At 48.5% G+C, this 121,896-nt stretch overlaps 3 protein-coding genes across 7 annotated transcripts; 1 reads left to right on the forward strand and 2 right to left on the reverse strand.

Moving 5' to 3' along the window:
- Positions 1 to 13,006: 13,006 nt before the first annotated feature.
- ABHD6 (abhydrolase domain containing 6, acylglycerol lipase) lies at positions 13,007 to 28,160 on the reverse strand. Of its 3 annotated transcripts, none has more exons than XM_071439693.1 (10): positions 28,028 to 28,160; positions 24,589 to 24,658; positions 22,781 to 22,928; positions 19,323 to 19,479; positions 18,797 to 18,910; positions 18,439 to 18,571; positions 17,049 to 17,206; positions 16,203 to 16,257; positions 15,662 to 15,762; positions 13,007 to 14,827 (listed from the first exon to the last, which is right to left on the reverse strand). In XM_071439693.1, exons 3-10 carry the CDS (start codon positions 22,897 to 22,899, stop codon positions 14,651 to 14,653), a joined length of 1,014 nt encoding a protein of 337 aa, XP_071295794.1. In that variant the 5' UTR covers positions 22,900 to 22,928; positions 24,589 to 24,658; positions 28,028 to 28,160; the 3' UTR covers positions 13,007 to 14,650. The 3 variants fall into 3 exon arrangements, with proteins under 3 accessions (XP_071295794.1, XP_071295795.1, XP_071295796.1); XM_071439694.1 differs by lacking the exon at positions 28,028 to 28,160 and adding an exon at positions 24,787 to 25,006; XM_071439695.1 differs by lacking the exons at positions 24,589 to 24,658; positions 28,028 to 28,160 and adding an exon at positions 23,903 to 24,004.
- Positions 28,161 to 34,939: 6,779 nt separating this feature from the next.
- DNASE1L3 (deoxyribonuclease 1L3) lies at positions 34,940 to 40,400 on the forward strand. The gene is made up of 8 exons (XM_071439218.1): positions 34,940 to 35,129; positions 36,603 to 36,691; positions 37,326 to 37,418; positions 37,680 to 37,792; positions 38,309 to 38,421; positions 38,740 to 38,897; positions 39,729 to 39,825; positions 40,052 to 40,400. The coding sequence occupies exons 1-8, from the start codon at positions 34,992 to 34,994 to the stop codon at positions 40,178 to 40,180; spliced, it is 930 nt and encodes a 309-aa protein (XP_071295319.1). The 5' UTR covers positions 34,940 to 34,991; the 3' UTR covers positions 40,181 to 40,400.
- Positions 40,401 to 48,947: 8,547 nt separating this feature from the next.
- On the reverse strand, positions 48,948 to 119,995 carry FLNB (filamin B). 3 transcript variants are annotated; one of them, XM_071439696.1, is made up of 46 exons: positions 119,628 to 119,991; positions 96,093 to 96,341; positions 94,982 to 95,079; positions 93,963 to 94,110; positions 90,724 to 90,842; positions 89,915 to 89,992; positions 88,973 to 89,135; positions 87,511 to 87,708; positions 85,685 to 85,822; positions 84,430 to 84,556; positions 83,752 to 83,888; positions 83,183 to 83,376; positions 82,750 to 82,863; positions 82,107 to 82,250; positions 81,647 to 81,770; positions 81,236 to 81,396; positions 80,616 to 80,706; positions 80,209 to 80,378; positions 78,043 to 78,160; positions 77,103 to 77,365; positions 75,911 to 76,508; positions 75,515 to 75,688; positions 74,973 to 75,135; positions 74,430 to 74,590; positions 73,580 to 73,747; positions 71,966 to 72,089; positions 71,550 to 71,706; positions 69,777 to 69,966; positions 67,708 to 67,955; positions 65,903 to 65,977; positions 65,089 to 65,191; positions 64,063 to 64,203; positions 62,439 to 62,567; positions 61,786 to 61,959; positions 61,474 to 61,632; positions 60,894 to 61,097; positions 60,175 to 60,327; positions 59,739 to 59,861; positions 58,911 to 59,177; positions 58,539 to 58,676; positions 58,333 to 58,448; positions 56,389 to 56,521; positions 55,196 to 55,372; positions 52,612 to 52,830; positions 51,456 to 51,659; positions 48,948 to 50,747 (listed from the first exon to the last, which is right to left on the reverse strand). In XM_071439696.1, the coding sequence occupies exons 1-46, from the start codon at positions 119,974 to 119,976 to the stop codon at positions 50,560 to 50,562; spliced, it is 7,869 nt and encodes a 2,622-aa protein (XP_071295797.1). In that variant the 5' UTR covers positions 119,977 to 119,991; the 3' UTR covers positions 48,948 to 50,559. The 3 variants fall into 3 exon arrangements, with proteins under 3 accessions (XP_071295797.1, XP_071295800.1, XP_071295799.1); XM_071439699.1 differs by lacking the exon at positions 52,612 to 52,830 and having other exon boundaries at positions 119,628 to 119,995; XM_071439698.1 differs by lacking the exon at positions 65,903 to 65,977 and having other exon boundaries at positions 119,628 to 119,994.
- Positions 119,996 to 121,896: the final 1,901 nt, after the last annotated feature.

Genomic DNA, 121,896 nt, shown 5'->3' on the forward strand with positions numbered 1-121,896 from the left:
CAGGAAAAATCCCAGCAATACTCCCCCCCTCCACAGCCATCTGATGCTGGAACCAGCCAGTGGCTTCTCACAGGAACTCACCTGCTCCAGAGTCCTCTGTCCTGGGCAGCCAGGTAGGGCTGAGTCACTTATTTTTGGAAAATGTTGCAAACTTACCTGAATGGGAAGGGATTGCTAAATTACTCTGGCTCCCTCCTTCCCCCTGCCCCTCTTCTGTGTATCAGGGCTGGCACCCCTCAACTCCCTGCTCCTGTTAGCAATTAACTGTACTTAGTGGAAGGTCATTCCTCAGTCCGATTTCTCAAAGAAATGCCCTTGGGAAAAATGCCAATGTGTTGTATTACTAACAATGACATCAGCCTATATTCACCCCAGAGGACTAGGCTGGCTGACACAGGCATGGACAGCCACAAGAGCAGTGGGTGTAATTCAGCCTTGAAAAATGTCTGTCTGTGATGAGACTGGCGAGGGGCACTGCTGCAGCTTGGGGGGGTGTCTGCACAGCTCTCCTGGAGCCCTCTGCTTCAGGACTGTGCCAAAGAGAAAGTGAGAAACTGCCTTGGTTTTACTCTCCTTGCATTAAACAAACTGGTTATTTTAAGAAGCTGGCATGGCCAGATGTACATGTGATTTTTTTGCAGTACTGACCTGTGCCAGCTGTCCCCAGAGCCATCCAGCTCTGTCATTAGCAGAGGTGCAGATCAGAGTTCTGGGTAGCTCTGTTTGCTTTGGGTATTGTACCTGCTCCTGTACACCTCGACATCTGCTCCTGCAGCTCCAGCTGGACACTTACCAGGATGCAGCTCAACCAGCTACCCCTGAGGTTCTGACGTCCCTGGTACCACATTCCCCCTTGCTCCAGTTTCAGATAATTTCAGACTATACTGGCTAAACATATAAACAAACAATTAATTCCTTTCTGAGAGGTGGGACATTCCCCACTCTGCAGAAAACAAGTGAGGATGTGAAGCCAAATCTTGCCAACATAAAGAATCCTGAGCAAGTAAGGTCTGACTGACAGGTTCTGACTGGCAAGGCAGCACATTTCTGCTGTAAACACAGGGCTGAAGTTCACCCCTTCCCAAGACATGTCCTCTGTAGCTCAAAACCCTTTCACCAGATGGACCCCTGTCCCTGCACAGCCAAGGCTCAGCTCCAGCATTTACTCAGAAACAGCAATTTCTAGCGCTTGATGACATGGAGCTTCCGTGGTCCTTGGTGCTGGTACCCTGGTGTCCCACCATACAAAGTTACTTTGTCCTGCTGACCATGGTGTTATTCAGCGCTGACCCCAGAGGAAAAATTTCAGTGGCTTTTGACCACAGGAAAACTGCAATGGGGCTGGAGCTGAGCAAGATCGAGCCCTGTACGTAATGGAGCACATCCCAGCAGCCACACAGAAGCAGCCCCAGAAAACCTGCTGGCTGGTTCCCCATCAGCAGGCTCGATTGGGTTCCATCCTCTCCAGCACACTGCAGGGGCTTCTGTCCGTGTTTGGCAGCACTGGGGATTCCCTCAGCTCCTGGTAGAGTTGACGCTGGGGGCATTTCCCAGGTGCCCCCGGAGCATATAGAAACCTGCCAGAACAGGTTTGCAGCCCGGGACAGCCCGTGCTGTTCCCGCAGCCGGTGCGGATGTGGCAGCTCCTCCCCGCTGCCCAAACACATCCCCGCCTTCCTTAGAGCGGCTGCTTTTCCTACCCGGCTCCCTGCGGTCACACCTCCGTGGGCGGCTGCCAGGGCACGGTGACACCCGGAGGCCTTGCAGTAGCCTGGTGGTGACGCTCAGCATCATCGGAGGTGGCACTTTGTGCCAGCTGAGCTGGCAGCACGGGGAGCTGGAGCTGTGCCTGCTGAGAGCCACGCAGCGGCATTGCCCCGCTCAGGCTTCCCTGCCCGCCCGGGCACACCCGGGCCTGCGGCACGAACACAGCTGAGGGGATGTCCTACACCTGGAGCCCTTCCCACAGCGTGTCTGCTGCCAGGCCAGGGGCAAAACCACCCCACATCCTTCTGCAGCCTTGGCAAGGGGGTCCCCAGGGTGTGCTGACCCCAGGTTATGCTACCGAGGGTGGTGACACGTTACCACTGCCAACATCCATGCTGGGGACAGCAGCCATTTAGGCTATCACGAGATTGTTGGGAGCTGACACTTCTCTTCCTGCAGCTCTGGCCACACACATCAGTTTTGGGGGGTCTGTGTGGCCCTACATGGCCCATCGGGGTCCCAGCCCTCAGTCTGGAGCACAGTGGACAGACACACAGACATGTAACCCCCCTGCACAGCACACAGGCAGATCCCTCCCTGAGAGCACCCCAGCCCTGCCCACCCAGCATGCAGGTTGGACCTGGCTGCTGGCACAGGGCTCAGCACAGAGTGAATTATTACACAATGTTGGAGCCCAGTGGGTTTCCTCCCTCCTGCTGCCCTGGATTTCACCCCTCCCTCCCTCCCAGGCCTGCCCCAGCTCCTCCAGCTCCAGCTCCCTGGCGTCCCTGGCTCTATTTTAGTGCACGAGACCAGTTGTTTCCCTGTCAGACGTTCATGTTTTTATTTAACTCCCTTTCAGCTTCCCAAATTAGCACGGACAGGCTCCTGCACTGTTTGCCTTGGAAGAAGATGCGTTGCCACAAATTATTTCTGATTCAAGTAAACAAAACCTCTTCTCTCTTTTTTTAACCCCCGTCCTCTTTGATGTTGGTGGTTAATTTCAGTGCTCAGAGAGAAGCACAAGGGCACTGGCCCGGGCCCAGCATGAGGCACTGGGCACACCGTGGGCTCCCTGCCCTGCCACTTCTGCAAAGCCAGCAAAGACCCAGCCCTTCTGCAAAGGGCTGCTTGTGACCCTGGGCCCCAAAACAGCCCCAAGCTGTAGTACCACTCCAACAGCAGCCCCTACACCTCTGGTTTCCAAACCTACTGGCCAGTGGCACAGCCCCTGGTGCAGTACCAGCCTGCTCTGTCCCTCCAGCACTGCTGCTGCACGTGCCTGCTGGTGCCAGGACAAGGACCAGGCTCCCCACTGGCACACTGCAGATCACTGCATCATGTCCCTCACCCATGCCACACCACAGGCACAATCTGGAGCTGCTGGGGAGAGACACAGGTGGGCAGACATGTGGCTGCCACTGCCATCAGGCATCACACAGGAGGGCAAGAGGAAACCACACCTTGGAGCTGGTATAAAATGTACCAGCTTGACATTCCTGCCTGGTGACGTGTATGAGGACAGATGGCCATGCTGTGAGGGGACAGCACCCATTCCCAGCAGGTACAAACAGTTGCAAAATAAGGGATTTGTTCCAGTTTGGCTGTTCCAATTGGCTAAGCCAAGAGACTAACCAGTATAACAATTTCTTCCTAACCTGGAGGGAGCAGCACAGGTTCCTATTCCAAATGCCCAGTTCATTTCTCACCCTCTTCACTGACCCACCCTACCATGTTCCCCTCAGTTTATTTTGCTGCCTCCATCCCACAATCCTCTGCATTTGCAGCTGGGAGAGCACACAACTCCCTGGGGGTGGGGAAGACTGGCACAGGGGAGCAGCAAATTCTGGGGTGAAAGTATTAAATTGTAGGGTGCTGGGAGCCCACCCTTGGTGCCCGTGGAGCACTGCAGGGGCTGCAGCAGGCCCTGCATGGCACAGCATGGCACAGCACATCAGTGTGGGTGAGACCATGGGCAGGAGGAGGCCGGGTAGGACCCACACAGCAACCCCACCAAGCCAGGCCCTGCAGCTGTAACGGGGCCAGAGGATTTTTGGGTAACATGCTGGGCAGGTCCCATGTCAGAGAGAGTGCAGGGGGTAGTGTTTATCCAGCTATTTCTGGGACCTGTTTTGCAATGGGACAGAGCCTCTGCACCCATTGGCATGCAGCTACCTTGGGGCACAGCCCTTCTGAGCATGGCCAGCATGGGGGGGCCAGAGCAGCAGCCTGGTGCAGAGACCCCCTCCCCTTGAGTGGGGTCAGCCCTGACAGGGGACAGTGCCCCCTCTGTGCTCCACACCCTGCAACCCACCCCGACACATGCATGGCTATTTATAGCTGGGGCTGGTGTTGATTTGGATCAAGTGGAAGATAACAGGGTTATTTTTAGGTTTATCTCTCAGCTTGTGAAGGGAAATAGGCTTTGCTGGCTCAGACAGGCGCTACCCAGCCTGTCGAGGCACAGTCAGGTTCTGGGACAAGTGACCCCAATGCTGGGGGTGGAGAAGGGACACACTCCAGGCACAATGAGGGCACAGAGGATGCAGTAGAGGAGGCCTTGGTGCACTGGTCTCCACCAAGCCACCCTGCCTGCCACCTTCATCCAGGAGCAACAGCACAGGGACCCCACAGCTCCAGAATCTCAGGTCTCAAAAAAACCAGAGCCCACCATGTCTGTGTCCCTCAAGCCCCTCCATTCCTCCTGCCAGGGTGGGCAGGTGCCCAAGGGGATCCTGTCCCTCCCAGCATGGCCATCCCCTCACTGGGACAGGATGCTGGCCCTGCACATACTTCTGGGAAGGCAGTTCCAAACCAAGAGCTCCAGCTTGGCAACATCTAACTGCCAAAACAGTTCCTTTAATTACAGAGTCCTGACACCAGGCTGAGAGGCATCTAAAAATATCAAAAAATACTAACTCACCCTGTAAGGCAGCATTTAGCAGAGAGAGCCACCAGAAAAAAACAAAGCAACAGCAAGGGAGGCTTTTCCATTGGGAAAGCTCATGGAGCCACCATGTTCTCCTCTAAAATGCTCCAGTGAAACCACAGCTTTGGAGGGGGGGCAGACAGCTCCTCTATGGCTGCATATTCCCCTTGCTTCAGCTCCCTGTGTGACCCCTGGGGGCACAGGGTTCCAGCAGGACAGGGTCTGGGAGAAGTGAGAGGATGCCACAGGTCAGACCAGACTCATCCCACAGGGTGCCAGTGCCTGTAATGCCATAATATCTTATATTTGCTTTTAGATTTTATATTTCCTTTCTGATTATGCAGAGGTGATGATGTGACTGGGTTTGGCCACATTAAAATGATTTCAACAACTGCCTCAGGCAGTGACCTGTCTCATACACTACCAGCCCTGCAGCTGAGATGGGGAAAAGCAATGGGCAGCTGCAAATAAAGTTTCAAAAAAGGCAATTTCTGGGCCATTGTAACACCACATGGTACCAGCCAGCCCAGCCTGTAGCAACAGGATTGCTTTGCAAGTGCTTGGAGAGGTTTAATGGTCAGAATTTGGTCATGCTGAAGGCACACTGGCAGGGCTGCAGGGGGATGGGTATCTGGTACCAGGTCTTGGGTGTTGCCAGCTCTGGCATGCAACCTGGAATTACTTTGGGGCAGATTTCTGAAGGACATGGTGATCATTACAGATGGGAGGTGGTGCAGAGCTTGGAAATGGGGAACCAGCTCCTACTGGTGACAAAGCTGGAAGAATCACTCCAGCTGCAGAAATGGTCCCAGGAGTCTGATCCCCACCCCCAAAGAATAAATCTTACACAAACTGCTTCCGATTTCTCCAAAAGAACTCTGAGAACCTCACTGCTGCTGGTATCTGGGAGGGAAACAGGGAGGCCCCGCTCTCACCACCCACCAACCTTTGTCCCTCCACAAAGGGAAGGGGACAGGACACCAGCTGTCCTCAGCTCAGGGAGAGGTGTGTGTGTGGTGGGACCAAGTTTTGACCACAAACAGGCTGCAGAGGAACACCAGTGTCACTTCCCATCCCTGCAGCCTGGGACTCAAGGGCTTATCCCAGGAGAGAGCCTGGTTGTGGTTCAGCTTTTGATTTATGGCAGCTCTTATCAAGAAAGCTTGCTGTGCTCTTTATGATGGGGAAGACCCAGATAGGACTGTACAAAGGTTTCTGCCACTCTTTTAGTCTGTCCCAGCACCACCCTTGAGAGGCTGGCACTTCCCAGGGCTACTCTCACAAAAACCTAAGGGTTTGTGCTCTCCAGAGCAGGGTGATGTTCCCATCCCAGGAGCTGCCTGGGGCCACTGCAGTGTTTGCTCCCTTTCCTGGGGATCCTTCAGTTTCTTGAAGCAACATGAATAACTCCAGCTGAACCCACTGGCACAGTCAATAACCTTCCTGGCTCTAGGGGCCACTCAGCACCCCAGTGCTGACACACAGAGTTTTAAATACATGGTCTCGCCTGTGCAGCCCTGAGCAGGCAGGAGGGTGGTGCCTGGGCACACTGCCCTTGGTGGCCTTTTGTACACCAGCCTCCCTCGGTCATCAGGCCAAGATATCAGGCTCCCTGCTTGCCTGCCTGGCACAGGATTGCACCAGGAGATCTGGAGCTGACCCTGAGCTGACCGCTGGCAGGCACCTCGCTCCCTCAATTAAAGGCAAACCCAGAGAGAGCAGTGTCCCAGGCTGGGGTGAAGTCAAGTGACAAGTGTTTGGTTTGTGGCATGCCCAGTGCACGAGGGCACAGTCACCTGGCTCCTGGGGACCCTAGGGATGACCTAAATAACAGCCTGAAAAAGCTTTTTGCAGGCAGCTGCTCACTGCCTCACCTGATCCACCACTCCCAACCCAGCCACGGGCACCTCCCAGCAGCTGCCTTGCATGGTGGGAAGGGCTGGAGGCAGTGAGAGAGGAGCACTCCTTCCCCATGGCACCCACCAAGAGCAGGAGGCCCAGGAGAGCGCCTGCCCCCTCTCACAGCCCCTCAGTGCCAGGCACACACAGGTCACTGTCTGTAGCTGGTGATGCCACCAGCTCTTGGTGCCCAGCACATGGAGATGGGGGGAGGGTTGCCCTATACCTCACTGGTGACAGAGCACCCCAGCCCAGGGATGGCACATGTGCCAATGGCACCACGAGCATGTGGGCTTCATCCCTCAAGGGCCAGGATTGCAGGCTCCTGCCAGCACTAGCAGCCTCTCCAGGGGTTGTTTTCCCAAATGCCACCCATGCCCTGGTGCCCTCTGAACCATGGACAGCATGTCAGCCACACATCTCTTGCTCTGGCCCCTGGGTTTTGCAACTTTTCCCTGCTTTCCCCCCACACATCACAAACAGCTTCACCTGGGAGCTCGATGGCCACACCCTACATCCCTGTGCCTGCTCTGGGAACCACAAGCAGAAACACAGTGAAATCAGGGGTACACACAGAGAAAATGTCTGAAATCCAGTAAATATGGGTCTTGCTAGAAAGATGCTGGTTAGAGCACTGTGCTGTGCCTTACTCCTGTCCCCAGCTTCACCCCAGGACCAGCAAGGAGATGACCAAACTGGAAGTGGGGAGTAGGGAAGTGGCATTTGGCAGGTTTCAGAGCAGAGTGGAGCTCACATCTCAGTCCTGTCTGGCCGGGAGCCTGAAGCCACACAGGCAGGGCTCACGTGGGGCTCTATACAAAAGGGGTGAGATCAGCTGTCCCTTGCCTGCAGCACAAGCTCTGGAGCAGGGGTGTTGGTACCCAAAGCCCCTGTGTATGTAGGGGATGGAAGCAGTGGGCTCATACCCTGGGCTGAACTATTACATAAGAGCAGAAACACATGTGGGCTGCCAGGCAAAACTGTAAATGATGCTTCTGCCAGAATCCCAGCTCCAGAGGCAGTGGGACTGGGGAGTCATGCTCAGGGGAAGCCAAGGCTGGGCAGGTGAGGGCAGCTGGGGCGGGCACAGAGAGCTCCTGGAGCAGGACACAGCACTTCAGGGCAGGCTAGGCAAGGTGCATGCCCCCTCTCAGCCTGTACTATTTAAATTCCTTGTTTGTGAAAGCAAGACCCAAAACAAGCAAATAAATATTAACTGAAAAAACAAAAGCCCTGACAAATCTCCCAAAAATTCTCTACGTGGGCTGTGCAGCAGTTGCACAACAGGAAGGAGCTGTTGATCCCATTTCTGTGTGCTGGCGCCGCTCTGGCCTCCACCCAGAGCTGCCTGCTCGGGTCCAAACACAGCTAAAGCAAAGTCAGGCACTGCAGAGAACACTGCCAGGGAACCTGGGCACAGGTGTGTCCCCACTAACTGAATTCACACTGTAGCTCTTCAGCACTGCAGGGAAAATTGCAGGAGCCCTCTGACCACAGTTCTCTGGTCACTCAGATAGGAATTGCTGGCAGGGGAGTGGATTCTGAACAGAGGTGCAGGGAGGAGAGGAGAATGCTGCAGGGACACTCCCAAGCCATTTGGGATGGGGGACCTGACATAATTTCTCCAGGACAAAGGGAGTAGATACATCACCCTCACCTCCTCCAGCCCCCCTGGAATGGGATGCATGAACTGACACTACTCCCAGCAGTGGTGGCCTGGCCCAGCACCACCTAATTTTCTTCTTTCACATCCCTCACATCAGCCCCCTCTGAGACAGGACCCAAAACCAACATTTGTGAGCTGGTGACAGCACCCCCAGGAGGGGTTTGCTTGCAGGCCATATTGAGGCTCTTGCAAAACAGGTTAATTATTTAACTCCTTGCAGGGGTGACTTGCCCTTAAACTCCAAAGTCTGGTCCTCTTATGGAAGGAGAGAATTTGGCCCCAAGAGCACCCTGTTCCAAGCATGAGACAGGAATGCTGGGCTGTGCCCTTGGACGGGTAGCACACGGCTGGGGGACACACACAGGACCCAGCTCCTACCGAGAGAGACCAGACCCTGCCCGGACATCAGCCCCAAGGCACGGGCTGGCCCGCGCCTGGGTGCAGCTTGGAGCAGGGGTGCAGCATTTCGGCTCTCCCTGCTCCCCTCGGAGCGCTGCAGCCGCTCCCCGTGCTGGTCCCTTGCTGCCACCTGGTGCCACCTCGCCACAGCTGCCGGGGAGCCGGGATGGTGAAATTTGGGATGCCACGAGCGTCGAGGATGGGAACCCTCTGGGCACAAAAGCACCTGTGAGGTCCCCGTTCTCAACAGCCATGGCCCCGAGCAGCCCCATGTCCTCCAGCCTTCACCTGGCTCTGCAAACAAGCCAACGACCTCTCCTGCCTACAGGGTCTCCAAATATTTCCCAACCTCATGGACAACACCAAGGGTTATTTACGCTAAGGCAAATATGTGCAGGCATTGGATGTGGTGCCCGTGGCATCCCCGAACGGCTCGGGAACGGAAGCACAGAGCACCCAGAAACGCTCAGGGTGGTCAATAAGAATTAGTCCTGTTACTCCAAATCAATTTTCTTTTGCAATAGGACAACAGGTCCCGGAAGCAGAGAGAGCAGCAAGGACTGGATTTCTTTAGTACTGGTTCTGGTTTTTTTTTTAGTTCTGGTTTTTGCTCAGCAAGACTCTGTCATTCCCACTGGGAAAATAAAGAAGCTCAAGATTAACTCAACGTGCAAGATGGCTGCAAAACATGCAGCAAAATTCTTCTCATTAGTTACCCGTGGCTCCCTTGGAAAAGGGAGGAGACAGTGGGAGATTCTCCACAGCTCCATCAGTGGCGCAGCTGAGACTGCCCCAAGGGGATGTACTGGAGGGCTGTGGTAGAATACTGATGACCTTGGCAAATAGACAAAAAAAAAAAAGGGCTGGGCAAAGGAGGATATAGTTTTGGAAAGACTTACACAGTATTCTGCTTCCAGGTATGAATTACCCGTGTGCAAAAGCAGGCTGGGGATCAAGGCTGCACAAAAGGGTGACTCATAGGCTGAGCCACCTCATTTGGGGTGGTGGAGGGGTTGTTATTGTTACTATTTATTTATTTTAAACGAAACTGACTGGGATGTTTGCCCTTGAAACACTGTCGCAAGATACCCTTTGTTTGCAGGCAGCGAAGTGTAAGCCCAGATCTTGTGCCCAGCCTGCATTACCCCTCCAGGTACAGCAGCAGCTGGCAAAGCCTGCAGGATTTTATTCCGGACACAGGAGATCCGTGAACATCAAAGAGGGAGCTGCAGGGAGCTGTGAACACTCTGCCAGCATCCAATGGGAACAGGAGAAGTAATAAGCCTAAATTTCAACACAGTTTCAGGATATTCATAAGGATGCCCCCTGAACCCATCAGCTCCTGGGGAACTGTGGTGGAGTGTCCAAAAGCAGTGGGGACCTTCAGGGCTCATGCAGGAGATGATCTGGGGATGGCCTGGACAGTCTTGTGAAGATTTCTCCCAGCTCTACATTACTGCTGTCCCATGCAATGGCTTTGCATGGGCTGCTCCTTCAGTGCACAGACACTGACCTGGCCCTCAGGCTCTCCTGGGCATTCCCAGTGCTTGGTGGCAAAGACAGAGGCCATGGCAGACCCAAGTGAAGCCTCCTCTGCTTGTCCTGTGCCTGTCCCCCGAGAGGACTTTGCATTGTCCACCCAGGAGTGCAGGTCACCTGAACAGAGTGAGCCAGAGCCCGGGCCAGGGAACGCTCTGCAAACCCCGGGGAAGCAAAATCCCAGCGCAGTTACCAGAAACTGCCCGCTCACCCCGTGCTGCCTTCCCGGAACACAACCAACCAACCAAACAAAATCACTGGAGCAGCACAGCCAGCTGGGTGGGGCTCTGCTCTCCAGAGGTTTCTGGGAAAGAGTGGGGTTCCCAGAGGGTGAGATGGCTCTGGCTGCTGTGTGCCAGGGGCTCCAGAGTCAGAGTGGGGTTCCCAGAGGGTGAGATGGCTCTGGCTGCTGTGTGACAGGGGCTCCAGAGTCAGAGTGGGGTTCCCATAGGGTGAGATGGCTCTGGCTGCTGTGTGCCTGACTCTGGAGCCCCTGTCGCCTCGTCAGAGCACCCTGCTCACGGCTATTTGCTCCCACCACCTCTGTCCCTCCACACCTGGGCGCTCAGCAGCAGAACAGCTCACTCAGAGGCAGTATTGGGGTTTTTTCGAGCCAGCCCTGTTGTGTTTGGGAACGTCTTTCCAGGATATAGTGAAACAGCCTCAGCAAGACTCATATCAACCTAGGAGCCTGTTTTTGTATGAAAGGAAGGTTTGCTCTCCATGTCTGGAGCTGCAGAGGCTGCAGCCAGGCAGCGCTGTCGGGCAGGCAATGGCACGGACAAGTCACCGACTGCCAGCGGCTCAGCGAGTGCTCAATGAACAATCCCAAACCGCCCCCAAGAGGCTCCTGCTCGGAAAACGGCCTCCCAGAAGGAAAAACAACCAAACCCGAACCCCCTGCCAGATCCTGTATTTTTTTTTTCTTGTATTGGGCGCAAGTCTCAGCTGGAGGGTCCTGGCAGGGGACCCTCGACATGTCACAAGGCAGCCACCGGCGGCACAGGGAACAGGTGCCCCTGCCACCACAGGGACAGGGGTTTGCAGTGCCCCCTGTACAGTGGGAGAGGGGAGCCGTGCTCCAGGGCACTCTTGTCCAGGCCTCCATGGGAAAAATAGTGTGTCTAAGAGGACTGTGACACACATTGGGTCAGGGGAAGGTTCAGCTGAATGGGTAACACCCACAACAGCAGCCAAGCCATAGTGCCAGACCCCCTGAGCATCACTCTGCCCTTCAGAGGGTGCTCTGTGCAGAATGTGCTGGTGAAACCCTCCCACAAGGCAGAAAATGTTGATTAATCTCCTTTACTTGGGAAAAAAAGAGAAGAAAGATGCTTTTCCACTGCAGACAAGCGTCTGTCTGCAGCTATGCGGAACAGGACCCAGCCCAGGGTTCCCTGAAGGTCCATGTTTCAAGGCCATCACGTTTTCCCTTTCCCTTGGGCACACACCAAGTACCCAGGTACGTGGCTACCACCAGCTCTGTCCCTCCTGCTCCCAGTGACACTCCAAGAGCAGGTACCACAGACTTAGATGCTCAGCTTGCTCAGGGGCAGTATCAGATTTATTCAAGCCAGCCCTGTTGTGTTTTGGAGCCTCTTTTCAGAATACAGTGCAAGAGCCTTATCAAGACCCACAACAACCAAGGGCCTACTCCTCAGTCAGCTTTTGTGTGAACCTCCATAAGCCTCATGACCCAGCACAGCCCAGGGCAGACCCAGTTCAGCCACATGGCTCCAAGGAAAGCAATCCTCATCCATGGGGCAGCACACCAAAAGGACACCTCCCCCCTCCTGCCACACCAGGATGCTCAGGCCATGTGCAGGTTCCCAGTACCTGAGCTTGCCACAACCGGGATCAGTAGTTTCCTTATGGTCCCATCAGTTCTGCCCTCAAGACACAAAATCCCAGCAGGAGCTGCCCAAGCCTCTGCCCCTTCCCAGCCCAGAGCCACCCCTGTACCTGATGGTGACGAGGGCTCCCTGAGAGCTCAGTGCCAGGGGGACAGCAGCCAGAATCAGGGGAGTGAGCCCTGTTTGGTGTGGGGCTTTTCTGGCTCCCAGCAGGAAATGAGGGTTGATGGACCAGCAGCCAGGTGTGTTTGCAGGTGCAGGCAGTTTGCATCCCTGCCTCTCCAGTGGGCTCAGCTGCTGTAGGGCCAGTCTGGGCCCCCTCCAATATACACCTGAGGGTTTTCATTGCTGAACTACTGCAAAACATGATGCAGATGCCCTGAACCACCCCATCCTCAGCCCCTACCTGTGGAGGAGAAGCCCCCTCCCACCTCTGTGCTGTGATCATTAATGGGGTCACCTTGATGCATGCATCACTGCAGCACTGGAGCAGTGGCAGGGCACAGCCAGGAAGATGCTCCTCAGACCTCCCTGCAGCTCCTCTGGCAAACAATGCAGCTGCTGAGCCTCAAGGGCCTCCTGGGGAAAGGAGAAATGCAAATACTTTTGCCTGCAAATTGATGTAATGCTATTCCTAGCACAGTGTATGAGTTCAGTAAGACTTGCAATAATAGATGAAATTGGTATTTAACATGCTTGCAAGGGTTTTAAGAGGAATCTTGGTGCTTAAAACACAAGTCCCTTGCCCCTTGAGGTTTTATTTTCTTCTTGAGTGTTTGGTGCCACCTTCTCCTAATAATATGAAATAAGGAAAATGTGTGTTGTCATTGAAGAAATGAGACTTGAGCCTTCTGTGTCTTCAACATCTCTCTTTCCATGACAAAATATTCCTTGAGCCAAAACCTGCATCTCCCAGAAATGTGGCAGGAAAGAAGCAGCAGAGCAAGATCCCTCTGTTATCCCACACCACAGCCACCTTCTTCAAAGGAAAAAAGTAGTCATTGCACCATGGACTCCTTAAATCACTAGATTTTAATAGCCATATAAATCCTTTGCATACAGCAATCTGTGGCATGAGAAACCATATAGATACTGAACAAGTTTTTCTGGCTTTTACCACATAAAACTAGCAGCAATTTTGTTCTTTAAATCAACTCCTGTAGTAGAAACAATACCGAGCAATTAACAGCAAATTTCTATTTTTTCTAAAAGAACAACGTTTCTTCTCTTAAAAAGAGCCAAGAAGCTGACAGGGAGTTTCAGATGTATGTACAGATCCGGGTACCTCAGGAAGCTGTCAGTGGGGGGGACACTACCAGCACCCCCTGTCACCCCCTGAGGAGGGCTGGGGGTGACTGAGGGGTGACAGCCACCTGCTGCTCTGCCTTTGAGGGCCCCACACACTGCCTTGCCCTCCAGCACCCCCTGGTCCTGCCTGGGACCTGGAGCAGAGCTCTGTCCCTGGGACAGGCAGTGAGGGGCCACGCCTGGAGAGGTGCAGGATCCATCCCTGAACATCACCTTGCAGCCTGTAAAGTGCAGCTTGCCTGTATTGCCTGTTCCTACCCATAGCTTCACTTGGTCAGGAGTTGTGCTCATGGAGAGGGTGCAGAAGTACATTGTACCTTTCCCCACCACGGCCCAGCACCTCGTGGGCGAGCTGACCCCTCCTCACCATTCCCTGTGCTGGGCACACACAGCCCCCTCCCACCCCTCAGCCTGTTCCAGTGGCATTGGCTTTTGCAGAATTCACAGAATTCATTAAGAAAATCGTTATTTACATCCAGGTGTTCAGCAGCACGATGTGATAGAGGAGCTGAGACAAGAGCTCACCCTGGGTGGCTGAATCCCACCCTGGCCATGGGTTTATTGCTGACTTGGGCTCAGGGCTGCTCACCCTGGGCAGCTCCCACTGCCCCAGCCCCACAGCAGTGCCAAAGCTGCTGCCTGCACCCCGTGGTCACTGGCTGTGTTCACCCTCAGGTAGAACCAGCCCTGGGCAAGGTGAGCTGTGCACAGACACCACGCCCTGGGCAACGTTAAGGCATTACAAATACACAGGAGCTATTCAGAGATTTAGAAAAACCCACTCAGAGTGTAAACATTTTTGCACATACAGTCATTGGACTTCCACACATGAAGTTTTCTGTTGTTGTCTGGATAAATCATGAGATCAGGAGCTACACAAAGAGCACTCAAGCAGACGCCTGGAGCACTTGGGGGTTCTCTTACAGCACAGCAGCATGCAACACGATGGACTCTAAGTAGTAAAAATATTAAGTCTCAGTCTCAGTCCAGGATTCCAGATATCTTCCTACATTTCATATATAGTTTAGGTAAATGTCATGAACAACTACGTGCTGGTAACGCAGGTAAGATGGGTGGCTGTGTGATGAGCACTGGGTGATTTCAGCTCATTTCTACCTTACCTCTAAGTAGAAAAGGGAGATACTCTGCTTCTGTTCCTGCATCTATGGAGGTTGCTCAATGACCCCAGGTTGCTGTGCCAGTGGTGCTATAAGTTTGGGTATCAGTGATTCTGCCTTCCTCAGGGACTTTGGCACATGGACCCCAATTCGTACAAGATCCCTGAGAACGTATCAAAGCTGCAGTACTTTACAAGTTAACCTGGCATGGGCACGTGGCTCCCTGCCATGCTCATGCCTGCTTCTTGTTGTTGTCTATGCTGTGCAGCAGTGCCAGGAACTCCAGGATGAGGTTGGCTGTCTTGCGGGGCCGCTCCACCACCACCGAGTGGCCGCAGTTCTCCAGGATGTACACGTGGCAGTCTGGGATAGCGCCTGCCAAAACACTGGCACCAGAAACATCCAGGACCTGCATGGCAGGGGAAAAAGCAGCCAGTGCCACAGTCAGAGAGGGGGTTTGCTGCACGCTGCAGAAACCCTGCTGGGGTCCAGCCGAGATCACAGAATCACAGAATGATGAGGTTGGAAGAGACCTCTAAGATCATCGAGTCCAACCTATGCCCTAACACCTCAAATGGACTATAGCACCAAGTGCCATGTCCAGTCTTTTTTTAAACACATCCAGAGATGGTGATTCTACCTGCTCCAGATATGGAGCAGGGATGCACAGTCTGTGTGATGCCAGTGCCCTGCCTGGGTACAGGGCAGGGAGGCTGCAAGTGCCAGCATGCAGCAGGCAACTCTCTTGTATGCTTTTCAGCTGCTGTCTCAGTGCAAAGGTATCACTGCAAGCAAACACTTGCATCTCTGCATTTATAGAGCCCTCTGCATGCCTGCAGCCTGCTTCCTCCCACATCTTCCCTCCCACTCCTGCCTCTGAAACAAACCCTAAGATTTTGCCTCAAAGCCTGCCCACAAACAGCACATCTCTTCCCAGTTGCCAGGACAACTCTCTTCACTGACACTTTATTCTTCTTCCCAGCCCTTGCCTGCTTCAGTGCTGGCACCTACCCCCCACCTGCCCCCCTGGCACTGCCCTCTCCTCCCTCTGGAAAGCTGGCTGTCAGCTTTCTGCCCATCACCCTGCTGAGCCTCTGTGTCTAAACCCACTGGGGACTGACACATGTGCCAGCTCCCCGCAGAGCAGTGCACAGCTCAGCAGCACAGCCCCCACTGTGCCCCACGGGTGGGCACAGGCAGAGATGGAGACAGGTCTGTGGGGGATGTGCAGGGTGCTGCCTACCTGGTCCTGCTTTCCCCAGATGACCTGTGTCGGTGCTTTGATCTTGCTCATGTTCTCATGGAGAGAGTGCCTGGACTTTTCATCCACGATCTCTAAAAACACTAGTGGGGCAAGAGGAGAGTCAGTCCTACAGGGAGATGTTTGGCCTTCCTGTCTCAAAGGGGGCCAAGTGGTCCTGCTAGTATGCCCTCACTGGGAAACCCATGCAGAGATGATGGGCTGTCCTTTCCCCACCACCAAGCCCAGCTGCAGAGGGGCCCTGAGCCAAAACATCTCCTCACAGGTACTTGTTGTACAGATGGAAGGGCAAGGGTGAAGCAACAGCCCCGTCACCAGTGGGGGTGGCAGTGCATTGCTACCAGTGACCGAGGTGTGTCCCCAAATCTGTTAATGACATTGCCCCTCCCACCCTCAGCAGGACAGCACGGGGATGCTGGGGCCCACCCGTGTACTGGGGACCTGGGGGCTGGGAGCAGCTGGCCCCCAGGCCCTGGGGATCCTGCTGGAAAGCCCAGTGAGGAGGCTGCCACCGTGCACTTACGTTTCCGGTAAAATTCATTGTGTGGGATGCGAACGTCAACAAGGCCCTGGAGGATCTGCAGGGAGACAGAGGAGAGCTGCTGGAGGGGACCAGCCCTGCACAGGGCTGAGCATGCCCAAGGGCACTCAAGAGTCTCCCCAGCAGGTCTGGCCCCTGCATGAGCTTCTTCCTAAGCATGTGGGGTGTTGAAACCACGCTTAAGCAACATATATTTCAGCAATGAGCAATATTGTCTTTTATGATGCAGACCCAATTTCTGCCCCTGGCCAGCAGCCACCTCAACCATGACTGCACTTTTCTTCCTTCTTGCACTCTTTTGACAAAAACATAAAAGGTCTTGGCACTACCTTACATTTTTTTTTCTTACTCTCCAATCTACTCACTCCAGACTTCCTAAGGAAAACTAGTATAATAGCCAGCCCCTCACCAAGTTCCTCTCGCTTGACAATGACGCAATTAACATTCCCATTACTTTTACTTAAAAAGCAGTGAACAATCTCCCTCCACATCAGACAACAGCTGCCTTAGTTATTTAATGCTTCCTGCCAGCCATATTTACTAAAAAACCCTTCTACATCCCAGCCTGCTGCCAAAAACTTCACAAGAGGAGGAATTCCAGCAGGGACTGCCAGAGGGAGCTTGGAAAAGAGGGTTTGAAGTGAAAGTGCTGGAAAAATGCAGGGAGTGGGGCTGGGTGTGTCTCACCTGGGTGATGGCAGGGTGGCAGCTCTAGCTCTACTCCCAGCACTGCCTCAGGTGCCCCATGTAGGCTCAGGGAGCAGCAAACCTTCTCACCACCTCCAGGCTCCCCTTTCCCAGCCTCCACAAGCAGGGTCAGCTCCTCACCTGCTGTGGCACCTTGAAGCGAACGTAGGAGCAAAGCTTCAGCATGTCTGCCATCTCCTCAGGGGTGGAGGGGATTAAAGGGATCCTGTCAATGCGCTTGGACTCCTGCAGCTCCCGCAGCTGCTTAATGAACTTGCTGTCAGTGGTACTTGGCAGGCCTGGGTGAAATGAGAAGGGGTGAAATCCAGATGAGATCCCCCCCCCAAACAGCCCAAACAAAAAAACATCCTTGTGCTGACTCCCTCATCCCTGCCTCTGGCTTCATGCCTACTCACTCTTTGAAAAAAATTTATAAACAGAAGGGGAGAAAACACCTCCCCTGTACATACAGCCACTTCAGTATGCACCCAGAGGTACCCAGCCTCCCTCCTGCTCCAGGGCTTGGCACCCCCACAGGCTGGCACGGCACGAGGTGTAGACATGCATGACTACTCCAGCAAAGCTATAGTGCTTATTTTTATGTGCTCATCACATGCAAACACTAGTGCCCAGGCTGCCACTGCACAGGGCTGGACAGAAAATTTCAGCACCCCCATCTGCATGCACCACTGAAGAAAAATTCCCCAGCAATTTAATCCTAAACCTTTCTGCAGCCCCCACACAGAGGTTTCACATCCAGAAACAGCCAGAGAGGCAGTCAACACTTCTCCCAGAGGGGAGTGGGAACCCAACGCCCCCAGAGCCTGGTAGCTAGGTAACATTTGCTTTGTTTCATTCCTTAGTGCTTATTTGGAAGCTGCTTTCCTTGTGTGGGAGGGGAGAGGAGCTGCTATGACAACTGGGATGCAGCAAAGCCTCCCTGGCAGAGAAGCTCTCTGCCTGCTATGCCTCCTGCAGCATATCATGCCCAGGCTTCCCTGAGCCCCCTGTCCAGGGGATGCTGGGGAAGGAGGGGATAGAGGGGACACCCTGTGCTGACCTGTGCCCAGCCCTCAGGTGCTCTTCCCACTGCAGGCACCCAAAGGTGGGAGGTCAGAGCTCTCCAGCTCCCAAAGCCCCAGGCCTTCAGCACACTAGGGCTTTCAGGAGGCCAGAACGGGGAGGCCATTCCTGCTGCAGTCTTGAATCCTGCTCCTGAAGGCTGCAGACATGCCATGTAAAATGCCTGCCATCCCCAAGGGAAAAGGCATTTTTCTCCAGAGCAGAACTTGTCCCATTTGCCCTAGTCCTGACCAAAGCACAGTGGGGCAAACACCAAACCCCTGGAGAAGAGTAGTCAGCACAAAGCTGTGATTTTCTCTTGTTCCTTGCCAGAGATTTCCAGAGTGTAAATACAAATTATTTCTAAATGCTTTGCACTACACATCTATGCTGCATCCAGCACTGCCCTGAGCTTCTGCACTGGCTGCTGCTTGCCCTCTCTCTGTCTCCCCTCCCCTGCCTTGCCCACCTGCAGGACAGATGAGGGTCAGGCTGCAAATATCTTCTGGGTACTGAGCAGCATAGACACCAGCAACATTTCCCCCCATGGAAGTGCCAACCAGATGAAAGGGCTTTCTGTTCAGCTTGATGCACTCCACGAACTGGCAGGGAGCAGAAGGAGCATTGTTAGGAGAGAGGAAACGACAGCATGGGGTCAGGTCATTAGAGAAAGTCTACTCTAAAGCTTGAGGCTGGCTCTGGCTGCCTGGGAAGGGAGAGAGTGAGGCCACACAAGGCAGACTCAGGGGCCTTAGCATCCCTCATGTCCCCACGTCCCTCACGTCCCCACGTCTCTCTGCAGAAGTGATGGGATGCTGGAGCTTTACCTGGTGTATTCTCTTAGCTTGCCCACTAATGGAGTAATCATCCAAGTCCGAGCGCGTTGTGCCCTCGTGCCCAGGCATGTCCACACATACCAAGTGCAGGTTCTTTGGCAGGAACTGAAGAAACAAACCAGGGGTGGTTACAGTGCAGGGGAACTGCTGCAAAGCCCAGGGATGGCAAATGGGGAGCCCAGGTGGGAGCGGGGGGGGTCCACTCTCCCCATGACAGCCCTGGTTGCTCATGCACCAGGATAAGTCAGCTTGTGTAAGGATGACATGATGAGAGACCATGGCCAAGACTTGCTTCCCATGGAGGCAGCAGGTGTGTACTGCTCTTCCCCTGCAGCCCTGCATGTTATAGGGTGAAGGGAGGCAGCAAGCAATGGGCATGGAGCTAAGCAGCATGTTCCTAGCATGTTACAGCAGTCACCCCATCCCATGCATGCAATCACTGGGCCCCCCACACTGCCCCCAAGCCCAGGACCATCAATTCTCAGTAAGGAGCAACATGATAGAAACAGAATCCCACCTTGACTATGGAGAGCCACATGTCTTTGTGAGCAGAGAAGCCATGTAACATCAGGATGGATGGCCGGTACCCAGGCCTTCCTCTATAGGAATAACAGAACTGATAATCATCGTAGGTGGCATATCTGACCTGCATGCCCAGGGCTCGGCGCCAGTACCTGCAAACAAGGGCAAAACACCAGTGAGGAAGACAAGACCAGGGCCCAGCCATGATAGAAGGAAGGTGACAAGTCTGAAGGTAGCCACAGATCTGTTGGCTTTTTAAGGCCAGTTAGGTTGGGCTCTCAATGGTGCCATAATGGGACTACTGGGATTCACCCTGTGCCTCTGGTCCCTGGACAGATGCATTAATCCCACCAGTCCCAGGTGTAGTACTGGTTGCTGGCTGCACTGCAGATGGTTTGTGGAGACACTCTGTCTGTTAAGAACTTTAAAAAAATACCTTAAATAACTCATTTAGCAATGGAAATAGGCAAAAATAACAATGGTAAAAGAGAAAATGCCCAAAGGCTGGTATGAGGACAGAGACTCGAGAGAGAGGGGCAGCACAGGTGGCAAGGCAGTGTACAGGATGGGCAGGCCAAGGGAGACAGCTCTCCCAGGTGAGAATAAGGTGGATCTGTCACAGGGTTATGTGGACACAGTCCTGCATCAATGGGAGTACATCACCCCACAGACGAGCACATCAGTTCCCAGCCAAAACAACCATGTCACCCTGGAGCACCACAGAAACCCAATTCCCATGGACCAGCTAGACAGCCTTTGCAAATGTATTTATACACACACAAAGGACTGGAGTGGACCATCCTTACACTGGGTTTAGCACCCCAGAAGATAGCAGGCTAACCCCAAGGCTGTTCCTCTAAAAGCAGAGGCAGACAGTCCTGCCAGCACACGCTTGCAGCCTGCTCAGAGGATGCAGCAGAACTGCTGGCCAAAGGACCTGGGCAGAGATTATCAGTGACACTTGGGACACATGATGTGTACGTGCAGCCCACGGCAGGGAACGGGGCCCCTTTGTCTGCCTTCCCCCTGTGCTCAGATACAACCCTTGCCAGGACAACTGCTGGGCTACTCCTGGTGGCCAAGACACTGGCAAGTACTTTTACATGCTGTATCAGAGTTTATTTAAGGCACAAGAGCAAGGTCACCAACGCTTCTGGACTGTCCTACCTCTCTGCCCACTCAAAGCTTATGCATAGTGAAATCCTCTTTTAGCATAATCCCTTTTTCGAGGGAGTTAGTGGGACTTAAGCAGCATCTCAGCTCTGTGCTGGTCCTACAAGGAGAGGTGAATTTCTCCCTAATAAGTGTCTTAAGAGTCCTTGCCTCAAAGGCACTGGTGTGAACTACCAATGGGCAAGATGATAACATTTTTAGCAACTGATCCTAATGGATCAATTCAGCAGAAGGCAAAATAATCTGTGCAAAGCTGAACTGATCCCTCACAAGGTGTTAACTCACTTAGTGGCAGCAGCTAAACTGATTAACCCCTGTGGCAGCAGAGGCAGAGCGGTTCCAGGGCTGGGGTCAGCGGGGCAGCCCTGGATATCCTGCCTGGCAGGAAGGCGCATTAGCAGCAGGGAAAGCACTGAGGCTGTGGGTGAGGGGGGCCCAGAGTGACCCCTGACTGTGCCAGCTGAGGACACAGACTGGCAGTGAGGAGAAGGAGGGGGCAGGGAATTAGGGAGAAGCTTCCCCCGGCACCTCCCAGGAACAGCGCTGCAAAGCTGGAGCTGCATGGGGCTGGAAGGGGAGGGCAGCATGGTGTGCTTCCTGCACCTCTCCTGCCTCTGCTGATGGGGAAACACTGTAATTTCACCCTCCAAAAAACTCCAACTTGGAAAGAAGCCAATAGAAAAGGAAGAGTAAGGGCAGACCCACGCTTCTCATCCACTGTCCCTAACAAAAGAGGTGTCCATGACACACAGTGCATTGCAATTACTCCTGCAAGAATCCATACTGCCAGAAATGCTGGAAGAGAGATGGGAGGACCACACCCTTCAAAAGAAGACCTTTCTGACCCCTGCTCACATGCTTCCTCCCTCAGCCAAACACAGACCAACCTGCCCACAGTGCATTTTCACTCAGCTCCTTATCTGCAGCCCGAAAAGAATAAAGGCAGCAGGGCATTCTCTACCTTCCACCCAGCCTGGCTCCTCCAAGCTCCTGGCACAGACCCTGCACCTCCTTTGCCTGTCCTGCCACCCTGCCTGTGGCTGCTGAAGGCTTCACCCTGACCACACTCACCCTGCAGTGCTTTCCAGGGATCCTCCTCAGAACCTCAGCCCATCAGGGTCTTCCCTGGCTTCCACCAGCTGCTCACATATCCAAAGGAATAAACCACTTTGCCTGCCAAGCCCAGTACCACCCAGACACCCATGGGGCAGCAGAAGGCTGTGACACTGCCTGCTCTCCTTTGCAGGGTGGTGATCCCATCACTGGGGCTTTCATCCCGTGCTCCCTCCTCTCTCAGATGCTGTAATAAAAGGTTCCTAATTAAAGTGCCTTTAGAAACAGGCTTCATCCCATTGCTGCACCTGGGTGCTGGGATGGACAAACAGCTTCCTCTCACGGGAGGTCACTTGGATTTGGAAACATCCTTGAGCTGCACTGTAGGAGCCACCATCTACCAGCAGCATGTGAGGGCAGCCTGACACCCTCCCTGCTCTGCCTGTGCTGTCTGCTGCTGCTGCCTGCTCCATGCTGGGGGATGAGACTCTGCCCTGACTTCTGAAGAGGGTTACTCCAGATTTTCCTTGCATCAAACCCAGAGAGGAAAGCTGCCAGTGGGCTTATCTCTGATTTCCAGGGACAAAGGAGGACTGGAGGATTAAGTGCTTGCCTCCTGGTAACAGAAAGGACAAGATTCAAGGGGATAAGGAAAAGCATCCCTCCATCTTCTCTGATGCTCCATTCCAGAAGAGAAAGAGAGGAAGAGAAAAGCCTCATCCATAAGTACTAATGAGGGACAAGTCCCTGCCTGTGAGCAGGCTGTCAGCTGGGATGGAGCATGTGAGCCCAGGGACACCCACAGCACAGCCACATTGATGGGGTGGGAGGGAGGTCACCAGACTCTACAGCTGCCAGGCTGGTGGAGATGCTGCAACAGCAGTGCTCTTCCCAGTCTCAGTCCTGTCCTTGGGGAAAGCAACCCAAAGAGGTTTGGAGAGATTTTGCAAGCTGGCACTGCAGTGGCAGCCTGGCCAGCTGCCCCTTGGCACAGCCAAACCCCTGGGACAGACACAGGCCTGACAGACACAGGCCTCCACAGCAAAAATGCAATAGGAAAATGCCATTTTCTTCTCCCAGACTTGTTTAAAGCTGCACACAGCTGGCATGGCCCTGGAGGAGCTCAGGAACACCCAGCCCTGTGCACACCACCCTGAGCCACGTGTGGGGGCCCTGCTGGGTCCGGGTTCCCCCCAGCACACCGAGAGCAGGGGCTCACACACTCACCAGTAGTAGATGCGGATCAGTGCCGAGGGCCAGAGGAGGAATGAGGCCACGAAGGCCAGGATGGGGATAGCCAGGGTGCCACCAGCGATGACAAACATGTTCAGCATATCCAGGTCCATGCTGCTCTTCACTACTCAGCCTCACCTGCCTGCATTTAGGGAAAGTTCTGAGGTTAACCACCAGAAATTATGACAAATAATTGCTAAATGAGAACTCTGCTGCCAGATGAGGAGGAAAGCAGATCTGCAAGAGGCAGATATCCTTCAGGAGCACAGCAGCGTCTCCTTCAGTTTTAAAACCCACCTATTTCTTCTGGCTCCTTAATGGATTTAATCACTGCAATGTTATCCTCTCAGGAGAGCACATCTCAAACAGGCAATGAGCCTCCTACCAGGCATGGAACATGTCTGGGGTGACAGGGCACAGCGTGGCCCTTGGGACACTTTGCAGACACAGCAAGCACAGCCCCCAGGGGTGCAGGCAGCCTTTCCCCCCACCATGGGTGCAGGCAGGGCCAGCTTCAGGCAGGCTCCACGCTTCTTTCTGAAGGCAGGCACCCAGCTTTGTCTCCCCTCTCTCCTCCTGCCTGATCCCAAATCCCCAGCACACAACCACTGACCTAGAACTGATGGGTTGAGCCCAGCTCTCATTACAGCTCTGCACAGGCACCAACTAATCAAGGCAGCAGAGCCTATTAATGGGCTCGGGAACAGAAGGAAACAACTTGGCAGGGCACTCTTTAGTGTCCAGCCCTTATCAGAAACAAATTTATCCCCACCTCCACATCCTCACCTCTGCCCCACATTTTGCACTTCCTGTGGATAACAGGTCCCCGTCCCTGCTCCCCATCATCCTCCAGACAAGTCTCAGGGACAGCAGGTGGAGGACACTCGGAGCAAGGGCAAGCTCTTGCACAATGTCATGTTTGTCCCTGAACTCTCCCTACCACAGGCAGCTGGGATATATTTTTCTCCTTAAGAGATTAAACGCTGCCACACACACATCTCCTCTAATTCCCCCTGCTAACCAACTCACGGCTCCCCCTTTGCTCAGCACTACACTTTTGTCCCACATTTGTAAAACGAAACATCCTCAATGCCTGCTCTCCCATCAGCCACTCACCCCCCATCACCACCTCCACATTTCTCCGTGTCAGGATAGTCAGATTCTTTCCAGCTTCCTGCAAGACTCCCGGTATGTGATGCCATGGAACAGACACACAATCGCCACAGTCACAGCGTCCCGCCCCCAGACACCGTCACACGGGATCACACTGGACCCCACGGTACACAAAACCCAGAGAAACGGTGTCCAGAACCTCTGAAACATCAGCCAGATTTGCCCTCTTACCCCTGGGAAAATAGAAAAATAACTGAAGTTCGAGGAATGCTGTAAATATTTCTACCAGGCACCTCCTTAACAAAGCTAAACCTCATTTCTGTCTTCAAGCCGCAACAACACGTCGTTATTCGTTTAATCAACACTTTGTAGAAAGATCCTTGCCCTCAGCGTGGCTTGTTCATAGATAAACATTTTATTATGCAACCGATAAACCTTATCCATGCGAGCAGGGCTGCGAGGGAGCCCACCCCAGAGCACTCGCTGCCTTTTGCTATGTTACGAAAACAGGGCAGAAATTAAGCAGGGAAATCGCCATTGTTGCCCTTGGTGACCCGTAACGAGAGAAGGCTGCAGGAAGCAGAAAGCGCGGGATGGTGGAAGCCCCTGTGATCACCACCTCCGCCTCCATCTCCACACCGCCTTTAGAAAGCTAAACGAGGAGAGAGCCTTTAAAAAGCCCGGCTTACCTTGCAGAGATCCCCTCCTCGTCTCGGCACAAGCCCGGCTCGCGGTGGGCAGCGGCAGTGTCTGCAAACGCTGTCAGGAGAGGAAAAGAACAAGGTCAAAATCGCAGCTCTGCTTTCACTCCTCCCTTGAGGCTCCGCGGCCCGGTGAGTTCGGGGTGTTTAAGCCACCAACTTCCTTTCAAGACGTCTCATATTCACCTTCTGACCAACCTCTCCCCTGTTTATGTAAATACGGTCCTTTGTACAATACAGCCCGCTGGGTGCACTTGTTCCAAGCAGGAGCAGAGCGCGAGCTGCCATCGGGAGGGAGCGGGAGCGCGGCGGGCAGAGCCGGGCCCAGCGCCCCGGGCAGGCCTGCGCGCACCCAGCGCCGCGGGCTCATGCTCGCCCTTCAGGTGATTACTGCTATTAGAACAAAGCCAGCTAAGCTCCTGCTCATCCCCTTCCTCTTTGTCTTAGAGGTGCTTTTCCAAGCGCTCCCCGTGCCCCTCCCCTGTGTGAGACGGGCTGGAGCGGAGTGCAGCCGCCGGAAACTACCGGGGAGGCAGCAAAACGCTGGCCTGAACTCGCTGGCAGATTTTGGCTGTGAAATTCACGGGGGACGATCAACAGGTGCACCGGAGCCACGTGGCATCAGTTCTGGGGGCTGCTTCAAGCCAGAAAATCCCGGGGAGGTCCCCCTGCCACGGCCGCAGGTCCGGGGGCAGTCGGGGCTGCTGTCCCCATCGGGCCGGAGCGTTTCGGCAGGGCCATGGCAGCCGCCCCTCCCCGGCTGAGCCCGGTGCCCAGTGCCGGCCCTGCACACCCGGCGAGCCCCGCTCGGGCCCCGCTGGCCGCGGGTGCCTGGGGGAGCAGGAGCGCGGGCAGCCCCATGGCGCTTCCGAACCTCCTCCTGCCTGGGCAGGGCATCGTCACTGATTTCCGTGGCTGACTCGATGGAGGAGAGTGTCAGCAGGCTCAGCTGTGCAGTCAGGGGCAGCCACCATCACCACAGTCCCCAGCACCCTCTGCCCAATAAAGCCACCCCTGCACCCGTCAGTGCTGCAGGGACACTGGCTCACCGGCTCTGGGAGCACCCACGGTGACAATGCCTTGCCGTTCCAGGAATGATAACCCTCCCTGCTGCACTGAGACCAGCCACCATCACCCCAGGCCCCAGCACAGTCCTTTGCTACCAGCTAGAGGGTAGTTTTTTAAGCTGCTGCGGGTTTAAAAATAAAACAAGCCCTCTGGTAACAGCCATAAGTCTTCATACCACAGCTCATCCATCATTCTGAGGTGCCCTGTGACCAAGAGTCACAGCAAGTGGCCCCAAGTCGTGCTACTGCTTCTCACAAGGATCTCCTCACACTTCATAAATTAACTTGGAAACATCAATTAAGCAACTCTGATAAATGATGTGTGATCAGGCAGTGATAACGCCGAGCACACTGAACACATGGCAGGGCATGGGATGCCAAACCAGGAGCAGCTCCCATACTGGCAACAAGCACTACCCACCACAGCCTCCATCCCACCTGGGAGGATCCCCAGAACAAGGCACCCCAGGTAATGGGATGGTCCCAGGACAGATGATAAGAGGACACTCCACATCTCCATTTGTTTGCTACTTCCTCCCCTGTGTCAGATTCAAACAAGGATCTCAACACCTGCAAAGAGAGGGGCCAACAGGTGGAAGGGGTTTGTTGGTCACTACAGAGGACCACATGTTGAAGACACTCCCAAAGCCATGGGACAAAGGTATTTTTCCTCTTTCAAGCTCAGTGTGTCACTCCGGGGAGGCTGGGCAAGACCCAAGAATGCAGCTCAGGTGTATCCTTAATTTTTTTCTGAGTCCCACAAGAGAGGAAGCAGCAGCACAAAACCCACCCCAAAGGCAGAAGGCCCTTGGGTTGGAAGAGGAAACTGGCAGCTGATGCGCTGGGCAGCCCTGAGAAAGGCCAGGCAGGGATTTCACAAACAAGAATCACGTGCATGCCATCACTGCCAACATTCAGACACAAAGGCTGTCTTGGGCTGGGCTCATCGGGACTGGGCTGCACGACTGCTGCTGCACCCAGGGTTTTGCTCAGCCCTCCTGCACCCAGCACAGTCCATGCCTCACTGAATCACTGAATGCTAAGCAGCACAAAAACATTTGTTTTGGGTTTGGTTTTTCTTTTTTTTAAGATCTGAAAAGGAAAAAGCATCAACAAATTTAAAGATTCCACTGCAGAAACAGGGGTCTTTGAGGGACCTTGATGACTGAGGTAGGCCCCCTAGAAGCCCTGACTCACACCACTAACCATGTAAAAAGAAAAACCCAAAACATACAAGTGAACCCTTTCCCTTAGAAACCCCCTCACCCTTGCATCATCTGCAGCCAGAAAAATAATATTGACCATAAACGATGACATAACAACTGTTATGATTCCCCAGTGGTGTAGTTTGCTATGGGATCCTTTAGGTGCTAATCACAGAGAAGTTGTAATTTAATATCTATTAATATTTGAAAGATCTCTGTCTATCAGCCAGCTCTCAATCTTAATCTGGCATCTGGTGAGCTGGGAGTGGGAAATGTGCCCTTTCACCTTCATTTATTTATAGATGGCAGCAATGCAATCATTATTTCTGCAGCAGTGTTTCACAAAACCTACATCTCTGATCCATTTGTATCTGTGCAACGCGGCTCCAAGAGGAGCCAGAGAGTCTGGGCTGGTCCCTGACCCTGCTGCTGTACCCCGGGCTGGCAATATGCAGGGACAAGCTATCAGCACCGCTGCCAGCCAGCCTGGGCACAAGGTGGATGCAAAGCATGACCCAAGCAGGCTGTGCTGCCAGTCAGCTGCTGCTTTAGAGATTCATAACGTGCCCATCCTCCTTCCGGAGCCCGTCGCCATCCTCCTCCTGCCGCGCACGCACGCAGCAGAGCATGCACGGCACATCGCATGTCACGGGTGCCCTCGGACTCTGCCGGCTCCTGGGGAGGGGGTAGCAAAGAGTTGGGCAAGGATGAGGTAGGGGTATCCAGGGGCCACATCCTGGCCCCTCTTCTCAGCACACAGCCCTCCCCGGCCCCCCCTCAAAGCATCCTCCTCCGGCAAAATGACAGCATCCTCCGAGCGGCAGCAGCTGGGACCATGGAGTCCTTTAGAGTCATAAAGCGGTTTGCTTTGGAAGGGACCGTAAAGATCATCTTGTTCCAACCCCCTCGCCACCAAACGATTAATTGTTGGAGGAGGGGGAAGGAAATTAAAGGCAAATTAATTAAATATTTGAATATATATTTTAATGTTTTTTCTTGGATTTCCTCTTTGCTCGCGATCTTCTGCCCACCCCCAGCGATACCACAGCTGGGACTGGGGACGCCCGGACGCCGGAACGGCCCCCGCTCCTCTCACTTCCCCCCGGTCCTGTCAGTGCCCCCGTCAGCCCCGCATGCCGCCCCCCCGCCTCTCACCGTGCCGAGCCGAGCCGAGCCGTGCCTGGCCGCAATGGCAGCGCCGGGCGGAACGCGGCGCCTCCCCCGCGCCGGTGCGGCTCCGCGGGGCGCTCCGGGAGGCGGGGATGCGGCTCCGCGGGGCGGGATGGCACCGGGGGAAGGCGGGACACAGCTGGGGTGAAAGGGGGTGACACAGGGGCCAAAGCGGGGTTACAGCGCCGGGGAGGGCGGGCTGTGATAGGGCTGGTTTGTCCATGACAAAGGAGACAAGGGGGGGACAAGGACTGCAAGATGGCTACAGCGGGGATGGAGAGGGACGTCAGTGCCAGGGGGGATGCAGTGAAGCTGCAAAAGGAACGCAAGGGAGAAGTAATGGGGATTGCGACATGGGTGGAAAGGGGGATGCAATGGGGGATTCGGGGGAGCTGTGATGGGAATTCAGTGGCGTTAAAGCAGGGCGTGCAGCTGGGCTGCAGCGGAAGGGCGAGCGGTATATAGGGTGTAACACGGATACCGGGGGGACAACGTGGGGGTACCAGAGGGCACACAGAGTGGCAGTGTGATGTGGCTTGATGGGGGTGTAAGGGAGGGGTGCAGGTGGGCTGCAGGGGGTGGGCAGTTACACCAGGGGTAGGGAAGGTGATTCACCCGCCGAGGCAGCGAGCAGTCACTCGTTAGGATCGTTAGGATCGCAAACAGCCTCACCACGGGAGGTGTAAAAGGGGGGGCCTAGCAAGGGACACACAGCAGGGAGCCAAGAAGGATGCAATGAGGCTACAGAACTCTTCCAATGGGGTTGCCATGGGGATGCAACAGGGATAGAAAAGGGAATGTGACAGGCAGCAACAGGGTCACAACAAGGAGATACAAGGGTGGAAACAACAGGGGGTTTGCAACAGGGGTGTCAAGGGGACGGCAATACAATTGCCACAGAATTACAAAGGAGGAGAGTGCAGTGCCACACCCCACAGAGAAACCTCACAGCCCCCTTGCATGAGGCCTGGGAGCAAGCTTGGGGTGGGGGACAGCTGCTCCCAAGTCTGGGGGAGGGCTCTGGTCAGGGATGTTCCCATGGGAAGGACACAAAGGTTGAAATCAGAGCATTCCACTTATAAAAATCCTATTTCAGGTGTTAAAGTCTGTCAAGTTACAAATCTTTTACCTTCCCAGCTGATGGCACTGCTATCAGGAGCTGCATTTCAACTTGCATTTTAAAATCTGCTCCGATTTTTCCTAAAACTGCCAATTGAATCCTTTTGCTATAAGCAAATTTACTTTCATTCCCCCTGGGCCACATATCAGGCTGGTGGGTACCTTTAAATTATGCCAAAAAGTTATGAGAAAACTTAATTAAATTGGAAATGAGATCAGCTCCTGAGTAAATGCAAACTGGGTCAAATCCTCACCCCACCTGTGCTCTGATAAAGGATGTTCCTTTGGCCTGGCAGGCTGGGGAGGGTGAGATAATTGGTGTAAAGGGCTCTCCAGGTCAGAGTTTACTACAACAACCATAAGCTTTTGATAACACGAACTCTTAGAAGAGATTTATAACCAAAAATCAAGGGGTTTAGGTGGCCTGGTGAAGTTGAGGCTCAGCTGTTTTGGATTTTCTTTCTCAGTCAAGCAGGGCTAAACAAAGCTGAGTTTCCGCTAAGGTGACCTAGGTGGACACGAGAGGTGTTTCACAAGCCTTCAAGCCCTGTTTGCACTCAGAGCTGTTTGTTCAGCTCTCTCATGCACGGCCGGGACACCTGCAGGGCAGTGCTGACTCAGAGCCATGGATTACCCACCCGGTGGTTGCTCCTGCTGGGAATGCCCCTGGATGCAGTCACAGCAAATGATGGTGCTTAAAATAGAGAGGCTGAAGCAGAGACCTGTGGTGGTTTTGTGTCGAAACACGCACGAGCTGAGCAGGAACCCAGTCCTGCAGGCTCAGTGTGCAGCCACAGGGAAGAGTCACTGAGAGTCTCCTGTGGTGGTGATGGGCTCCCCTGACCCAGCCACTGCCAGGAGTGAGCCACAGCTTCAGCAGGTGACAGCCCTGCTGGGGGAGGCAGTTTGCAGTGCCCTGGTCCCCTGTACAGGCAGGGGCTGAGGCTGCTCCCCTGTCCCAGCACAGCAGAGCAGACCTTGGGCACTCGAGATGGCACAGGGGGGGCAATGGGGAGAGAGCAGGGCACAGCTGGGCTCCCTGTGCCCACAGAGAGCAGATGAGCCTCTGGCTGCAGAGGAAACCCCAGCAGTTCCGTGGGCACCTCCTCAGGACCCTGCAAGGCCATGATTGGGATGGCTGCAATGTGGCAAGCCCAAATTAAAAGCCAGTGCCTGCACTGACCTGCCCCGTGAGTTTTGTTTCTTTTCTCAGCCCACAGACAGCTCATCTCACAGCTGTGGCAGCTGGCAAGGACTGAGTCACCTCTTGGTCACCCTCTGAGGCTGCTGGCATTTTGGAGCCCAGTGCCAGCTATTATTTTGAAGCCCTTAGCTGAAAATTACTCATTCCCAATGCAGTGTCAGGAGCTGGGCTTCCCACCAGCACAGGAGCACAGCTTTGATCCTGTGAGCAGGACAGACAATGACCACAGTGAGGACTTATGATCCATTGATGACTTATGAGAAACAAAATGTATCTAAAACAGAGCAACCACATGATAAAAACCATTAAAAATAATCGGAAATAGCTGCTGCACAACCCCAGAAACCAGGACAGGAACCTTTTATGTAAATAGTCTTGTTTTCCATAGGAAGGTGGAAGCTGTGGCTGGATTCAGTCCAGGATGGCTGTGGAGAACTCAGACCTCTTCCTCACCAATCAGAGAAGCAGCACTGCTCCACTAGGTGAAAGGTTTCCATGTTATTTTCCACTGCTGGGTGAGGAATCCCCAGGGCACGTGGTGAGGCGGTTTGCAATCACAACAAGTGGCTGCACGCTGCCTTGGTGGCCTGAATCATCCTCCCAGGGTGACGCGTCCCCTCTATTGCCACTGGCACGGTCCATGAGCAATGCCCAGGGCACTGTGGGCATGGGAGAGGGCAGGTGGGTGCCCCAGAGCCCACCATGGGAGCTGCTCTTGAGGAAGGCCTTGCCATGCCCTGAGCAGTGCCACTTTAATAACACAGAGCTACAGAAATTCATCCCCCAGGACAGGGATAAGATCTCAGCTCACCTCAGTGCAAACAGCAGCTCTGGGTGGGCACAGTGGTAAAAACTCCTCCATGCACACCTTGAGCAGCTCTGGGTGAGCACAGGGGTAAAAACTCCTCCATGCAACACCTGGAGCAGCCACCCTGCCACTCTTCAGGGCCTTCATTGCACAACCTGGGACAAACACAGCAACAATGTTCCTGCTGGTTAAAACATTATAAAGCAAGACCTGCTTGCCTAATAACAGCTTTAAAAAATGCTTTATTAACTCTACTCAAAGTTAATGCATGCATTATGTGCATTTTAATTACATCTTTAACTGCTAACAATATGGGTGTACTTATTAGCACAAAACCTTATTTGGTGGCTGCAATATCTTTATAGAGGATTAACTTCAAAGCCTCATCTTGTCATGCATGAAAGCCTGTATTTCAGATTACCTCCTGCTCTCTTACAGCTCAGCAAAGCAGCCTCCTTCAAGAAACTGGAAACATCATGAGGCATTTTGCCTTGGACTGCCTTGTAGTGGGCAGGCTGTCATGCTTCAAACCACTAACTGAACAATACTGACATATTAAGTTGAAAAAGAAAACCCTATCAGAGTCCTGGACCAGCAAAGGAATTGTGCCTTGACAGTAATTAATTAAGTAGAACACTTACCTTCCAGAATTATAAATAAAAATTGAGTACCAAAGATTTGATTCAAAACATTCCACATATCTTGCACACCAAATACTTTTACCCTGCATTGCACTGAAATTGCCTGAGGGTCACAGCAGGACAATATTGCCATTGTATTGGCACTGAAAGCACTTCCCAAATGCCCATATATGGCCTGCAGCACAGCTATGGACTTTAGCAATCCAAAATGGCTCAAGTGCTTTGCTACTTATTAACCTGAAAGTCCAGGAGACTGTGATAAAACACTCTGCCTGATGTTTGTGATGAGGTCACCAAGAGCCCAAAGGCCATTGTGTTTGCCCACTTTTATGGTGATGGCATCTTCAGGGCTGGCCCTTCCTGGACCTCCCCCTGTCAGAGCAGATGTTGTCAGAGCAGCAATTTGTGTAAAAATTGTAAAAATTAAGAAACATGCAACACTTTAAAGCCTGCTACATGGAAGGGGAGGCCCCTTGTCCAGAAAGCAGAGCTGTGGTGGCTCCTGGGGAGCAGCAGCCTGGGGGTGTTGGTCCCCTCACGCCCAACAGCCTCTGCCCATGCTGGCCCTGTTTTCTGGAGCCAATCTCCTCTTTGGGGAACAGGCTAATGGGGGGTGTCAGATGGGGCAGCAGGGACACCCAGCAGGCTGGGGCTAAGGCAGACCTGGCCACTCTTTGCACCCTTGGTTGAAAGGGCACAGCAGCACCGGTGTGCCCAGCAGTGCCCAGCCCTGAGCAGCACTCAGACACCACACCTTTCCTACAGAGAAATGAAGCTTCAGCCAAGCCCCAGCACCCCATGGGTGCTCCCCCTCATGGAGCACCCCGTGAGTCACTGCTGCCCTCCCAGCCCAGAGCAGGCTTCCTCTGCAGAGCAGAAGGGGATGTGGGCTGGCCCTGCTGTGTCTCCCTCCAGCCCTCCCAGGGAGACACAGGAAACCTCAGAGATCCTCTCAGTCCATCTCTGCCAACAAAAACAACTCTGTATGTTCCCTAGAGGCAGCCAAAAGGAAGCAGCTGTGCCTGAAGGGAGAGGAGGAACTCCCTCATGGCTGCAGGACTCTCACACCCCCCTGTCCTGTGGGGACCCTAAGCAAGCACGTGATACAGGGACACTTCTCACCCCATCCACCCCACAGCACCTTCTGGGCACTGGGAAGAAGATGAAGGGGCTGAGCTGCTGCTCCAGGGGGGTGACACATCAGCCACAGTCCCCATGAGCCCAGGACAGGCTCCACCAAAGGGCCCTGGCAGCTCCTCCTCACTGCCCAGAGCTCCTGCCCAAACTGGCTCCTGCCTTGCCCTCAGCCTCCTGAGCTCCTCCAGCCCCCTGGGATCAGGGAGAGCCTGAGGAGGGGCTTTATTGGTGAATGTTCCACAGGTGCTGCTCATCTGGAGAGGGTCCCTCACCTGCCATCATTCCAAGTGGGGACAGGAAGCCCAGACTGTGCTGATTTCACCAGCAGCTCCTTGTGCAAGGGCAGGGCAGCCCTGAACTGTCAGTGTTCATGCACCCACATCAAGCATGTTTTATGATCTGATAAGGCTGATCAGAAGGTGCAGTAAACAGGGAGTAAAGTGCTGCAGAAAGGAACATGAGCTCCCTGTGTCACCCCCCACAGGTGACTGGCTGCTGTTTGTCCTCCTGATAATGCCTAGGGTGGAGGAGAGAGGTGACTGATATGCCAGGAGCCCTGAAGATAAACACAGCACTGACAGCCATGGTTCAGGGTCAAAGCCTTCATGGGCACCACAAAAACCACTTGCTCTTTGATGCCAGGGTAGCCAAAACAAGCGTGATGTGGGGAGAGCTCTGGGTTTGGATGACTCTGACCCTGAGGCTGCAGCTGCTGTCGCAAGCGCTTGGCTCAGGCTCAGCTTTCAGCAAGGTTAAGCTGGAGATTTACACCCCTCCAAGGCTGCCACTTTCCCTCCCCTCTCTCTTAATTAGTTTCTTCCAGAACCTGTCCTGCCTGGGGACAGCTCATTGGAGACCCAGAGCAGAGGAAGCACCACCTAATCCCTGTTATTTTGGAGGAAGGCCTGCCCACTCCCCAGGTTACTGCAGTGGTGTGCTGTAGTAATGTGGTGACACTTCCCTTGCTGGCAGCCAGTGCTCCAAATTCCAGTAATGCCAAAAGGGATTGGTGGTGCCTATTCCAACACCTGCAGCACATTCCCTGGAGAACTGGCCTCCCCAGCAAGCCTGGATCCCACTGCTTCCAGCTGTGCCCTGTCCTTGGGAGCCCTTCCACGTGCTGTGCTTTGTGCTGCCTGCACCTCAGCCCGTTCAGCTGGTTCAGCCATGTCCTGGTGCCTCTGGATCTAGAGCTGCTTGGGCAGGCTGGTTGTTCCTAGAGAAAGGAAGGAGGATATGAAAGCACCCTGTAAGCACAGGGAGAAAAATTCAAGACACTTAAAGATGTCATTTAGCTTGAACTCTTGTTACATCTCCTGTCTTTAGAACTTGATTGAAGACCAACAAATGTGTCTCTGGCTGAGGGCTGGCACGTAGTGGAGGATTAAGAGGGGTGGGGGGTGATTTCCCTGCAAAAGCCACCTCAGGGGACCAGGCCATCCCACCTGCAGCATCCTCACTCAGGTGTTGTTTTAGCCAAACTCCTGTGTCCCCTTCCACCACACAGCACATGCACAAACCAAGGCTCCTGTGCTGGGACACTTGGCCAGCAGTTTGAGGAGCATCATGTATCTTACCATGGCTGCCTGGCAGTCCCTTCCAATGGGCTTCTGGTGCCCTCCAGAAATCCCAGTCTTCTCCTCTGCTGCTTGCCAGACCCTTCCACCATCCACCCCATCCATCTCCTGGTCTTCATTGCTGGCCTGGAGTGGCCCAGGGAGCCTGGTCCCAGTCATGGCCAGCATCCCACAGCTGGTGTCTCCCTGTGGGAGGGACAGTGGCTTCTGCTGGAGCTGTTGCTCTGCCAGGATTCAGAGGCTGGCTCAGAAGAGCCCGTTTTCCCCTCAGGGAGAACTTCAAAGTCTCCCAAGTCTGCTTTGTGGTGGGAGATGGAAGTGAGGGCAAGGAGGAAATGGTGATTCCTGTTCCTGACTGACACAGCTGGCTGCTGGGTTTGACCCCAGCCAGCCACAAGGGACAGATGCATGAACACTCACACGTTCATAGGCACGCTCGCAGCAGCTCACTTTGCCCAGGTCCATGAAGATGCTGCTCTTCTTCTTACTTTCACTCTTCCATTTCAACCCATCTCTGAGCCTAAAAATCTGCTCCTTCAATGTGATGTCTTTTGGAGAAACTAAAATAGCCAAACCTGAAGTCATCGATGCTGTGGTAAAGGTAGGTTTGTTTGCCTGGATGAGACAGACACTGAGCTTTCTAGTGTTTCTAGCTTCTCTTAGATGCACAATCTTGCACTTTGCTTGTCTTTCACAGTTAATTATCAAGCAAAAAAAAGGAGCTAATTATTTAAAGAATATCGTATTCTTAAAGTAAAAATCAGCTGAACAGAATGTATGTTGTTGAACAGAATGTATGTTGTTATTTTAGCCTTCATGGGAATATAACAGAAAAAATATTTGCTGTTTCCTTTGGAAATTCAGTTACAAAAGGAGGAAAACCTCAATGCACAGTAAAAATAATTTTCACTTTAAATCCATAAAGCTTTGTTTTGTGATACATTATTTACCTTCTTTATGTGCTAATTATTCTCAAATAGTCTTGTTCAATTAAACCTATTCTCAGGACAGCAAATAGTATCTGTCAAATTAGAGTATGGTAGAAATTTGAAAAACTAATTTCTGTAAGCAAACCCTCACCACCAGGCTGCCTCTGCAAAAGCTGAAGATAACCCTGGTTTTAAAAAGAGCCACCGTTAAGACTTGTGGCTTTGCAAATGCCCTCCAAGATGCCACAGTGAGGGAGGACGAGGGGCTTGGCATTAGTGAGGGGCTGTGTGTGCAGAATGGCACCAAGGAGGAATGGCACCACATTGCTGGGTTGTATTCCTTTCATTGCAAACTGGCAGAGAAGAGTGGTTTGCTTGGCTTTGCATTCCCAGACTGTTCTTCTGTGTTCTCATCACTGTGGGCAATATATACTAAATATATATTTATATATATAAATATATATACTGAATTTTGGGGTCACTTAGATAGCTGTGGGTAAGTTTTAGGGGCCAAAGAGGAGCTTTTTTTTTTCTGAGAAAAATTCCCCACAAGGTCTGAAGTACAATGAGACCGGGGGCAGAGGGAAGCCCTGAGAATGTTGGGCTCTGGGTGAGCTGGACTTTCCCACGGGGGATCCCAACAGCAGCTGTGGGAGCTGAGCCTTCAGTGCAGCCCCCTGGTGTTGGGACCCCGTTTCAGAGCGGGTGTTCCTTTGGCTCCAGGGGCTGTTCAGAGGAATCTGCAGCAGCCTGAGACAGGTGCATGCTCACCATGGGGAAGGAGAGGGGCGGCAGAGGCAGCACCCCAGCCCTGGCACTGATGCTGGAATCAGGCTCAGGGAGTGGCTTTTGCTGCCCCTTCCCCTCCACACTTCCCCTTCAGGGTCAGGTGCCGAAGTTTTCCACTAAATCCGAAACTCTTGTGCTGCCGGGTTCCTTCTCCCTGTTCCTGCTGGCTCTGCAGCAGCTCTGAAAGCAGAAAAGCTCCGTTCCAGCCCTGCTCCCCTCCCACCACCCCAGGCTGCACGGCACTTCTTTCTCAAAGGACTTCCCCCATGGAACCACTGTAACCACTTCTTCCCTACCCTTCCTAATCCTCCAAAACCAGGCGTGTGCAAACTTCCTCCTGCTCCTTCCCCCTGCAGATCGTGTCCCGCTGTGACATCATGCTGCTGATGGAAATAAAGGACAGCAAGAACCGTGTTTGTCCCCTCCTGGTGGAGAAGCTCACCAGGTAGGGTGGCCATGGGCAAATGGACAAATGTTGGGAAAGCTGCTTGGCAAGAGCCTGTGCTCTGCTCGGTGCCCCTTGCTGGGGCAAAATCTGAGGATGTGGGCTCTGTCCCAGTGTCAAGGAGAAACCAGACTCTGGCAGTCTCGCTGAGGGACAGGAGCAAAGGCAGGTCCAGACCACTGTAGAACATGTTTTTAAATCAGTATAACCAAGTTAAATTCAATTCGCTACAGAGAAGCTCCCAAAGGAGAAAGAAAAGGAAGGGAAATGCCCGCACCGGGCTGGCATCAGGCTGCAGCAGGACAGCCACCTTCCTGCAGGACTCGGAACTGCTTCCGATTAGGGATTGCTTGCCTGGACAATCCAGACATCCAGAGGCAATAGCAGCGTTCAGCTGGATGGACGTGTTCGCCAGCTGAAGGAGAGACAGAGGCTGCAATGAGCAGGGAGAGGGTGCAGTGAAGAGCAAGTGACAGAGCAGGGGTCCAGTTGCTGGGAAGGGTTCACTGTCTGTACCCCCCTGCCTCTGAGGTCAGGCAGGCAGTGCCCAAACCCCGGGGCAGAGGCAAAATTATTTCACTCTCAGCCCCTTGTAAGTGCAGAAATAAACTCAGGAACATCCCTTTCCCTCCAGTCAGCTGAAGGGGCCGAAGGAGGAGTACAGATGTGTGGCCAGTGAGAGGCTGGGAAGGAGCAGCTACAAGGAGCAGTATGCCTTCATCTACAGGTGGGTGAGCCCCCTCTGCCGACAAGCCAGCCCCTGGAGATGGGCTGGACACGGTGGTGGCTTTGCTGTGAGGGAGCCAGAGAGGTGCAGGCTGTGCAGGTGGGCTGGGCTGTGCTGGATGTGGGCATCACCTCAGCACGGACACCTGTGTGTCTGTATCCACCCCAGACCATGGCCTGGGTCCAGGTCAGAGCACGGAGTCAGTGTTGGACACATCTCAGTGAGCCACGGGTGTGACATCCCCTGTTCATTCTGCTGCAGGCAAGACCAGGTATCAGTGAGACAAACCTACCAGTACCCTGACACCCAGCCTGGGGATGAGGATGTCTTCTCCAGGGAGCCCTTCATCATCTGGTGGCAGTCTCCCAAAACTGGTGAGGTGTTCCAGAAAGAAGTCACTGTTCCACTGTGAGCCAGCGCAGCAGCCCTGGCTGGACCACGCCAGAGGCTCCAGAGCTGCATCCAGACCCCACTCTGCTTTTCCTTCCAAGAGCAGCATTTTCCCTTCAGGGCTGCTGCCTCTGGGAAATGCCCCAGCCCTGCACAAGCCCTGCTGGGAAAGCCTCTGCTGCTGCCATGGTGGATGCATTCCCTGCTGCTGGCACAGCCTGGGAGCAGTTCCTGTGTGTGTGCTGGGTCAGGATTTCCTGGCACTGGCACAGCTCCTCAGGCCCAGCTGAGTGCCTGGAGGGGGTCACTGTGCAGCCACAGAGATCACCCCGGCCTACAGTCAGAAAGGGCAGTAAACAAGGAGTTTCTCCCTCAGAAAAATCAAGAAACAAGCAGTTTCTCCCTCAGAAAAATCCCCTTGCTGACAAGCCAGTCTCTGTTTCTTTGTGACTCATTCTCTAACCATTACATTTTTCTTCTTCCTCTGCCTTGTTTTGAAGCTGTCAGTGAGTTTGCCATTATCCCTCTGCACACCACACCAGACACAGCAGTGAGGGAGATTGATGAGCTCTATGATGTGTATTTAGATGTCAAACAGCGCTGGAAGACCGAGGTTGGTTGCCACATCTGTGTCACTAATTGGGCTTTGCTACTGAGTCACTGGCCACGTTATTCACTATGCAGAGCTGAAAACCTCAAACCCATTGACAATGCACCCCAGGTTTTAAATATCTCTTTGGTGTATTTTCATTGAGCTCTCCACATTTTATACAATAAACTTGATCATCTAATAAAACTATTATCAGCATGCCCTGATGTGCCCAGCAGAAAGGAGAAACCCCACTGCATCCATGGATCATAAAAATCCTCATTGGTCTTCTTTTGAAAAGCAGTCCTCATGATTACATTTGGAAACCCTCCTGCCTTCCAGAACTTCATCTTCATGGGGGACTTCAATGCTGGGTGCAGCTATGTTCCCCAAAAGCAGTGGAAGAACATCCGTCTGAGGACCTACTCTGAGTTCCTGTGGCTGATTGGTGACAAAAATGACACAACCGTGAGGAACAGCACCAGATGCCCATATGACAGGTAAAGGGCTCACTGCCAAACCACCCACTGGCTACAAGTCTCTGAGAGAAAAATTGTATCAAGAGGTGTCAGTGACCAACTGAGGAAACAAATGTTCATGAGGCCGTCAGAGATAAAGCAGTGTCCAGGGGAAATGTGATCCAAATGCTTCGTCAGGAGCACAAAGCCCTGTGCAGACCAGACTGGGCAGGATTTACACAGAACCAGCCCCTGCTGTGGCTCAGGGGGGGACAGAAGCAGCACTTCTCATCTGCAGGGAGCCCTGCAGACCCCTGGCAGGAGGTGCTGCTGCCTTCTCCATGCCAGCTTTGCACCATGGCCTTTGCTCCTGTGTTTGTAATTTGGATTGACAAATGCACCACAAGGTTCTGCTTGGGCAGGGGACACCTCACCTTGCCCTGGACATGTGGCAGTCCTGCTGCCACTGCAGTTCCCTCAGCAGGGAAAAGAACACATCTGCTATTAGAGCCCAGAGCCCTCTTGAAGGATGAGTTTCTGGTCTGAGCAGGCCTTCACTGATACCTCAGTTGTTGTCCTGTGATTTTTGTATCCAAAGCAGGGCTTTGAAATTTGCAGCATGGTTGGGTGGGTGTAGGCAGAAGTCATTTAATGCTGGCTTCCAAGGGCAGTGCACACCAAGATATTTAAGTGCCTCACTGCCAGGGGGACACCCACAGGAGCTGCCATCTCTGGGTGGGCAGTCCATGGGCAAGGACAAATCACACATGGCTGTGACTTCATCAGAGCCACCTCCCTGGCCACCAGCTCAGTGCAGCGTGGCTGCCACGGGTCAGGCACCCCATCACATCACCCCTCCCTTGTCCCTTGCAGGATTGTGGTCAGTGGACAGAAGCTCATCCAGGCTGTGGTGCCACACTCTGCCAACATCTTTGATTTCCAGGAGGAGTTTCAGATGACTGAGGAGCAGGTAGGCATAGCACAGCCCCTGCAGGAGCAGGGGAGGGCTAACACAGGAGCACAGAGCCAGCAGTGCCCAGGCAGTGCTGAGCACAGACCTGGCTGTGAAACCAGGGCACTGTGACCATCCCTCCCAACTGGTGCAATGCCCATGGTGCCACCTCCCCACAGCCAAGCACTGCACATCCAGCCAGGGCTGGCACAGAGATCCAACCCCCTGTGCTGTTGTCTTGCAGGCACTGGGAGTGAGTGACCATTTCCCAGTAGAATTTGAGTTAAAGGCAAAAGGAGGCTTCCTCAACTGGCTGAGATCCAAGTTTTCAAGGAAGAGGAGACCAAAGAAGAGCCGCTCATCGAGATCATGAGCGTGCTGAGTCCTCCTACCTGCATAGAGATACACAGATACCAACAGATCTTGCAGAAGTCTGTATAGAAATGCTCACAGCAAGTGCAATATTTAGCAGGTAAAAAACCCCAAATATTTTGTAAAAGTTCAAATATTTTGAGTGTGATGGCAAATTAGCCTTCATGCTGTTTTTTCTTCATTGTATATAGAAATAAATCAGCTAGGAGCAGCACACTGTACTTACTGTACTGGTCACAAATGTAAGGAGCTACTGCAGGGCTAAAACATTTCTATGTGCTCCACCTGCCACACCTGAAGGGCAGGGAGCTCCACATGTTCCCATGGGCTCTGGAGCTCTGCCATTCCTCAGCAGGGGCAGAGGGATTTAAAAGGACCTTTTTGCATCATGTGTGTGTGTGCTTCTGTGTGTGTGTTTATGCTTCAGAGCTGCAGCCAGTGGACATGAGGTTGTACCTGGTGGTTTGCAATGTAGAATATTGCTGAATTTAGAGTATTTCTCAATGAGGGGTTTAAATTGGTCACAGCATCCAGGGATTTGGGTAAGACAGAAGGGACAGAGGGACAGGCAGTGAGAGCCCCTTTTCTGCACTGCCCCAAGCTCAGGGCAGCAGGAAGCTGATGGTTCTCACCCCTGGCCACCTGCAGGGCAGGTGAGATGCCCCAGGGATCCCAGGTGACACTGCTGCCAACAGTGTCATAAAATTCACATCAAAATCGGATTTCAGCATCCTGACATGTAAGTGAACTGCATCCCCCCCTCAAAAAAAAAAATCTCCATGGCAGCCCAAAGTCCTCTGATGAACCAGACTTCAATGATGATTATTTAATGTAATGGTGCAGCAATCTGTGTTCCTAGCTCAGCCCACAGGCAGTATTTAGTGCAAACCAAACCCTGTCACACAGATGGCATCTGGGGAGTGGGAATAATCCAACTGTTAGTAGAGACAAATATTCATTTCCCTTCATCAATGCACCCCAGGTCGCCTGCTGAAGGGGCAGGGGGGGCAGGTGAATGAGAGGCTTTGTGGGGAGGAAAACAGTTTAGCCTTTGTGAAACCTACTGTTCAGGGAGAAGAATTTGAGGAAAGAATCTAAATTAAGAGAAAATTATCTCAGGAGATTGTGTGCAAAGCAGACGACAAATCCTCCAACTTTTAGTAGCAATTAAACTTGAAATGATACAGCATTTCATATGCTCCCTCACTTACACTGCATTCAACACAAAGGAAAAAGCCTGATTTAGGACAAATATTTACATTGGGATTTTTATAGAGATGTCACTGTCTGGCTGACATCAGTGATCGTTCATGTGAAGGCTGAAATGAGTCAGAGTCTCTGGCCTCACATCTTGCTTCTATGTAAGCACTTTCTATCTCCTGGCTTTCAGAAAGTAGTGCACAGAGAAAGAAATCACCCTCCAGAACAGCAATAATGGACACATTCAGTCATGAAAAATACATAATTACAACTAAGTTTTACAGGAAATATTTGCCCTTACTTGCAATTTTTGGTATCGCCCTTTATCCAGCACTTGAGGATAAGAGATGTGGCCAGAGAGAGCCTGGGGAGTGAAGGCAGTGGCTGCTGGTCCAGGGCAGTGTGCTGGGTGTGATGGGATAAAGGGAATTTTCTTCACTATAGTTGCATGGAGCTGTGTCTTGGGTTTGTGCTGAAAACTGTGTTGATAACACAAAGATGGTTTTGTTGCTGCTGTGCAGCACTTGCACAGAGCCAAGGCATTTTCTGTCTCACCCCAGCAGCAACTGGGCTGGGGATGCACAAGAAATTGGGAGGAGATGCAGCCACAGCAGCTCTGACTCAGGGGATACCCCACACCAAATGGAGTCCTGCTCAGCACTCAAACCTTGGGGGAGAAGAAAGGTTCATCTTGCAGAGATGCTGAAGTTCTGACCAACAGAGAGACATCCTAATGCATAAATGCTCCACCATGAAGAGCTGGGACAGTTTTGTGGGATTCACAGCAGAGAGCATCTGCACTCACACTGTACATTTGATAGAGGCTGGGAGGTGTCCCAAGCTCCCACTGTCAGCACAGTCTGTCTCTCTAGATATTCATTAGACAATATTATAATTACATCCTAAAATATTTAACAGTTCATGTTGTCTCTAGATTTCCCCTGCTGGGGATCATTACCCAGCTGTCCCAACTGCAAAGGGGTTTTAAGTTGTTCCAGCCTGCAGGAGCCTCAATATATTCTGCAGCCAGAACAAAGTTTCTCTTTTTGATGAATAAGGCTTCTTGAGCTTTATTTATGATCAAACAGAAGTTTTTCACTGGGAATCCAAAATTCCTGGAGAGACTTTGTCTCATGCAAGCCAGACCTCAGATCGCGGCTGGGAGAGAAACAAAGAGGCTCTTCAGAAGTGGAAAAGTGTTTCCTCCCCAGCAGCCCTGTTCACAGAGAGCACAGAGCAGAGGGGGCTCAGCTGAACTAAAAGGGCTAAAACCTCCAATCCCTCAGGCTGGGGTCCTTGGGAAGCCCTTCTCCAATGCATGGTACTGGAGGCATCCCCACTTCCCACGGACCCAAGGTCTCCACTGCCCTGCAGAGACCCCTCCCCAGCCTACAGAAGGTGTCTCTGCTCCTCACCCCACAGAAACCCACATGATGAGGGAGGTTTTTACTGCCCTGGGTGTGTAAGCCTCTTGGCAGGGAAACCCCCAGGAGCCCACAGCAGCAGCCCAAAGCAGGAGTGCCTCTTCTCTACAGCCTCAATCATCTCTGCTGGACAGGTCTGTCCATCTGCACCTTCACCTGAAGAGGGCTCCTGTCCTCCTCCTGCCTTGGCACTGCTCCCCACAGCCCTGACACTCTCTGACTGCCCACAGGTGAGACCCTTTGGCCCAGAGCAAGGCTCTGCCTAGCTCCTTTTGCTTCTTCGGAGCTACTGGCAGCAATGAGGACACAGGAGAGCTGGTACAGAGCCCCACAGAGACCCACCTGGCCTCTTCTTTCAGGGTCTGTACCCAATATCCCATCTAAACTTCTCCTGGTGCATCCTGAGGCTGTTTCCTCATCCATCCCCCAGCTGGATACACTTTCCTGTCAGGTGTTGTAGAGCGATAAGGTCCCTCCTGAGCCTCCTTTTCTCTAGGCTAAACAACCCCACCTGCCCCAGCTACTCCTCATAAAACTTGTGCCCCAGACCAGATGTACACATGTACAGATGTTTGGCCATACAGATGTGCAACAAACAACTGAGCTGCAGCCCCCAGAAGGGCTGTGTTGTGCTGGTGGCACTGACAGCAAAATCAAAGGCAGGAAAATCACAGAGCCTCCCAGTGTGATGGCAGCAGCTGGTCCCAGCTCTGCTGTTCCAGGCTCCCTCAGCCTCTGCAGGGATTGTGAGGAGCACTCGTGCCCCAGCCTGGAGCTGGCCACTCCCTGACCAAGCATTTGCCATGGAACAGGAGCACGAGTGGAGCAGGGGCTTCCTGGGGCTCGAGTGCTGATGTGGCTCTCTGGGGGAGCTTCTCTCAGCCCCCTGCAGCCCAGGGCTCCGTGCTCCTGCCAGGGCCTTTCTCTGCCAAGCAAGCCGGGGAGATGGGGACAAGGAGGTGAGGGCAGCACTCACCTCTCTCCTGCCTCTAATCAAAGAAAAAGTTTCAAAAACCACTTTCCCCCCTCCACCTATGGATGGTTGAAAGCCCCTGCAAGCTGCCCCAGCTCAGTGCCCAGAGTGCCCGGTTCCCGTCCCGCAGGGCCCCGCCCGGCCGGCGGAGCCGGGCACACGCGGCTCCAGCGGGGCCCCCTCTGCTGGCATCGCTGCACGGCCCAGCCCGCCCGGGATTCCCGGAATTCACACCCAGACCCGCAGCACGGCCAGCAAACCCAGCCGCGGCAAGGAGAGGGAATTTCACCTCCCCATGGATCTGCATCACCCCGTGTTCTGCACCCAGACGTCTCCATTCACTGCGGACAGCCCGGCGCTGAGCCCAAGGAGCCCCTGGGCTCATCGTGTTTCTACAGGAATTTTGCTTTAAAAAGGGAGCACTTTGCTGGCTTGAGGTCTGGTTATTCATTGCTCACAGTTATTTAACCAGGAGAGATGCTGTGATGAGCCTCACGAGGTGGCAGCAGCTCCCAGGACCAGGCCACATCTACCCCGGGCCCCTTGGTGTCCCTGCCACGCCTGCACCAGGAGCACAAGGACAGCTGGCTTGGGCCACAGTGACCACAGCCCATCCTGCCTGTCCAACCCCTTGGGATGTGACTGTGCTTCTGCTCTCTGGTGGTTTGTACCTGGTTTTGGGAAAGATGTGAGGCTGTTCTGGCACCAGTGCCACCATCCCCTTTTCCAGTGTTAGGGGAAACAGCAATCAATTTGGATCAGAGGCTCTTTTTGCAACCAGAGAATCACAGAATATCCTGAGTTGAAAGGGACCCACAAAAACCATTGAATCCAACTCCTGACCCTGCACACAACAAGCCCAAAATTCACATCACGTGCCTGAGAACGTTGTCCAAAGGTTTGTGAACTCTGACAGGCTTGGGGCCATGACCACTTGCCTGGGGAGCCTTTTCCTGTGCTCATCCACCCTCTGCGTGAAAAAACTTTTCCTAATATCCAACCTTGACCTCCCTGAGCTGGATTTAGCTCACATTCCTCTCCATCATCCTGACAGGTCAGGGACACAACCTCTGCACTCTCACCTGGTATAAAACCACAAGTGCCCTTTCTCTGCAGGCTGGTTTTCCAGCCAATGTGAAAAACAAGGTTAAATACTTTGTGTGTAATTTTAAATATAGAGTCTCAGATGTCACTGTTTGCAGGGGCAATTTTCTGGTAGAGAGAAGACAGATTTATAAGAATTAATTTCCATATTGGCAAAGTAACAAAAAACCTTCCCTGAAAAGCTCTGCAAATGCTGGCATTGAGATATGAAGGCTTTCTGTGCCTCTCTGTTGGGAGGAGAGCCTGACCCCAGCCATTCCTGGGGAAGCCAGATGCAAAATCCCACCCCCCAAACAAAACACCCTTGCTGGACATCACTGTCAGAAGGAAATATCCACCCTGGCAAGGCCAGCTCCTCCATGGGCCCCAAAGGACCCAGCCTTCCAACTCAGCAGGGATGTAAATATTTGCAGTACCAAGGTCTTGCAGAAAGGGAGCTCAGCACAGGAAAGAGCTGTCAAACATACCTCTAGGTCCTGCTAGATCATATTTTCCTATTAATTTTTTTTAAAAAAATCATATATACTAGCCTTTCATTCATGTCATTTAAAAAATGTGCTTTAAATCTCAGTCAAATTAACAGCAACAGGAGCTATAAATCCAACCTGATTTAGTGACAATATTTCTTCTAAGCATGCAATATAAATTCACAACTATGAAAATTAACTCCAAAAGTCTGAGAAATTCTGAAAAGCCATTTAAAAGCCTTTTCTCAGGAGGCCCTGGGGAAACAGCCCCACACAAGAGGGGGGCCTGGCAGCAGGGCTGTTTTGATAACCTTCAGTGAAAGGGACCTGAGAATATTAACCATTACTCAAGGCTGTGGAGGAAAAAAATGCTGCAGCTCTCTGCTGCTTCTCCAGCTTGGATGGAGCTGTGAAGATATGGCACCTGGGATGGGAATATCTCTCAGTTACTGTAAAAAAGGAAAATTTACTTTTAAAATTACAGGAAAATTACTTTTAAAATAAATATTTGTTTAGAGGAGTTTGATGCTGAAATGTTCAGGTACCCAGTGGGTTTAGTCCCAGCAAGGCTGGGTGCTCCAGTGCATGTTCTGCTGTCAGCAGCAAAATTCCAAATACTCCTTTCTGCTGCTCTGGATGTGGGCAGAAGATGCAATAAATAAGGAAAAAAATGTAAGAAAAAGAAGATCCTCCAAGCCAGCTGACACAAAGCACAGATAAACACCTGGGGATGCTGCCAGAGCTCTGCAAGGCCCCATTCCTTGTGTGCCAGAGCTGTCCCTGACCTGGCAGAGGACAACGGGGCAACCAGTTCCATTTGGCTCATGGGAGAGCATGGCACAGCCAGCTGCCATAATAACAAATGGTTTGGAAAGTCCTTCCTGAAACAAATAAAAAACACTGTGTAAAAAAGCTTTGTGCCATTCCCTGAATTAAGTTTCATGCAACTCCTTCCCAGTTTCTGTCAAGCAATGTCTGTAACCACTTTGGATAGGCTTTTCCATGTGATTTATGCTTAGTTTGTTCCCTTCTTTTTCAGGTGGAAAAAAGTGCATTGTCTGCACTGCAAGTACATTTCAATGTGGAGCAAAAAAATAGTTAGAAAAAATAATCAAATAAATTTAAAACAAATAAATGCAGAAGCTAAAAGTGAGTAGAGGAAAAAAAAGTTTCTGGATTAGAAATGTCACAATTTCAGTTTCAACAGACAATTAGAAGAAAAAGTAATTACAGGGTTTGCATAATCTTACCAAACCCAGAGCCCTGCCAAGCAACAGCCCTAGCACCTACATTGTCCATGCACCCAGGTGATCTCAGAGCAGGTCAGGGCTTTTTGGGGGTGAAGGGAGATCCAGCTTGGACATACAAAGTGCTCTGTACAGGCCAGGCCTGGAGACTGACCACTGCAGCAACATGGACAAAAAAATTAAGTATACTGGAACACCTTTACACACACACACACACACACATATATATATATATATATATATATATATACACACACACACATATATATATATAATGATTAAAGAATTAATTATATAAAGATTTAAAGATTAATTATGTAAAGATTAAAAAATTTGAATTATTAAATATGTTATAAATAATTTAAATAATATTAAATATTTAAAAGTTAAAGTTATTAAAATCATTTAAATGCATATATTTAATTTATTAGAGATATTCAGAGCTGCACAAGGCAGAATGCAATTATCAGTTTTGCATGCAATACCCCAGTATATGAGGTATTGCCATGCTGGCTGCAGAGATGGCCATCAGAAACACAGAGCCAAGGCCATGGACAGCCAGAGGGGTCTGAAGAGGGAACTCAAACAGCTCCCCAAAGCAAAGGAGAGGGCCAGTGGGCACCATGAGATCCCAGGGTATGTCAGGAACAAGCACAGCCTGGGTCAGGGATGGCTACAGGGCAGACTTGAGCTGCAGGATAAGGACAGGCTGAGTGTGTGGGTTGTGAGGAGCTCCAGGACATCCCCTCCAAAGCCCCTTCTCTGTGGTCACTGGGATGTACAAACACGTCCCACCAGCACCAGGCAGGGGCTGGAATGCTCTGGAGTCACCATCCCATGGCAGCTGCTGTGCTGCAGGGACTTACCTTCCACCACCCACCAAAACACCCAGCGAGCCCCCCAGATGTGCCATGGGTGCCAGCATGGGTCCCATGTGGCAGTGCCCTGCCCTGGGTCACTGCCAGCAGCAGGCAGGGCTCCAGCTGGCCACCAGGGCACTGCCAGATCTACTGCAGTGCCCTCAGGACAGCTCGGGCCAGTTAAGGAAGGATCAAGCTCCAAGTGGGACTCACAGGTACTAAGTGGCCAAATGCTACTGCAAACCACCAAGGAGAGAGACTAAAAACAAAGAAGGAAATATAAACAATGAAGAAAAAGAACTTAAGGTCAACCAAATTGATAGAAAAGCACTTCCACACCTAAAGGCAAAAACCTCTATACTGAAGCAAGTGCATCTTGTACCATTCCAAGTCTGCCCAGCAGGAGGCACTGGGACACCAGTAACACGTACACAACACCCCAGCCTGCCGAAGTAGCCACTGCACTTAAAAACTTTTGTCAAGGTGCCAAAAGCAGAGCAGAACGTCCCCCAAAGCACGGACCTGTGCCCAACACAGTCCTCAGCTGGCAGAGCCGCTGGAGGCAGCTGAATGTTGTTGTCCAAAATCAACCCTGCCAAGAAGCTCTTCTCATCACCACCACTGGGTGTTTCTGTCCTTAGCAAGGTCGTTTTTGTGGCCACTCCACAGCTGTCAGTGCCCAGGCCAGGCAGAGTTGGTCACTTGAAGCAGAGCTCAGCTTTTACTGGAGGTAACCCCAGCCACAGCAGCAACCAGGGTCCATCAGCTTCACAGACAACTCCTGCTAATTTCAGCCAGTGGCATTAAACCAAGACAAGGGGCAACAGGCAAGAGAAGGCCAGACAAGCACAGGGTGGACTGGGACACAGGAGTTATGCAGGTGAGATACTCTCAAGGTTTACCCACACCAACAGCTGTATCCAGGCTTGTTTTGTTTAAAACACTGAATAGCAGGCTCATGCTGACATACCTACCACAAGGCTAATGAGTTAACTATAAAAAGGAAATAATCTGATAAGCCTGGGGCAGGAAAGTCCTTGGCAGCCACTGCATCTCAGGTTTCACGGGGGCTTTCAGCAGGAGAGTGTTTGGGAAAACATCTGCTGGTTTCCATGGCTGTGCCTGAAGGTGCTGGCCCCAGGTGCAGGGAGACACCTTCTGCAAACAACCCCAGGGAATTACAGCCCAGACAGCAGCTCCAGGGCCACCCCTGTGCCTGGGGTCTGCACAGGGCAAATCAGCACAGCTGTGTAATGCTCCAGCCACACTGTGCCCACTGCACCCTGCACATTCACATACGGCTTAAACTTCTGCCATTTTGTTTTCAGGGGAAAAAAAAAAGGTTTCAGGGGAAAAAAGTTAATGGTGTTGGGGCTCTGCCCAAATTTTCATGGCTACCTGCACAGCCCATAGGCTATTTGGTCTGCCTGAAGCTGCTGTGTGGTGTAGCTTCAGTCTGAACTTTACTGACTACATATGAAAAGAATCCGATGTTGTTTTTAACATGCACATTTTAATGAAGCAAACATTTCTATTTAATAAGTTATAAGATACAATTTTACAATCCTGCATTTTATTCCAGTTTATTTTGTTTTTACTTTCTAGTTTACAATGTAGTGAGCATTTCACATTAAGGCACTAAAAAAGCACAGTAAAAAAAACCCCAACCTTCCTTTTTTTGCCAATAACTGTGCTGGAGAGCAGTACATCCACATGTAATTAGAGAATCGTAAGCATGAACTTCTCCCAAGGGACAGTGACATATCAACAGGTTTTCAACAAATCCTACCTTCTCCAAACTGCAGAGTTTGAGCTCATCAGGAGAGTTTACTAAAGCCCCAGCAGCTGGCAGCAATTCAGATATGCACCTGGGAAATAGTATGGAGTAATCCGGGACAAACAGACAAGTTACAAGGAAGTTTCCACTCCCTAACCCTCAGCAGCAACGTCTGTTGCAGCACAAAGGGGGTTTCAGGAGAGGTGAGTTTGCTTCAGGCATATCCTTGGACTGAGATACAATAAAACACCTTGCACCAAAGAGGGGTTTGTTCATTGATATTGCTATTATTGGTATTGCTATTACTGGTAACTTCACAGACCTACCCTGTGTCCCATTGCAGATGTGGGTCCCATTCCCAGGATGGCTCCTTTGCCTCATCTCAGACAATGGCCTGCCCTGCAGCCTCCAGGGAAACCAGTGGTCATCTTCTCAACACACCTTGGTGCTCTGGACTGCAGTGACTCTGGGCCACACAGGTGACAGCCATGCCTGGCTTGGCAAGTTCAGGGGCTTTACTTAACCCAGCCAACCCAGGGCTTGTTCTTAAATCAAAAAGAGTGTGGGGGGGTTACCTGTAAAGTTGAAGAAACATCACCAGCATCCCAAGCTCATTAAAAACCGCATTACTAGCATTATGGCCAAAAAGCTATCTGTCTCTAGAGTTACAAAGCGTTAACATAGAGAGGCTGAAAGCTTACAGGAAGTAATTTTCAATCTGCTTTTGGTTTGCTATAAAAGATAGACTTTTTCTAAATGTAAACCATTGGCAAAGCATTTTCAAAACGTTTTAAATTTGAGTGGTAAAGCTACTTATAATAGCTTTTTATAATGTTAAGCGTTAAAATTGATCAAGTATACAAAGGCACCTACTATAGTACCAGTTTTACCTCATTTCTTTACAGAAAAGAATTTGAACTGGGGACAGCCGAAGTCATATTCCATAACTAAAATGTAAAGTCTCCAGTCAAATAAAATCAGTAGTTAAGATACCCAATTACAAAGACAAATTCCAGTTTTCAATTAACATCTAAAGTCTTTAACATCCGCAAGGGAAATTAGTGTCTAGTCATCCACATGATTCTCCAAACATTAACAGTGACCCGGACAGTACTACAAAGGTACAATTTGAGGAGATATTAAATAAATTGACATTAGGTTGGTAAGTAGGATAGAAGTGAAATGCTTGTAAAAAACAGTTAGAATTTATGTCTGACTATTGAAACGTGAGCCATGTGTATCTAGAGACTGCATTTTGCAACACGGCTGCACCCAGTACAGCTCTGCATCTGAGCTGCGAACGCAGAGAGCGCCCGGCAGCGCGGGGTCTACGGAACGGTGACATGGAAGGGACTCCCAGGAATGTGCTCGTCACCCCACTTCACTGCCAGGACATAGTCCCCCCTTTCCTTGACAACATAAGTGACATTGTACTGATGGCTGCCCAAATGCTTGATGGACACCTCTTCACACGGTATTGTGGGTCCGTGGACGCCAACTAAGAGCATGTTGGAACCTGTAGCAAAACACACAACTGTTAGTGCCCCTGAGCTTAAACAAGGCAGCGTGGTTCTATCATAATATATTGGCTCTGTGACACATGGATTTTATTATTTTAATTCACAGAGTGGTAGCTGAGTTATACTCAGATTAATTTGGTATAAGAAAGACTTTTATATTAAAAAGCTTTCAACCTCATGGAGGTGAGAGTTTATCTGTGCTATTTGCCAGACCTGACAGGTTACCACTAAGTAGAGCACAGGAGCTATCAATGCTGCTTGTGAAAACAAGCTGGTATTGCTTTACATGTACTTCATCAGAAGCAATCATAGCAGGGGCCAGTGGACACAGCTGGCCTGTAATCCACCCACCACAGAGCTCCCAGACGGTGATGATGATGAGCATCAAAAGGTAACAGGAACACCGTGCATTACATGCTACAATGCACCACAAGGGTTGCTTAAGTTCAGCAACCTGTTTGTTCTCATGCCATAAACCCGCGGTTCTTTCAGGTGCACCTGGCTCAGACTAAGCCATTGGAGAGGAACTTTACGGCCTCTGTGTTAGGACTGACTTGGTGAGCACAGTATAGCATTCATCATTTTTCTTTAGTACCAGATCATTACCTCAAGCTCTGAATTTTAACTCTGCAAGCTGGTTTAGAGAAAAAAACGCTCAGCTAAACCACCGGTCCTGAACACCCATCTAGTTCCTGTATCCATACCTGCTTTGCTGCAGTCCACAGAGAAGGAGCTTTTCTGACCCACAAAAGCCTTTGAGAGTCCTGCTCCCCGGGAAACCACTTTGCTGGCATCCGAGGTGGATTTGGGAATGGCGCTATAGCAAGTTTCAGTGGATGACCTTGTCACTGACTCTACCAGGATGGAAGAGGTTTCGTTGGCACTGCCTGGACTAACCAGTCGCTGCCCTGGAAACAGAAAAGGTTTCTAACATTCAGATTTGCCCTATCTGAAAGGCATTCAGAAGGAGGTTTTAAAACCCTCCTAATGACTAGCATGCATTCTGCATCCAAAATGCATTTTTGGAGAGGAGCAATTTCCTACTTGGGTTTTTAGGCTGACATCTTCCAGCAATGCTGGCAACAATCCCATCCCAGAGCCCTCAAGTGGCTAAAGGACCACAGGAACTTCAGGATTCATTAAGCAAAGCGGGTTGCTTAAGAAGAGTTAATTGTGCTCCAATCACCAAATGCCAAAAATGACTTGAGTTGGCAGAAAAGCAGGTGCAATTTTGCAATAACCCATTTTGAAAGCAGAGCGTGTCCCAGCCTGGGGGAGTGCAGTCCTTGCCACCCTCTCCCGAGAACATCACCACGCTATGGGCACCACAAGAGGGTTTCACAAGCTCAGGGGGAGGAGTAGAGATGAGCTTCAGCCTGTGCTTAAACACAGTGCTGGAGAGAGAACAAGCTTCCTAAACCAGCCTTCCTGACTTCACCTAGGAGCCTCCCAGGCATTACTGACCTCTGGCTGGGTGATACCTGCACCAAAATGAGACCAAGAGAGGCAACACGTGCTACAGGTGAGCAGGTTTCAGGCTTTGAGGGTGGGGGGAAATGGGTAAATAAGTCATACTTCCCTGCAACCCATGCAAGACCCTAGCACTAGATCAGGACTCAATACTACCCCATTAAGCTGTTTTATGGCTCATCACTGAGTCAAGCTGCCAAGCTCTGTGACTACTGCTTTTGTAGCTGCTCCTGAGACCCCTCATCGAGGCTTTGGAGGTCATGGGGAGAAATGTTTTGCTTCTCATGGTTTTGGGCATCTAGACTACAATATCACATTGTCTCGGGAGGATTTTTTGCTGAATGACATGACCTACTTCAGGCACAGAGTAAATACTAGTTAGCTTTTTACCTGTAACCTTTGCCTTGAAAGGGCTGCCCACTATGTGGTTAGGTCCACCATATTTAACTCCAATTAAATAGTTTCCTGGAGCCATGGGTGTGTACATGACTTTGTAACCTTCTGGAGTTTCCTGGCAGTCCATTTTCACCTTTGATGGCCCTTCAATTGTAACAGAGAGGGTACCTGGACCAGCCTTGGTCGTGTTAATGAAAAACTCCGACTGCAGTCCTAGAAAGACGTAGCACAGTGAGACACACTCTTCCTCACACCCGATGTTACACACACAGCCTCAGGCATTAAACATGGGGTAATTCGGAACAAGATCAGTCTCCCAGGGCATCAGGCAGGGAGGGGCACCACATCCACCCCAGCAGCCTTGCTCAGGCCAGCCTCAAATGGAGCTCTGCACCCCTGCAGCCTCCCCAGCTTCATCCTGGCTCCCTCCTCCAGTTAGGTGGTGTGACTGTGTGGGAGAAGGGGTCATGACAGCCCTTCAGGACTCAAATGGAAGTAATTTGGTATCAAAAAACTGGCTTAGAGAGAAAACAAGAGCTTTTCTGCTGGGCATCAGAGTCCACACCCACACAGCTCCAGCATGGCTAAGTTTGGGAGAGCTCAGAGCTGTCTCGCTGCCTGGACTGCAAATCAGCAGTGAAGAGCCCACAAGAAAGCAGGAAGGACAAGGGGCAGGAGATGGCCTGGAGGAGATGTGTGTTTGAACTGCTCGGCAACAGCACTCCAAGCAGTTTGTGGAAACAAAAGCTTGTTTAATTACAGCATCTGGTTAACACAGCTGAATTATTGCTGCTAATACTAAGCCAATGACACAATGCCAGCAACACAAGAAAAAATTAAGTAAGGCTTTCAGCCCCCAAATAATTTACTGTCAGACTCTGGCCTCAAATATTTATGATTTTTGGGCTGTTGCATGAGACACTGTTGAGGAGGAATAAAGTGCTCAGGCACACTCAAAACCAGGATGGCCATGGGAAAGTTTACTGCTGCTGCAATGGAAGCACGAAGACGTGGGAATAAACTCAGGAGAAGTTTCTAGCCTCCCCACAAAAGAGGCTGCTGTGTCGCAATGCTGGAAGAGCCCAGCTCCCACAGAGGATTATGCCATTTTCCAGAGCTCCAGCAGCCCATCCCCCTGGCACCACCAGCTGGGAGGCCAGGCATCAGCCTGCAATGCCCTGCTCAACTGGAGAGAAGTTAATTCTCAAAGCCAGCAAGCTTCACAGCTTCTCACTAAGAGTTCTTGCTCGGAGGCACTGCTCTCTGCTGTGCCCCAGATGAAGGCCTGCATTGTTGGAGGCTGCAGACGCTCAGCCCTCCCAGGGGGATGGTTCAGGTGCTCAGCCACTCAAACCCCTACACTGGGTCATTGTTCTGAAATGCTGCTCAGCAGCTCCCAGGGCACTGTGCTTTTGGCAGTGGCCAGGATTCAACAACAGGGCACAGAGCAGCTTTGGTGAAATTAAACAGTCTATTTAGATTAAAAACAGCCCCAAGCACCTTTATAGATGAAGAAATATTCCCCTGTCCCTGATGCATCACTGGCTGGTATTAATGAGTGCTTTTGTTTCCACCTATTAAAGGAGCTCAGGCTACATCTTTATTTTATAGAGTGTATCTACATGTTTCCAAAACCAACTGCTTGGCTCCTCCAGAACAGCAGAAGCTTTGACTGAATAACTGCAGTATTTTTTTTTTTTCACAGGGAGAAAAAAAGGTATGAAATGGAATCCACAGGAGACAGCAGTGGATAGACAAAACGAACTAGCTATTCCCTTACACTACAAAAGGAGAAAAAATAATAATTTTACTCTGCTATTTACCTGTGTGTGTGGCCTGAGCAAGAACACAAATAAATCAAAGTGCATACCCTGGAATGTTTTTGTACTTACTAAGGCCACAAATCACAGAAATGTAAAAACAAACCCTAAACCTTACATTCTTGAGTTGAGAACTATCAGATGAGGCAGCCACAGCAGACAACAAGGTGCCAGATTTCCAAGAAGAGACTGTTCATGCTGCATCTGGAGCATGAATAGCACACTACCAACAGAACAACCCACCGTCTCCCTATGGTTTAAATATCATACTGCATTTCACTTGAGATTTCTTAAGAGGTGCAAGCACCAAAGGGAAGCTAACAGGGATGGTAACACCCTCATACCCATTTAATTAACACAAGTTAAACAAGATTCCTTCATCTCTAGACAGCCAACTTAGACATCGTGTTCATGTGTGGAAGGGAGCCAGAGCATCTCTGGAGCTCGAGGGACCACCGACGTGGAGCTAAGCTAACCAGCAGAGCTGTAGCCCAGCTGCTAACCAGCAGTTCAGTGAATGCGTGTTGCAGTTGCTGATTTACATAAGTTTTAAGTTTGTTAAGGCTCAGTATAGGCTGCAGACTTGTGAGTGATGGTTATAAGACATGCTAGAAAGCAAAATTAGCCTGCACTCAGGTCAGCAGAGAATGTGGGTTAGTTCAGCTGCCTTAGCAGGTGAAATCATGTAAAAGTAGGCCTAGAATAGGTTCTGTACGTCCCCAAGGCCAAGGGCAAGCAGTCTGCAGGAGAAGGGTTACCCGTGGTGCCGCTCTCCAGGCCAGATCCGTAGGCTGTGACGAGGGCGGGGTTGCCCGCCTGGCCGGGCTCACCCACGCGCACCTTGAACGGGCTGCCCACCACGTGGCTGCCGTTGAACTTCACATCGATGGAGTGCACGCCGTTCTCGTGGGGGATGAACCGAACCGCGTATTTATCTGCAACGCAGACAGAAGGGGCTCTGCTGAAAAACCAGAGGCAGCCATCCAACCATAAACCACCAATTAAACCCCACACACAGGGCTGATCAGCAATCTGAGCTTCTGAAAACCTTTGACGTATTTTGGTCCCAGTTTAAATGAACTCAGCTACACGAGCTGCTAAACTTGTATTTGAGCAGGAAAAGGCTGTATTTCTCACAGCTTTTACAGCTTGTGTTTTCACCTTGTTGTCTAGGACCTGATCTCAACTGTCATCTAGTCTGAGGATTATTTGCCTCACTCATGCACTAAACAGGAAAACTGAATCACAGCCCAATCTGTCGGCAGCTGAGGGAGAAGAAAAGCATCTGGTCAGAGCAAGCCAAATCTTACCAGCCAGCTGAGTGTGCTGCTCTGACACCACACCTTTATCTAATGAAATAATTTAGCAATTTGCTGATATTTCACATTTTTGATTGTGTGTTAACTCAGAGGCGGGACTGATCTCCCCCAGCTGGACAGCTGCTGTTTGTTCATGGTACAGACCATAACTCATACAGACTTCAAGTGAAAAAGAAAAGCTCATTGCTGAAACAGGTGTTGAGCTTTCTGTAGTGTTTGCTTATAGACAGCTTCCTTGACATTTCATGTGAAGGAGTGAGTGTGAGTTAAACATAAACTATTAGTCAACGATTGAAGCATAGCTTTGAGAAATAAACTTCTTCCCTGGTTAAATTCAACAACCACATCATATTTAATTTATTACTAATGTCACTGTACCTTCACTGGCAAGCCAAGACTTAAATACCTCTATCTTAAACAAGCTGGGGCTCAGTCAGTTATGTCCATGTCATGGAAAAACATGGACATAACCCTGACTGAACAGCTCTTGACACCAAAAGGTCATTTTCCAAGCAGCATGCTCATCCTTGGGACACAGTATTCATAAGCCAGAGGAACTGAATTCTCTGTGTGACAGCATGTGTGCTTTGGAGGTCATGCAATTGCTCTGATCATCACCAAGCAGTGCTCACCTGGCTCCAGCTCAGACACATGGCACTCTTCAACAGCTCCGGAGGGGCTGTGGACTTTAGCATCGATCTTGCCCTTTGCCCCGTTCAGCCTTATAGCAAAGGATGCTGGCTGATTAACTTTTAATCCAGACTCCTGAGAACGCAACAGTCAGATTATCAAATTCAAACTTTCATTTCAGACAGCACAAGATTTGTGGCAGGGAAATAACCAATTCAGCATGAGGGTTTTTTGATTTTAACAAAAGGCATAAAGTTGTGACTTGCATTAACTCTCAAATCAGACTCTCTCCCCTCTTAGGGGGTGGCTGATTCAGGAGTCACCCACGTTGGCTAGGCTGACTTTTCCCATGGTAAAAGACTGTTTTTGGAAGCCAGACAACTATGCCACATCAAAGAGAGGCAGGTTTACAATACTAGTCACCCATTATCACTGAGGTCAGTCCTTGGTATTCAGGCACTTGACTTAAAGGATGCTTAAGCTATAGCTCCATTTTTCAGCCCATTCATTCATTCCAGATTCATTCAGGGAAAAGCCTCTGATAATCCAAATGTCTGAAAGAGTAATACGCATGTTTATATTTGCCACAAGAGGCTGCATTTAGAACGCCACCACAAGATGTCTCAAACATAAGAAAGTAATTTAAAACATGAAACCAGATGTTGTTGTGCTGTCAGGCCATTGGTGGAAGGTGAGACAGCTCCACAGCTCCACATCTGAGCCACAGTGGTCCTCGACCAGCACAGCCCATGCAGCTATGCAGCAGTAATATCTCACTCTTAACATACTTTACCTCATTTTGTTTTCAACTAAATCCTGAAGAGGGAAATAAATACAACTGAGTAGAACTGAGGTACAATGTATAAACAAGTCCCTGATGCGGGTTTAGTGGAGGCTGATGCTGCACAATGGACTCCGTTACAGAATACTCAGCTTTATCTGCCTCTCCAGGACTTAACTGAAGTGAGTATTCCTGTCAAAGAGTCTTTAAATGAAACACAAGGCAAACATCAATACCACAGTGACTAATTAACGCCCTTGTAACTCCTCGTTAGAAAAGATACTACCGGATCAGGCTGTCATGGTTCATTTACACAGCCGAGGTGGAGAATTCCTGCAGCCCAGGCAAACTCCTGGGGATCACAGCTGGGACATAACCAAAAAAAGCTTTAACTGAAGCACTAATCACCACTCAAGGAGGACTGAGGTACAGTATATTTAGACACAGATTCTCAGTCTTACATCCAAGCTTCTGGCTCTGGAGATTTCAGTCAGGCCTTTAATGTTACTTGTATTTTAATGCCTGTAACCACACACATACACAAATTACATGGTGAGGTTACCAGATGAGCCCAGACCAGCTACAAAGCTGTGATTCATTCTGAGGTTCACTACCTTTCATGAATCATCTGAGCTGTGACTCTGTGGTTTTGTGGCATCAGCCAGACCTAATCTGTACCCTGACCTCATGGTGGGGCCACCTCTGTCTGCCTGGCCAGGCTGCAGTGATGTCCCAGCTACGCAGCCCTGTGCTACCTCACACATGGAAATGCAGCTCCTCATGCATGTGCCAAATGAGGAACTTGGTACCAGCATGATCACTGGTGGTTCCCCTCTAAACTTCAGTTCTCCTTGTCCTTCCCCTAGCTAATGGCATGGGAAACATGGCTCCTCTGATGCTATTTCTGGAGCCTGTTATTCCTAATTCCCCAGTGTTATCACTTTTAACACACTCAATTGAGCCTTCTGCCTCCGAACTCTGGCTAAGCCAGAGTTACCCAGGGGCCAGCTGCCAAAAATCTCTCTGGCTGCAAGCTGAGCTTGACAACAAGCACCAACCAAGACAAGGCTATTACTTAGAAGAAAGGACAACCATTTTGGTTTTGGAGAACAAGGACGAAATCAGTCTCTGTGGTAAGTTGTAGAGATGTTTCCTTATGTCTCACCTGAAGACTAGTGACAGTGAGCCTGCGAGCATCATCGGAGGGGGCGATGACAGGAACGAGGTAAGGGCTTTCAGGAATGTGCTCATCATTGAACTTTATGGACACCTCATAGTTGCCTGCAGAGAGAAGAGAAGCAGTGAGTGTTCTTAGTTTCTTTGAAAGTCACAATCAGTGCTGTTTCCATGTGATTTGGTCTCAGTACATACCTGGCTCTTGAACTATATATGATGCACCACAAGATCCATCTTTATGGTCATCAAAGGTGATTTCTGCTTTACTTGGGCCTTCTACAGCAATAGACAGACCTCCAGCTCCAGCTTCCCGTGTCCATATGCTGAATTCAGCTGTTGAAGCACACGAGAGCAAACACAAGGCTAAGTTTGCTGCTGCTGCTGGGTTGCAGCTTCCTCCTGACAGACTGCAAAGTTCCCCACTTGAACATATTTGAAGAACGGTAGCTCATCCCATCATCCCAGGAGATAGTGCTCAGCAGTTTCAGAGGCTCCTGTTAGCCCAAACACTGCACTGCAGACCTGCACCCAGCAGATTCTGGAGCCCACTGAGAGCAGAGGACTCACCTGGAACACCTGTCTCTGCACGCTCCAGCCCCGGGCCTCCAGCTCTCACTTTATGGGCTCCTCCCTCGCCCAGTGGCCCCACGGTGAACTGGAAGGGGCTGCCTGGCACTGGCTGCCCTTTGTATTTGACATCCACAGTGTGGACCCCCATTTCTTGTGGCACAAAGCGGACACAGTAGGTGTTTTTGTCACACTCTACAATTTCAGCATCAAAGGTTCTCCCAGAGGGACTGGTTACCTGAGCTGTCATATCAGCACAATCAATTTCTAGCAAGAGAATAAAAAAAATGCAGATTAGAAAGTGATAAAGGGTTTTGGAAGCAGGACCTGAGCTCAAGTGATTACTCACTTGAGTTATTCTGTACAAATAACAGAAGAGACACACAGCTACCTGTGTGCTTCTGAGCAGAAAACCTGGCCAGCTGCAGCTTCCCAGGTGCTACAGAGGCAGATGAAGTGGCTGGATAAGTGCAGCCAGCTAAGCCTGGCCTACATGATTCACAGTTTCCAGAGAGCAGTACAAACATTTAACAGCCAACATGATCTCAAAACCCTGGAGCTAAAGTGAGCTGTGCAGCCCATTCTCCAGCCTGCTGTACACAGAATAAATTAAATTAAGGCCTCACCAGTATTTATTTTTTCATGTGTTGATCATGGTTATGCTTACTTTTAACTGTTTGAAAAGACACATTACCAGTGTTTCTTCCCTAAGCTATGTTAATATGAGGATGTCCTTAAAAAACTTAAGTTTGTATTTTCCCTTTCTCAAGTACCCTATGCTATACAAGAGCAAGTTGTGGTTTTGGGGATAAGGATGTTGTTGCTTACCTGGGATTTTTAGGTTCAGATCACATATGCTTCCTACTGTTGCAACAGAAGGAGCCCGTCTTGTTCGTGTGATGCTCTCCTTAACTCTTCCTTCACCACTTATCTTCACACTGAATGGGCTGCCTGTAAGTATCACAGCAAGTCATTCCTCCTCTGCTTATTACACACAACACTGAGGGCAGAAATCAAAACTTCCTCTGACTTGTAGGAGATTAAAGGGGAACTTCTATGCCCAGCTAAAAGTCAGGCCCAAGTCAAATACATGTATGTAACCAGAACAGTTTTGGATGCTTGCTGCCTGGGGAGAACCTCCTCAAATCTTTGGGACTTAGGGTCCAAGCCAGATCACACAGCCCACTCACAGTTCCAGAGCACTGGTCAGCCAGATAAGACTTCTGTTGTACTAATCAAAAATTTCCCCAACACTTCTGCTTACCTGGAATATGTTCATCTGCAAATTTAGTGGACACAATGTACACACCAGGCACAGTTGGAAAATAGGACACTTTGCAAGTTCCATCTTCTAGATCTTCAGTTTGGATCTCTACCTTGCTGGGTCCTTCAACTGCCAGTGAGATCCCACCATAACCTACAATATAGATAAGTTAGCCTCAGATTCCTAAAGCTCTGCTCTAAATCTGACATAAAATAGTCCAAAGCTATAGCAGGTGCTAGTTGGTAGGTTTGTATCATAATGGGCAGATGGGAGTTGCACAATGCCTTAATGGCACTTCTGTATTCCTTATCAGTCAGAGGCACAGCATGCATCCAGCTCCTAAAATTCTCAGACTATATCCCTTTTTTTAAAAATAATGTTGAAAAGTTATCTACCAAGCTAAAAAGTTATCCAAGGCTCCACATTAAACTAACAGGGAAATAACTATCTTCCTCATTTCCTTCTTGCAATACCAAGTGATACTAGAGCCAGCACCACCTCAGTGACAGTCCCTGTTGGTTGTAACAAAGACATGGGCCAGGACCTTACAAAGCATATTCTAAAATAGCACAGTCTGTGGTTAATAACTGACAGCAATGACTGTGCTTAATGGCAGCTGCTGCTTTGCAGCCTGTGGCCCGGTGGCTGCATGCTGAGGGAGGCAGTGCTCTTGTGTACAGTCAATATACAACTCATGGTCCCTTTGTGAGGGCACTAACCAGCATCTCTCGTGTCTACAATGAAGTCACACATTTCAAAGGTTCGTCCTTCTACCAAGCCACGTCCAAAAACTCTTGCCCGCCTGGCATCCCCGATCTCAGACTGGACCACCATGATTGTCACAGGGCTGTTTGGTACATGGCTCCCATTTTTCTTGATGCTAACCAGATGTTCTCCTACTTCCCGTGGAATAAATGAGATGCCTACAAAGCAGAGAAATGTGAGAAATTTATTGGTTTTATTCATGCTATACTTGATTTATATGTCTTAATCACACCAAGAAATGAAATACTGGAAGAGCAGTCTCTTTACTCATGTTGAAGTGTTGCTCTCAAGTAGACCACAAGGCCATTCATATATGCTGACAAAACCCACTTCAATTGCAACCTGGCACGTCACATGCAAGCGAAAACAACAAGAGGCCACTCTTCATACTTTTCTGCCTTTGGACAACTGTAGCAAACACTATCAACTACTTGGTTCAACAACACTCTTCTGGGAAGGAGCACAGAAGTCAGTAATTTTACAAAGCAAAGCAAACTGGAGTAAAGACTATCACAGTAATCTCTCAGATCTTACCAATGTGGTTATTGGGCAGCCTCTTCAGAAGACAAGGCTCATCACGACCAGATGGGGCTTTAATGCTGGCTGTTAGGAGACTGAGATCAGTCTCATTGATATCCAACATGAAGTCAGCAGCAGAACCAAGCTTAACCTGAGACCGTCTTCTGTTATCATCTGAATACATAAAGAGAAACCAGTCACAAAACATTACAAGGTTAAGTGCAGAAGAAGTCAGAGGACTTGAAATTCCTGCCACAAACCAGGTTCCCCATGGTATCAGAGGTTAATTTTTAATATTAAGTGCTTCCAGAAGTTTAAACTTTATACCTGTGATCTTGGCTGTGAATGGACTGCCTGGAATGTGTTTGTCATTGTATTTTACCAGGATGCTGTAGTTCCCAGGTAGAGTAGGCAGGTATGTGACTGTGCACGTCCCATCTTTGTTATCAATGCAGCTGATCTCTGCTTTTGAAGGCCCTTCAATAGCCAAGTCCAGCCCACCTAGGAAAAAAGTAGAGTGGCACTTCTGTAAATCTTTGTGAACACAGGTCCAAAGATTTGGTTCAAAGAGAAATATCCAGTGTCTGGTACTGAAAATGGAGCTTAAATGTGTGTTTTCAAAGGACAGCAGCAAAACCAGCTCAGACCAGCCCACTAAGGCCGCAGTTCTATTCAGTCTTTAGATCTCCCAAAAAGTGATTCCACACCCAGTCATCATCCCCTAGATTTAAGCTGCTTTCAGTTTATTTTGAACTGAACAAATAATTTGCACCCAGTACCACAGGGTACATCTACTGCTCTCAGGAAGGGATAATAAACCAGTTTTTACAGCAAGTTACAGCCTGATATTTGCATAAGTCATTTGTGCAACAACACAGAGATTCATAGTTGGACAGATGAATGTAAATCAAAGCCAATGTGCATTACACTACCAAGAAGTTCCTTGTTTAGGGTAGGATAGGTTTCAAGAACTGACTTACCCTCTCCTGCATCTTCTGTGACAATGGTGAAAGTTGCTGGTTTATTTGCAATCCCATAGATGAGGCCAGGCCCATAAGCAGACACACTGCCACTGTTGGGGTAATTGACATAGAACTGCAGAGGGCTCTCTAAAGGGGATAAAAACCAAAAAGAAGCACTTTTAAGGATGAGTGGTCTGGACTACAAGAACTGACACCCATGTTCCTGCACGCCCTTCTCATTATGTGGTATCTGAAAAACCTTACTGTGACTGTAATGCACTTAAAAACCAAATAAACCTCCATTTCCAACCTCAAAAGACACTTTTCCATAATTTGTGCCACATCCAATCATGGAAGAGTAAGTGTTACTCTAGTTACCAGAGATAAGCTTAAATGATGTTGTAAAGGGTCTTGTTCACTGCACGTTTATTTTTAGCACATTAAATCAGAGCATGACTCAGAAGCAGGCTTTCAGTTCAGGCACTGATTCTGAATTTTAGTAGCACAGAATTAGGAACTAGCACAGCACATTGTCTGACTCAATGAACCTGAACAAGCAAATTTGAAGGGTATCCAAGAATGCATTTGCCAGCCTCAGATTAGCTAAGCTGGTGCACAAGAACAAAAAGCACAGTCACTAACAATCAATAATGGTTTCAAAAAAAGACACAGATAGCTCTTCAGTCCAAAGTTAGATTTTGCAGCTGAGACAGTAAAAAGTTTGATTCATGAGAACCTTCAAGAAAGAAACATTGTGGCACATCATCTCTCTAACCCAGCACAGGGTAATGGTGTTAGTGAACCAATACAGCAGACAGGTCAGCACTTATGGGGGTGCTATATCCAAAAAGTGCTGAAGAGACTGAAGCACCACACAGCACTGAGCTCTGCACAAACAGAACCAGGAGTCCCTCTCAGGCAGTGCTGAAGGCATTTTGTCTCATATCTACACATCCCTCTACAGGTCTGCCCCTTTCTGCCCAGCCCCACAAAGCCAGCATGCCTGGAGAACCACAGGGCAGCCACAGCCTCCAGGCGAGGCAGTGCTTCCACTGGGGAGCTGGGGAAGCAAGGACAAAAGAGAAATGGAATGAAATGCAGTGGTTTCTGTTTGTTAAGAAGCAGCCAGGAAGAAAGAAAGATTACAGCATATAAGGCATGTGTGTTTTATTTTATTGCAATCAGATGGAAACAGTAACTATAGTATTTCAACCAATCAGTTCTACCCACAGTTTTGAGATTTTTTGCCAATGCAGTTTTAAGGATAAACACACACTGTAACCAGTAGTTTTGTTGAACACCATGGCAGTAAATTTCAACCTGAAAAACTAGTAGTTAGAAAATTGTATGTTTCTTCTTCATAATAAAATGCCACAAAAGCTAGCTTTCCCAAAACCAAAATCCATTTTAAGCCTGGCTGGTACTATTAAACCACAATGGAAGCTCATTTGTGCTGGCACTTACTCCTTTGCTTTAGTTCTTTCTGGACTGCTTGCAGAGAAAGGGCAGCTGAATGATAAAACATCCTGGGCAGATCTTTCCACAGCATGTATGACTTAGCTACAGAACCTCACCAGGGAGCAGCAGATGCATCAGCAGGACTCTGCCATCAGATTTGCATTGCCTGCTTTGTCAGACTTACCTGGGATGTGATTTCCCATGTACTTTATGTGCATTTCATGCAGCCCAACCTCAGTAGGAGCATATTTCACTGTTACTGTGCCATCTTTATTATCCACGATATCTGGTGTATCCATCTTTCCAGAGGGCATGTGTACTTCACCTACAAAAGGCCACCATGGGAGTTACAGAAGGAGAAGCTGCCTGCTTCCCCTCTCCCACCCACAGAGAATTGTCTAGCCATTTTAAACAAGCATTCTAAATTGTTAAATTCCTTACCCACAGGCACAAATAGGAGACTAATGGGAACACTAACCAGACATGTTTTCTACTTAAGCTACATGAATACAAGGCAGTGGTAGACATCTGGCAAACAGTCCTGTGACCTTACAAACTCTACAAGCAGGGCTGTTTGCTGCAGCCACAGAGCTTTTCACAGCAAGCTGCATAAAAAGCACTGATCTACCTCATAGCAAGATGCTCCCTCTTCTGCTGCATTTTTGAAAAGGAAAGTCTGACTGTTCCTTCAAGCTGAGACAGGCTAGGGCTTGGGCTGGGATTGCCGAGCTAGAGGGCAGAGGGGACACAGGCCTTGTGTGTAGGAGCTTAGTGCAACCAGGGTGCTACTGGAGCAATGCTCTCAGCTGCCAGACCTGTAGAAGAGGGGTCACCCGCTTTGGAGAAGGTATGTGTAATAGGAATGCTTTATAGCATCTGCAGAAAAGAAATAATGGAGCTTATCAAGGATGCATGTAGCTGCTCCAGAAGGGAAAAAGCATCAATAGGCCCTATAGTGCAGTAGCTCACAGCCCAGCACTGAAGGCCACAGCAACACACTAAGAATCCCCTCACTTAACTTAAACCATTGAAGGGCCATATCCTACTCATCCTCAGCGGGTGCCACTCAATGTGAAATTAAACAGCTATATTGCTGGCAGGATACAAACCTCCCACACACATTGTGGTCTAGACCACCCAGTCTGTTAGCTGCAAACGGATAAACACACTAACAAAAAGCATGAATCTCCCTGAGAGGCACTCCAGGTACCTGTTATTTCTCCTTTCCTTACAGCAAATGGGATAACCATATCAAAGGGCCTGAACCCCATGCCGTTCATGTCTCCAACGGGGACATAAGCTTCTTCTGTAACCTAAAGCAAGCAAAAAGATGGGTCACTTCAAAAGGGCTGGTAGAGCCAAATGAGCACTGAGCAACTCCACTGCAAGCACAAGCAGAAGAGAGTGTGATTATTGCAGCCAGCCAAGGACTGGGCTCCACCAGAGCAGTGTCCGGCCAAGCTCTCCTTTACAACACCACACCGCAGAGCAGAGCAAATCAAACACGGCGCGGAATGGAAGACATGCTGTAAAAAAGGAAGAGATAAAAATGGAACACAAAGGGATGGAAGACAATGTAGTGCACACAAGACCCAAAGTGGCTCCATCTGAAAGGATTTAGTTGCTTAAGGCCTGGAAGAGAAAGTGATTTTTAAATGGGGCAGAATGATTGCAACACAAAATGGACAAAAGAAACAAGTTTCACAATGCGACTCTGAACTCAAGACACTGTGATTTTACTGGGAAAACAAAGCAGTGCACTCAGGGTGCTTTTGCCAACAGCAGACATTTCAGAAGTGGAAGCTGTGGGTGCAATGATCCTCTTCATGTTTACATGAGTTTATTTGGAGACTTCCTTCAAGCAGCAAAGAAAAAACAAGGTCTGGATCCCAAGAACAATTGAAACAATTGATGAAACAGAAAGAATGAACACAATGACCAGAGCAATCAAGCAGTCCCAAGAAGCAGGCTGTCATCTGAAATGGAACACAGATGGGGAGCTGAAAAATGTAAAAATTGTGTACCCAAGGGCGGAATCCGGGCGGGGAAGCGCCCACTGGCTCCTGCGACTGTGCGGCGACATCATCTGCATCTACAGCCTGGGCAGGGGTAGAGGCAGGTTAGTTTTATTAGATGTTATTCTGGCATGGAGGCATTCCCACCTTCCACAGCTCAGAACACACTGCTCCTTCCAGTTCAACACCTTCCTCCCACTGTGTAGCCCTCCCAGTCCTCTTGCCATAGCAAAGACCCGGATCCAGCCCTTATCCGCAGGCACTGGAGGAAGCCACCAGTGGCACAGCAAAGGGACAAAGCCAGTACGTGCATTGTTGCATGCTTGGAAAGCTGTGCCTGAACACTGGTGGAATTGACTATTAGAGTTGCTTTCTTATGGGACTGATGCAGTGAGGGAAGGGAAAGGTTTAAACCTAAGATGGGAGTCCCTGAGTGCTGTGCAGCATGACATGCCAGCTGAGAGGCAGGGGAGCTGGCTGCTCTGGGAAGGCTGCTCTGGTTCATGCACTTGGGTGAATGACCCAGCCCACAGCCAGCCATAGCAGCAAAGCCTTTCTTCTGATTCATAGCTGGGACTGCGTTGTCAAGGCACCAAATGTGTTTTCCTCTGGCGCAGCCGCTCTCCTCACCAAGTGTGCCAAGAGCACGACTTGCAAATTCCCATCTCTCACATTAACCCAACACGAGTGGCTGGGACTGACACCCACGCAGGCAGCTCCCCCAGGCTCAGCCATCCCAGTCCCTCCTGCCCATTTACACCACTGCAAACCACCCTAATGAAATAACCCACTGGAAACTTCTGCATGGATGGACTCCACTGAGAAAACCAATGCAAAACAGAAATGTTGCTGTTTCAGTGTTCTCTGTCCCCAGCTGAGACACCCAAGTCAAACACATAATGTATCAGTCAGCTAGGAAGTGGGAATTTTGGCTGGCCAGGATTGGGCTCCCTGACCTCGAGAGGCATTTCCTGTGGTGAACCTTGAGCAGTGACCAAGGGAGTCGTTTCTCTCAAGGAAATCTTCAGACACCCACAGCAATCTGCCAGGATGACAGGTAGGAAGAGCCAGAGTTGCTGGCCCCAGGGACTTGCCTGTGAGCCCCATCTGGACTCAGTACAGTCCTGTGATTTCAGGGACCAAGATGCACCAGAGGCTGCTCGGGCTGAGAGTACAAGACTGAGAATTGTTTTGCCCACACAGAGAGATGCTCTTCACAAGAAGGGCTTCTGTGAGCCCTGAGAGGCACCTGGTCTGCTTCTAAGGGGACTGAGGTATTGTTTGCTAAATGTGGAGCACTGCACATAGGAAGGAAGATAATTAGAAGGAGGGAAAGTTTGGCTATAACAGTTTGACTAGCACTTATAAATAATTTTTAAGTGTGAGCTAACAGTCTGCTTCCCTGGGATCTGTCAGCAGACCGTTCCTTATTTTGGGATCATCTTAATAAAAAGCGAGAGACAGAGAAGGCAGAGCACTGTATCTGACAATGGCCAACATAATTAGTTGTAGAAGCTGATTACAACCACCCTTACATCATTTAGGAAAAGAACTACTTGGTCAGGAAATGAAAAACAAATTTCTTCCGAAAAGCCAAGTCTTCATCCTCTGATGGTTTTTATCCCACTTCACTTAACCATATTGCCTGCTCAAAATAAGCTCTGCAAGGAACAAGGATTCATTAGCTCCTGCTAGCCTAATAAATATCTGAACATTTACACACAGAGTTAACCTATTGCTAAATAAAACACAGCAGCAGGGATTTGAGTAGGGGGTACTTCTGGAGCAGAACTGGCTAAGCAGAACTGGCTTACCATGACAGTGAAAGGACTGTTGGGAATGTCCACCCCACCAAAGCGGACATAAATCACATAGGTCCCTGGTTTGGCAGCAGTGTAGAAGATATCGTAAGTCCCGTCCTCATTTTCAACAACATCTGCTTCAGCTTCTGTCCCATCTGGCGTGAGGACGGTACACGTCACTTTTCCCTTCCCTGCTGATTTGGCGTCTACCACAAAACCAACCTCCTCACCAGTCTTCACAGTGGGTGCAATTCCAGGACCTACAAGGCAATTTTAGTTACAGAAAGTGTTCACAGGACAGTTTTCCCAGGCAGACTGCCTGTGAGGTGCCTGGGGAACATGGCACCAAGGCACTGGTCCCAGGGAGCCACAGATGTGGTTTTGGGAGCAGATGTAGAACAAGGGACATTTGTACAACTGGTCAGCACAGTGGTATGCTAGAGCTGGCTACCAGTTCTCCTTCTCCTCTGCAATCAGAGAGGCTGGATGTGAAGAGAGGAAAAAAGCTAAGTTTGAAGAAAGCAATGCCTTAACCCATACTCTTATCATCCTACTCCTTTATGCAGAGCCAGAGGCAATTTCTTCTGCCAGCAACTCGGCTGCACTGCTTTAACACAAACCTCTCTGTGAAAGCAGCTATAAAAGGGCACAGTAGCAGCCATGGCCACACGTTCTCCACCATTATCCACAGAAGATTTTCCACTGTTCTGCCACACATCCCAAAAAAAGAACACCATGCAACAATGCCAAAATTGAAGCAATCAGATCTAGCTTGAAGAACACTGTGTTTAAATGAGAACTATTATGTCTTATTTGCAGTAGTACATATTGAGTACTCCTGCTTCTGATCCTCACTTGTTAGCAGGTAAATGGCTCATTTTCAACTGGCAATGAACCTGCTGGTTTAATACATTGGCAGTATTCCAGCACTTACTCCTACAGTAATTGCATTTCAGCTTTACAGCAGTGAATCAGAAGCACTTCTTGGAAATGGGAAATTTTAGCTGGCATCTGGCAGTAATCTCCATCTCAGTTACTTTCAATAGTTAGTGACTTGAGTTACTTCAAAGAGTATCAGATTTACCCATTAAGGCATCTTTTAAACAAATTTTGATGATATCTCTTGGTTTTTTTTATTATATCTCTTTTCTTCTTCCATTGTGTCAGAAATCTATTTCTGTTTAAAACAACATGATAGCATCCAGCTTATGGACAGGCTTCAGGTGCACTTTAATTGCACAATGCCCAGGTCCAGCACAATGCCCACAGACTCTCACAAGTCTACAACAACAGATTAAGTTTCCCTGTTCAATTTGGCCTTGCCTACTTTATTTATTTATTCTACAATCAAAGGACTTAATGTTCAGTGGTATTCTTGTAACTAGTTCGTGCCACTTCTGCTCCCTGCCACAGCCTCCTGGGAGGTGGGAGCACGCCACAGTGACCAGCCCAAAGCCACGTGATGAACACCCTGTGTGCTCCTACAGCAAAAAATCTGGAGAGCCCTACACCAAGGCAATGATTTTTTGAGTCATAGTAATATCTTATCTTTAGGTTCTCTTCTTCCCAAAATCCTGTTCAGACCCAGGCCAATCTTGACCACACAGAAAAGCAGCAGAAGCCTTCACTAATAACACCTAGCCTGAATAGGCTTTGCACATGACCAGCTATTTACATCCTCAGAATTAATTCTGTTGTAGCTTGCAATGAAAAGCTTCTTGGAATGCTCACTGTGCAAGGAACAAGATGCAGTGGACACACACATATGAGTTATTTTTAAATCAACCTCACTTAAGTTCTTAGCTAGATTTATTGATGCCAAAATAAGCATCAGACAGTTGCATCTGGCTGTTTATAACAACCCAGGCAGTCTGACAGATTTTGTTAGAGACTGCAAGAGATCCCTGCTCACCCACAGGGTGGACACTTCTTCATCTTTAGGAACACCCCTTCTGTAAGAGCAGCCAGACTACATGTGTCTCAAGCATGTCTTCTACACCCATCACATCTACTGTGCCATGTTCAGAGGGCAGCCTTACATCCACAACAAACAACAGCAAAGAGAGGAGTCCAACACTCACCTGTGGCCAAACACTTGCTGGCATCCCCAGCTGGAGAAGCCCGGATCCTGTAGGGAGAGGCGGGGATATCATCTCCCCCATACTTAACGCCAATCGTGTAGCGGCCAGTTTTGTCAGGGACATAGGTGACTGTGTAAGTGCCATCCTTGTTGTCATGAATGTCCACTCTCTTGGGTTTGCCCTCTTGGTCCTGAGGAATGCAAACCAGAAGATTTAAGCACTATGAAGGTTTTGAATTTCTTTAGCTGGACATCAAATCTGTTCACAACCACACTTAGGTGGGTCTCAAACAGACCCACCCCCCCTACAGAACTGCAGCTTTTTGAAGTTTAAAAGATATTTTGCACAAAGACTTTGTAACAAGAACAGAGTATTAGGAGCAGAAAGATACCAGATCACTATAAAATCATCAGAAATATCATTAACTACTCTTTGGTTGATATGAGAATGTTTAGAAGACCAGCAAGCCATTTTAAGGAACTTTATATTAATTGTAAGAAGTTCACACTTCACTGTCATACTGCTGTTGGAAATTAAGAACATTTCCCTGTTCCCTGAGGCACAAATGGGCAGTCACACTGTGTAGCGCTGTCCTGAGTAAGCACCGGGTAGCCTTGGGCAGCTGCTCCCTGAAAGGTCTGAGGGCAGGGGGAAGCATTACTGGGGTCTGCTATCAGCCCTCCTGCATGAGGCATTCAGCTGCTGGCACACTGCAAAGTCTACAGTTAAAAGCAGGTCTATGCAGCCCCTTCAACTACCATTTCTCATCAGCTGCAAAGCACAAAGCATTTTAGAAAGTCTTCCAAGCCTGCTTATAGGGAATCACATGTTGACTCAATTTTGTATTTTATGACTTAATGCTGCCTGGGGTACAGTATGAGCTGCAAAGGACTTGAGATTTTAGGTACAGCACGAAAGAGCTTACTTCTTTCAGGAAGGCTTGTGAAACATCTGATGTTCAACAGGTCAGAATAAGAAGAAAACAAATGCTGCCAGAAGGATCACCTAATGCACTTCTACCATAAAGGACTTGTAGAACTTGATCTTCAAAGCCCCAGCAAGGCTGGGAGCTCTGATAAGCATTTTGGATCCTTTAAGAGCACACCTGCACACCAGAATTAATGGCAACTGCTTTGGTGCACCTGAGCAGGCATTGAGACAGGACAGGAGCAAGAATGCAGAAGGGCAAGTACAACCAGGCATACCATGACCTAGGCATGCCAGAGCTCAGCTATGTGCTCTATGGTCCACTAACCAGACACCTTTTCACTGAGGCCACAGAGTCCAGGCACCAGACAGTAACAAAGATAAACCAAAACATTCCTGCAGTATCTCCTTAAGTGGCTTATGACTTCTGGCAACCTTGAGGGAGATGTGTGATCGAATTTATCATAACATGATGCTCAGAGTTGTTGTTATCTCACAGCCTTGCTGAACTCTGTTAGAAGACTGCCTCCATTTCAAATGCCAGTATTTCCATAATCTTAGAAGAAATTACTTATCTCATTTTGGGCATTTGCAGAGTGTAAGGTTAGGCAAGAGCCAAACAGAGCATACCTGATGATTTTACGACAGAAGTTTCACAAAAGCACTCTCAAGAGCTTCACAAATGCAGAGTGCAAGACTTTGCTGTACCAGAGCTTAGTGTCCAGTCAGCAGCCCAGTCTCCAGGACATTGGGTATGTTAGGATGAAGCTGTGGACACTTCTAAAAGGAGAGACTCAAGCCCACCTAGAAAACATGTTTCCTGTCCTGCTTGGTTTTGTTACTTACCGTGATCTGTACAGCCAGAAGTCCCTGCCCAGCATCCTTAGCATCCACAGCAAACTCCACAGGCAGGCTGGCTAGAATGCCATAGGAACTGAGCCCTGGACCACTTGCTGTCACCTTACTGGCATCGTATGTAGGAAGCACCTTCACCTTGAAGGGACTAAAAGAGTAAGCCATTATTTTCCCTCCTCCCAAGTCAACGGCTGATAGCTGCTGCAGTACATGCTATACAGGCCTCTTACACTGTCTGCTGCAGGTGCAGTGGGCTCAAAACACCACTGAACCCCAAAGTCTTGCAAGAAGCTGCACTGGTTAAATAAAAAGGCCCACAGCCAGCCTGTAAATGGTGCTTATGTGCTGGGAGAACACCACTGGATTGTTAAATCTCCAGTTCTGCAAAGTTTCTCTTATCCCCTTACCTTCGAGGAATCTCTTCATCAGCGTATTTGACAGTGATCATGTAGGGTCCCTCCTGCATAGGGGTGTACACCACCGTGTGGGTGCCATCTCCATTGTCTACCACATTAACAGGTCCCACAACTCCTAAAAAAGCAATACATTTTTTTCTCAGCTATGCTATTAAAATAGTCATTTGCTGCACAAAGCTCAAGTATGGACTGCTCATTTATAACAAATTTCAATTTTTTTTTTGATGAAAGCAACAGGCATGGATCAATGATCAGCTTCCCTTATTTTATATTCAAAGCCATTGACTTGAGATAGATTTTTTTATCCACTGCTGTCTGGGCTCCCATCTTCTTGCTGTAAACAAAAGCTAGCATGAAAATACTGGAGAAAGATCTGCCTTTTGGTACAGTCCAGGTCAAGAGCAATTGCTAAAGGTGCATTGAAGATCTTTCAAGACAGAAAATGAGTAATGCTTATAATTGTCTGTACTGTCATTTACAAGATTACTTTGTATTATTGGGATTCATTGCACAGAATTGAGCTCTAAAGCCAGTTGGTGTACAGCATTCACCAGCTGTCTTTCACAATCAGGTGTTTAGAAAGGCAGGCTTGCTGCCTAGGCAAGAACACCCTGCAAGCTGCCAAAGACCTAAGAAAGCAGGATCAATTATTTCAATTTGCATTAAGCTAAATCTACAAAGATTATGTGACATATCAGTTCAGATCAACACACAAAGCAGTCTACAATTACAAGTTGGCTTTAAAACACAGAAAGGATTAGTGGTAAAGCAAGCACAAAAGAAACGTATATAGCTGCCATGCACAGCCTAAAAGCAACACCGTTGGTTTCCCACTCCCTCCTGCAGATGATTCTTGCTGCTGCCAACCGGATTTCCAAGAACCAAAACTGCCAGTAGTTAGTGAGAGTTCAAACCTGTCTCAGTGTCACCCTTTGGACCACCTTTAAAGAAATCCGAAATTGCTTTCAATGGGGAGCGCCATCCCTGGGAATCCGTCTCATCCGCTAGAATTAAACAAGCGTTACCTGCAGGGCACCTGCACAGCAAGACTGACACTCCAGTGGGAGGGCAGCTCTCGCCTCCCAGCAAGGTGAGACTTGCAGCCAGCAGGAGCTCACTGACAAGATACTCTGCCACTGAGACACTGCTTTCTAGGTTAATGCAAACACCATTAATGCCATTACTTGAAGGGCCTTGCTGTTCTTTGGGGGCCACTGAGCAATTTCACCATTATTCAGAGACTCCTGCAATCCAATGACCCAGGTTTCCCAAGTCACTGTTCACATGTTAGATTTCGGATTTACTTTTTGATATCTAAAACTTAACACACAATTGTTCACCGGTGATGGTTACACATCACTTCTCCCAACCCTGAAGATTAGGCTAAAGCCATCAAAGACTCTGTCCAAAGCAGCACTACCTAGGACACAGCTCTCTGTGACAGCATGATGTGGGTCAGCTGCCAAGGGGCACATGACAGATGAACAGGAACAGGGGGAAATGCTCATTCAAGTGGCATCACCACCTTTGCAGGCTGGGCCAGAACCATGTTACCTGCCCAAACACAGATATGGGCACAGCCAGATGGAATACTTTGGTTCTTACCTCTGGGTCCTGTCACCACCACTTCAAGAGGTGCTATTCCTGCCTTGCTGGTGTCCACAGTGAAGGACTGGGGGATTTTGGCTCGAACAGCTGTACCCAGACCTGGTCCTGCTATCTTCACCTTGCTGGGATCCACAACATCCTTCACAGGAACCTTGAAAGGACTGCCTGGAAGTTGACATGGTAAGTGTTAAAACACTACAAGGTTAACAGTAACAGAGAACAAAACATCTTCTTTCTCTACCTTTCCTTAGGTTTTTTTATTACTATTCCTCTGTTGCAGGCAGGAATTACAACCCCACAGCCTCCACACTATCCCTCTGCTTCTGCAAAAACCAGAAGTGTAATGATGGTGCCTCTACAGTTTCACAGAATTGGTGTCAACCATCTGTGACCTATCTACTTCTCACACCTCAGGAAAAAAAACAAACATGAAAGAAACCAGAAGTGCAAATGAAGCATCATGGAGGCAATCTATTTCCTTATATCTTACTGTATTCAGTATGTCAACAAAGAGAATGGGAACAACAGGAAACATCCCCTCTTACTGTAGAGCAGGATCTTTAATGCATCCACATACCAAAGGGCTATTTTCCATAACCTAAAGCATTACACACCACTTGAATATAACACCAGTTATTTGTCAAGGGTTAGTATCCCTTTTCCTCTTCCACTCATCTGTACCCATCTGAGCAAATGCCACTGCCTTTTCTGCCTGAATTCTGAGGAAAAGCAGAAAGCCAAAATCACATAACATCCCACAGCACGAGGGAGATGCAGCCAACTGAGAACTCTGAGTCCACAGTTTGACTTCATCCCTCTTCTGAAAGCCCTGAGCAAGAGCTCTTACCAGGAATATGCTCTCCCCCATACGTGATGTTAACATCATAATCTCCTGGAACATAAGGAATATACTCGGCACTGCAGCTCCCATCTTTGTTATCTTTACAGCTGATTTTAGATTCTGAAGGTCCTTCAACAGTTATTCCAAGGCCACCAATTCCTGCCCCCCTGCAAGACAGAAACACATATTGTTAGAATCACCTGCTTCTAAAGCAGCTTTGTAGCCTTCACATGCTCTGGCTGCATTTTCATCCTTTTTGGAAATGTGGTATCCTGACTCCCAATGTTCAGCCTTCAGCACGTGCTGCTACGCAAAGCTGTTCAGCACTGCCTCACTCAAATTTTCCTAGAATTTTCTTCTCAGTAACTATCAACCCCTAATGTCAAATGTTTGCAGAGTAGATGATGAGGTAGCACACACAGTCATCAGCTGGACACGGCTTGGCCTTTTTATAAATATTTGTACTGAGTTTAGCATCCTGCATTGCACACACCACTACAGTCCTCCCCCTCCACCAATACTCCTTCAAGATCAAACAGGCCCCATCACCTGGTGACAACTGAAAAGGCATTGGGCTGATTTGTGAAAGCTTCTGTAAGTCCAGGTCCTTGTGCCTTCACACGCGATGGATGGCAGCCCTCTGTGACATTCACTCTGAAGGGACTATTTGGCACAGGCACACCATCATATGTCACGCTGACTGTGTGTGGACCTGTTAAAAAGAGGCAAACATCTCCTGAATTTCCTAAAAATGCTCATGACTTAACATAGCTCTACAAGATGCTACAGAACTTAAATGTCAGTATATAGGTAAGAGTTGCTTCATGCATTTCAGAAGACTTCACAAATGTTTTGTAACTGAGATTCCATCTACAAACTGTTCTTCTAAAGACAAGTTACCATAAAAGCCAGTTCTTCAAGTTAAAATAGAGCTACTTCCTGCAGAATTAGCTCCTCTGCTGGCAGACCTCTTGCAAAGATGCCAACACATTACTGGCAGACCTCAGGGGTTTGCCAAATGAAAGTGGTAGAAGAGCTGCTTGCTCTTGGTTTTCCCCTTTCAAGTAAAAGAAAACAAGCCCCGAGGTTACCCTTTTCAAATGGCGTGTACTCCACTAAATATGTTCCATCTGCATTGTCCTGGATGAGACAGTCTGTGGGGGAGCCAGAGGGGCTCGTGATCTGTGTCCTGATGTGCTCGCCACCAGCCTTTGTTAGAGGTCGAGCATCCACAGTGAATTCAGTTGTAGCTTCTCGGAAGACATCTACAGGAAATGTTTTGAAGAGTCACTTCAAGAAGTGCAATATATTCCAATAACAAAACATTTGGTGAAGCAGCATGATAAACAGCTTGTTTGGGGACATGAGACTCCTGTCTGTCCAAGGATCACCATGGAAACACGCACAGCTTTTAGAACTTTCAACATTTAGAATACATGGAAAGGACTGCAAGTCCCACAAATTCCAATAACAACAGTTAGTCTCACCTTTTCCTTCGACTCCTGGCCCAAACACTTTAACTCTGCTTGTGTCCACAGCTGGCTCCACTTTGACCCGGGCTGGGAATTTAGGCACTTGCTCTCCTCCGTATCTCATCTTGATTGTGTACATGCCAGCTGAGAGCGGCACGTAGGTAACGACATAGGTCCCATCTTTGTTATCATCGATCTGCACCTCTGCTTTGGAGCCAGTATCTGACACCATGTCCACCCTCAGGTCCCCGGGCCCTGCTTCCGTGCAGTCGACATTCAGCAGCCCTGCCTCGCCTACTTTACCACGCTCCAGACCTGGGCCTGTGGCAATGACTTTAGAGACATCAAACGGCATTTCTATATCTGCCTTAAAGGGCGAACCAGGAATGTGAACTTCTTCAAAGAGGATGTTTACAAAATACTCTCCAGGCTTTGTGGGCAGGTAGGAGACAGAGCAGGTTCCATCGCCGTTGTCCGAACATTCAATTTTAGCTTCACACGGGCCTTCCACTGTCAAACCCAAACCTCCAGTTCCTGCCCCTTTGGTATCTATTGTAAATTGGGCTGGTTTTCCAACAAGGCCCCCTCGAAGACCTGGACCATGAGCTTTTACCTAGAAGAGAATATGCAGTTGAGCTAAATGGCCTTTTCCATGTTACCACCAGAAGACTTCCTAGTTAGACTTGTTTGTATGTGGGACTCGATTTACAGGCTCTTAAAAATACACAGAAGGCACTGTCTCCTTTGCCACTCAGCCCTACATTTTTACTGTAAAGCTGGTACTTCTCCAAAGACGAGGCAAGGATATTTATAATCTTATCATAGCTGTTTTTATACAGCCATGGGAAATAAAAAGTGGAAATGTTAAAGTATTTGATAGCTGTACACACGTTTTTCTTGAAATGTATTTCCTGGTCTTAATACATGAGAGATGCTTATCAGACAGACTTCTATTAAATTAGGACTGATAGCTAAATTTGCTACGTTAGGCAGGACATTTGCCATATTTTTGATTAGTTCAACATTTTTATCAAATACAGTGTTACAGGAATGAATTCTACAAGTCACAGAGGCTGCAGAAAGAATTACTGAGCACTCTGAGTAAGGATGTTCCTGGGTATGTTTTGGCCAAGATCAAGCCAAGTCTCATGCAGTAGCCCACAATTCAGGTATCAGTTGCTGTTACAGCCCTATTCTGTTCACTCACCTTGGAAGGGTCTGGGGGTAATGTGGCCTCCACAGTGTAGGGGCTCCCTGGGATTGGGTTGCCATCATAACTTACATCCACCACATACAGTCCTTCTTCCCGTGGGATGTATTTTGCAGTGCTGCACTCCTTACCCAGAACTGGCTCCACCAGACATGGCACAGCTTTCCTCATAGGACTGGAAATATTAACCTCCAGTTTACCTTGCCCACCAGCTCCTTTGGTATCAATTACAAATTCCTGATCCTTCCCTACTTCCACTCCTGAAAAAGACAAAACCCATATTATATTACTTACTTAACATCAGACAGCGCTCCAAGGAGTCTCCCATGCACACATCACTGAGGGAGCAGGTACTGGCAGAGCCCTACCCAGTCTGCATACCTCTGTAGGCAAAAAACCCTCCCAAGCCAAACAACAAAAAAAACCCAACCAAAACCAAATGCTTTGATTAATTGACATTACAAAGCTACAGGGGAAAACAAGCCTCTAAGGTGTGGTCTGACAGTATCAGAGAGAGGCTCATTTCAGGAAAGCAACAATATCTCACAGCCTTAAAGTTCTTCCACTTTTGGAAAACAAAAAGACTGTATGAATGACACCATGGATTGTAGGAGTTTGATACATTTGAATGGTCATCTAGCCCTCAGGGAAACAGATTTCATCAGCGAGTGCTCTGTTCGCCACAAACAACCAAACCCCAAATACATGTTTTCTCCACATTTCTATGTAATCTTAGCAAAAAAGAAAAAAATAAAGAAATCTAAATTGAAATTCTGCCTTCAAGAGGACCACCTAAATAAGTTTGGAGCTGGTTGATCCCCAGCTGTAGCAAGTTAAAAAGGAGATTTGTTTTGCCTTCTCCTGTTCCAGCAGGACATGTTGGCTATCACCCAGACTCCCAAGACCCTTCAGAGGCTTCCAGCCCACAGGTACTTACTGTTTTCAAGTCCATTGACTATAACTTTGCTTAGGTCTAGAGGAGCAGCAACGCCCACTGTGAAAGGGCTTTTAGGGATAGGATCACCACCGTAAGTTACCAGAACCTTCATTGGACCCTAGTGGAGAATTTACATGTTAGTTCAGTTCCTCACTTCACACAGACACAGCAACACCAAAGCAGTACATAACCACATCAACTAATCTATTTTATCTGGTCACAGCCAAACTTTCTGGTTTATGGACACTAAAGCTCACACCACTGCAGCCCTCCTAACTACTAAATGATTTTTATTTAATACAGGAAGAGCAAAAAAGACAGTTGTTTCCAACATTTAATTAGACTATATTCAAGCTTCCTGGCAAAGCCTCCAGCTCAGGCTGGCTGCCACCCCCCCGGTGCTCAGACCTGACAGCTGAATGAATGTCCCACTGCTCCAGACCAGGTATCCCCTTCCACCAAATGGAGAGGCCAAAGCTAAGACTGCAAAGAGGCCATATTATTACAGCATCTGAAATACCAGGGGTTTAAGCTCTACAAGTCAGAAAGATTAATGCTCTTGTGTATTTTGGCTGGAATGCTGCACAGCCACAGCAAGCTCCAGCCCATGATGTGTGTTACTTTTATTCTCTCCTACCGCAGTCCATATTTTAGCTATATTCACTGTTTGCTTACTTTTCACTCTTGGCTGGTTCTGCTCCCAAGTGAAATAATCATGGATGTTTCATGCAAGCTAGTGAATAGCTTCCATGATTATTTTTGGTTGTTTTTAGAAAACACATACACGGGTAGCTGTAGCAACACCACGAGATAGATAAGACCAAATAAACAGCATTAAAATAAGGCTGCTCTGCAACTGACGCTGCCCCTCAGGAATTTAACCACCTATTCCATCCTTCCCCTGCTCTGAGGAGTCCACAGTCTCATTCATAAGCTACTGCTTAGGAACCCAAGAAGGACAGGGTCCAGGAAAGACCTATGTGCTCACAGCATGGAGGGACAACAAGGCTACTCTAATTACTGAGCAGTCTATTTTCATCTCTTAACCACTGCTCTCCTGCCACTGCTATCCATGAGCATCTCTTGTAAGCCCACAGCACTTCCATGACCCATGGTACTTCTCCAGTTGGAAGACCCAAGTGGAAAACCTGGTTTGGGCATCCTGGCTTGTTTCACCAGTGATTTTCAGGTGAAGCACAGAAATCTGGTACTGCTCATGAACACATGGAGACATAGAGTACAGAGGAGTGCTCCCTTCTGCATACCAAGCCTGACTAAACAAGCCAAAGCCTCTCCAAACAGGCATGCCAGCCACATCCTGAGATCATGCAACTGCTTTATCAAAAAACAAACGTTAGCTCTACGGTGCTTCCAAGAACTCTGAACCAGCATTATCAGTTAAATAATACTGCAGTTTTCCTTATCAGTTCACTTTTACATAGCTCCAACTCAAGGAAACTGGGCAGATGACCTAGTAGTTCATTTGGTCGTTCAGGAGAACAAGAGTAGCAAAACACTTTCATCTCAGCACCAGAGCACCTATATCCTCAGAAATACGAGATTTGTGCATTCTGGTGTTTAGTGGCCCTTTACAAACATACAAGTACAGTGCAAGGAAAAATACTTCTAGTTATTAGGAGCTTCCACTTTCAGCTCTTTAATGGTGCTGCTAGAAAGGCACCAACTTCATCACTTGCCTACTGGGAACTAGTGCAGCTTCACCCAAACTCTTCTTTTTGTCCCTGCTCTGGTTTGCACTCCAGCTCCTTTGACACGAGCAGCTGACAGGCAGCACACCACAATCTCAGCTCTGCAGGACTGCAGCAGCTGGGGCAGCAATCAGCTCCACTGGGGAGTCTGGGAAGGTTTGCCACCTTCCTTCTTCAACTGGTAAGATACAGAACAATGATGGGAGCTGTGTGCTACTGCATCAGTATCTCTCCTTGCCATAGAAAAGAAAACAGTGGCAAGCTATCAATAACTACACCAGAAAAACTGCATTACTGCTTTCCAACTCCCACTGTACTGCAGGCATTAGGGATTCTGGGGAACAAGAGACCCTGGCAAGTTTTTTCTGCTTTTTCCACTTTGCACTAGGTAGGGAGGTCACTCCACTACAGCAGCACAAGTTGCTCACTCCTGTACCACTACAGGAGTTGGACATACCTGCTGTATGGGCGTGTACCTAATAGTGTGGGAATAGTCATAGTTGTCAATGATATCCAGATCCATCACTGCCTCTCCTGGCACTGAGCTGCTGAACTGCACATCCAGTGGTGCTTTTCCAGCTCCCTTGGTGAACACAGTGAAGTGTGTTGGTTTGCCACTTTCCACACCTGAAGAAAAACGTTGATTCTTATTTACACACAGCTCACACAGGGAAACTCTCCACAAGAAGCATTCAGTACCAATAAAGCCCAGCCAAGCAAAATATCAAGGGAAAGGCATTGTTTACAACTGCCTGACACCCCACCCTGCTACTATATCCCAGCAATGCTCAGCCAGGCTGTGACCATCCTGCAACAGCTCCTCAGGATCCAGCATTGGTTACACTACATGAACCCAGCTCTCACCAGTTTTGTTCAGCCCAGGTCCTTCAGCTTTCACTTTGCTGGCATCGTGTGAAGGGTCCACCTTAACTCTGAATGGGCTGGCAGGAATTTCCTGCAACAGAAACACAACTCCAAAAATAAGCAGGTCACTCTTCACTAGCCAAAATTAAACAGATAATAGTTTTAAGATAATTCTGCTCTAATTCCAGCATCTTGAGTAAAATTTCACCTTACTTAAACATTGCTTTACTGATTAGTATAACTCAAAATACAGGGCAAAGTTAACGGCTGGAAGTTTATCTTTCTCTATCTGTTTTTTATTTTTAAGGAAAATTTTTTCCCCTATTTTCCTTGAGAAGACACTTAGGTTTTTTACCTTCAGAAGGCAGCCTTACCCCACCATGGAGACCACATTCATTATGCCAGTCCAGCACATTGTCCCCAACCAATTCCTCTCACTTGCATACATGCAATTATTACAAAAGAAATTTCAATTTTTTACATTGCTATAGAAACAACAACCAAAACAAGTGCATGTGAGCTGACGTAGAAAGAGCCAGCTGTGAACTGGCAAATGCATGATGATCAAAGAGCAGAGAAACATTCTCGAAAACTCAGGCTGCAAAATGAAGATTACAAACCTCTCCTGCAAAAAGCACTTTAATGGTGTAGCGCCCAGCAGCAGGTGGTGAGTATTTCACTGTGAATGTATCATTAGCATTGTGGATGATGTCGAAATCTATGTCCTCTTCCTCACTGCTGACCACACGAGCATCACACTTAATTCCAACACTGACATCACCTAGGAAAAGCAAGTGGAGGTTTTGCTACTGGACAGCACAGACACCGCCAGCCAAACAGCCAGACCATTCCCACTTCTATCTGTCTGAGTCACCATGTTAACTAATGTAACAGATCAGATCACTTCACTGCAATGTTCTGCTTCCCAAGGTTTTTCCACTAAATAAGGAAAACCAGCATGGAACAGTACATTATCCCTCCTTGCATGACCTGTGATTCTAATACCACAGAACAGCCCAGCCTGCTTTTACCTTCTCCTGCATCTGTGCAGTCCACAGTGAAGTGGGTTGGCTCACTTGCCTTCAGGCCAGTCCTCTCCACACCAGGTCCAAACACTTTGACTTTCTGAGGATGACTCCCTTGACCTATAAGGACCTACACAAATTCACAAGGGTCAGAATCACACATCTGTTACACTTGAGATCACAGCCAAGTCAGAGTATTGCTTGGAGAGGAGCTACAGGATAACAGACACAAATGAATGGCCCCAAATCACTCAGGCTGCAGCTGGGCTGATAGGAGACCACCACATGAGCTTGTAAAAACAGAAAGATGTATACAAGTGGATAGGTTTCTAAAAAAATGAAGCAGAAGGACACACCTTCTTGAAGTCCACAGAAGGGGTTTATCATCCTAGTCGTACTAACAAGTAGTTGTGAGCACCCATGTCCTATTTGACCATAACTAAGATCTATTCATCTCTGTACTTACCCTAAATGGGCTGTTGGGCACATTGGCTCCTCCCCAGACAACAGAAATTGTATGTTTGATTGGTTTAACTGGCACATAGGAGCAGGCAAACACACCATCAGACTTGCTCTTTATCTGGATATCAATAGGGTTTCCTTCTCCATCCTAAAAAGCAGTAATACAAGCAGAAGGTTCAGGTGCTTCAAAAATGTTTGCATGGTTTGAACAGCTCAAGACTGTTCCAGAATGTGTCCGTTTTTTGGGTTTTTTTCCAGAACTGTAGTTCAGAAATACTGAAGAAACATGCAATTTACACTCCTGCAAGTCTTCCTCATCTAACACTTGCTCATTCATACACCATCCTACAACACATAGAAAATTCACAGGCTCAGAGACACTTAAGTGCTTCCAAATGACAACTCAAGGAAATTACACTTGGCTTTGCTTCCAAGTAAGAAAGCAAAGCCATTTACTTCAGAGCAGTCACTTGGTCTTCAGTTGTTGCCTGACTACATTACACAGATCAAAGCACAGAGCTTTGACTTGAATTACACATGCCCAGAATTAAGTGGTGTGTAAGTGAGTAGGAAGACTTAAGGCATTTTTCTAAACAGTATTAAAGTCCTTTTGCTGCAGTTTCACACAGCTGCCTTTGGGTTTTTACCTGTGCATACATCTTCAGAGGTGCTTTCCCAGCATCCTTGGTTTCAACTGTGAACTCAGCAGGATTGTTCACTATACAGCCAGTCCTCTCCAAGCCCGGGCCATAAGCCTTCACCTAAAAGAGCACCTCAAGAATATCAGTTTGCAATTCAGAAAGAGAAACAAAACTAAGTGATTTATATATGAAGACCTGCCCCCTTCACAAACCCCATGAAGCATGTGATACTACTTCAGCAAGTTTTCATTACATTAAATCAAAACCACAACAGTGTTATTCGAAAAAGCTGAGGAGTATCTGGCTGGGTAATATCTTGGCAAATTCAGAGCTTTAAGCAGAGGCAGTTTAAGGGTCTGCTACCAGAATCCTTTAGAAACATCTCTACTGTAGTTACATCCAAGACATGCTGTGCCATGGGTGAACTCCTGTGCCTCACCTTATCCGCGTTGAAATCTCCTGAAGCCGGGCGAATGAAGGCCATGTAAGGGCTGTCTTTTATGTCCTCATCATCACACATGATGTGCACAGCATATTCACCGGGCTCTTTGGGCCAATACTTCACATCACACGAGCCATCATTCTTGTCATCACACTCAATTTTAGCCTGAGAAGGGCCTTCTATTGCAAAGCCTGAAAAAGGAACAAGTAGGTTCCTCACGTTGGGTTTGTGGTGGCCGCTAACTTAACACCACTTCCACAAATAGCTTTTTGTTAGCCTTAAACATGCCCGATCTCTCAGTCATCCTTCTTCAGCAATACAGGAGATCATCCATCCATCATTCCCTTCTGGATGTCATCCCACAAAACCACAGATTAACACTCTCCATCACACACACTCCTGTCTCTAGGACATGCCTTTGATACTCTATAGATGTTAGTGTTTAGACCACAATGTCTTACAGACATGGTTTTTACTGTTGGGAAACCTATTGTTTCTCGTGAGTTCACTGCTAGCATTGCAAGATACAAATATTTCAGGGAATATTACTCAGTCAAGTAACATACCAAGAGAGCCAACTTCTGTGCCAATGGACTCGACCACAAAGTCAGCCGACTTGCCCACAACTCCCTCGTGCAGTCCTGGCCCCCAAGCTCGCACTTTCTGAGGACCTGCTTCATGACCCACCTGAACCTCAAAGGGGCTATCAGAGAAAAACAAAGCATGGAATTAGAAACGGGGACAAATACAGCATCTGTGTTTTTCCCCAGGCATTTTAATGAGGGTCTACATTGAATTTTCCAAATTAATAGATGCTATCATGTGGTGCTGCACAGTGCCCAGCAGTGTTTTTCTAGCACAGATGTCATCCAATGCATCACCATCTTCCACCACAAATCCTGAGTGTCAAATACTTGCTCTGCTTGCTATAGCTGTGGACACTGAAATAAGAGTCCTTCAAAATCTTACAGCAAAATCCAAGCTGCATCACCCACCATGTTTTATTAGGTTTTTTTATTCATGATTTTGCGTTAGAAAGACTGACACAAATCACCCTTCAGAGCTTTGTCAAGCTGCTGCAGCCCAAAACCAGGCTGTTAAAAATAAAAAAGTTACAACAACAATTTGCCACTAACTTGTCTCCCCAGTGCTTCTTTTCAAAGATCAGCGTTGCTTTAAAAGCCCACCAACTACACAACCCACTGAAGGACATAAAAATGCCCAAAAAGCTACTTTTGACTCACCTTTTTGGGATGTTTTGCCCACCCCATGTAATTGTGACAACGTACTTCCCTGGTGTGGCTGGATAATATTCAAATGCATATATACCATCCATAAAGCCTTTTTGTTTCACCAACTCCTCCAAGCCCTCTGTTGAAAGATCAATTCAGCATTGAACTTAACAGTTTCCATCCTGCTTTCAATTACTCAGACAAGTTCATGTTTTCTAGTATTTATTTTAGCTTGCAAGAATAAATTTCTTCCACCAGAAAAAAAAAGGTCAGGTTATAAGGGAAGTTAGTTCTATGTGCCCTCTAGGACAAAGACAGCAAACACTTCCAGAAGAAATACAGCAGAAAGTATTTTAAGTTACCAGACTTAATAAGTTCCCTTGTGTTTTATTTTCTTAGTCTGCAGTATGATGCATGTCATATGTTAAAACAAAAAAGCTTAACATTTGTCAGACTTTGTAACCACAAGTATGCAGGGAATGCCTACTTTTCATTTTCTTCAAGATGAAGAATTTAGGAAGAAAAGCTTAATACGCTAAAATTTACATTGATATGTCTGTTGATTTTTTTCCCCCCCAGCCTCACGAAGCCACACAGTCAGAGCTCTGTGTGTGTGGAGGAGGTGAAGGCAATACAATGCACCTTTGAATGCCGCCCCAGCGGGGGGAGGTGGCGGGCTCGGAGTACCACACAGGGACTGCTGCTGGCGGCCACATGAGCCAGCAGCCCCTGTGCTCCCATCCTCCCAGGCAGAGGGCCACATCCAGGGCTCAGGACCAAGGGACCTGGGGACAGATCCTCATAGATGGTCTCTGTCAGCCATCTGGGTTCTTTTCCTCCTCTGCTTGTGTGCCTAAGCAGCTAATGCCACTGGGAATACTGCTCTGAGCCATTCCCAGCTTTATGAGAGCAGCATTTCCATCAGGCCAGAGACCATGGCGTGTGACTTGCTTCCACAGATTGCATGAAGATGCAATGTGTACCCATAAAGTTTGGAGGCCACAGCAGGCAGATGTATGGATTTTCTCAGTTTTGCCAACTGACACATTAAAATGGAAAGAACTAAAACCAGATATAATCTTACCCAGCCTTGCAGATCAAAACCTCCCCAACAGACACCGATAAACCATTCTGAAGTCTGGCTTTTTAAACAGATCCCATCAGTTCCATCAGGACACCATCTCCTTCCTGCTCTTCCTTTTCCCAGGCTCTGCTCCTCCCCCTTCTCCAAAACACATGCACAGCACAGATACACCCCAGCACTCACTTGGTCCCTTTATAGTCACTCCAAGATCTCCGCTCCCTGCTGCTCTGGTATCAACCTTGAAGTCGGCCGTCTCCCTGATACGGACGCCCTTGGGCTGCAGACCTCGACCAGTGGCACGACACGCGCTGGGGTTGCAGGCTGCAAAGGAACTTCAGGCATTACTACTGTCTCTGATCTCAACATACCCAGCCTAGCCAGCCTGGGACAACCTTCAGTTTAACATTGACTCAGGGCAACCACAGCTTAGCTTTCAGCAGAAGGTTACAGCATCAAGGCAGACAGACCTGAGTCTGCCCGGCTGCTGTCTATGCCCCCCAGCTTTCAGGCAGTAGCAGTCAGTGCCACCAGGCAACATTGACCCTGTCCAAGACCATTTTTTAGAATGACTGCAAACACTGAAGCCCTTCTGCTTTCCAATTCAATGCCACTTATCAATACAAGACTTTTACACAGCTATCACATCGAGATATTTGCCACAGACACAACCTTCCTGACGCCTTTTGCATTGAGGCCCACTGCAGTGTAGGGTGAAGGGTCCCTTTGCAGATAAGCCCCAGTGAACAGCATTATTCTGCTGGTCTTTCAGAAGCACGTGACTGGGATAACTGCTATTAGCAAAGCTGAGTTTTGCCTGTCCTTCGTTAAAAGATGTCACATCAAACCCCCCCTGCTTGTCACAGTTCACACTTTCACAGAAGCAAAGTCACCAAGCCCTCTGCAGCCTGAAGCAGGGTGGGGCAGGAGGGTTACACATAGCTTAGGCTTATCTGGGCCTCTTTACTCCAAGCACTTCTCTGGGCCTGCAGAGCGGCTACAAAAATTCTGCACACTTAGGAATAGTTTTCATTACACAATCCCAGCTGTCATGAGGTTTTCAACGCCAAAGATCTGAGAGGTTTGAAGAGACTTACAAATAACCACAGCTTCCCAGCACTGTAAACCAAACACGCATTTTCCTCAAGCATGCCATGCTTACAGCAGGAGCACAAGTCTGCCAAGCAGCTTGTTAGGTTTTCACTCATTATACAACAGCTTACAGGTTTTCCCCTCACCCCCGCAGCAGCCAATATTGCCCTGTGTCCTACACTGGCCAGTGTGAGTGGGGATTGTGTGGCATCTGCCAGCTCTGAAAGCTCAGTGGGAACACACAGGAGCGTGGCTGACGTGGAGTGGGAACAGCTTGCAGAGCACTCACACAGCTGCGTCAGGCAGCTTGTGGTTAAGCCAGTTTCACTGACTGGGTCACACAAAGCTTCAGTTCGTTTGCAACTTTCCTCCCCAACCCCAACAAAACCAAAAATCCTTTTGGCTGGGACAAGCTGCAGGCTAGAAGCTTACAAAGAGCAAACACGACGGAGCATCCTGCACACCTCTTACCAACTATGAAGCCATTAGCAGTGAAGTCCAAAATTCCACAAATGGAGGGTAGCTCAGGAGAGATGAGCAGAGATCTAAAAGCATAGGAGCAGGTAAGGATGGAACAGAAAGCAAATTAGGTGTCCATTAAGGAGGAAAACAGTAAATATAGTCATTTGAGGAACAAGGGTGGAAAACAGCAAGACACTGCATAGCTGGATAAATAACTCAAAAAAATTCAAAGGGCAGCTTAACATTTGTAAGTCTAGGCAGAAAGGAAACTAGCAACAAAAGCCATATTACTGTTAGAGAGCACTGGTTTATCCTGAGAGTACTCAGGTGACCCACTGAAACAGGACCAAGATGTTGAAAGGTAGAGAATATAAAAGGCATGATCCAAGCATATTCTGTGATCACATCCAAGGAGAAAAATGCTCATCTACATTTATATGCATTTTTAAAAAACATACCCTCTCCAATGAGAACAGTGCAAGGAGTTTTGGGAATTGCCTCCCCAGCAAAAGTCACTTTGACAATGTGAGGACCAGCTTGAACAGGTTTATAGGTGCAGCGGTAGACCTGGTTGCCTTTGTCTTCCACTACAACTTCAGCAAGGCTTCTTCCCTGAGGATCCTCCACTTCCACAATCACGTCACCCACACCAGCACCTGCAAAGGAAACAAGCTCAGCTGAGCCTTGGCTTCCCCACCAGCACCAGGCACCCTGTTTCAGACCACTACCAGCTGTCTGTGCTCAGCCAGCCATCCTCTGCTGCCAATTCTAGGCACAGCCTCCGTGCTCAGCTTTTGCTGACAGCAATCAAACATTTGAGCAGAAAGTGGGCAAGACAGCATGGTGGCATTCCATGAAGTCAAACTGACAGGGCTCTGCTGCTCCAGCCACAGGGTTTCACAACATAGCACTGAATATACATACAGCCTGGCTACCCCAAGGACACCACCCTGTAGAATCTCTATCGCAGATCAGCTTTACCAGTCAGTTCAATCTCTCAAGCTTTGAAGTGGTTTAGATTAAGAGATTGGACAAATGAATGCTGGTCTGACAAGGATCCTCTCCGCTGGACTATATGTATTCATTTTTGTTCAGACACCTGCTCCTCTCACATCTTATTCAACTCATCATACAACAAAAACAGTTTTCTATACACTTTCAGAGGCCAGACATGTCTTCACATGATTCAGACCACTCCCTCTCCCAATTAGAGGCTGAACATAATAGTTGCCTCACTATAACCACATTTAATTTTATTCCTAAAATCCCTCAGGCAGAAGGCAATTTCAAATATGCTACTCAGTATATTTTGGTGTTTAAATGCTACAAGTAACTGCCCTAAGTAGTTTCACATTGTTCTAAATGAATTAACATTTGTAGCATCTTATTGACTCATTCCTCTAGGCTACAGCATTGGCCTAATAGCAGGTAACAAATAATGTGATGGAGATGCCCTAATGAAGATAGTAACCCTCTAATAATTACAATAGAGGTTGAAACCAGTTCATCATTGAAGTATGAACTCAAAGTAGCACTGCAGCAGGTTCTGTAGAGCTAAATATAGAACATACTACACATTTATGGTTGGCTCACAGTTTATCCTTCATATTTATGTTCAACATGTCACATTCTTGTTTTAAATGTGTTGGGACAGAAATCAGCCAGGAACTTGACTGCTGCCATCCAGCAAATTCATGGCCAATTTCTGAGTCAGGCTGAGCACCCTCTTGCCCCAGCTCAGCTCTGCACTTCAAATATTTCATACACAGCTGAAGCCTTCTGAGCAGCCCAGCTATTATTTCGCCCGTGAGTTTGATGGGGCTACAAATCCTCATCCACTTTACAGCTATTTTTCCAAGGCCTTAGGTTCTCACATTTGAGGACACTGCAGGATTTCCATCATCACCCATCCCTGCTTACCTGCTGTGTAGAGGTCAAAGTAGGTAGGTTTATTGGCAATGTTCCCTGCTGCCTCCAATCCCGGTCCTTTTGCTGTCACTTTGCTTGCATCTCCCTGGGCTTTGTCAACATTCACTTCAAATGGGCTCTTCGAGATGTGCTGCCCAGCAAACAGGACTGAAACCTAGGGACAGGGAGCATCAGCTTGGACCCATCAGGCAGAGGCAGGGCTCAGATCACCATCATAAAGCTAAGTGCAGGGTCAAGCACCTGCATTCCCCTAACACAAAGACTCTTTCCCTCAGAGGTGAGGGACCATCCATCCCACAACCCTCATCAGATCCATGCTAACTGCTGCCACCTTCTTAAAGTTCCATTGATTAGAGTCAGGCACACCAGCACGGAAGCTTGAATCAGGATGTGCCAATACAAGGTGGACCTCCATCCAGCAATGAAGTGGCAGCAGAACTTGCATTTTATTTTTTCAGCCTGGCTGTGGGGACCAGCCATCCTAGAAAGTGTCAAAGCAACAGGATCACCCATCATAAACCTGTGACTATGGGCACCCAGAGACAAAGGGAGAGAATCCTTCTCTGCAAAATCCCTACAGTGTACAGTACCATCAGCAAAGAAATACCTCATGGAAACAACCTGCTGTTTTCATCTGCATCTCTTGTGACAACCCACAAAACTGTCTTTGAGTTGCACAAAGTGGCCCACCTGTAGCACTTGATAGCCAAACACAAATGCACTTTCTCCCAACACACACTTCTTTTCCCCCTTGCAATGGGAGCAGCCCAAAAGCCAGATAGACAACTAAGGCCACATCAATTTAACTTTTCTTCAGGATGCCTGAGGTGGCTCTTGCCCATTAGTGAATAGGGGGCCCTCAGGGGCTCATGTTAACAACCAGCAGAGCAGTGTGTCTAGCAAGAGAATACTGGTTATTGACATAAAACTCACCTTGTGAGGTCCAGTAACCCTTGGAACATACTGTACGGAGTAGGTTTTGTTTTTGTCACTGGACGGCGTTATCTTTGCCTAGGAGAGAAAACACATCCCTCGTCAAGCTGTGCCTACGCACACCAGCTGAACTCTTTACTGATACTGCAATCTATTCCAGAGTCAGCACTGTTAGATTCTTGTTGCTGTGAGAGCAGGGATCCTTGCTATCCCCCTCTTCTCACATGGAAAAAATCCCATTGGTTTTGTCTTTACAAGAGGGGAAGCAAGCTACCTTCTTCCCAACCCAGCCCTTTCCTTTGCTGTTAATTGCTGTATTGAGGCAGGCCAAGAGTGAGGAGACAGTAAGTCCAATGTACAGCTGTATTTCTCTGGAATGCTGTAACATGATCAAGTGGAACACTTGGATGAGAAGTTTCTATAAACATTAAAACCAGCATTTTAACTCAAAATGATTCATGGCATCTAAATAGTTGCTTTAGCCATTCTTGCAGAATGAGTAAACGCAGACAGTGATTTACTGATGTATGTTATCTAAAAGCAGGTCAGAGTGTACTTGGCCAGTCAAGCTAAAGCTCTGCAACTACTGGACACTGGAGCTGTATTGCTTAGTTGCAGGTAGTGACTTTTTCAAGGCCATTACGAAGAAAAGCTTGAGGTTTCTTGCACTTCAGATAAACGGTATTTTGCAATTTCTTTTTAGATTACTTATTTGTCAAGAACTCACTTGTGAAAGATGAAGGTTACTGCAAAAACTACAGCGTTCAGACCAATCTGACTTTTCCATACAAGACACTTATTGTACATACCTCCTCTCTGTTTCCTTCTGGATCTTCTATGAAGACCATCAGGTCACCCTGCCCAGCACTGATGGTGTCCACTGTGAAAATGGCAGGCTGCTTCACCATGTTCCCATGAGGCTCAATCCCTGTGAGACAGATACAGAACAGCACATTAGCTGCTGCCACAAACCTGGAAGACAGTTTGGAGGCTGCCCAAAGGCTGTCCAACCTATTCTCCCGTGCAAGCCATCAGAATCAGTTTCCCCAGACTTTTGCACATCATGTCTTTACCTTCTGCCCACAGCATGATGCTTACAATAAGGCCTTCTCTTACAATACAAGTATTTTTAAAAATTGGTTAAATCATTGGCACTCAACTCATCTTACAATCTCTGACCAAGTCAGGAACCCAGCTGCTATCTGGATTCAGGTGAAAACCAGTTACCCTGACACGTACTGAGGGTCACTCCCACTGCTGACAAGTGTAGGACTGATGCTGACAGCAAGTGGGACATGTGCATTAGCTGCTCTTTAGGAGCTGCTCTCTTCACATAGTTAAATGTTTAAGTGTGTTGCACCACAGGAGGGGTGACTAGAGAGGCAGGAGAGAAATTTTGGGAAGCCTTTAGGTGAAGCCATTACTCTAGAGCCAAGAGTAAAAGACTTACTTTAAGCAAGACAATTTTTACCTGTACTGCCCCATCTTACTCCATTTTCAAAATCCAGCAGTACAGACATTGCTCAGATTTACTATCCTTTGAAATCTGCTCAGACTACCTGGCCAGAGTGTACACTGTACAAATAGCATGCAGGAACCTCTTAAAACAGTAAAAATCTTGCCACTTCTTGTGGTTTCCACTTAACTTTTAATCAATTTCCTTATTCCCCAGCACAGGGCCTGCTACAGCATGCATTTACCAGCAGGGTTTCATCATATCCCTGTACACAGACCCAGGTCATGACATCTGTCATGGTGGTGTCAGACTGAGTGGGTGGAAGAACTTCCCAAAGTTGCAGATTCCAGACTAGCCCAAACACATCCATACCCTTCCGTCCAAGGCAATTTCTCCTTGGCTGATTCATAAAACCGTGGGCACTCCAGCTCCATAGCACAATTAGTGGAAAGTGCAACGTCTGATAGATTATAAAGGAAGTGGTTGTGAACAACAGAATTCCTGAACTTGTTTATCTTCAGAAAACAGTAACTTAAGAGTAATGCAAGGAAGACCATGTTTTTCCTAGGAAATCTGAGCATTCTGATAAGGTGTTAACAATTGACATATTCATTCCTTCAAACTGAGCCCTAAATTATCATCTAGCTGAAACTGCTACGAATTTGCTCTGTGTCTCTCCAGTCCATCCTACAAGCACTAAGATAAGGTATTCAAGTTAAGTATCACACCTTCTGCAAGCACAAGAAGGATTGATTATCCTCCTCTGAAGACAATTTCAGCCAGGACACTATTGGTTCTACAGTGCTTTCTTGGCCTAGACTTCATCATCTAGATTTTACTATCTTGTCAGTGGCCTGCTTTGGATGGTTAAATGAGAACTCCTAGTCCACCACTGAAGACCTAGACAACTCTGTACATCCCCTCTGCAGGCTCATTTCACACCAGCTCTACACATGGCTGTCCTCAGCACAAACCCTCACGGTGCTCAGGGTGGTGTGCTACAGCTAAGACTCTTGTTGGGAGCTTATGAAGAGTTTACATGAAAAAGGATAATAAAAAGAGCTAAGACTGACCCACTTTACACTTGACAGTCATCTTTTTCTGGAAGCATGAAAACCTGTTTCTCACCTGTCCAAAAGACCCTGCTCAGTCAAGGACTGAGCCCCTTGCTGCTGGAGTCACCTTCCAATTCTGACATATCTTAGCAGTCAGAATTATCAATTAGTATATTTAGTGACTCTGTTTTGGCAATTAACTTAATGAAAGCATCAATCTTTCAAGAAGAGCCACTCACTCTAAAGTAATTTTCATTACAAAGGCTCCAGAGACACATGAAAGCAGACAAAGTAATTCCAGTTTTTGAATGAATAAAAACATGACTAAAGCCAGACTTGACAGACTGAGGCAGGCTGATCAGTCATTTACACATCTGGGGCTTGAAAAATGTGTCTGTGTATTGTGGTTTGCTGTGGAAGGCACCAACAAAGAAAATCAACCCCAAGCTGGATAGGTGCTAAACCCACTCTGACTGTAGCAAATGCTCTTAAGTGCATAAATAAAGTCCATATCCCTTTATTCCATTAGTTAGGTTTCAATGGAAAATCAAGTTTAAAAAACCCCAGGCAAATAAGAAAACCAGAAAAAAAATAAGGAAAGTTTTGTTTCTTTCCATTTCACTCTTGTAGACCCATTTCTGAAACACACTCATTCTGAAAGTCTTGAAGGACCAACAGCAGCCCAGAGACCAAAAAAAAAAAAAATTAGGGTGGAATGGAGAGCCAAGTGTAATGCTGAAGAGATGTCTTCCAACATGCCAACCATATTAAAGGTAAAAATCTGTTACTTATTCAGCTGTGACTATACTCCAATCTAGAACAGAACCTCATCAATAGTTTTATGAAATTATCAATTAAAAAGGTCAGTTAAAAATAAGAATGCCTACATAGATCTACAGTTGCTTAAGCATCTATGGATATTCAGCAAATTCAGCCTTCAGTCCTTCCAATCAGTAAATACAGCCTTTTTAATAAAGGCTGAGCACTATTTAATGTCTCAAGGGCTACCAACCCACCTTTGTACATGTGCCAAGTATTCAACACTATAAATCAATTCAAGTAAGTAATTTAGAATTATCCCACTCTAACACACATCAAGCCTGGGTAATGGAAAACTGTCTCTACAGAGAGCCTGCCAGAGAGACAGTGAGGTGATGAAGTTTTTCTTCTTTTAAGGAGTGCTTTATCACAAGAAGCATTCCCTGGTAGATCATCACCCATCAACAGCAATACTGCTGGCCTGAATTCTACACCAAGGTTGTTTTAGCCCCATATCATGCTACTTCTTCCAGCTGTGGATGGGAGGCTGGCAGCTTGCAGAACAGGTTCAGACTGGGAAATTTACATGTTAGAACTAGGAGTGCCTTCTGGACTATATCCATGTATTTCTGAAACCAGGCACCACACCAAGAGTATACAAGTGAAACTTTGAAGTCAGTTAGTTACAGTAGGTCTGAAGTTCAACATAAGCAGAAAACCCCACCCAGCTTTCTGAAGAGTTACTGCTCCGTGCAGCTTCAGCTCACCAAGTCCTCACCTTTGCCATAAGCCCTTGCTTTCTTTGGATTCAGTTTAGGTTTTAAAGGAGCTCCTGGTTTCAGCTTGGCTTTGGGGAACTGGGACAGGTAAGTCATCACAGAGTGCTCATCCACATCAGGGTGGATAATTTCTTCAGGGGTAATAACCTGAAAGACAGTGCAATTAAGCATATTGTACCAGTGCTTGGTTACCGCAGGTCAACACAGAAACAGAACTATGACACAGACTTAGATTTCAAAACTCCCACATGCTAATGGGATTTCTTACACTTATTTTCCCTTTGATACACACAACATCATTTATTATCTCAGGCAAGAAAATCAAGAAGCTCATAATTATCCCAATGTGGTTTGGGGGCTTTTTCTGCCTTGATTACTAAGGGTTCTCAGGAGACTGCAACAAACTTAATGGTACCAAGGCAAGAGAACAGCAGTTATGTTCCCCTTGGAAAGTGACATGAGGATAATTGATACTGAAAAAGTAATTCATAATCCTGTAGGCAACAGCTCTGAACTGCAAGACTTGCAAAGTAAAACTTGTGACTCCTGCTTCCACAGTACCAGCTGATTCAGAGACTTCTGGAATTCTGTCCAAATTTATCAGCATGAAAACAATCCAGTTTGTAAATACATTGCTCTCTGTTTGAACATTATCATTGCAGGTGATTTCCTAAGCCAGTAAGTTTTTCTTCTGTGGAATTCAGTGCAGGAAAACAAATTCACTCTATGGACTAAGATGTCAGGCACCACCACATAGGCCCTTTCCTCCTACCTTACATGCTGCAACAGCAGCTTTCTTCAGCAGAGACACCTACACAAATACAACCAGAGCTCTGAAATGTAATGGTGTGTTTCATTACAGTGTACCCTTTCTCAGGCAACTCTACATGAGTTAAGAGTAACTTTTCAAAGCATCCAAGCAGCTTTACCTGCTTTCTTCAATTTAAACTCCAGCTAGTCACGAGACCAAAGCTGGCCACTGTGCTCGCCACGGGCAGCCCAAGGTTGGTGGCCTTACCTGTGGCACACCCAGCCAGTCATCCGCCTGCTGCATGGCTTCCCGAGCGTTGTCCACGGGCTTCTTTGGGTCCCAGCTCTCCCAGTCAGGGCACAACCCTGCAAGCACATTTCAGTTGTTGTGTGTTATCTGCCAAGGTGCTTCCCTAGCTGAAGAAACCAAGTATGAACTCCAGATTCCCTTGCATTACACTGCTTTGCAGAAAGAAATTCAGAGCTTTGCAGAAGTAGCCAAAACAAGACAAGCACATGCTGCTTACTGAAACAACTCAAAGGCAACAATCAGTGTAGAGTCATAGAATGGTCTAGGCTGGAAGGAATCTTTAAAGGTCATCTAGACTGACCCCCCCCTGCAATGAGCAGTGATATTTTCAACAGAGCTCTGTGCAACCTGACCTTGAACGTTTCCCAGGATGGGACATCTACCATCTCTCTGGGTAACTTGTGCAAGATACCACTCTAAATTTAGCACAAATACATCTACCATCCTTTTTGTTTCACTGGTTCTCTTGCAGCATATTTGGTAAAGAACATTTCAACCGCTTGCCACAGCAGCCTAGATTGCATTAGATGAACACCTGCAATCCCACTAGCAAGGCTGTTTTATTAAAAAAGTGAGGAAATTTTGCCTTTTTCACACTACATCAAATTATTTGCCTTAAGCAGCTCAGTCTCAGATTGCTAAACACTGAAGTTTCAATTAGTGTGTTCAGTTAGAGAGCTCTGTGCTCCCTCTGCAAACCTACTTCAGGAGAAGACATGAAGTCTCCCACTGCACCCTGAAGTTGAAAGGTTGTTGGCACTTGCCGTGGGAACAATCCCTTCTTCCATTTAGGAGCCAGCATTTCTGCCTTTGTCCCTTGCACCTAACACAAAGCTTAGATGTGGCGCCTCCCATAATGCAATCACACATTCTGCTACAGGCTAGAATTTCTCTTGGCCAAGAAGTTTACAACTTGCTGCTTCCTGCAGCTGGTCTCTTTGGACTCTTTTGGTTTTCTTGAAAGCCTCATTCCAGTCTCGAGGAGGCAGCGAAAACCTCCTCACATAGGGAGAGCAGCCATAAGGACAACAAGCAAGGAAAACACTGGCCATCAGAACAAAGGACTTACCTGGAGCACAGCTGTCAACAAGAGCACCCAGTGCTTTGCCATCCTGCCAGTTCTGATTGAAGTTTGTGATTGGCAAGTAAGGAATTTTGTTCTGGATCCAGCCCAGCAGCCTCTGCTTAGGAGTCTGCTTCTTTGCATCATCATCACCTTCATCCTCCCACACTGGCATAGAAATGGAGTAGTGAAGGATAAGGGTCCATATCAGGCCAAGGATCAGCTTCAGGTTTCCATCAACTATGGCTTTGCTATCTGGAAGACAAAATACATACAACTGATTACCTGCCATTCTAAAGAAAAGAGGTGTGTTTTTAAAACAGTGTGCCTGCACTCATGCAGGTAATCAAGGACAAGAAAACTGACCCAGGGCACTTGCAGACATTTGTTCAGGTGGAGACTCCCTTCCTCACAGGAAGCATTAGAAAGGGCAAAAAGAGATGAGTCAAAGGACTCAGTGCTCTCCAGTTGTCACCTGCTCCTTCAGCAGGAGAAGTGGCAGTTTAAGATCTCTAGTACTTTGATTTGGATAAGTACCACCTCATATTTTGTAATAGCATTTGTATCTTATGAAAAAGGCCAAACAGCATGTGATGGAGGTCACAAAACCAGCATTCCAAAAGGCATGATACACTCCAGGGCGTAGATAAAAGCATCATTTAGGAAGCACCATTTATATACAGAAACATGTCTCCCACACACATCAATAATTTGCCTTTTAAATGGTAGGGAATAAAATAAAGTGCTGTTCTGTAGTGACGACAAGCAAATACAGAGTTTGGAATTGGTCTGTATTGGATATATCAAGACCTGTGTACGATCAGCAAAGTGGGCAGGTGGCAGTCCCTGGACAATCCTTTGCTCCATAACACAAGACACCATCCCTTCACACTACAAATTCAGAGCTACAGAAAAGAAGAGCCAGCTTTGGCTTTTCCATATCGTGCTCCAGCTTAAGAAAAATTTATCACCAGAGTGGCTATGCTGCTGTTCTGCTTTAAGACACACTATGGAGCTAAGTTTAAGGCTGCTGGGTATCAAGATCAGATTTTCATAAGCAAAGTCTGCAGGGGCAGGATGCCTTTCTGCATCAGTTTGGCTTTGTGAAGTGACCACTACAGTTCTGCAAATTCACATGCAAGTTACTTCAGCTTTAATGAGTCACACACAGGATGCCTCTGTTACAATCAGCACTGTTACTTCTGCTTTATTGATTTGTCCCTTATTAAACTCTTGAAATTTTGAGGCGTGGGCTTCGTTTCTCACGCCTCCCTCCCTTTGAGCTTGTAGTTGTTTACTCAGGCTGTATTACACTGCTAACAGCTCCAGTTTTTCAAGCTCACACAAATCAGAGCTCTTCTGCAATGTTTCAGGATGCTCTCAGCTGACAATTCCTCTTATTCCCAGCAGAATGTTACAGCACAGCATTTTTTGGTTCTTTCCTCCATTTCAAGTGCAAACTGTTACAGAAATCCCTTTTCAGTCAACAGAAGTTACAAGTAACCTGGAAACTTCTGTCTACTCTCCAGCTCCTGCAGCATATGCTACAGTAAAGACAATTACAGCTGTATAAACTCTTTCATGCCACCAGAAATCTTACAGAGTCCTAGCCAGCAAAGTAAAAGTGTTCTGTAACTGGATTGCATTCTCCAGTTCACATCCAGAATGTTAACAGGCAAATCCTCCAAGATGACCCTCCTTGTGCCCAGCACTCACTGGGCATGCCTTTACCTACTGCTCTTCAGCTGTAGAGACCACAGCAGCAACCCAGCACCATCTTATCAATGCAAAAAGATCTACTAACTTTTAAAACAAGTGTTTATACAGAATAGTGATCAAGAATAGCAATCACCCTTTAACCCAATGCTCAGGCAAAGCAGTTAATATTTACATGGTTTCACAATAGAGCAGTATGTCCTAAACAGATAATGCTGTAACTTAAGACCTTGAAAGGCATTTGGACTTTCTGGGTAGTTAGTGTCTGGTTTCTACTCAGATTTATTTGCATGAGATTTTTTACCATCAGTTTTGACTAATCTTACAGGATTACGATATGTGTCTGCCACTTGACTACTCACTGCTGATTACACATCCAGTCCAAGATACACAATAGATGGCTATGGGGTGATTAAGCCCTACTGGGTTTTAATTACAGGTTCCAAGGTAAAAGTCTACATCACATAAACAGTGGGTCTCCTAGCAACAACTAAACAGGCCCTACTGTTGCCCTTTTCTGTCCTCTTTCCAGCTGAGCTACAAACAGGTCAGTGCCTTCTGTCCCCCTGTGCCAGCAGCTCCTTCATCCCACTCCATGGCACAACTACCAGGTCACACTTGGTGCTGGAATACACCAATGGCCAGCCCACCTCTGCTCCAGAAATGCCTCCAAGCTTCAGTTTCAGATTTATATCAACATCAGCATTTTTACTAGAGGGACATAGCAATGATTTAGTATACTACAAGCAAGCTCATTTCAGAAAACTATCCAGCATTTCCAGGGAGGAATGCCAGCAGGACAGAACCACCTTGAGTACAATGCTACATACACATTACTCAATATAAAGAATGGCTCATTTTATATTTATAGCACATCAATAATGTCTGTATGTGGTTGCACTGTGGTTACTGCAGCAACCAGCTGCATCTTCAGAGCTGCCCCCAGCACCCCACTGCCCTCTCCAAAGGCACAGCTGACCTGGGGAAAACCAGCCTGTACAGGCTTCCCATCAAGAGCAAGAATATCTCATCTCACCAGCCTCATCCAGAAAGGCTGGGCACAGGGCTGCTGCCCTGATGACAGGAAAAGGTCATCACAGGAACAGGACAGCTCTTCCTCTCCGGGGTTGGTGCCATTGCCACGACTGCACTTTGTTAGCAAGTCAGCAAGCCCTCACAGCCTCCCAGCTTCCTGACAGGCATAGGGATCTCATGATGTCATTTTTTCCAAGCTAAGGAGGAGGGCTTGTCTGCTTTCATTTGGGGTGGGAAGTAGGCAGGGAGAAGAACTCCTGGGCAGGACAGACCTTATCAGCACCTCGCAGAGCTGCCCACAGGCCCTTCCCACAGGCACCCCACTCCCAGCACTGGCTCACAATCCCTATCACTATATTAAAGAACCAGCAGAACATTCAAAGAGAAGACCAAAGTCCAGCTCAAAGCAGGCTTAGCTTCCATGCACTGCTGTAAAGCTCAGCTCCAGCTGAGCACTCAGCCTCACCAGAAGAGGCTCTGCTTTAGTGCTGCCTTTTTCATTAATTGACTAAAAACATTCAGTGCATCTTGGGCTTTAAGATGAAAGTGGCAACCAGGAATACATGCATCCATTCAGGTCCTGTACAGGGAGCACAGAGCTGGCCCTCTGAACACTTAGTAAACCAAATTTACAAGCAGCCCCCACCAGTTCTGAGTGCACACTGTAAGTGTAATACTGCCAAGGTGTAGGGATAGTGGAAAGAATAATATATTCCAATGACACTTAAGCACCAACAATCATTACTGCAGGCCCTGCTTGTATCCCAGCTCAGCTGGCTTGCCACTGAATTCCCTCTACTCCCTGGTCTGCTTCAAGACACTTTCTGGCCATCTCAGGCTGGAAAACAGATTACATAAACAGCAGACTTCCACCACTGCTTTCCTACAACAAAAATTACTTTTAGGCATACTTATTACTCACACAGTCAATGCTTTACAGAACCTTTAAAGTCATGATTCTCAACTGCTCCACTGGAGCTCATAATAAATTTACAACATAGAGATGCACACTTGGGTCAGTGCTTCTGAACCAAACAGCCCAGCCCCTTGACAATTCATCTCCACCAGCCCCAGCTGCATTTGGCTTTAAGCTTCAATGAGTTAGGTGGACAGAAACAAATTGCCTGCCTTGAGCTGTGAGAGCGTGTTTACTCCATAGCACCAGCCACATTTCCGTAGATTAAAGGAGCCCTCTCCATGCAGGAGACAGCCACTGGTCCCTGCCTTCCTGGGCGTGGAGGAAGCAAGCTGCTGGATGTCATCTGCCAAGATCATTTAGCAGGGCTGAACCAACTCTTTACAGCATCATTGCAGACAGCTTTAATGTAACCCTTCTTGGAGAAAGCACAGTCATCTGCATAACTTGCTTTACTCATGTCACAGTGCTTATGTTAACCTCTGTAAGATGCCCTTACAGGTATGTCAGAGAGCAATGTTCCCTGGTTTCCATAGGAGATGTGTGCTTTGGAGATCAAAGTCCCTGCAAGCTGACTCATACTTGCTGACAGTCACTGGACTTCTACTTTCAAAGGGCACATTTTTATGGGAAGCCCAGGAATGAAGCAGGAATCCATTCCACAGGCCCTCCCTCTTGCTTCAACACTAGTACTTGGGAGGACTTTAGCTCAACTGGAAACAAGCAACTTTAGAGATGCCATCTAGAAGAGCCAATGGATGAAGGGTTTGGAAGAGGGTTTTGTGCTGGTTTTGGTGGGTTTGGGATTTTTTTATTATTATTAGAACTAAGAATTTTGTGGGTGTGATATGCAAGTTCTCCTGCCACTCTTGCTGTGGGTTTCAAAACTTTGAATGCTGCAAGGTGACCACTTTCAGACAGTCTGCAAGTTCTTATGGCTAGACATACTGTCCTAAACCAGCAAGAAGCAAAAACCACAGAAACGTTTATGTTTGGATTTAACACAAATCTTCCTTCTCACCTATACTGTTCAATGTGCATTTTAACTTCAACTCTCAATTTCCAACTTGCTTTCCTCCTCTAGAAGTACCTGATGATAACCCAATATCAACAAAATAGCAGCAGCCATCAGCAAGATGTGGCCCCCACTCAGCTGCAGGCAGGCAGGAGCTGCTGTCAGCCCACTGCCAAGGTCCTGCTGTCAGGGTGCATCTCGACATGACATACATGCTGACTGCTGGAGAAAACCTGCCAGCCAGACTTAAGCTCTTCTGCAGAATCAACAAGAGAACTGAATAAGCAAGCATACTCTTTCTTAAAAAAAAAAGCACCTATATATAGCCTACAACATTAAGTTTTATGTAGAAGTATCCTGCTTCCTAGTCAGCTATTAAGTGGCTGCCTAGTAGGGTGAACAGGAAAACAGGCTGAACCAGAGCTCATTTGCTTCCATCACACCTCTGAGTCTAGATTGTAATTCTTCCACTTTTATTATCCTATTAACTAAGTGGCAACCAGCCCAAAAAATGGATTATGGCAATTCCATAGGCCAGCAGTACATACCACCAGTCTCAGTCTTGAAAAGGAACCAATTTTCAACTGCTCAAACTGATTTATAACTGTTGCTCTATACAAAAATACTAATACGATATGTTACACTTGGACTGCTAAAATCACACTCCTCAAAGCAAAAAGAAAGATGTCCAAGTGCAGTGTGACTAGTCTGAGCCAGCAATGTGACCATTTTGAGACAAATGTGTGTCATTTTTATGGCTTGGGCCACAAAAAACTTCCCAACTCAACCTACCAAGTAGAAAACTGCCAGTTCTTGATCCTCTGCATTTCTGCTTATAGCTGCCCCAGGAGCCAGTGCCAGAACTGAAACCTGGCACTGGCTGGAAGCTTGCACATTTATCTACTCCATTAGAACTCCCTAAATTCTACTTGGAACATATGGCTTGAACAATATGACCTTTATTAGGTCTATAATTCTATCATTTAGGAAAAGAAAAAAAAAAAAAACCCAACAAAAAAAGCATTATAAACAAGTTTGTGACTAGTATCTTCTGCTCATGTGCAAGTCTGCTCTGCATTCAGATTAAGCATAAGTACTACCCAAACTGTGGCAATGTTGCTTGAACTCTGCCCTACAGCAGAGCTGCAAGTCATTCTCTGCTGGACAATTAGTGGAAACAAGCTACGGAGGCAGCCAGCTTCCTTACTAAATCAAGCTAGTCATACAGACTGTGGAAGTATTGCAAAACAAATGAAGGACTGAAAAAGCAGCTTTTGAGTAGTGAATTTTATTTTTTTTTAATAGTTTCATGGCTGAGCCTGAAGTCAACACAGTTTGTTCACTATCTCACAGAGCCATCTCAGAAGCTTCGCTGTTGATTTGCACACTGAGAAGTTAAACCACAACCAGAACTGATTTTTCCATCCACCTTCTCTAAAAAGTGGTCCTCCTCTTCATTTTTTATGTCTTCCATATTTAAATGTTTGTTCTATGTATTATACGTAGGGAGAAACCAAATCCATGGTTCTCAATACAAAACAAAGGAGAAGTCTCACCAACAGCCCTTACTCCTTATTTCCAGGCATGGAAGGAATAATTTTGCATAGCACACACAAAGTTCATAGCAATTATGGATCAGTTATGAAGAGACTGTAGAAATTTTAGATCTTAGCATCTTTGTCTGAGCATTTCCCTACTTCTAGTTATTCTCACCTATTTTTAAATAGCTATAGCAGCTATGGGACAGAAAAATTAAGCAATGATTAGGGCTTAATCTTCTGGAACAAAGAAAACACCACAGTGAGCAGAGCCACATGCCAAACAGAAGTATGCAGATGAGAAGGAGCTGAGCAAGCTGCCCAAGGAAATTCTTTGCTGAAGCATACAGTATGTGTTCACAGGCTTACTGTGTCTGCTAAAGACATTAGTGACATCCTCTGTAGGGATAATATGTCTTTAAATCAATTACAGGGGTTCCTCTGTGCTTTGAGAACATACTGCAACCATTTCCTCCAGTGTCCCTTAAGCCCAGGTCCCCATCCTCAGGGCCAGCACATCTCTTGTGCCCTGCCGTGTGCAGCCGCCCACCCCAGGGAGGCACAGGCTGTGCCTATCACACAGGGCTGCTTTGTGGATACCCAGCTGTGACTGCCAGCCTCTAAGTGCCACAAGCTCCAGTCCCACTGCAGCTCTGCCTCTCAGCAGCATTTGCAGGCAGTGCTGTGACCCCCAGGACAGCTGATCCTCAGAACCAGACTACCTGAGTCTCCCTGGGCTTTCAGCTCACTGGCTCCCAGATGAGCACCACACCCTACCAAGGCACAGCCACTCCTCAGCTTCACTAACCAGCCTCAGGGGTTCCATCACCTGAGGAAGTGTATCTTCAGGAAGTCTAAGTGATACACCATGTACACTCAGAGATCTAGTAAGCTTTTTACAAGGTAGGTTTTCCAGACGAGGAATGGCTTTTCACTGGAGGGTTGTAAGAACAGTAACTGAGTGGTGATCTAGACACGGGCAGGAGGATGGAAAAGAAGATAGGGGTTTATTTTTTTGCAAGGGACAGAAACCATTTTCTTCTAGGCTTACCAGGGTGATTGGTTATTAAAAAAAAAAAATAGTAAGATTCCTTTGTGAGACAAATCTAAATCTCTGGATTTGAGATATTAAACCCTACACTTCAGAGGGTTTTAAACTATCAAAACAGTGTTTACTTCAACTGGATTTGAAACCAATTATGTCAGAACTTCAGGCCACTATTGCATACATCATCCTGTACTGCCTGTTGGGGCTCTAGAAAGGATCTCATGAGGTGGAGCTGGCAACTGAAAAAATAAGTTCAAATCCAGTCTTTTTAGTGTAGGTTTGGCAAAAAAAAAAAACCATCACACAGACTTTTAATACAGTAAAGAATAAAAATAATCAAACCAATGGAGCTCTCAGGAGCAAAGTACAGATTAAAATAGCTCTGCCCAACTTCTTAATAGGTACCCAGAGAACACTCATGTCTCACATCCAGAAGAGAAAGGCATAACACAAAGCAAGTTTAAGCCAGCAGTATAACAGCAGCAGCAACCAACCCAGCTTCTCCAAGAGAAACTCAAATCACTCAAGAGGGCTTGAAGGAGAAGTCAAGAATTTCAAAATTAGGAATTCTTAAGGCAGCTGGGGAAAATAGTCAAACTGCGGGTGGCTTATGATCAAATTCCTTAATACTTTCAGTCTGAACACACCTAGGTTTCTGCTGCCTTAAGTGCCGTATCCCAAGTTAGGATACGAGGAGGTAAATACATTACTCTTACGTCTAGGAAGAGCTGCAGACAGGTGTTAGTGCACATCCAACCCTTGCTGTGAATGCTGTCTGTGAGCACCAGGAGGGCTCCACACTGCTGGCACGCTGCTGGATGGGATTAGCAGTGAGCAAGGATGCAATACAGAACAGTAAGAGCTGCCATTCACTGTGGCTATTTCAGCCAAGCAGGTCCCCACTCACAGCTGCAGGACTGCAGCACAGATACCGAGCCGAACAGCACACAGGAATGCTGTGCCCATTATCTGACATCCTTTTGGGGCGGGGGGAAGAAAGGAAGGCGTCTGAATGTTCTGCCTTTGTAGAGCAGCAAGTTGCCATGAGTGCTGCTTTGTCCGCGGCCAGCGAGCCCCTCGCCAGCCGGGCGGGGGCAGAGCGCCAGCGCCACACTAACCCCAAAACCCCGGCTCACCTCGAGCCCTGGCACAGCCGAGCACCGGCGGCCGGGGCACAGGAGGCACCACAAGGGCTTTCCCCAGTGCTGGAACCCCCGTGCCCCACCTGCAGCTCCCGCCCCATACACGAGCAGCGGCACAGCGGGCTCCGGGCCTGCCACAGCACGACGCCGCCCACGGCATCAGTGCCAAAACCACCCCACAATGGGCCCTGTGAGCCCGGCCCCTGCACCAGCGCAGCACATTCCCCGCTGCTGAGCTCATCCCAACGCCCCTCCGGTGCTGCTACCGGCCCCAGGAGCGGCTGGGACACCGCGGTCCCACATGCCTGTGCTGGGACAGACTGCACCGAACCAGCAGGTGACATTCAAACCCTTCGATGGCAAAGATCCACGTTTCCAGGGAGGAATGAGTGGAAGCTGGGTGGCAGAGCAGCCAGCCTTCACGCTTCACTATGCAAAGGGAGTCCAAGTCTCATGGGACAATTCTGCTCCCCATGGGCTCGAGTCAGCAGTGCCCCATCCTCCAGGACAGCACAGCCAGCAGCATGGCAAGGCTGACGGCATCAGCCTCACAGACAACAGGAGATTGGGAACGCCCCCGGACAGCACCGGGCAGCACGGGATGGGGCTGTAGAGAAGGGCTTCAGGATAGCACCCACACGGACACTCAGCCCCAGCAGCCCCAGGTTCAGAGGTGGGTGGAGGGAAGCTCCAGGAAGCCATGGGAACAGCACAGCACAAAGGCGTCCAAGTGCTAATTAATCATCCAGGAATAACTTGAGAAGGAAAGTCCCTGCAGTGGGGAGTGAACATGCCAGAATTGGATTTCTGCTAAATGATGGAGGGATGGGGAAGAAGGCATCCTCCTGCCTTTATCACACTCTGCTGAGAAACACTTGGTTCAACTTTTGAAACCAAGTGATGTGACACAAACTACACCTCCCTCCTCCAGTTATGAGACAGGAGAGAAAAGGGAATGATCCTACACCCGGTCTGTGCTCTCCAGGAGTCAGTACATTTACTGCCATGGCACAGGAAGGCTTCACCTTCCCATCAGAGCAGACAGCTACACCTGAGTCAGCAACACCACTAGCCAATTCACAGGAAAGGAATTTCAGTTTAAGCAAGACGTTAAAATTTTAGTCAAATGTATAATTGTCTACACCTCACAAGAAACACTTCTCTAGGAGTCTGATCAACTCAAGGTTGTCTCATTCACATGTGCAAACAAAAAAAAGCATGTCCTCACAACACAACTTGGGCATACACAACTAGAAAGCGAAGCCTCTTTCAGAAGGGCTGAACTGAAAAAAACAACTCTAGTGCCAGAACAATGCAAGTGACACAACAAAGCTACAAACTGTCTCTGAAGCTTAAGAGTGCTGTAAGCATCTCTGTAGGATTAAGGTAATCCTAAATCTCAGGTTACTTCAGGTCTCATCAAGGTCAAAAACCTGTCTAGTTCCTGCAAAGACCTCCCAGAGGCTGGCAGAGTCGTTAGTGTCGTTCTGTATCTCACATTAATGAATGAATGTTCCCAATCTTCAGGGCAGGGGATAACAGGAAGGTCCACCCTCAGGCACCTCAGACACTGGAGAGAAAATAATTGGAAGACAGGGCTACAAAAAACAAAAAAAAAAAAAAAAAAAACCCAAAAAACAAAAAAAAAGATGCCTCAGCAAGACCAAAGAAGCAATGTAATAATGCAGAGGTTTCCAGGCACCAAAGTGACCTCTGTGCTACTAACAACGTGTTTATTCACACTGGGGGTAGGTCAAGATAGTTATATGAAACAGCATGTAAAATCTTGCAGAGATAAATGAGCCTATTCAGATAGGGCTGTCTAACATCTCCTGTGTAACAGACGCCAGGCACAAAAGCTGCAAGGGTTGGACTTTGTGAAGCCAAAACCAACACATTTGAAATTATCAGAACTGATTACTGTTTGGGGAAATCCTTGGCCACAACATACACCAAGATTCAATTTTTCCATTTGAAACCAGAATTGCTACACTGACTGTGATTCACTGTGCACAGGGCTGTTCAAAGGAAATCCCCATTCATGCAGCCCTGCACAGCTCAACCCATCTCTGCTCTGCACTGCAGCACCAAAGTACTGAGGATTGGAGCACATTTTGTGGTTTGGGGTAAGTAACACATCAGAAAGTAACCTACCAGTTACTTTAGCTTTACAAAAGATTTGTGGTTTTTCTCAGTTTTGATCATGTCTGATTCTAAGCACCTAACAGCACTGCTCTATGCAGGCTTGTTTTGAAGCATGTAAGCCCAGGTACCATCCTACAGATGCTCTGCAGCTTAATGACAGAGTTGATCCAGCTATCACTGTCCAACCATTTCCCTGAGAAGCAACCTTACCCTGAGGCAAGGTAATTAATTTTAACATGCTCTGCTCAGTTTGGCTGGGGTAGAGTGAATTTTCTTCACAGTAGCTGGAACAGGGCTGGGTTTTGCATTTGTGCTGAAAACCATGCTGATAACACAAGGATGTTTTTGTTACTGCTGAGCAATGCTTACATAGCATCAAGGCATTTTCTGTCTCTCACCCCACCAGCGAGTTGGCTGGGGATGCAGAAGAAATTGGGAGGGGACAGCAGATCCCCAGTGACTCAAGGGATACCCCATACTATATAACACCATGCTCAGCACAAAACCAGAAGAGAGAAGCAGGGGGGACATTTGGAGTGATGTCACCTGCCTTCCCCAGTAACCATTACACATGACAGATGGCTGAACACCTTCCTGACCATAGGAAGTGGGAATAAATGCCTTGCTTTGCTTATTAAACTGTCTTCATCTCAACACACAAGTTTTCTTTTTCCCACTTTTACTCTTCCAATTCTCTGCCCCATCCCACAGCAGAGAAGTGAGTGAGCAGCTGTGTGGGACTGAGTTGCTGGCTGGGCTTAAACTATGACATGTGCAATGGTACCTTCAGTGCAGATTGGAACAGGCACTTTGGAATTACCCCCCAAATGTGAATTTCATCAGTTCATTTTGACATTCAGACATAGTACTCACTCAACACAAACACACAGCACCAGAAGTAGCCCAAAACCCACACACCCCAACACCAGAACTGTCCCACCAGGCCACTGCCCTTCAACACTGCTGTGATGATGTGAAACACCTAAAATGAGCCCTTATCCTGTCTTCAAGCTACAGCCATCACCACAGCATTGCCATGTGAGTGTCAAGCAGGAGGGCATGACACAAAGCCAGGCTGCTTTCTGCAGCTGCACACTGAGCAAGGATGTGCAGGACACCGTCACTACAAACACATGCATGGCCTGGAAAGTATTGCTGCTTTTCCATGACCATTATGAAGGTGTCCTCAAGCTTCTGTGCATAAGCCAGCTAAATTTAATTCCCCATGAGCTTTCACATGCAGACATCTACCCTCTACCCCCCTGGAAACCATGACTAACCCTTTCCAAGAAGGAATGGGGTTGCTTTCTTCCTGAAATTCCAATTCTTAAGTAAACAATATTGTGTGCTGTATCTTGAAGAAAAAATGCTCTCCCCCTCTTTCTGGGGAAACAATGAAGATGGAACACATTTCTGTATGCTTGTGCAACACAGTAAACACACCTCCATCTGCACATCACACCGGGCTCTCCCCTGCACCGTGTGGATTTGAGCCCTGTGTGTTTAACACCCCACACACGACAGCGCTGTGTTTATACAGTTTCAGCTACAAGCCGCTAACATAAGGAATAGACGCTTGGCTGGAGGCCCAGATAATTCATCCAACTGTGGCAGCCACTATCAGACAGACCTCTTCTGAGAGGAGCTTTCATGAGCGGAACACGGTGCTGAGTCTGCGGAGGCACAGTGTACACAGGTGGTCTCCAAGCACCTTAAAGAGGACCAGCTGGGATTAATGGCACAGCCTGAGCACACATTAGCCCCAGCTGTGTGACACCCGCTCATGCAAACCATACCCCCATACCTCCCACCCAAACTCACTCCCTGCACTCACCAAAGCTTTGCTTCAAATGTGTGCATTTTGCATGGCCCCAAATAGTCCAAGTCCCCATCTCACCCCAGGCCCCAGAACTACCCTCCTGTGCTGTGGTCCTGTGCCATGCCAGGGCTCTGCTCAGGGGCCATCCTGTCACTCTCCTAGCAAAACAGAGGCAGGTCTGCTCATCTGACACCATCAGCCTAACCCAACTTAGTCAGGAGCTGCTCAGCCATAACAGGCTCTGGCTGCTAACAGTTTCCAAACCAGCCAGTGCTCAGAGGGATACTACCTTTCCTCTCAGAGGCTGGACTTCAAATCCTCCAACTAAAGGCTTCATACAAGTCTTTCCAAACTTCACAAGCTTGCAGATCTCTCCCTAGTCTTCAGGGACAGCACTCCATCACACACAAGCTGACCAAGAAGGGTGCAGGCAATGACCCAAATCCAGCTGCATGATCCCATTTTTAATCTGCAGTCTCACACTGTTCACATTTGCAAGCCTATTGTATTTCACATTTTTAACACAACACTAAAAATGTAGAGCACCGGCTCCAGAGGCAATTCTTCTAGAGCTGGAAAGAATAGTTGCAGCAACTTCACAAGCTACATTGCTCTGTCTGATCTCCCATACCTCTTCCAGGTACCTACCAGGTTTGATGCAAGGTTAGACAACATTGTTTTTTAGCAATTCCTCCATTTCACCCTGAAAAATGTTTCCTGGCGTACTTTTACATCCATCCAGCCCCAACAAGAGTCCCACAGGTGTTTACCTTACTCCCAGAGGAAGTCTGGGCTGCTTCTTTCAGCTTCTACATTTGAGCTTAAATACTGCTGCTAACCAGGTACTGCTTCAGAAGTCTGAGTTACTTTTCTTACAGGAAGAATAAGAAATATACTGCAGCTTGTTAAATCCTATGTTTAAGTAATAAAGCTGGTTAATTTAAATATTTGCACTTCCTCTGCCTTATGCAGTGGTTTCAACCAATAGCTGCAGCACTGTGTGAAGCAGCTCATTTTTTCCTCTTCGCAAATAAAACCTTTCAAAGGGACATCGTTTTATTCAGTTATTTATCTATATCAGAAGACATATTTCTTTACTCAAACACCAAACCCAGAGCTAGGCTACAAAGCCACGGTAAAACCTGAAGTGTTGAAGTAGGGCTTTATGCCACTAACTTCAGTGGGCTTCCCTGTTTGAAACGAGAGTCAATCAGCAGAGCTTTCCACCCAGGAAATCCCAGACATCTCCACTGTTTACAGGGACTGAACTAGCAGCTCCTCACTCAAGTCTCCTGCTCATAGTGCTTTCACAGCAAAGCAAACCTTCTCCATGACACAACCCTCACAGAGTAGCTCCAAACTGCCTCTTTCAAGAAAGCAGTAGATTGGGATATACTGCAGTAAGAATCCCAATGGCAAAGCAATTAATTCTATGGGACAAGGTCTTTGTAATACTCTTGTCCAGGAGTAGCACATGCTTCTATCCCTATAGCTGCAGAAGTCTGCAAGTCATTAGCATGCTCAGCAATGCTCACTGAGCAGCTACAGATCATCCAGTGTGACAGCACCATGGGCATGCTGAGCCACCCTGCTGTACATGGCTGCGAGCTGAATGCAATCAGTGTTTCTTCACTCGTGTATTTGGAGAGAACCTGGACCACTAGAAGACTACCTCAGGCTCTTCTATGTTTTTTGGAAGTAAAAAACATTAACTGGCCACCTGGGATCTGCAGGCACTCCTGGATCACCTGACTGTGGCCTCCCACCAAGAAGACAAAAAAATTCACTTGGTCACTAGCACTTTGACTGAGCTATCCCTGCTCCTGCTCAGCACTCAGGTTAGGCCAGAGAAGTACTATTACTACAGGAGCTGGTTTATCAACATGCAGCAACCTCTGCAAGCTGGGGTCTTCTCCAAAGCAGCTGTATTGGGCTGTGGCAAGTTACCCTCCTCCCTTTGGCCACCCAAGTTCAATGTCAGTGTTCAGTTGTCCAGCACATATGCTGCATCCTCTGTTAAGAGCATAGAACTCACATAAGTCAGCACTAAATAGCACAGGAACACATGATCAGAAAGTACTGAGAGCATTAAGGTGGCACCACCATAGAGGGTCCTCCAGTCCTGGTTTAAAAGCCTCCATGTCTTAGTCCTGACTTCTGACAGTAGCAGTGTCCAGCACTGGGGAGCTCCAGCTGTGGCACCAGAAGTCACTGCCTTTTTAAACATCATCACAAATTTTCCTGACAGTCATCAGCCTAGATTTTCTGCTTCTTCATAGCTGCATTTTTACTACATGCCTAAAAGAGTTACCAAAAGCAATAATCCCCAGAGACAGCTAAAGCTGTTTCTATTTGACTTTTAATTAGATCATTGATCTTGCTCTAGCGGTTACATGAGCTATAGGATATTTGCATGCAACCACACTGGTAATCAACAGCCGGAACAAAACTGAAACAACACGATTAACATCCCAAGTCTTCCCACAGATGGTATTTTAAGTCTGCTCAGACATTAGCTTGTCCCCCACAAGGGATTTTGGTAACAAGCCATGTCTGGGGAAGTAACAACTGCCCAGAGAGCCACTGGAACTAGAGTGACATCAGCAAACAGCAGCCCTTCAGGAACATCCAGGTGCTGAAAGAGGCTCAAAGATGCCTGGACTTCAGATTATTTGGGAGACCAACAAGCAGCATTACTTCTAGTTTCACAGAGAAACTCTACAGAAATTCACTGTCTAGCTGTGATGGTGAGGCAACATATGATACCTTGCACCATCAAGATGACAGTTAGACACCAATTTTGTTTAGCAAGCCAGCATTTCCTGTTCTGTAGCAAGGACCAAAAGCAGAGATAAATCCAAGATTTGTGTCTCACACCATGACAGATACAAGGTGTATTTATTATACTGTCGGTTCCCAGTGTGGAAGATATGTCAAAGACAAATGCAGGACCCTGCACATATACCCCAGTTCAGGCTCTTTGCTCCTGTAGTCTGAGACGAGGGAAACCTGCTCTTATCATTCACCTTATAACAAAGGGAGGATCTGTGCAAAGCTAAAGCTCACCTCCAAAATGTACCCAGCATGTTTTAGCACTGAGATTTAAATTAGTTCCAAGATCTGGCTTGCCAGTATTTGCCTATGGAAAGTCCACTAAAACTGCTGCACCTACTACTGCAAGGTTGTTGTGAGAAAAGGGAATGCAAAACAGTTAATTACACCAATTAAAGGAAACACAGATAGAGCAAGTCAGTATCTAGCCGAGGGGAACAGCATTTCCTCTTCTGTGTTTGAATAACCTTCAAATGCACATATCATGGGTGTTTGTCTTCTGCTGCAGGGCCCCAGAGCAGACACAACATACTGTACATAACATAGCTCACCACTTGCTCATGTTGGGCCCACCAACTACAACAGTGCATTTTATGTAGGCTCAGAAATGCAGAATACATTATCTCCTTACAAGAGAGGCCACAGACTAATCAAAACCAGTAGGCAGCCACAAGCACACAGGGTAGCCCAAAATTGCTGTGGGCTGTGAGGTGCAGAGGAGAGCAGCCACCAGCTTCCTACCCCCAGGTCAGGCTGGGGCAGCCCCCAGGGCCAGACGTGCTCACAGCACCAATGCAAAAGACAGGAGTTGGCATTTCAGAGCAGCATTTAATAGCTCAGCCCAAAGCTCATCACACAAGTTTCAGCACAAAAAGTGTGTGGAAGCACATCAGCTGTGTGTGGACTAGCAGTTGCCTCCAGTGCTTTCAGCTGCTGCTCTGCAGCAGAGCAGCCATGCAGAGGGCTGCGACCAGTGTTGCAAATGCCTGCACCCCACCCAGGCAAGCAGGATGCAGCAAGAGCCACCCCAGCAGCATGGGGAGACAGAGGGCAGCTGACAGCCTCTGCTCAGCACAGCACCCTCACCATGCCAGAACCAACCGCAGCGATGTGACAGTGGGACGTGCTGCAACAGCCATTGCCCAATTTGCCCCTCAGCAGGCAGGCTGAGTGTCTGTGTGGCAGTCTGTGCCCACCTCACCCTCAGAGGAGCCATCATTTGGGAACGGTGCTGCCACGCAGCCTGGCCAGCTCATGCCACAGTAATTCAATGCTCTGACAAATAAATGCGTCATGATTTACAGCATGGCCTGAAGCAAGGGAGAAGGAGCCACAGCCCATGATGTCATTGCAGCCCACAGTCATTTTTGTGCTGTTACTGGGTAACGTTGGCAGGAGAGCTCATGCAACCTGCTGCTGCTGTTAGATGAAAACAGCTCGTCCCTGTGCAAGAAAGGCACTGCCTGGATGGTCAAAGCTCCGCCACTACCAACTCACCAGCCTGATCAGTAAAACTTGCTATATTTCAGTGACCCAGACAAATTAACTCTGAAGTATCTGCTGAATTTATGCTTTAAAGTAAGAGATTGACTTCTGTATTTACTGGTTCCTTCCCATTAGTTTAGTTGTCTACTTCTCCAGGTTGTAAGGAACAGCAAAGAGCCATCACCTGACTCAGAGGAAGCATCCCACTAGTAACTAGACAGTGCAGCTTCTTGTGTGGCCGTTCTTCTCAGACACTTCAGAGAGACACAGCTGTTTTCTTTCAAGGGCAGTATCAGCAGGAGGTTCAAAGAACTTCAACCCATCACACCAGGGGAGACAGGATTCAGCTACTCCACCCTCTGCTCACTCACAGGCAGCCCAGGGCAGTGTCTGCTGCCTTACTCACCACAAGGGAGGATGTGCCAGGCAACCCTTGCTTCCCCAGGAACTTGGACAAAATTTCATTTGGCTGCTATTTGAAGTGGTCTAGCTTGTATTCACTGACACAAAAAATCCAGTTTATTTTTGCAGTGATTGTATCCCAGTTACCATGTACAAGAACAGTAGGAACTAGACATAGCATACACCTCACTGTGGATGTTAGACTTCAACTGCTTACAGCAGAATAGTGCTTACACAAGGATTTGCAATCCATTAGGTGAACCCAAAGCCCACCACAGCAGATCCAATCCTCACTGTGATGTACTAGATATTATGTAGGCATCTTCAAAATTTAAGGTTAGCTGCAGGAGGAACCGAGAGCCAAGGGAGGCTGACAGACAGGTTAGAGACCACATCAGAGCCCAGAAAACCATCTGGTTAAGATACAGCATACACTTACTGCAAGGCTTTTGAGTACAGAACTGGGATTTATCTCCTAATGATGACCTAGAAGAAAGTCCTCCCTAATAGATTACAGAGCACGAGTTCTTCCTTAGAAGGAACACAAACAAGCAGGAGTGCAACTACACAAACTTTTGCCTTGTGGGGAAAGAAAATCTTTCACCAAGTCCCCAGAAGCAGAACCTAGGGGGAAAAACTCACTAGAGTTTCATTGCACAAATCCAAATAAACAGGCAGAGCTTGCTTAGCCCATTGCACAGAACCTTAGATCTCAGTGGACTCAACTCTGAACCCGAGATCAACTTCCCAGGAAGAGCAAGGGTAGCTGTACTCACCCCGCCCAGTGGGGGGGTGCAAGAGGGTCGGGTGAGTATCCACGTTTACCACACACAGACAGACAAGTACAGCAATCAAGAAAAAATACAGAAGCAGCTAGCACAAGTTTCACAGACACAGCATCTTCATGAAACTGCTGCTCTTATTCCTCCAAACACCACCTAAACACACACACTGTTCACCCACCACTTTTGACCATTAGCAGGAATTCAGCGTGCAGCAAGCTAAGCAGTGCCATATAGTGAAAGCTGTACCTCACTGCTCAGATCTCCTAACAAGGGTAGGTGGTGCCTTCCCCTAGTCTTTTCTACATATATTTTGGGTTTGAGTCTTCCCACAGCAGTTAACATCCAGCTACACAGCACTTCCTTTCTGTGGCAGAGACACTTGGTATATCCAGTTCCGTTTTTCTTGCCACATCCAAGCTGATTGCAGCTACCCACCCCATCTACTTCCACCCACCATCACTACCATGGAGCACTCCTCCTCCCCATGGGTGGGTACTCTAGAACAGGACCCACAGTACTATCAGAGGACACAAAAAAAGCAAGAAAACCCCACAGGCACCTACAGTTTGTCTACAGAAAGCCTGGCTACATCACCAACAGTCAGAGTCATGATCAATGCTTTGTAAGCAAGAGCCACTGTGACAGGCTCTTCAGGCACACTGGTACCACACCAGACAGAGCCAAACACCAATTCACTGAGCTCTGTATCTTTTTTACTGTAATGACTTATGACTCAGGTGACATATTCATGAGCTCTCTATCATGCCAGGCAATCAAGGAAGACAGGGCCACTTGGTGCTGGTGGCAGGGACCTGGTAAGCATCACAGTACAGCAGAGGTTTGTTCACTCCAGCATAACCAGCAAAACACTTTTGCTCTGGTGTGCTTGCTAAACATGGATTAGTGGTCTAAACCTAGCAGACCCTTGTTCAGGACCCAAACTAGCTGCTCACCAAAGTCTTTCTCTGAGCAGCAGAGAGAAAACAGAATTCTTCTGCAGCCTGGGGGATTCAGAGACCATTGTTTTACTTCCCATTGCTTGGAGCAGACACAGAACAATGCTGGCAACATCGCAGCATGACCACACACAAGGCTAACCACATTCTTAGGTTACAGTTGTAGGCTAGAAAAGAGTTATCCTAACCCATTTAGATTTAAACATCCTCATGTAAGTCAATACAGGACGTGGCATTAGAATAAGGAGCAGTTAAGTTAAGAGTTCAGTCCATCTTGAATAGCTGGCATAGCCTTCAGTACCTTAAATGAAAAAGCTGTTTAGCACATTAGTCTAGTTGGCCCTAAGTAATTTTACTCAAGTTTGATCACTTTACAAGTTTCCGCTCATATGTAAAAGAATGCAAGACAGTCTGTGTAAGCTACCTTAAAGTCTCCTGTAACTTGGAACTCAGTTCAGGCAAAGGCACTTTTTCATTACACCAGCAGTCCAACCACTGAAACAGAAGGTCCTGAACAGACCAAGTACCTTCCAAAGCTGAAGCCACCTCCAGCAAAGAGGTCCATTGCACATCCATCAAAAATTATTTTCAAGGGGAAGGAGTGTCATATTTCCAAGAAGCAGAAATCTGCTTCCAAGACACACTGGATATTTTCCAGAAAGCAGCATCCAGGGAAGTCACAGATAAGTGGCAGACAAAATGCAAGCGTATTTTGACTAACTCTTTAGGATGTGTTAATAGAACATTGACTGAGACAAAGAGCCCTTAAATGTACACAGGCTGAAAACACATTTTCTTTTTTCAGTTTGCAAGGACCTAGCTCTAAGCATTACAGGACAACACATTTACTGTTTGACAAGAGACTAGTTTTCCCTCTAGAAATGTACAGTTTGTTTTGTCAGTCTTTAATGTATCAGCAGCATAGGGAAGAAAGTTGGCTTTCAACTGTTTTCCTAAAATGAGATTTCTATAAGGTCCTCACAAGTCTTTCACCTTAAGCCCTCTATAGACCACAGTGTGTGCATCAGGTACTTGATCATTAATCAAAACCCCACCCAATGCACAGGTTATGTTTGGTCAGTACTCCTGCAGCTGGGATATGTCACCACCAAACTCACCATGAGGCAAGTACCAACTGACCATGATTATAACCCCATCCTCTCCTCACCCATCTCCTTCCTGGCATAGCTGAACTCCCTGCAGGCACTGCAGCAGGACACAGGATCACCACAGAGACAAATCTGTAAACAAATCACACAACAGTAGCCACGGCCAGCAGTGGATCCTACTGATCCTACTGCCATGGCACAGACATGCCACTGCCCATCCACTGACTTTCACTGCCACTTCACATCCTGCCATTGTGAGGCAAGCCAGGTCAGCTCACTTACCTGGTGAAAGTGCAACCTGGCAGAGAAACCACATTTTTCAGTTCACTCAATCTGACTGTAGCAGCCCAAGACAGCAGTTTTACCCAACAAGGCAGCTTGGCACCCATCCTCCCTCTACCAGTGACACAAGGCTGCTGGATGAGCAGTGGCCATGAGAACACTGCCAACAGGTACTGAGCAGCAGAGTTTGCACCTAGGACCTGCTGGCTGCAAGCTTGGGTGCAACTTGGCAGGGCTCACCCCAAAACCATTTGCCAGGCTTCAGGCTCCCAACTCCTGTTTCTAAGCTACATGAGTTGACTCCTGTTACCAGTTACCAGGGTTGCTAGGGACAAGCTCAATGCCAAATTAGCTTCAACTCCCCTCCCTTCTCTGCTAAGCAATCTGTAGAGTCGATCAGCCCCTTTACCAAGAGAAAGCCCTTGTGCTCTACATTCCTGGCATCCTACTCCCAATGCCTGTCATGCAGCATGCCACTCAGCACCCAGGAATTTGCAATTATCTCAGTCTAGCAGACACTGAAAAAGGCTAGACTTAACACTTGTTAACACTTGAGCAGCACAGCAGCCACCTCACTTTCAGAAGAAGGCTCTGTGAAGTCACCTCCTCTCACAGCAGCTTTTTCAGAGCATTCACTCCCATCTTTGCTGGATGGCACAAAGCACCTATGTGCTTCATGGTCTTTTTTACAGTAGATCATACATACAGTCAATTTTGCATTGAAGTGGAGACACTTCATGCCTAGAAGAAAAGCTTCCTGAAACTACAAAAGACTTAGAGCAGAGACTAAACAAAGGGTAACAGCAGCAGGAGAGGTTGGGCTTCCAATGTGCATCCAGAAAGGGTTGTGGTCAAACACTGTGTATAGGCAGACTTATTTTAAATAGACAAACACTGAATGCCAAAACCTAGCTACTGAAAAGGTTTTTAAATGTGGTTGTAGTACAGCAGCAGTAGCTGAGCCATAACACATGGCTTCCAAAATGTTCCTGGAAGTTAAATAATAACTGGAACAGGCACTGCATCCACTTAGCAGAGGTCTGATGGCATTATTAATGCCAGAAATCCAGCAGGCGCAGCTGTCAGGTTTCCCCAGTTGATTTGGCTCAGAGTTGGCCCTAAAAACCCCAGGCCCTAAAGACCAACCTGGTCATAAAAGTTCTCCACCTAGAGCCTTTACTAGTTGTTTTTTTTTTTTTTTTCCACTTCAGCTCCAGGGTCTGCAATGGCCCTGGTTTTGTTCAACAACACAAAAGAGACTAAACAGTAGAAAAAAAAGAAAGCCTCAAGGTCTTCAGAACCTGCAGGGGAAAACACACCAAGGACAGGTAGTGATCCCAGTGGACGCTGCATCTGCAGGACAGGTGCCAAGGGCTTTGGCCCTTCAACCCAGCAGAGCACTGCAAGGCTCACTCAGAATGTCTTTTTTGGAAAGGGCATTCAGAGTGTTTTTTCAGGACAGGCTCAGTTTATCCAGGACTGTACAGTAGGGCTCCTGTGCTACTCCTTGGCTCCAGCTCAGGTGGCAGAGCACTGATGGAGCTGTACACTCCTTCATGCAGAGGCTGGGATATGGCAAAAGCATTAGCAGTCACAGTCATTCCATTCTCTCAAAGCTTCAAGTTTTCTCATGGTTTGGGTTTTTTAAATTTTATTTGGTTTTTTAATAACCAACACAAAGCAAGTAAGCTTTAAAACAAACAGACATGTCTTAAACAATTACAGATACCCTGCAGTTCAGCCTAACCATGTAAAGGAGCTGTGCTGCTGCAGCAGCATTTCTAGAATGGAAGTCACTGAAAGCCAGACCTGACTGGAGCAGCCTTGATCTCCCAAGTCCGTCACCCTCGGGAAGTTCCACAGACAAAGAGGAAGGCAGCTGGAGCAACAACATTTTTCTAGGGAAAACAATACAATAGGAGGGGAATGCTGGCTTGGTGTTGGAGCTAGTCCAGCACCTGCCACAGAAAGGTGAGCTCTGATGTTAGCAAAAGCTCAGCCCAGGAATCAGCAGCTGCAATTCGAACTCCACTGAGTGCAAAGGAACTCCATCTCTAAGTAAATAATTAGCACCAGCTTCATTCCCAGCTGCAAAATAGCTGTTCTGCCCAGGAGGACAATCAGCTACTTGGGACCCACAGTCCTCACTTCTTGTACAAAGCTGCTTTTACACACTAGCAGAGGAGAAGAAGTGGGTACTGAGCTACAGGATTCCAGAGAGGGCTAGGTCTCCCCCAAACTGGAGAAGTTTCTATTTTCTTGCTATTGTAGTTAAAGCCTTTGAAGAGAAACAGCTTTTACCTTGGCCAAGCATTTTAGACAACTGAGGAGAGCTACACTCTACAAATTCAGCTGTGCAATTCATCGAGGCCAGAATCATCAGGAAGCAGTAGTTATAGTTATCTGGCAAAGAGCTAGAAAAGGCATTCACATTCCTTCCCAGAGATCTCTCAGGCATTCAAATTACTGCTTTACAGACTACGTTATGGCCACACCTGAGCTATTCCCCAAACGGTCACCGAATGCATTCCTGAGGGATCATCCGCAATCCAACGTGCATGCCAGCAGCCTTCGTCTCCAAACTACCAGCTATCAACCAACTGTACGCCCCAGTACGGCACAGGCAGGCAAATCTCATGCCAGCCTAGGCGGCAGTAGCTCAAAGCACCCATTCCTGGGCTTAGCAGGGTTCCTTGAACATTTCCTGCCGTAACTTATCGCAGCAGAAAGACTGAGGAGAAAGTGCAATCCTGTTCAAAACTTGCAACTGTGCTTAGGCATCAATACTAATCTGAACACTGGCATCATCTACTGGGCTGTGGTGAGCAAAGTCTCCCCAGTCTCCTATCCTACCTACGGCTGCAGCTATTTCTGCACAGCCGTGAGAGTCTGGCTCCAGCACCGTGCCGGAGCCCAGGTACGCCCAGCTGGAGCAGCATCGTCCTGCCGTACACCCCTGCCGGGCTGCGGGAGGGGTCACTGCCTGGAGGAACTGCCTGCACAGGGAGAGAACACGCTCCGGCACTAGGTTTCTTCAGGAAAGACCTGAAAGCAAAGCTTCACCTATGAAGCAGTGATCATGAGGCACGCTGAGGAGGACAGGAGCTCACTGCCAGCCCCGACAACCGGGCTGTGGGGCAGCCCCACGGCACACCCAGCTCTTTAAAAACAGAAGCAACAGAAGCCCCTCAGCTTCCGAGCCCGCAGCCCCCACTGCCCTGAGCCCCGTCACAGCTCCGCCAGGCAAAGGTCCAGCGCAGGAAAACACACAATTAAACGAGAAAACAACAAAACGGCCCGCCGGAGACGCACTCACCGATGGAGACCAGCTTGATGCTCTCCCGCTCCAGGAACTCGAGGGCCACCGAGACATTCTCCAGCTGCATCTGGCGGAAGGTGGGCCGCTGGTGGTACTTGCGGTACATGCGCTTCTGGCTGAGCACCTCCAGCAGTGCGATCAGCCGCAGCCCGTCGCTCAGGTCATGCTGCAGGTTGCCGATGCGCTTATTGACGCAGCGCAGGTGCTCGTTACACCAGCGGGTGAAGGTGTTCTGCTGGATCCGCTTCCAAGGCGCGTCCTCCGCCAGGTCCTTCTCGGTGGCGGGCATCTCGCCGTCGGGATCGGCCGCTCTCCGCGCGCCCTGACCCCGCGCCTGCGTGCTCATGGCCAGCCCCGCTCCGCCTCCTCGATCCGCTGCGCTCCGCCCGCGCCCCGCCCGGCCGCCTGCGGGGAGGGAGGGAAAGGAGGGAAAGGAGGGAGAGAGAGATTGAAGAGCGCCGCGCTCAGCGGAGGCCCCTCTCCTTTTCCTGCTCTCGCTGCTGTCGCCTCCCCCGCTACCCAACCGTTCTGCGCGGCCCCGCGCCGCCGCCCGGCCTTTATCCGCGGGGAGCGGCACGCCCTCCGCCCCATCAACCCCGCGCCCCGCCGCACCGTCCCGCGGGGGCCGGCCTGGGAATGGGATGGGATGGGTGCGGCTCGGCTCGGCTCGGCTCGGCTCGGCTCGGCCTAGCAGAGCCCTTGATGGACCGGGGACCACCCTGGGCCGACACTCACCTGGCCGAGGTGCCGGGCGGGGCTGGGGCGCAGCCCCCAGGAACGGGCAGGAGCGCAGCTGGCCTGGCGCTGGTGCCCGGTGCGGGTGCAGCCCCCTCGCCCCACAGACAAATGAAAGCCGCAGTAGGAACAGGAGCGCAGCCCCCGACCCACCCGCACACCCCCACCGCAGCCGCGCTCCGGCGGCGCAGGTCAGGCCGCCGGCCGTGTGACGGCCGTGGGTGGGTGACACCTCTCGCCCGGCCTGCAGAGCTGTGCAGGGCGGCCGGCAGAGCCGGGGGTCTGGGCTGGGGGGATTCGGTTCTGCACAGCCCGCGCCGGGAGAGGCTGAGGGTGCTCCCACGGGGGGCGATGTGGCAACGGGACGGCACCTCTGTGCCGACACACGATTTTATCGGCCATTTGAAAAATAGAAACCTCTAAAAGCAGTCAATTACGGTTCGAATTCTTGGGGGGTTTTTTGCTTTTCCCCCCAATTTTGTGACATTTCCTGGCGCGCCACTCCCTGCTGACATACGAGACTGTGACTTGCCGCTGACTCATTTGATGACAGCAGAGTCAATAGAACTACTCCAGCTGCCTTGCTGCAAACTGAATTTTTGGAGGTCGCCGAGACGTCTCATGACACTTACTGGGTCCCTGAAAGCTGCAGTGAGGTGTCCCTGCGTGTCCCTATCCCGAGGGAAGCCTGTGCCCACCCGCTCACCCAGCACACACTTACGGTCTTGGCTTTTCTACCAGGAGCTGCTCCACTGATCCAAGCGAAGTGTGTCCCTGTTTACCTATTTACATCAAGTCTGCCACTCTGAAAGGTGCAGGTGTCTGTCAGAGAAAACAAATCCATTAAAATACAGTCAATAAAGTCTTAATTAAATTACTATAGTAATTCTCAGAAAATTAGAACACAGATGTCCAATTATTTTCTTTCAAGGGTGTTATTCTAATGCCTTCACTAAACCATCACACCATAGTTTCTCTCCAGGGACCTAATAGATCCTTCCCCCAGAATAATTTATTAGATACATTTTTGACAATAAAGAAAGAAGCAAATATAAACGCAAGGTAATGTGGGAGTTATGTCTAAACTTCCATTGTTCCCTAATCAGCATTGCCTCCTGTTTTAAAACTATCAAAGAAATCGGAGATGAGATTTAGTATACTGAAATGTTGAAGTGTATCTCATGGCACAGCAGCCACTGCCCTTTCCTCAAATTACTGAGCCAAGCAGCAGGAAGTTGCTTTTATTATTCAAATAAAAGCTGACATTAAGTGAGAGCTTTTATTTACAGAGCAAAACCAGTGCAGGGCATAGAGATGCTGCAGCCAGGGTAGGTTTTGCCTATGTGAGAAGCTCTGCTGTCAGCGCAGGCTTGTCCAGCCCAGGGGAGAGCAGCCTGGAAACATGGAGCTGAGCCTTTTCTCAAGGACCTTTCTCCCATCATCCTATACTTCATCTTTTAATAGATACTAATTGCTTATTGACTTTGGCCTGGGCTGGGACTCCTTAGCAACCATTCCACATCCGGATTAG

The sequence above is a fragment of the Agelaius tricolor genome, unplaced genomic scaffold, assembly GCF_023055355.1.
Source record: "Agelaius tricolor isolate 1412-34295 unplaced genomic scaffold, bAgeTri1.0.p SCAF_14, whole genome shotgun sequence".
In the NCBI taxonomy this organism is placed as follows: Eukaryota; Metazoa; Chordata; class Aves; order Passeriformes; family Icteridae; genus Agelaius; species Agelaius tricolor.

Coding starts and splice junctions, on each gene's coding strand:
- ABHD6 (XM_071439693.1), bottom strand. CDS start 22,899: ATGGACCTGGATATGCTGAACATGTTTGTCATCGCTGGTGGCACCCTG. Junction 16,258..17,048: donor GCTTCAAGGTGCCACAGCAG/GTGAGGAGCTGA, acceptor GTCTCCCTGCAG/ATCCTCCAGGGCCTTGTTGA. Junction 14,828..15,661: donor TCTGGGGAAAGCAGGACCAG/GTAGGCAGCACC, acceptor CCTGCCATGCAG/GTCCTGGATGTTTCTGGTGC.
- DNASE1L3 (XM_071439218.1), top strand. CDS start 34,992: ATGAAGATGCTGCTCTTCTTCTTACTTTCACTCTTCCATTTCAACCCA. Junction 37,793..38,308: donor GTGGCAGTCTCCCAAAACTG/GTGAGGTGTTCC, acceptor CTTGTTTTGAAG/CTGTCAGTGAGTTTGCCATT. Junction 38,898..39,728: donor ACCAGATGCCCATATGACAG/GTAAAGGGCTCA, acceptor TGTCCCTTGCAG/GATTGTGGTCAGTGGACAGA.
- FLNB (XM_071439696.1), bottom strand. CDS start 119,976: ATGAGCACGCAGGCGCGGGGTCAGGGCGCGCGGAGAGCGGCCGATCCC. Junction 89,993..90,723: donor CAGAAGGAAACAGAGAGGAG/GTATGTACAATA, acceptor TTTCTCTCCTAG/GCAAAGATAACGCCGTCCAG. Junction 58,449..58,538: donor ATATATAGTTCAAGAGCCAG/GTATGTACTGAG, acceptor TTCTCTCTGCAG/GCAACTATGAGGTGTCCATA.